Source organism: Haliotis cracherodii, unplaced genomic scaffold (assembly GCF_022045235.1).
Source record: "Haliotis cracherodii isolate W230 unplaced genomic scaffold, xgHalCrac1.p SCAF_10, whole genome shotgun sequence".
NCBI lineage: Eukaryota > Metazoa > Mollusca > Gastropoda > Lepetellida > Haliotidae > Haliotis > Haliotis cracherodii.
This window is the reverse complement of record NW_027266265.1, coordinates 52,832,036-52,951,742: the sequence shown is the minus strand read 5'-3', so window position 1 is coordinate 52,951,742 and position 119,707 is coordinate 52,832,036. Positions and strand designations below refer to the sequence as shown.

Below are 119,707 nucleotides of genomic sequence, written 5' to 3'. Positions count from 1 at the left end.
TGACGCACTCCTTTTTCAGACATGTGTTTGTTTGTTGTTTGACGCCGCACTCAGCAATATTCCAGCTATATGACGGCGGTCTGTAAATAATTGAGTCTGGACCAGACAATCCAGTGATTGATACCATGAGCATCGATCCACGCAATTGGGATACGATGACATGCACCAACCAAGTCAGCGAGCCTGACCACCCGATCCCGTTACGACATGCCAAGTCGCCATTTTACGGCAAGCAGTGGTTGCTAAAGACCTATTCTACCCCGGATCTTCACGGGTGTCATACATGTGTAAATTGTTTTCTATGAAATCCGGAATATTATCTTACTTTCATATAGGCTTTGTGTCTAATTGGTCCTCATGTGTATAGAACCAGGTCTTCTAGTTCCTATACAGATGGGACGGGTCTTGCCATGTATTGTGTGCATTACTCCGTATGTTTACTTCTTTGCTAGTTAAAAATTTAAATATATTCACTAATTAAGAAATTAAGTATCTTCCCATTTAACTAGAGTGATGTGAACAAATCATTTCGCGGCTTTTCTAAATATAAGCGACAAACTCCTTTACTACTACTACTACTACTACTACTACTACTACTACTACTACTACTACTACAAAAAACAACAACAAAAAACCCACAAAAAACAACAAAAAACAACAACAACAACAAAAAACAAAAACAAACTGTCAACAAAACTGTTTCCATAGTTGTTAGGATCTGATTGTGATGAAGTTGCTATCCACAAAAAAGTGTCATGTTTTATGTAATGATGTTCGCGAAAAGAAGAGGATATACCGTTGTACAAATCAACGTTAGCGCTAAAACTGTCGTAAGTCTATGTTAACGTATGGGAGTAACGATCACCTTAGCGCTAAGATCGCTTTGTACAGCGGCACCCTGAACAACAACTGCTGACCATGATGTGTTAGGGGGCGATAGTGTCATAGGTTGGGGCGGTATCACACGTGACAGACACACTGATTTGGTAATTGTGAATCGACATTTGACTGGTCGGCGATATGTTAACGCAATTGTGTTTCATGTCGTTGTTCCATTCGGTAGACATATCAGCAGAAATATTTGGCAATGCCTGACCACATCGTACCCAGGTCGTCACCGTCTCCGACGAGAAGACATACGGACATTGCACTAGCCTGCTACGTCCCCTGACATGTCCCTAATAGAGCCACTCTGGGATGTTCTCGGGCGGAGTGTGTACGCCAGAGACCCATCACCCGCCAACGTGGCCTAGCGAGCGGTAACTCTACAGGCAGAATGGCGGTCAATTCCAAGGTCAACCATACACAAGTTCATCAACAGTATGCCATGAAGGATATCAGGTCATCGATAAACCTGAATATTAAGATAAACTTCTTGGCCAAATTACCTGGTTTTGACTTCGCCAACCAGAGCAGAAATTCCGACTCATATACTAATACATAAAGAAACAGATCAGCAAGAAGGGGGGCACATATGGAGCCCATGAAAATGCCTACTTCTTGCCGAAATGTCTTACCTCCAAATTTTACGAGAAGTCAGTGAGGAAGTCCAGCATTTCACATATTGTTTTCTCAATAACTTCAGATGGCATTTGCTTTCATTTTTGAAAAATTGTCCTGAACATCTGAAAATAGATACGTAAATCAAACGTTTTGACAGAATTGAACCTGGCTCTTTTCTGTAAAAAGTCAAGCAAATCCTTTGAGCTTCCACGTGGAATCCACATTGCATGTATTCCACTTGTCTCAAATACTTTCTGTGAATATAAAAAAAATCCTCCTTGATTGTATTAAGGATTATGGTTAGTCTTTGAGACAGGGATTTGGTGGTACATTTGCTGGACCCAGCAATACATCTACGTTTGTACGGGTTGTCATGGAGCTTTGGAATCCAGTACAAAAGAGAAATTGACATGTCTTCAGGTTTTCGGAGTCAAGCCAGACGTTGATAAGACCGCTGCATGGTTTGGGCAGATTTCGTCCTCAGTTAACATACTGGCCTTATATGTGAAATTGTTTGATATGTCACTTACACCAAGTTCTTTGATCAAACAATTACTGTAGTACATATAATGGTTATGTTATTTGAGCCATTATCAGTGGGAACAACTACAAACTTTTCATGTAGGGCAGCGAGACTTTGTCGACAGCTGGATGGGACAGAATGGGTTTATTCCAATTCTGTTTCCTCTTTTTCATTTTGTGCATTTACAACATAACGCGCTGACTGAACCCATGTCTTCATCAACAGAACATCTGCTGAACCGTATTTAGAAGGTGATATATGATCTGTCGTTAGTCCAGAAATACTGAAAGGCTACAGGCCTATAGTACACTTCTGTGACTGAAACCATGTCTTCATCAACAGAACATCTGCTGAACCTTATGTAGAAGGTGATATATGATCTGTCGTTAGTCCAGAAATACTGAAAGGCTACAGGCCTATAGTACACTTCTGTGACTGAAACCATGTCTTCATCAACAGAACATCTGCTGAACCTTATCTAGAAGGTGATATATGATCTGTCGTTAGTGCAGAAATACTGAAAGGCTACAGGCCTATAGTACACTTCTGTGGACCTGGGTAAATGCTTTCGTCAAATGGTCACTATTTTGTTCAGGTGGTGTACATTTATATACTGATAAAGCACTGAAACTACATACAGTTCAGCATGGCAGGCTTTAAGCAACAGACACTTGACTTCACGAACCGCAAGGTACACATACAGTCGTAAAATAAGTTGTAAAATGTCTGTTGGTGGTGCTGACTGAAACGGCTGTATTATAAGTTAATGATACATTTAAGTGGCATGTGGTCAGATTCAGCACGAAGTAAAACACCCCAAATCAGGTACATTGTGAAAAATGTCACTTGAAATGCGGATTTAGTCAACAATACTACATCGTTGATGGGATATGAACGACTTGTATAATTTGCGGGAGAATCTCCCTTTGTGCGCCCTTTCAGGACATGTTTATTGAAAAGTTTGTCCAGATGTAAAAGACATCTTCCATATGTATTCACATCACCATCACTTGTATGTCTTGGATAGTCAAAATAATCTGATTTATAATCTTGTCCGATTGGTCAAACATTCGTCTATACGACGTGGCATGGCCCAAATCTAGCCTCCGTAACCGTATCTCTTTGCTGCCTCCTATAAACGATTTTAATATTGACTTGTCGCTTCACAGAGCTTTTGATAGTCCTGCACCATGACCGTGGAAAATATTTATTTTATGAAAAAAATAATAATCTAGAAATGCATACAAAAGCAAGTCTAGCCAGCTCAAGCTAGCTCAGCATCGGGAATTTCTTTTTATTTTTAGAGTCAAGAAGGATATTGTGTAATATAAGATTTCAGAGACTAAATGTTAGTCTAAGCATTTGACCGCACCATTGTGATTTCCTAATAGATATCCGATACAAATCTGCATCGCACTTTATTTGCTTCAGCTAAGTGCATGTGTCGTGTTCTGCCTGTAATTGCGAGTACCTATATTTAAGATCGTTCAACAATATCTTCACTTATCGAGTAACCGGGCCGGTAGTGATGTTTTATCCGCCATTGTGCTCAGAGATGGCCGCCACAAATCCGTACCCTCTCGGTGATTCAAACCATATAAGAACACAGAACGCTGAAGGGTCGAAAATATATGCACACACTTCGTTTTGGAAGCGAATCGTTTTCGTGGGATTACGGTTGATGTGCCCTATGGTTTTTACGGAGCATCACAGCGATACGTAACCGCAGCCAGAGCCGAATCACCCCCCAGTGACAACCTAAGTGAGCCCTGTCCACTCTTCCACTCCTGGGTGCCTGGTCGAATTCGGCTAACGTAGCTTGCAGTCTTTAACGTCGGCGTACACCACTTCTGGTCTTGTCCAAGGCGTGGTGTAAGGGGGAATGGTCATGACTCGTGGCATTCTTGGGGTGTTTTGCTGCTGGAGGTAATCAGTTACGATGTCGTGCCCTTTTGGACCTTTCGGCACAACTATTAGCGCCAGTATGTTGTGTCAGTAGTACTGTCAAGTAACCCTTGTATGGACAATATGCAGTGGCAGTCATAGTGATCCCGCCCCTTATGATTACCGACCTACCTGTCATATTGCCTTACGTTGATGTTCGCATGACTTCGGTGAGACGTCAACAGTGAGTGAGTGACTATGGTTTTACGCCGCTTTTAGCAATATTCCAGCAATATCACGGCGGGGAAACCAGAAATAAAAGTGGAAAAAATCCTCGGCAAGCCTCGGAGTTTTCCCACTTTTATCAAAGTGATATATTTGATATCAAAAGACACTCGGGTGAGATTCTCTATATCAGATATAGTTTCCTTTAAAATATGCTGATTCCCAAAGTATCAACGATATCGCAATTTTTAACAATTCTCAGCAGCTCCGACTGATACTGATATTAATGCAAGATACCAAATGGCTGGATATAAGAAAATAAGCAATAGTTCAATATATTTCGGAAATCTTAAACGATTCCTGAAATTTGTGAGTAATAAAAGATTGCAAGCCAACTCATTAAGTAATAATCTCCATCTAAGTATTTTTTTGCGGGATGATATGCAAGGGAAGAGAAGTCACAGTCACAGTCACAGTCACACACGACCCAGAGGGCCAGGTTAGCATCATGTCTTTCTCGGTTTATCCCTGTTTGTCTGTGTCTTCTCTCCGTATGTTGGAGCAACGTTCTTAATCAAAGGGAGAAGTGTTCAAATAATACAGTTCGTTACTTTTGTTTATTTACAAAACAATGGTAATACTTAAACATTCAGCTTATGTCGAAAACCAAAGATCCTAAACATTAAAAAATATGTAGATCCTAAACCTAAATCCACCTCATCCCCTTCCACTATAACAAAAGGTCGATAGTTTCTAAAATATTTATAGCTTACTAGGAGTGTTTTCATCAAAGCTTTCAAAGTGTTCCCGAGCGTTGAGGCTGATTGTGTAAAAGCTAACAGACATGCTCTACTCTGTACAGGGTCATCATCCTATTGAAATTTGCTATCATCCTATGATCGAGTTTTCGAATCCCCTGTCAGTGTGTTTATGCTTTTTTGTTTCGTCATCACCATAACCATGGTCGTGGGCTATCGTGCTAAACGTGTGAGAGCTGTGACACTAAGCAGAATCCACTGAACAAAATTTAACACAAACATAAATGGAAAGCACTACACATTTATTAGAAGCAATTATGTCAATGGAATCGTGAACATCAAAATGATTATAAAGCTATTTCAGAACAGTATAATATTCAGAAAACACTCGTTCGACGATAAAAATGTTGCAAATGTGACATCAAAATTAACATTGATCAACTTAAGATACATAGGTGTGAGTGACGGTCGCCTAACGCCACAGTCAGCAACATCCATATTGTTTTAATCAATAATCAACAAGACAACTGGATTCGAACAACACACCTACGAAATCGATTCCAGCCAGCAACAGTGACTGCAAGAAGCATCCCTGGCCTTCGACGAAAAACTTCACAAACCGTACGTCGTCGCCTCAGATGTGCAGGGATTGTCGCCAGAAGACCCGCCAGACGTCCCATTTTGACAGGAAACCACCGTCAAGCACGTCTACAGTGGTGCAGACAGCCATGGCATGCCATGAAGTGGGGACAAGTTCTATTCACTGACGAGTCTCGTTTTCACCTCAGCCACAGCGATGGACGGATTCGAGTGTACCGACGTCGAGGTGAACGTTACGTCAATCATTGTGTCATGGAAGAAGATCGGTTCGGGGGCGGCAGCGTTATTGTATGATGTGGGATTACAGCAAGACAGAGGACCCGTTTTATAGTGGTAGAGGGAAATCTCAATGGGCAGCGCTACCGCGACGAGATCATCGGTCTTGTTGTTGTACCGTTTTTGCGTCGTCATGGCCCAGGTATCACCTTTCAACATGACAACATATTGCTCGACTTGTTCTCTTCAACAAAACAACGTGAATGTCATCCAATTGCCTGCTCGCTCCCCTAATCTCTCACCAATCGAGCACATGTGGGATAAGATGGATCGGCGCCTTCGACGTCGACCACGTGTTCCACAGACACTCCAGGAACTTCGAAACATGCTCCACCAGATATGGACATATATCCCACAGGACTTTGTGCAACGCCTGGTCCTTTCCATGAGACGAAGATGTGTTGCTTGCAACGCAACCAGAGGTGGACACACACGCTATTGATTTGTAATTTGACATTTTGGCCTGTTCATATTTTTTTTTATGAAATCACGCATTTTCTGAAGTCAGTATGACAAATTAAACCATTTGAACACTTACAGGAGTCTTTAATCTGTTGCAAACCGAAATTGTTTCAGATTTGGTAAAAAAGACCTAGTTATGTGCATGTTTGTGTCAATAAATACTCGGACAATATAGGATTGATCATAATACGATAAAGTAACAGTGCTATGTAGAAACTGATAAAATTAACATATTCACATCTCAACAGCAGGTATCCTTCGAATATGTACAATGTATTCATTACTGCATGTTTGTAACTCTCATATATTTCATGTAAACGCAATAACAGAAACGTTTTTTGTGCATTGAATAACATCATGGTAAAATAAAAAAATATTATTTGGGAACTTTTCGTATATTTTGAAGGACACCCTACTTCGTTACTGCCTAACGCATGCTCTGTTACTTGGACCATTTATAGCATTTCCTCAAGCAATGGTAGAATTATCTGCAGGCCCATTGCCAGTGCTAAGACGAAAATGAAGGTTTTTTGTTTCTTTTAACTTATTGGTCCTTCTGTCAGTGGATTTGGGCCAGTGGAGTTATTGATAGTCTTTACTCACAAACGTTTATCTTGTTAAATGATGTCCGCAGCATTCAAAAATCGAACTACAGTAAACATATGACATTGCTTATATATTATTGGTCCATTTTGGATTATATGGTTAGTTAATTTTGACACCAGTTTCATTTATGTAATTACTTGACATATCAATACCATATTCCAAAAACATGTCCCTGACTAGGAAAAGGCTGACACATACCACGATGCAAATTCTCCCATGTTTCAGACTAACGTAATCAGGAGAAACATTAATTTTGTATAAAGCAGGAGGTTATTCAGGTCAGTTTCACGCTCCGACAAATGTCGTCTCAAGGAAGACAAGCTAAAGTGCAAGCACTTGTCAATACAACACAGCTACAAACAAATATAACTTTCCTTTTCACGTTGTGGTAAATTGTTTCGTCGCCAAAGTGAACCATTCCATCTTTCTTGAAAGGGCATCAATAAATGAGTGCTTACCAATCTCCACTGTGCTAATGAACAATGTTGGTTAATAGAGTACAATCCATGCCATTGTAAATCGCTTCTCGACTCAAGAAAGTCAATGGTGCATCATATCGTTAAAAGAGTGCTTATACCAGTAGGAAAACAACGAAAGCCCATCATAAAGGTCCAAGGGTAAAAAGTATATATTCTCTATAAACTCATCAACGTGCAAACTGTAATGGTTTTACTGTTTTACAGTACTGTTTTACAAACTAAGAGTTGAGTAGGTTTTGTTAGGTACAAACAAGAACATTGATGTACGAAAAGGCGACTATGCTTGTCGTAAGAGGCGTCTAACGGAATCGTGTCATCATATCCCAATCTTGTGGATCGATGCTCACGATGTCCATCACTGGATTTTCTGGTCCAGACTCGATTATTTACAGACCTCCGTCATATCGCTGGATTAATAACGAGTGCGGCGTTAAACAACAAACAAACAAACAAACAAACAAACAAACGTGTACTCGATACCGAAAACTACACAAATGATACATACGCGAACGTCTGTTGTCAAGACATCATGGTTCAATACTAAGACCCTTCCCAGCGTGATATCGTTGTTTTACATGGCTCGCTGTCTAAAGTCAGAACTATATGGAATTGACATCGCTCACTCACTCTTCGCACGTTTCTATTTCATGTTATTCTTAATTGTGTTTAGTTTGAACAAAATCTGGAAATATAATAATGCTGTAATTTTCATTGGCATGTGTAACATCATTATTTAGATCTTGTTTGTATCTGGTGTAATTTGACCCATACATGTCTACCCAGATATCAGCAAAATCATTGCAAATTAAAGACACATTGTCAAACACATACTAACTCTTTGTTACTTGACAAATTTGAGGGTGTGTGTGTAATGGTATATGGCGGTTTCATTATGAATGCCACACCGCTACTGCATATTTTCAATGGAAGGGACACTGGACAGTGTAATAGAGACACCAGACTGGCGTCAGTAGTTGTGCCGTTTGCGTGCCATGCTGGCTACGTTTTGTCTTTCAAGACGGTAAAGCTCGTGTCCACCGTGCACGTGTTGTAACTGACTACCTTCAGCGGCAAAACTTCGCAAGAATGCAATGGCCAGCCATGAGACCTGGCCTTTCTCTCATAAGGCATGTCAAGACCGGGAGATGCGACGTCGATGGCAAAGGCCACCCGCTACCACAGCCGAATTGGGTCTGGGTGTGAGTGAGTGAGTTGGGTTTAACGCCTCTTTTAACAGTATTCGAGTTATATCAAGGCGTGTCAGCTTAATGTGGGAGGAAAGCCGGAAGTGATGCAGGTCTCAGACGTTTACCACTTTGGTGAATCCCACGAGCACGGGTATGGTGCTGACAGACCTACAAACATAATCGGGGCAAACCGGGATTCGAACCCACAATCATAAGTTTCTGGTATGCCCAAGGGACGCAACTCTGGACAGCGAATCGCGATGCCTTAGACGAATGGGCCACCCGTGCCCCCTGGGTGTGGGTGTGGTCAAGAGTCACAATTGACATTGATTTGCACCATTGCTTAACGTATTAACGAAACACAAATTGAGCAACCGTGGGGGCATGAACTATTTTTGATAAAAGTTATGTCGTCTTTCTTGCTTTTTGTGCACCCTTACAATACACTGCCAACATATTCTGGTGATAGTCATGTTACACCTAGTCATACTGTTTTCTGATTTATGCATGACCATCAATCGATACATCTTGGGATTTCTGTAAATGTCTTTTATCTTCGAATGTCCCCTACTTTTATTGGACAGAACATACAAGCATTAGTACTGACCAATATTTACACAGGGGTAATCAATTTATTTTACCCAAGACGGTCAATTACCAAGGCTATCGATGAATGGTCGCATGTGGTATATGAGGAGGCTTACACCCAACTTTGAGTGAATTTCATTGTTGAAGAGCGAATTTTGAAGATGAGACCAACTCCGGTTGACTCACCACAAATAAAACTAAAGAAAACATTGATGTCATTCACAAGCTGGTTCTCAACACTATGCGCACTGAACTCATTGAGTCACTGGAGACCACAGGTTTATCGTACGTGTCAAAAGCAACACACCTTCATGAACATCTACACATGGAGGGTGGTTGAAAGACTCTGAGCCTCCCTCTGAAGGATGTATAGAAGATCCATAACAGTTTGCGTGTATTAAATACAATACTGTTCAAGCATACAGTCTGCACTAGAACCAAATACAGAAGTAGGCAGCAGATGTATGCAGACATCAAGGTGCCTAAATGAAACCAACGAGCACAGTTATCGTGCTCACAAGCACAGGAACATCGTCAAGGCAAACCAGTGGTCGAATCCACAATCGTATGTTTCGAGCGTGCCTATGGGCCGCATTTCTGCACAGCGAATGGGGGCGCCTTAGACGACTGGGCCATCCATGCTCTTAGATTAGGAAGATCTTCAGCTGCCACCACCAAGGGAAATGTGTCCATATGGTCACATGGGCAATACGTGGGTAATAATGAAATGGTTAAAGGGCTTAATACCACACGTCCTAAGATACAAAGATATGAGCACAATCCTGAGGAAGAATTACCACCACGTAAAGAGTATACATATGGCAGAGATAGCCTTGAAGACGACCTTCGTCAAAGAAGGCCTATCACGTTGGCGTCATCAGATATGATTCCGAGAATCTATGATACGGTGAGGACCAACCGACGAATAAGCATCATATTGCTAGTTTATTGCCCTTTGACAATGAAGACAGCATCAGCTTGTTGGGTTCCAAAGCTCCTCCCTCCTGATAAAAAAGACACCAGCACAACGTGTCTCCTGATAATCTAGTCCTAAATGAAGATTATCCAGAAAGATTCATTCAACGATTTGTGACTATGGATGAAACCTCAGTTCAGAACCTGAAGTCAGAGTCCAAACAACACTCCAACAGTGTATCACCACGACCAAGTTGTTCCATCAGCTGGAAAGGTTATGGCTTGGTTCTGGGATGCCGAGGGCAGCATCATGGTGACTATCTTCCGAAATGGCAGACAATAACCAAACATAATATGCTGCATTTTTGAAGCAATTGTGGGATAAAATTGACACTATGAGATGTGGGAATCAGTGTCCAGTGGGGGCTGATAAATCGCGATTATTTTGCGGATTGCGTGAAAGGCAATGACTGAGTTAAGGATTTATCTGTGTCCTTTTTCTGTATGATTGTTGGAACTGTATTGTCTGTTGTCCCCGCCGAGCATTGTGACGTGATATATAAATGTGAACAACCCAGTGAAACTTGCAATGTTTAGATAGTTTGTGAGAGATGAAACGAATGACATTGTACGAGTGTATGTGGCAAATATCCTGTATTAAGAATGCACAGGCTCCCTAAATAAAAGTTTTGTTCCTAATACAACGATGCATTGCCTGACAACATCCATTTAATAATAATAATGGTAATAAAGTTGAGAGGGTCAGCAACCCGGCAGAGTCGGCTGGCCTGAAAGTGAAACAGAAGGCTTTCTGTTTTCTGCTCAGGACCAGTCACTTTTCACTCGAAACCGTCAATGTCGGATTTTACATCAAAATGTAAATACGAAATGTAGATTATGCAATGAATTTAATGAGACTGTCCAACACATTATCAACGGATGCCCCACTTTGGCACAAACACTGTATCTTAATCGACATGATTGAGTGGCTCGATCGTTTTTTTACCGTCTTCGCCATTCTTGTGGTTTTGACACAGAGGTCCAGCCAAGGTACGGCCCGCAATATATAGAGGGCGTCATGGAAAATGATAAATTTAAAATTATTTGGAATAGGCCCGTGTGCAGCCTCAGACCAACAAATGCATGTATTATACGCTCCAACATGTAGGTATATACACTGAACGCTAGAGATACGGATATATTCAATGCAAGATGTTGTTTCATACAGTATATATACATACTTCTATATATATCTGCGACAGATCAGTGCGGCTGTTGCATGTTATCGTAACCCATATATATAAACATGTCTCTCAGTTGAGACGGATAAAACAATGTAATATATCACAGTAAGACCGTCAATTACAACCAACCTGAAGACACTGTAGTCAGTACTGGGGCTGGGATGGGGAAGACGATGACGTCACAGAACATTAGTATACACACTAATTGATAGAAACCATGAACTAAAAACGAACCTTTCTGATTTAATGGTCACACTGAAAGCAGCCGTTATCCCATTTAAAACACTTGAAAGTTAAATATTTTGTGAAAAGCTCATGTCGAATATCATAGAAAGGTTTGACAGAATCACATGTTAATTTGTAACATTCAGGATATTTCCAAACAAATCCAAAACTTATTTTTGATTTCGGGATTATCATTTAATGTTTTTCTGCAAATAAAACAAATGCAGCATAAATATACACGTTCATACATTGCAGCAACGGGCATAGATATATGTACATTATTATTCACTGCAAGATATCCACATGCACACACACACGCACACTCACACAGACAGAAACACACACTATTATTCTTTTAGAAGGTTATTACATGGAAGGTTTTTTTTCGCTTTATTTACTGTGGGTTTTATTACATACAAATGCTTATATTATCGCTCGATTGAGTGAACCTATAGTTTTCCCTCAAGACTGTAGGTATATTGATGATATTAATGACTTTAATTATTGATTGTTAGGTCAGCTGATGTCAATATTTTGTAAGAAGTCTCTGACATCTAATTAGAAGTTGGGAAAACACGAATTCTTGAAAATTAAAGGAAGTTGCCAGACTCCAGTCATTGTGGTAAAATGACAGGTCACGAGTTCATGGTCAAGGTAATCACCAGTCAATTGCGTGAGAGCTGCCTGATCTGCTGTCCTGCCCACAGAACTAATACAAACACGGATAACAATCTGGGGAATGGTGGCCCATTCATTCTGCAATACAAGACCCAGCTGTGAGTCTGTGGTTGTCGCTGTCGCAGGATCTGTCCAACTCGTCTCATAAATGTTCTCATGGACATCAATGTTGTTGTTATGTCGAACGACAGCCGTTATTCGTGCTATGTGATGGTTCAATGTAGCGTCATGCGTTTAGCTCTTCCTGCCTAGGTTTGTTCTGCCGTTGTTGGAGATGGCCGCTCACATCATGGCGCTGCCACAGCCATATTTTCAACATGACATCTTACGAAGCATAAATATTGATTCATCATTAAATCTTACGTCTCGATCGCATCTGAGATCATACTCATTGCACCTGATAACGATACCACCAAAAGGTCGTCTGGAACGAATGTCTGCGGTTTCGTGCGGTCTAGTCCGTTATCTTTCGAAAACCTGGTATTGCTGATGCTGTGAAGTCAGCAGGGGTCGTCCCTTGCCGTAGTTGACGTCCCCATATGCAGCAGTCTTTGGTGGCGTTGCCCACACGGGATCTACCGGAAGAAACGGAAGATAAAAAAACGACAGTCCAAATTGACAGACTGGTTTGTTGTGCTGTTGTTGGAGATTGCCGCCCACTTCATAACGGTACCTAGACCAAATAGGTCAGCCTCATGTGCGCAGTTTGCCACAAAGCGTTCATTACGAGGACTATTAACCTATAAAAAATCTGGACTCATCACTAAACCGGGGTCACGGGTGGCCCAGTTGTCTAAGGCGCCGCGATTCGCTGTGCAGAGTTGCGTCCCTTGGACACGCCAGAAACCTATGATTGTAGGTTCGAATCCCGGTTCGCCCCAATTATGTTTCTAGGTTTGTCAGCACCATACCCGTGCTCGTGGGTTTCACCGAAGTGGTAAACGTCTGAGACCTGCATTACTTCGGGCTTTCCTCCCACATTAAGCTGACACGCCTTGATATAACTGGAATACTGTTAAAAGCGGCGTTAAACCCAACTCACTCACTCACTCATCACTAAACCACGTCTCCAACGAAGTTGTGGCCAGACTGTATGCAACTGACACCGCTGACACCCTCGTTGGCTATGTCGCTGTTTCAAAACGTATACACAAACAGGTCATCTAGCACGAATACCTGCCTCATGTTGGCAGTATCGTACGGTTGGGAACATTCTACTTCTGCACCTGACACCACTGACGCCCATGTTCACACTCCAATGAACTCACACAAAGTGATATTTCACTAGTTTTACCTCAAAGGACGTAGACCGTGACCTATACACAATTATATTTAGTATGTGTAACTTCATGTTTACACGGACAATCATAAACAACCAGCTGTGTCGCAGAATAAAATAGTTCTTCAAAACGAGAGGTGACATGAGTTTTGTATGCTCAGTAGGGACAACTTGTGAAGTTTCTGTTAACAAATGAACTGAAATAATAGCCTCATTAGATGAGAAAGGTCTGTTATGAACTACATCGGTAAGTCAGTCACAGGGCGTAGTAATACATTTACATCTAATATAAGACGTCAAAATGGCCGACAGGATAAACGTGATTGGAGGGTTTTGGAAAATGTTAATGAACCTGTGGCGGGTAACGTGTTTTAGTCACCATTGATCAACTGGCCGATCATTGAAAGGTGATTAAAGATGTGTCAAATATACACTGAGGTACTTTCATAGATTGCTGTAGACTGTCACTGTCAACCTAGAAACGGATCGAGTCGATACTCTGATAGTTTGGAAGTGCATTTCTTCGTTTTGATCATTAGGAGGGGTCGAAGCAAGGATATTCGTGAACAATCATGCAGTAAAAAACACTGATGTTTCTCAATGTATACTGAAATGCTGAGTTCAAGATTAAAGGTCTAAATGTTCAGAAAGAACGCTTCTGTTTGTATTCGTGCTCGGGAATTCCCAGGGGTTCCCAAGGAATGTGTGGAAGTCGTCTCGTGAAAAGCGTATGAACGTCAAATTGTGTTGTTCATACACTTATGGACGACAATTTCGGGGTTATGTGACCGACCTCTCTCGTCCAATGCATATATATGGAAAAGCTGTACATAGTGTAAACTTCAAATTACATATATATATATATATATATGAGCCACATCCATATGAACTGAAAATTCAATCTTATCGTACACACCAAGATAGAAAAATAAGGCTATGAAAGGTAACAGTCCCAGCTGGGATAGATGATGTCGTTGTAGTGACAGTCGCAGGGGATGTTCCAACCGATGATGACGCCACAGGGGTCGTTCCTTTTGAAACAAAAGATGGGAAATATACACATTGTTATTGATAAAAAACATAATTATGATTTTTCCTTCCTGTTAAAACAGTCAAACTAAGTTTTAAAAATAACCCCTTGAGAAAATAGTCAACGTTCTGGTATATGGAGAAAGCGAATATTGAATATGACCACTGATTTGATAGATGCATGGTTTCATTGTATCCGTGGCGTTTGCACAGTATTCCCACAAGCTAGTTTCGCTGTGGAAGCCACTTTTTTTCGATATATCACATTGTGTATTATATTAAACAAGCCTCAATTTAACATCAAGTATTTGCCCGAGTCTAAAAACCGATAAAACAGCTGTCAAAAGGAATAAGTCAAACGTAATAGAAATGTGGAAAGCCAGTATCGAAAATGACCACTGTCTTGACAGATTCGAGTATTATTTTCGATTATTGAAGCCACAACTCCCGAGAGTTAACATTGTACAGGATATTATAAGCTTCAATTCAAAATCAAGCTTATGCCCTGAAGACTTTATTTTAGTCCGAGGCTAAAACACGAAAAAATGAAGTTTCGCCGGAACTTTGAAGTTATACATGTTACTCTAGTGACTCTGCAAAAAAAGGGACGATTAAAGCTGTTATTGTGACCCTAAAACGTTGTTTGGTCAGACGTCCAATAAAAACTGTAAAAAAAAAGCCTAACGTCTAAACAAAAAAAATCATCATATTCATGCACGTATTTACTCACAGTTATAAATCCTTTTTAACTTCCTCTAAATATGCACGACAAGCAAAAGAGGTCATGGTTGATATCAGTTGAGACTTAAGATTATTAAATCATGTTACCGTATATATAGTTTTATCATATCCCATGTCAGAGTCATTCGGGTTACATGTAGTTTTATCCATCCCTCGTAAGGTTTTATACTAGTCGCTTCTGGCTCGTGGTTTGAAACCTAACGCGAGACGCATATATCAACATGTACTGCCACAACTATAATATTGCAGGTGTTTCTGAAGCATACATTCGTTGATCCAAATCGGTAAGAATACAGTCAGACATATATCAACTTCTGCATCGAAACATAGCAAACGATAGAAGTCAAACGTAGAGTTATTCCCCCAGAACTAATTTATTCGGGAAATGTTGCAAATATTCGGAGAAAGGCGTCCATAATTAATTTGAGATACAAAATTGCGATTGGTATGTGGCAATTGTCATGCAACAGTTGGACAATACGAGGGGGAAACATAAGAAATGTTAGTTACATGTTAGCGGGGTGCTTTGACAAATAGACGCCGACATTTAGGTGAAAGTGTCAAACCCACCTGATGGCGTTGTAGTCGGTACTGGTGTTGTAGTAGGGACATTCGCAGGGGATGTTCCAATTGATGATGACGCCACAGGGGGAGTGCCTTTGGAACAGAAGATTAGAAATATATGCATAGTTATTCATAAAATACATCGCTCAACATGAAGTCAAAATAGATGTAGAGATATGGTATATGTGGAAAGAGAAAATCGAATATGACCACTGATTTGACACATTATATGGTTTCATTATCTTTGGAGTGTAAACAAAGTCTTCTACGACCTATTTTCGATTATGAAAGCCACATTTGCTTATTGTTTGCATTGTATAGGATATAAACAAGCCTCATTTCAACATTGAGCTTATGCCCTCAGGAAATTGTTTTTAGTCGACCGATGTAAAAACCGATAAAGTTTCGCAGGAGCTTTGAAGTTATAAAATGTACTAACAATAGTGAGTATAAAATGGACGATCAAAGATGTTATATGTTACCATCACATGCATTAAAGTTAGACGTCAAATGTACAACTGTTAAAACCTACGACGACAGTCAAACATGTTTTAAGTCACAATTATACATCCTCTTTAACGTATCTTGGCGAGAAGAACAGGTCATGGTTAATATTATTTGAGACTCACCTTTAGACGTCGACTCCACGTCCTTCTCGCCATACACTTCTATTTCTTCAATAACAAGTGGCGGAACATCACTGGTGACACGGATATATTACAGTAAATCAAATCTGACAGGTGAACGTTGAGGTACCGTCACCGATGTTCTCACCGCAGGTGAAAGTCTCTAGAGAATAAATTTTCGAATCCGAGGAGAGATGTTTTGTCCTTTAAGTACTCACCACAGACATTGTAACAAATATGTAAGTACTGGGTGGGCTTAACGCCACTTTTAGCATAAGGGCACTTAGATTTACAGCTTAATGTTGATAGAAATCCAAAAGTGATAACCATCGTGATGAAATGAACGGGAATGGCGATGTGAGTGAATCGTGGATGTTGGAGGAATGATGGACTCCATCCGTGCGGTTAAGGCGCGTCATACGTTTGGACTACGCGTCCTCACACAAAAGTGAGGTGAGGTGAGGTGAGGTGAGGTGAGACGAGGTGAAATGCGGTTTAACGTCAGATTCAAGATTATTGCACTTATATAGCGACATGCATGCACGTGTATACGTGTGTGTGTGTGTGCGCGCGTGTGCGTGTGTGTGTGTGTGTGTGTGTGTGTGTGTGTGTGTGTGTGTGTCGGATTAGTCCGGATAAATGCCAATTTCATAGTGCTAGCCCATTGAGATAGCATGAGCAGTTTAAGGTGAATACCCCAATCACACACAGTGTACTGACTTCGGGCCGACCAGTCCTTGTTTTAGACCCAGGGTAACAACAAGTACCATCTTTTAACGTCTTTTGGTATGAGGCGGGAATGAACCCCAAACCTTCCCCTCTTCGTGGACAATACCACGGAGACGATATGTGTTAAAAAGTGGGAATCAACAGTGTTATTTACCGCAAGTATCTGACGGATCACCACCAGTCAGTATTTTGTGTCAGTTTCCAAAATAAGTATTAGTGCCACAGTCTAAAAGGTGTGAATCATCTCCATAGATGATACTGTATTCTTCGTAGTACATATTTTCATCTCCGCATGCGTCTCAGACAGTGATTCTGTCTTGTTAAGTTGCGACCCCAGTTGGATACTAGTTAAAACAAACATTAATATTTTAAAGAAAGGTGATTACTTAATTCGCGTTAATTAAATTAAATGTTTTGGGCATTTTGGTTGTGTATTTTTATTTGGCCTTTTCCGTAGTTTTACTGCATACTGAGATTATTTCAAATTTTCAAACTATCAGCGCTAAAATAAAAAAAACACAAACTGCAGAATTGTATCTTTAGTACTTCAATGGATGATGACGAGTACTTGTTTCATGTAGTTTTTATAGTTTGAGTGATTCCCTCCCATTCATATTCACGTTTTACCTCTAAAACCTAATTTTCGTGTTGGAGAAATCATGAGAATCAACATATTTGAGTGATTTCTTGGGATTTAAACATGCCATGGTTGATATATAATTTCGTTAAACTTTGGAATAATGACCGATAGTTATTTGTTTGATTGTTTAGTGTTCTCCTTCTTTATTACGTCTGTAAAAGAGTGTGGTGTGTGTCATTCTCCAGTAACTTCGGAACATTGAAATAAAGATTTACTTATGCAATGTTTAGAGAGTTAGAAAGGGAAACAAATCGGTCAGTATTAATTAAGCCAGAGGTTATACATAACTGACCCGGAACTAGTGTCGATGACTCGAGAAAATATTGTTACCTAAGTCGATAATTTGATAGTAGGTGACACTTCCTTCAACGTAGATTATTTTATTATGAACGTAGCTGAAAGTATCGTCTAAGTAAATGTAAGTATCAGCTCCGAAGATGTACGTATGATCTATGCAGATGATACTTTAATCTACATAGATGATACTTTGTTTAGACTGTGGCACTAATACCCTTCAAACATTTTCAAAAAAATATACATGTGAACACAAATTTTACCACAGCAAGCCAGTGACGATTTGTACTGTAGTGTTTTTAGTTTTAGTTCGAGGTCACATCAAGAAATGTCATAAGGGCGGTCGGGTAGCCTAGTGGTTAAAGCGTTCGCTCGTCACGCCGAAGACCCGGGTTCGATTCCCGACATGGGTACAATGTGTGAAGTCCATTTCTGGTGTCCCCCGCCGTGATATTGCTGGAATATTGCTAAAAACGGCGTAAAACCAGACTCACTCACTCACTCTAATATTATTGTGGTAGGATAGATATCTTACTTTTGTTTGTTAGTTGGTGAAGTCGAGGCATAGTTTGAGTATATGCTCAAGGCGACATTGTTTAATGATGCTGAATGCAATATATAGATACAAACTTGCAAATTTTCCCCTCTATGTTTTTGTATGAGATAGCTACACGATAACTAGCAAAGAACGAATTGTACATGTGTTGGTCGATAAACAGCTCCCACTCGTCGTTTAATTCTTATATGAGATACTAGTATCACGCGACTATGCTTGTCTTAAGAGGTGACTAACGGGATCGGGTGGTAAGGCTCGCTGGTTGATGCATGTCATCGATCCCAGTTGCTTGGATGGATGCGCATGATGTCAATCCTTGATTGTCAGGTCCAGACTCGATTATTTACAAACCGTCGTCATATAGCTGGAATATTGCTGAGTGCGGCGTTAAACAACAAACAAACAAAAACTATATGAGATATCAACATCATGTACAACCTCTTTAAGGGCGATAATAAAATGTACAAGCTTTAACCTTATTTACCCCTATTTAAATAATGATGACTCCCTGACTAGCACCCAACCTCGGCAATGTTGGACAAGTCCATTTTAGGCACAGGTGGCTATTACCTGTATATTCTCAAAATGCTGATGTCAATACCCTGTACCTTTGCTCCTAATACCGTGAGTCATATCTCCTCCTCCTGGATGCGATCGTTCAGCCTTCGCGTTTATCTGCGTTGCCCAGCTACATCTTTGGAGAACTCACTAGACACTCCCCTCTTTAAAAAACGTCCCCCAATAAACGACGTCAAGTTCCGAGTATGTTCGAATCTCCAGGAATGACGTCATGATAGAACAATGTTTTATCGTGAAATAAACCACACTTCATTTTTTATTGCTCTTTGCGTTTATCGGGTAGCTACCTTATTTTTCACGATAAAACATTGTTGTCATGACGTCATCTCTGTAGATTCGAACATGTGCTCGCAACTTGATTAGTCGTAAATTGGACGACGTTATTTTTTAAAGGGAAGTGTCTAGAGTGAGTTGTTCCCCATTCATGGTTAATTAGCCCTGCAGTGCTTTATTGTACGATAAAGAATTCACACTCGTCTTTAACGCTCCATATCGAAAAAAAACAAAGCCGAAAACAATTGAATTTCCTTGTCATGTAACATATTTATTTTAGCTCCTTACCTCATAAAAAGTTGACCTTTTCACTAATGGTGTAGCTTGATGGTGGTCATGAGTGGCCCATTCATCTCAAGCGCCGCCATTCGATGTGCAGAGTTGCGTCCCTTGGGCGCGCCAAACACCCGTGATTGTGGGTTCGAATCCCTGTTATATTTCGAGGTTTGTCAGCAAAATACTCGTGCTCATAAGTTTCACCAAAGTGGTAACGTCAGAGACCTGCTTCACATCGGGATTTCCTCCCACATGAAAGTGACACGCCATGACATAACTGGAATACTGTTAAAAGCAGAATTATATCCAACTCACTCACTCACTCTAGATTTGTGACCACCTTCCCCGCGATCATATTTCCTCAAGCTGATGCGCCCCGTGAAGATGCGGGCAGAGAATAAGTCTTCAGCCACCCATGCATGTCGTAAGAGGCGACTAACGGGATCGGCCATGGTTGGTGCATGTCTTCGTATGCCAATTGCGTAGATCGATGCTCATGATATCAATCTCTGGATTGTCTGGTCCTGACTTGATTATTTACAGACCGCCGTCATATAGCTGGAATATTGCTTGAGTGCGGCGTTAAACAACGAACAAACAAACAAATCAAGCTAATACGCCGTGATAATACGGAGATTTAAGCGGCGTTAACGCAGACTCACTCACTCACTCCAAGTGCGCTCGAGACATGTTACAAGTCTTCATATCACGCCATAGAGGTCTTAGCCACAGACAACAAAACGAAAATGTTAAAGAAGTTTTTAATCAACGCGAAGTGCACATGACAATCTAGGGCTCTCTCACAACCAGACAACACGATATTGTAGTCGAGAAACACAGATTATGGACCACACACGACTTGAATACATGTGTTGTTATACAACGTTGACTATAACAGTTTATTATACACTGCAGTGTGAAAGACTGAGCTTTTCTGTAGTTGAGAAAAGCGATATTGTCATTGCAGTGAACATAACACTTGATATTTCACTTCAGTGAACATGACGCTTTGACGGAACTATTTTCACGTAAGAGTTAACTCCCCTTAAATTGTCTCCCTTTATTGTAAGTGTCTAATCCCGTATACAAAAAAGTTGACCTCCTTTTTACGTTAGTTCCACATTGACAAGGCAAAGTAATGACAGGTGGTAATTTAAGGAGTTAATATCACTTCTTGCCGTTTGTTATTCTCTCGAAAATGTTTCGTTATGAACTGTAATTTTCTCATTTAATTCGTCAATTGAGACTGATCGTTTCGCAAAGCGCCATTTTTGTTACTTGACCAGCGTGTATTATTTCGCTTCCAACAGCGGTCTCCTAGTTTTGGAGAATATTTTATTTGTTGAAGTTGATTTTACAAAAATACCATATTTAAATGTATGATAAAGAATTTTCGTGACCCTTAATATTTTTTAAAAACTTTTGTCGTATTATACCATTACGGAGAATCTGTCTCTCAAGAATTAATGTTGAAACTTCCTCGCCATGGCCCGGAACTTAAAATAGTAGCTCGCCAGGGACAGATAATCCTTAATTCCTCTACCCGTGAAGATTCCGGGGTAGAAGATGTCTTCAGCAACCCATGCTTGCCGTAATAGGCGACTAACGGGATTGAGTGGTCAGGCTCGCTGACTTGGTTCATGCATGTCATCGATCCCAATTGCATGGATAGATGTTCATGATGTCAATCACTGGATTGTCTGGTCCAGACTCGATTATTTACAGACCGCCGTCATATAGCTGGAATATTGCTGAGTGCGGCTTTAAACAACAAACCTTAATTTCTCAGTGCTCGGTTTCTCTGTAAATAGTCCAAACTGATGTAAGCACGTGTATTCAAGTCGTGTCATTCGTCACCACTCGCCCCTTTCCGTAACCCGCAAGAAGACTCGTCCCCCTATCGATGAATGTTATGTGCGAAAATACGACAAACCAATCAGAATGCGCGTATGATTTCGAGTTCTTTGTCAAATAATCCCTCAGAAATAATTTTTGATTTTACATACGTCTTGCACCTAAAAATATACCCAAGACACAGTTAAATGTGTTTAATCATACTGTATAATTCCGGACGTCCAGATGTGTTTTAAATTGCATCTGAAATATATATAAAATATGGAGAAATATATGTGAACCATTACGCAACGAGGCGACAATTGTTTTAGGTATGCCCGTTTGCGCTAAGACGGAACCCAGTCGCAAAAATGGCCATGAGAGGGGCACGAGTCGCTATTCGGCTTGTCCCGGAATAACACGAGTTGGTCACGAACGAAGTCGTGTATGTGAGTACGCTGGAACCACACTCTGGCGCAGTGATGACTGTACTAGGCTGGCCACAAGGAACTCTGGGTCGGAGAGTGCGTTGGCACATGTACATATTCTATAATTAAAGGTATGCAGTTATCCATACCAATTCATCGTGTTGCCTTATTAAAGCTTACAACCAGAAAACATGAATTTATACGGCGCTATACATGTACGTCAAAATGCATAAATATTCAGTCTTTTTTTTCGTTCCCACGACGTAAGGTATCTTACGAATGGTCGGCGTTTTCCTGTTGCTGTCTCAAAATACACGTTTAAATCCATGGTTTCATGTTTCTACTAAAGAAGATTAATGTCACTGACGTTTGGCAAATCCAAGCTCATAAAATATGAAACAAAAGAAGAATCGACATTTACACGTTTACCGAGAGAAACGATGAGCAAGCTGGGCAGGAAGTGTTTTAGCTGGTGGTAACGGACGGCTTATGACAGGCCATAATTGGCCAATTGGAAATGTCAAAATAAAAAGTTACAGAAAACTTTATATCATTTCAATAATGGTATACGTTGAAATGGGTCACAACAAGCCTTTTTTGTTTACTATAGTTACCGGTTTTGGATTTGGGATATAGTCGAGTGCTCTGAATATGTTTTGAAAATCAGATGCGGAAAAGAAATAACGATTGTCTGAGTGAGTGATTATGGTTTTACGCCGCAATCAGCAATATTCCAGCAATATCACGGCGGGGGACACCAGAAATGGGCTTCGCACATTGTACCCATGTCGGGAATCGAACCCGGGTCATCGGCATGACGAGCGAACGCTTTAACTACTAGGCTACCCGAACGCCCCAACACTTGTCCGAAATACAGAGGGGATTTCTCTTTCGAAAGAGACATTTTTTTCTATAGCGGTACGACATACATTGAGTCAAATGAATGTGAGTGTGAAAGTTTTTATATATTTTATATTTATATTTTTTTTCTTGACACTTGATCACCTAAAACAATATACTTTACGAAATTTAAACAAAAAAAACTTGCTTGAAAGGGGGACTCTGTTCCAGGAAGAGGACTTTCCCGAGGCAACAGTGTCCACCAGCCTATATCAAAGCCTAGCTTCCACCCTTGCCATTTCAAACCCACTTTTCTTGACTCTATCGACGGCGCCCCGTGTAGAACAAGAGTTATGTCCCTTGTGGTAAAAACGCAATAGCCAATCAGATCGATGTTCTTATTTCAAACGGCTTCACAAAGATGACTACCAAATCAGACGACCTGATCGATGAAATAACGAAACGATTTTAAATTTTATCCCTGAGAGACTAACAAAATGATAGATTACCATAGTAAAGATACCTACTATTGCCACATTTAGCTCTAACAATGATAGATGCTTACATACTACACAGTATCAAGTAACATTTCGCATCGCGGCCACATTAACGCTCAACAGGGGGGGTCTAAAACAAGTGTTTAGTTGTTCGAGTTAAAACTCAATGAAGTTTTCACTCAATTATATAAAGGTACTGTGACGAAAAAACTTGGAAACTTTGAACAAATATTTTAGGAATAATTTCAGAGAAAAATTGGCAGGCAATTGGTGTGGCCATAGCAGAGAACACATTTTCGGAACTCGGAGCCAAAACCCCTTCAAGGTATTCTTTTCACCTATCCACATTCTCGAGCGTCATTGCCTGAGATACAATATTCTTAAAGTTTCCGTCTGAATGGTTATTTAAGGGTGGGCAGTTACATCGTAATACACGCCTAGAGACTGAGACTGTGCTCAACTGGTTAACACACGCAGCAACAAATGTTATAGCTGTGACTTCAAAGGGCATCCTTTTTATGTCACGTGACCACGATTTCCTCCGGTGTTTAGTGCTCTCTAAATATTCATTTGAATTAACTTCTCGATATAAATAACTTAGACTTGCTAAAGGTGTAAATTTGAAGCATTACGTAATGATATGACAACGCACGATTATAGGATTTTCCTATTGAATTGAGCTCTTGTCCTTCAGATTATTAGTATTGGTATTTTGTTCGGGACACAATGGTGTGTTCTTCCACGTTCTTTATTTTGTCAAGTTCAAAGGAAGTTCCGAAAAGACCAAAAAATTTGTTCGGCTGGGGAAAACATACGGTCCCTAAGACAGTTCAAACTTTTTACGTGTGTTTTACGTCCAGCGTGTGTTGGAGTATTTGACACCTGCATCGTTTTTACGATTTCCCTGATAATGAAATATGCTCACGGAAAAATATAAGGGAACATCTAAGAGATACCGACAGTATATTGACAAATCACATTCTAGTATTTCACTGATAGCTTTTTTGATACGAAGCATTATGTTGAACACATTGATAACTCCTCGTTGCTATATATTTTCCCCGTACCGTAGATGATAAATGAAAGTGTTCACCGGTAGAAATGACTGTACATCTACGTCACACATGACGTCACACAGATTGGTACTACACCAGATTCAAGCGCTTGTCCTGATATATACAATGATAAAATTGAGGTCCAGATCCAGGTCGAGTGGATCCTCACGATCTCTGGTCGATGCCGAGTTGTTTAAAGTTGTCCAAATACCGATCGTATTCGTCGGAAGTCGATACCAGCAGGGCGGGCGGGATCTACAATCATACAAGAGTCACGTGTATTAGTGATTGTGAGTGAGTTGGGTTTAACGCCGCTATTAACAGTATTGCAGTTATATCACTGTGTGTCAGCTTAATGTGGGAGGAAAGCTCGAAGTGATGCAGGTCTCAGACGTTTACAACTTCGGTGAAACCCACGAGCACGGGCAGGGTGCTGACAAACCTCGGAACATGATTGAGGTAATCCGGGATTCGAACCCACAATCATAGGTTTCTGTCGTGGCCAAGGGACGCAACTCTGCACGGCGAATTGCAGTTCCTTAGACGACTGGGCCACCCGTGCACCGTGTATTGGTGACATGTAATATGACATTTAAACCCTTACCTATAAAGATCGGATAAATAAATGTTATCTGAGTGAAGTATCCGTCCCTTGGTGAAAGTAACAAAACACGACTGAAGATGTGAGATTTTAATCAGAATATGTGTTTTAACATACTTTATTCTTCTACAGGGCCCTCTTCTAAAAAATGCATATTGTGAGGACTACCAACCTGGTATCATCCCCTACAATAATAATAATAAGGCGCGGCAGGGGTAGCCTAGTGGTCAAAGCGTTACCTCATCACGCCGTAGACCCTGGTTTGATTCCAAACAGTGGTACAATGTGAAGCCCATTTCTGGAATATTGCTAAAAGCGGCGTAAAATCATACTCACTCACTTACAGTAATAGGGATATCCCTGTGGGGATTCCGTGTTAGACTATACATACCCACTAACCTATACTTGTAAGAGGCGGGTAAATGTCTTTATCCTTAAATGCAAATGTGTGAAGCCCATTTCTGGTGTCCACCGCCGTGATATTGCTGGATTATTGCTGAAAGAGGCGTCTGGACACGGGTGGCCCAGTCGTCTAAGGCGAATCCCTTGGGCACACCTGAAACCTATGATTGTGGGTTCGAATCCCGATTCGGCCCAATTATGTTTCTAGGTCAGCACCATACCTTGGCTCGTGGGTTTCAACGAAGTCGTAAACGTTTGAGACCTGCATCACTTCGGGCTTTCCTCCCACATTAAGCTGACACGCAGTGATATAAATGGATTACTGTTCAAAGCGGCGTTTAACCCAACTCACTCACTCACAGAAAGCTGCGTAAAACAATACTCACTCACCTACTTACTCTTACGACATTCGTAACTGTTTTGCGAAACCATCGCAGTTGTCACAGATTTACGACAGTCGTACTGCTCGGCCCGCTATCGACTCTCGAATGTCGTGCGTTAACATGACCATACCCTCTTAAAAGTGTGGCTGTGTAACACGCCCTACCTGAGAGAGTTGATGGTAGGCTCTGGCATGGAATACTGTTGCAGAGATGAGGAGATTGTTATACGGTTGTTTCTCCATCTTCCAGTCCTGGCCGAACCCGATGAGGATCTCTGCGGACGGTGGTGGACATTCCCCGTTCAGGGCTCGCTGCAGGGTTGGGAGGAAGTAGTCCTGGTAGTCGAACACCTTCACTGGCGGCTTGTTCCGGTACAGCTTCATTGGCTGGTCATAGGGACTTTGGGGCTGTGATACGAATATGACTAATCTGGAGAGAAAGAATAGGCGAGGAATGAATAATTGAAAGATTATTGCACTTATATATCGACGTGCATACATGGGGAGTGGGGGAGGGGGGGGGGGGGGGGGGGGGGGGGGGCGAAGGGGTGGGCGTGGGGGGGGGTGGGGTGGAGAGTTGATTGTACTTGTCCGGACTGATGCCCATTTTATCATGCTAGCCCACTGAGATACCAAGCCGTAGTTTAACATGGATATCAGACGCACAAAGAGTATACTGACTCCAGCGCTTGTTTTATCCCTTAATGTCGAGAACCAGGCGGGGGTAACAACAACCACCGACCTTTCGCTCTCCGGACAGACGCTCCATCCACTAAACCACGGAGGCGTTCAGAGAAAGAAGATGAGGGAGTTGGGGATAGGGATGTAAGGCTATTTAAGGTATCCTGGGTTATTTAGAGTATATAAATCCCAATTCTATTATGAAAAAGGCCCTGGACCCATCCGCCACTATAGCCTCGTTTCTGAAGTGCCGTTACAATCTCGTGTATCACTCATTTGGCACAGAAACTCTCTCGTTCATTTTTGGGTGGTGCCACACGAATCAGGTTCAAAATATGGTGACGAATTGGTCAAGATAAACTGCCGGCCGAAAGAGAATATACACTTGAACATTGGATTTGATCAAAAACTTACAAACGTTATCAAAACGTTAGTAGTCTGAAAACAGTTGCCGAAACGCTGCAAACTTGAGGTCCAAAACACATCTATGGTACCCATATCAAATACATCACCATCGAATAATCATTTTTAGCCACCATCTTACATGGGTGTTTGCTAAAAGTAGTGTCAAACGTACTCATTCTTTTAACACTCTAATATATTCCCCGGCCGCGTCATAGCAAAAGACGTTAAAAGATGGTACTTGTTGTTACCCTGCCTGGCGCTCGACATTAAAGGGCTTAAACAATGACTGGTCGGCTCGGAGTCAGTATACTGTGTCTGAGTGGGGTATTCGTGTTAAACTGCGGCATGGTATCTGAGTGGGCTAGAATTATAAAATCGACATGAGTCCGGACTAGTACAAGCAGCCACCCCCCACCCCTCCACACACACACCTCCTCCACAAACACGCCCACACGCAAACACTACGCACGCCCACCTACAAATACCGTTACTATTACAGCAAGATCTATATCGTAACGTCGCCTTTACAGTAAACAAATAAGTTGGTATCCATAAATTGTGTTTACTTTGACTGAACTTATCGTTTAATCAGTACACCGACAACTACATACTACTCAAAATATTCAAAATAAATCACAATATTTTCTTTTTTTGTCAGATACTCCCGGAAATAATTCGTTATTTCCCAGTTCACTTTCATGATGACTCAAGCAATCCTACAGCTGTGTATATATTACTGATTTTCCTCCTAGCAGTATATTGTTAATCAGCTCATTATCTCATTACCTGCACTTCCTCGTGGCGTATATGTCTCCATTGACGGACTCCAGGATGAGACCACGGTCCAGCACGTTCAGCAGCTGGGTCGTCAGTGTGCTCTGTCGGTGGTTGTCGATCATGTTGTCGCAGAGTGGGAAGTGCAGCTGGTCGAGACCCGCAGGGCCGTACATCTAGTGGCATAACAATACAGATTAATGACATAGAGCTAGTGGCATAACAATACAGATTATGACATAGAGCTAGTGGCATAACAATACAGATTAATGTCATAGATCTAGTGACATTACAATACTGATTAATGACATATATCTAGTGGCGTTACAATACAAATAAATGTCATATATCTAGTGGCGTTACAATACAAATTATGACATAGATCTAGTGGCATTACAATACAGATTAATGACATGGATCTAGTGGCATAACAATACAGATTAATGACATAGATCTAGTGGCATTACAATACAGATTAATGACATGGATCTAGTGGCGTTACAATACAGATTATGACATAGATCTAGTGGCGTTACAATACAGATTATGACATAGATCTAGTGGCGTTACAATACAGATTATGACATAGATCTAGTGGCGTTACAATACAGATTAATGACATAGATCTAGTGGCGTTACAATACAGATTAATGACATGGATCTAGTGGCATTACAATACAGATTATGACATAGTTCTAGTGGCATTACAATACAGATTAATGACATTCCTCTAGTGACGTTGAAGTAGATATTAATGTCATACATCTAGTGGTGTTACAATACAGATATAGATGCTATAGATAGATATAATGAAATATATCTAGTGACATTAAAGCATGTTTATATATTAATGACATGTGTCTGGTGACATCGAACCATGTGTATGTTAATGACGTAGGTCTGGTGACATCGAACCATGTGTATGTTAATGACGTATGTCTGGTGACATCGAACCATGTGTATGTTAATGACGTATGTCTGGTGACATCGAACCATGTATATATTAATGACGTATGTCTGGTGACATCGAACCATGTGTATGTTAATGACGTATGTCTGGTGACATCGAACCATGTATATGTTAATGACGTATGTATGGTGACATCGAGCCATGTATATGTTGATGACGTATGTCTGGTGACATCGAACCATGTATATGTTGATGACGTATGTCTGGTGACATCGAACCATGTATATGTTGATGACGTATGTCTGGTGACATCAAACCATGTATATGTTAATGACGTATGTATGGTGACATCGATCCATGTATATGTTGATGACGTATGTCTGGTGACAATGAAGCATGTGTATATATTAATGACGCATATCTAGTGACATTGAACCATGTGTTGACATAAGTGACGTTCACGTTCGGACAAAATTATTTTTTTTATTTGGGTATGAATAAATGGGGTTGCCATGTTACTGTCCAAATATGGCTAACAGTCAGGATTATTTTCATGATAAAACACTACTTTGCCGCAAGGAGAAACATTTTCCGAGGCTCAAACACGTGACTGGTATTAGTTCAGTATCATGAATAAAACAAATATAAACACACTTGTCTAGCCATGTGCGTCATACCATCTGTCGGGCACTGAAACCACTTGACTTCTTAAGGACATTGCCAGGTATTATTTCCTGTTTATGGCAATCGGAACTCGTATGCACAGTTGACAGTAGTATGTGCACTTAAGCCATTACTGGTCGATCGAGGCACTTCATGACCATTGAGCAAATATCAGTACTTCGGTTTACTCGAACAAAGAACCACTTGACACACGTTCTACGTTCCAGTGACATTGGAGGTATCCTCGTGTGTGGTTGGTTTGTTCGTTGTAATTTAACGCTGCAATATTCCAGCTGTATATATGACGCTACCATCGAGTCTGGACCGGACAAACCAGTGATTGATATTATGTGCAATGGCTGACGCTGTCACGAGAACGAAGACACACTATCTACTGAGTCACGGAGGCTCGCGACCCGTTCTGTAAAATCCTCTTACGACTTGCCTAGGTTGCTGGGGCCGGGTCTAACCAGGAATCCCTACTGGGCGTTATTAAGATAACATGTAATGATTTCCAAAATCTACAAATTAGCAAACATATTTGCATTGATGTCACTGCCCATTGTCCATGGGTATACATTCCTAATTAAAAAGGACCCGTGAAGGTCCGGGCAGAGAATAGGTCTTCAACAACCAATGCTTGCCGTAAAAGGCGACTATGATTGTCGTAAGAGGCGACTAACGGGATCGCGTTGTCAGGCTCGCTGACTTGGTTGATGCATGTCATTGCGTAGATCGATGCTCATGATGTCAATCAGCGGCCTGTTTGGTCCAGACTCGATTATTTACAGATCGCCGTCATATCGATGAAATATTGCTGAGTGCGGCGTTAAACAACAAACATAAATCCTCATTTCAAGGTAGTGTGTTCCTCAACTAAACACTCCCAACCGTTGACCCCAGTCAAGTACTCATCCATACATATCCATTCTGATGACGACCACTATTGAGGCTTATCAAAAAACAGAATGAAACACTTGTTTCGGAACAATGAGTGAGTTAGTATTAAAAGTCACATCGCACACTTTACAGTCGTAGTGTGCACAGTAAGACGGTACGGTATAAAATAATTGCATCTCTCAATGAGAGAAAAACACAAACTTGTGATTTTAAATACGTTTACGGCAATACTGCAATTCAGGAGAAACTTCGATAGATTGTAAACTATTGTATGTTGAGTGTATGTAGCATCCGTCATCTGAAATACTACATGTAACTTAGAAATACATTAAGGACAGACTGGCATGTTAGCTTTGTTCAAGACAGACGGATATGTTAGCTTTGTTCAGGACAGACGGACATGTTAGCTTTGTTCAAGACAGACGGACATGTTAGCTTTGTTCAGGACAGACAGACATGTTAGCTTTGTTCAAGACAGACGGATATGTTAGCTTTGTTCAGGACAGACAGGCATGTTAGCTTTGTTCAGGACAGACGGACATGTTAGCTTTGTTCAGGACAGACAGACATGTTCGCTTTGTTCAGGACAGACTGGCATGCTAGCTTTGTTCAGGACAGACTGGCATGTTAGCTTTGTTCAGGACAGACTGGCATGTTAGCTTTGTTCAAGACAGACGGATATGTTAGCTTTGTTCAGGACAGACTAGCATGCTAGCTTTGTTCAGGACAGACGGACATGTTAGCTTTGTTCAGGACAGACAGACATGTTAGCTTTGTTCAGGACAGACGGACATGTTAGCTTTGTTCAGGACAGATAGACATGTTAGCTTTGTTCAGGACAGACAGACATGTTAGCTTTGTTCAGGACAGACGGACATGTTAGCTTTGTTCAGGACAGATAGACATGTTAGCTTTGTTCAGGACAGACAGACATGTTAGCTTTGTTCAGGACAGACGGACATGTTAGCTTTGTTCAGGACAGACAGACATGTTAGCTTTGTTCAGGACAGATAGACATGTTAGCTTTGTTCAGGACAGACAGACATGTTAGCTTTGTTCAGGACGGACAGACATGTTAACTTTGTTCAGGACAGACAGACATGTTAGCTTTGTTCAGGACAGATAGACTTGTTAGCTTTGTTCAGGACGGACAGACATGTTAGCTTTGTTCAGGACAGACAGACGTGTTAGCTTTGTTCAGGACAGACAGACATGTTAGCTTTGTTCAGGACAGACGGACATGTTAGCTTTGTTCAGGACAGATAGACATGTTAGCTTTGTTCAGGACAGACAGACATGTTAGCTTTGTTCAGGACAGACGGACATGTTAGCTTTGTTCAGGACAGACAGACATGTTAGCTTTGTTCAGAACGGACAGACATGTTAGCTTTGTTCAGGACGGACAGACATGTTAGCTTTGTTCAGGACAGACAGACATGTTAGCTTTGTTCAGGACAGATAGACATGTTAGCTTTGTTCAGGACAGACAGACATGTTAGCTTTGTTCAGGACAGACAGACGTGTTAGCTTTGTTCAGGACAGACGGACATGTTAGCTTTGTTCAGAACGGACAGACATGTTAGCTTTGTTCAGGACGGACAGACATGTTAACTTTGTTCAGAACGGACAGACATGTTAACTTTGTTCAGGACAGACAGACATGTTAGCTTTGTTCAGGACGGACAGACATGTTAGCTTTGTTCAGGACAGACAGACATGTTAGCTTTGTTCAGGACAGATAGACATGTTAGCTTTGTTCAGGACAGACAGACGTGTTTGCTTTGTTCAGGACAGACAGACATGTTAACTTTGTTCAGGACAGACGGACATGTTCGCTCTTTTTAGGACGGACAGACATGTTAACTTTGTTCAGGACAGACAGACATGTTAGCTTTGTTCAGGACAGACAGACATGTTAGCTTTGTCCAGGACAGGCAAACTTGTTAGCTTTGTTCAGGACAGATAGACATGTTAGCTTTGTTCAGGACAGACGGACATGTTAGCTTCGTTCAGGACAGACAGACATGTTAACTTTGTTCAGGACAGACAGACATGTTAGCTTCGTTCAGGGCAGACAGACATGTTAACTTTGTTCAGGACAGACAGACATGTTAGCTTCGTTCAGGACAGAAAGACATGTTAGCTTTGTTCAGGACAGATAAACATGTTAGCTTTGTTCAGGACAGACGGACATGTTAGCTTTGTTCAGGACAGACAGACATGTTAGCTTTGTTCAGGACAGACGGACATGTTAGCTTTGTTCAGGACAGATAGACATGTTAGCTTTGTTCAGGACAGGACATGTTAGCCTTATTCAGGACAGACGGACATGTTAGCTTTGTTCAGGACAGACAGAAATGTTAACTTTGTTCAGGGCATGTTGGTCCCGGTCAAACGTGTCTGTCCTGAAGGAAGCTAGCACTCCTGTCAGAGTATCTGTAGTGTCTCGGTCCCACCTCTTCCTGCAGGTTTTCCACCATAGTGTCCATCATGGGCCCGTAGAAGAGCCGGCAACCGATGGGGTTCTTCACGTGATGTCCGGCTACCTCTGTGTGACGGTACTTGAGCTTGACGATCACCTCGTGAACTGGGGATATGTGCAGTTTACATTAGTACGTGAGTACATAGAGCACATTACATGAGTGTTCATGTCATACTATGTTTACGACACGAGTGTCTTAATATCGGAATTTAGGCACATAGTATGACATGAACACGAATATGATGTCCTATTTATTATCGAAGAAGATGTCAACAAACAGATGTATTTTCTCTAAAGACATAAGAACAGCAAGTCGCAACAGCAGCGGAATCACAATTTGTCGAATGACGCCAACAATCTTCAGCTATGACGTCGTTTCTAGTGTGACGTCATTCCGACCTCACGTCACAATAAGATTCGAATGACATCAACATTGCCGTCGGGATGACGGAAACAATACACTGTTGCCTCTAGACGTAATATGACCCAAGGGCACATATGATTATTGTGATTTGGTTTGTATGTCGTTTTACGCCGCACTCAGCAATATTCCAGCTATATGAACCCCAATATGTTTGCCCTCGGAGGTAATAAAAGTCGTTTTACGACACAGTCGGTAATAATCCAGCTTCAGGGTGTGAAATGCTGGGCTGCTTGACAGATATAGAGGTTATCACGTGAGTGTGTTTTGGGATGGTAAATATCCTGCATTAGGAATAAACATTGTATTTAGCGAGCCTTGCCTAATATAGGATATTTACCATCCCCAAACACACAAGTGGGATAACCTCTTTATCATAAAATGTCATTCTTTAATTCTGTACTTCAAAATCGCTTTCCCTCTCTCACTAACATTACCGAAACATTGCGAGTTTTCCTGGAATGCGCGCATTAATATTCATTACGTCACAGGGTAAGTGATGTGTCAGTCGGATAGTGACAGTAGCCAATATAGTTCCAACTGAAATCTGTTTCTTATACAGTGGCGAAGCAACATATACGCAAAACAACAATTGTTTTTTAATTGCCTTTCGCGGCAATCCATCGGTCTGTCCGCTAGAGTAACTGCTCTTTGTCAAAGGGAAGCTACTCTATCCCTAGTCTATGAGACGTCACGGCCACGTTCAGACGTTGTTGACAGTCGGCCTGTCCTGTCATAACGTTAAGTGCAGTCAGATGTACACACAGCGAGAAAACAAAACAAGGTAACAATTCAAACATATTTCGGCCAAATCCAACTATTTTAATTTGTGGAAAAGGTTTCAAGCCGCAGAGGTCTACAAGCACAGATATGGCTACTGATCCCGCTTGGCTAGGCTTCGTGCCCTCGCCAAATTGTTTCGAAATTTATATCTAAGTTATAAACTTATAAAATGCCTTAGCTACGTCACAGTTGGACACAGATTTTTGGTATATTAGACTGTTCTTTTGATAATGATAGCATTTATCCCTGTAGTTTATCCAGATTCCCGATGGTTAATTCTGACTCGATCGCCGAATGACGAGGGCGACGCCATGTTTGTTTATAAACAGTGAAAGTAGTCCCTACTTGACCTTTGATATTTGCATCTCTATCCGCATATGACCCGTACGGATATCGTTTTTATCCGTTGGCTTTATCCTGCCGAGAAACCTACCCATTATATGATAAAACACAGGAAAACTCGCAATGTTTCGGTAATGTTTGTGAGAGAGGGAAAGCGATTTTGAAGCACAGAATTAAAGAATGACATTATATGATAAAGAGGTTATCACGCTTGTGTGTTTTGGGATGGTAAATATCATGTATTAGGGATAAATTTAACACTATGTATTTAGCTCGCCAAGGCTCGCTAAAAACAATGTTTATTCCTAATGCAGGATATATACCATCCCCAAACACACTCGCGTGATAACCTCTATATATGCTCGAATTGCCAAAATTAAAACAAAGGAATTTGGCCAAGACGTTTAACTTAAGCTTCGGGAATATCGATGATCTGATATCATTCATAACCATCGCATAGCCAATTCCCTTCCACTGATTTACCCATCTGAACTAGAAATATAAGGGGCCAGTGACGCTGTCTCATCTGTTTCATATTTAAATCTATGGATTAAGATTCAGAGTGAAAATAGACTATCCACAAAATAGAAATATGACAATAGGGATGACTTTAACTTTCCAATAGTCAACTTTCTCTTTTCATCGAGCAATATTCCAGCAGCTCCATTCTTTGGTGTCTACATTCAACAACTTTGGCGATCAATCGAGCATGCCTTAACGACATGAGCGCCGTTGTACAACCCGATATAAGGTGATCGTAACTTCCATACCTTTACAGACTTACGACAGTCGTAGCGCTATAGTTGTGTTGTACAACTCTCATTATCGGTCTCATACGAGCATGAGACATCGGGGTCATTGAAGCCCCACGGGCGCTCTACATACACAGACTTACGACAGTCGTAGCGCTATAGTTGTGTTGTACAACTCTCATTATCGGTCTCATACGAGCATGAGACATCGGGGCCATTGAAGCCCCACGGGCGCTCTACATACACAGACTTACGACAGTCGTAGCGCTAAAGTTGTGTTGTACAACTCTCATTATCGGTCTCATACGAGCATGAGACATCGGGGCCATTGAAGCCCCACGGGCGCTCTTCATACACAGACTTACGACAGTCGTAGCGCTATAGTTGTGTTGTACAACTCTCATTATCAGTCCCATACGAGCATGGGACACCGGGGCCGTTGAAGCCCCACGGGCGCTCTACATACACAGACTTACGTTCAGGCTCCTTCTGTAGGCGTCTTAGCATCAACAGCTGATGAAGGGACGAGTCTGCTATGGGCATCCCCCGCTCGCCGTGGCCATGATTGTGGACAGATGGGGCTCCGGTATGGGCGTCTGTAGGGTAGGGCCTTTCGTCAATGACAAGGTTGTCTTCTAGCGAGAAAATACATTGAAACTTAAAACCACAAACCAAATGCTAAAACGCATCTTGAAACAACCCCTTCCACTCTTTGAATTGAAAAGGGTACATACACCCTTCAACTATTTTTATTATTGAGAGTAATATATACGCTGCAAAATCAAAGTTTCTGTACTATCCCACACCCTAGGGACCTCCACATGTGAAAACCTCGTGCATTCATCCTTGAGACATTTGTGGCTTCCAATATTATATATTGGGTCCACTGCGTAAATATCTTCTCTCATCCACCTTGACTTTTGACTATTGCAAAAAGCGGGACACATTTTGCCTTATTCGAAAGGGATAGCGGGCTTGGGGTGTTGGACTTACATGGTTAATTTCAAACTCTGAATGAATTAAGTGAGTGATCCGGTGAGATGGGTTTAAAACCGCTTTCAAAAGTATTCCAGTTATATCACGGCGTGTTAGCTTGATGTGGGAGGAAAGCCCGGAGTGATGCAGGTCTCAGACGTTTACCACTTCGGTGAAACCCACGAGCACGGATATGGTGCTGACAAACCTAGAAACATAATCGGGGCGAACCTGGATTCGAACCCACAATCAGAGGGTTCTGGCGTGACCAAGGGACGCAACTCTGAACAGCGAATCGCGGCGCGCCCCTTGACTGTGTATGAGTACCGATCGTACACTCCGCCTTTAACATACTAATGTATGGAGACTAGTCCTTCACCTGTATCCATCTCTTCCTCTTTGAGGGTGTAGGGGGCATGTGCTGCACCCACGGAAGGGGCTCTCCTATCCGGTAGGGGGATAAGATCTTGGACATCGATGCCCCCTAGATCCGACCCCAGACTGCTGACTCGGATGCCTGTCTCGCTCTCTGCAACATAGGCAGGTGTACATGTACAGTTAAACCAAACATCCACGGCTCCTTTCTTGTTCAGTACAGTCAAAGTTTATTTCTCCGAAAACCCACCAACTGTGGTACAAGAGTATACATATAAATACACACCATGTAACCTATAAAGTCCAGTTGGCAACCTACTTAAGTGATTTAGACACATTTACGTAAGAATTTATTTAAATGAAGAATAAATCTGGTCGGGTATTTTTAGGAAAGAATGTTTTCGATATTTGACACATATTTTGCCCGATATAACATTTTTTAGGAAATAAAGAAATCGTTGTTGGAGGAGAGCTTCACACCTAAAAAGATAGTGAAACTCGTCTCAGCAGATGAATTGCCTAGTGTACAGACATGTTCTTCTCTCACCTCACCATCGGCCGGTTTTAAAGGGCACATTATGATACGATGTGCGAAATTTTCAAATAGGTAAATATATATATTTTTTAACGAACTTTTTAAATTATGGTGTTAGAACCTTTCGAATTTTGATAAAATGATTTCCCGCCAATAAATTGATCTCAAAGAATTCTTTGATAAATACTGGGTCCATTTCGGGTCACTGGTTCAAGACATTGTTTTCTATAAAAGATAGAGTAAGTGAGTGAGTGAGTATGGTTTTACACCGCTTTGAGCAATATTCCAACAATATCACCGCGGGGAACACCGGAAAATGGGCTTCACACATTGTACCCATGTCGGGAATCAAACCTATGGCTTCCATATCGTATCACATACATTATGTTACAGGGTACCACCGTCTAGTTGCCATGTTATTAGATACTTCAAATTCTACACCTACCTCCGGAAATAGTATCCGATACTGTCTTGGGAATATTACTGGACATCTGGAAATGAGGTTGTTACATTAATAACATTTACCAAAACAATTCTTTACTCTGATAATATATTTTACTGGCATTATAGCCTGATAGCAGCATTTACTGACATACTTTACTCTGATAATATAATTTACTAACGGTCTTATCCTAATAACAATCTTTACTGACACACTTAACTCTGATAATATAATTTACTAACGGTCTTATCCTAATAACAGCATTTACTGACATACTTTACTCTGATAATATAATTTACTAACGGTCTTATCCTAATAACAGCATTTACTGACATACTTTACTCTGATAATATAATTTACTAACGGTCTTATCCTAATAACAGCATTTACTGACATACTTACAATCCTGAACAAAAGCGTATTACCCTCGTGTGTTTCCGCATCGTAAATATTATATACTACTTAGAAGAAGTTAAAGACTATAGCTATATGAAACAATCGGGTGTTCTTTAACTTCTTTTGAGAAGTATATCTCAGGAATAGCAAAATATGTCACCAAAGGCTCGCATAATACATCAAGTATTCCTTATAATCACATATGACGTTTTCGCCAAGGAAATACACTCGTCTAGTACTAAAATTTACTAACATATTACATATTTATTGACCGCCTCCCTGGTCTAGAGGTAGAGCGGCCGCCCGGAGAGCGGAAGGTCCGGGGTTCGATCCCTGGCCGCGTCATACCAAAAGACATTAAAAGATGGTACTTGTTGTTACTCCGTCTGGCGCTCGGCATTAAGGGGCTAAAACAAGGACTGGTCGGCTCGGAGTCAGTATACTGTGTCTGAGTGGGGTATTAATGTTAAACTGCGGCATGGTATCTCTGTGCTAGCACTATAAATCAGCATCAGTCCGGACTAGTACAAGCAGCCACACACACATACACACACGTACATGCACGTCGCTATATAAGTGCAATAATCTTGGACGCGACGTTAAACCCAATTTCACCTCACCTCACAAATCTATTCGGTGCACACATGATGTTAATATTACAAACGTAATACTGAGTGAGTGATTGACTTCAGTTAGATCACGGTGTGTCGGCGTGAAGTAGGAGGAAAGCTTAACTGATGTGGGGGGAAGCCTGTTTGATGTAGGAGGAAAGCCTGTTTGATGTAGGAGGAAAGCCTGTTTGATGTAGGGGGAAAGCCTGTTTGATGTAGGAGGAAAGCCTGTTTGATGTATGGGGAAAGCCTGTTTTATGTAGGAGGAAAGCCTGTTTGATGTAGGAGGAAAGCCTGTTTGATGTAGGAGGAAAGCCTGTTTGATGCACGTGTTTACTACGAGTATAGGCATAATGCTGACAAAACCAAGGAACAACCAGGGCGAATCTGTGATTCGAACCTATAATCATAGATTTCTGGAACTGGACACAGCTTTGTACAGCGTAATGTGGCGCCTTAGACAAGTGGGCCAGTCGCCCCTCAAAAGAGAATATAAACTTTCGATCGAAAAGCCGGTCACATAAGAAAGATATAAGATATCTTATAAAATATCTTTGATATAAGATCAAATTGCCGCAATAGTGAGACAATTCGATATGACGTCATCCATTGTTCATGATGTAAAACCTCATGACGCCATCAGCACAATAGGTTGACCGCGGTGAAAATGCCTTTGTATGTTTGATATTCATAAATATTCGTAAAATCACAATTGGTAATATAAAGAAACACAACTTAAATAGATATCCACCTCTTGTGAATACATGCAGTACTGAATATCAAAGTCTCGATACACAACCATTCATTGAAAAGGAACAGACAATACCCAAGTCCTTGTTGCTGGTTGGGTTTTTATCGACTGTAAAGTGTCTTCCATTGAATGTTCGAGTACTTCAAATACACTAAAGTAAAACAGTCTCATGCTGGAGCCTAATACTGAGGACCAGCGCTAAAGTCTAATCCTGAAATCTTATGTGCTATGCTATCAGGACGTACCTCTTGTTTAATGGCGGAGGAGTGGGCGTAGTGGTCGTCAGCCTCATAACGTTGTGGTACGCCGTTACGGCGGTGAGGTGATTCTTGACCTGGTAAATGAATAATTTTGTATAAACATTATTTTTGTTAAATGTGGTGGGTTTCCTGTGTTCATGCATGGCAGCAGTATATTAGGGACCTACAAAAGCCTTAAAGCGTCAGTTGATGCTCAAATTGTTTGGCCAGGTTAGTGTGGGGAAGTTCTAGTTCTTGACTGGATCATTGCATTACATTTCCTCGGCCATGCCATCTGGTTGCACGCAACCTCACGGGGTTACCTTAGCTCAGGTAACTGTCAGATTTCAACATCCACTTACCCTTTATGTATATGATCCTGTATCCAACACACACCCTTCTAGGGCAGGATCATGCAGAAAACACTCATCCTCCTAGAGCAGGATCATGTATCCAACACTCACTCTCCTAGGGCAGGATCATGCAGAAAACACTCACCTTTCTAGGGCAGGATAATTCAGACAACACTCACCCTTCTAGGGCAGGATCATGTATCCAACACTCACCCTTCTAGGGCAGGATCATTCAGACAACACTCACCTTTCTAGGGCAGGATCATGTATCCAACACTCACCCTTCTCGGGCAGGATCATGCAGAAAACACTCATCCTCCTAGAGCAGGATCATGTATCCAACACTCACTCTTCTAGGGCAGGATCATGCAGAAAACACTCACCTTTCTAGGGCAGGATCATGTATCCAACACTCACCCTTCTCGGGCAGGATCATGCAGAAAACACTCACCTTTTTTGGACATCATAATTCAGAAAACACACACCTTTCTTGGGCAGGATCCTGTAGCGACACTCACCCTTCTAGGGCAGGATCATGTATCCAACACTCACCCTTCTAAGGCGGGATCATGTATCCAACACCCATCCCTCTAGGGCAGGATCCTGTAGACAACACTCATCCCTCTAGGGCAGGATCATGTAGACAACACTCACTCTTCTAGGACAGGATCATGTAAAAACCACTCACCCTTCTAGGGCAGGATCCTGTAGACAACACCCACCCCTCTGGGGCAGGATCATATCACCACCTCCTTTTGACAGGACTTGAAGGAAACTGTCGCCAACATTCACTCACCTTTCTTTGGCAGGAACCTGTAGACTCTGAAAGGGCTGTTGCCGTCCAAGTTGCTCATGTCCTTGATCTCCTGGATGTCCGGGAGTTTGTTCAGGGCACAGCGGAGCCGGGTCTTCCAACTCGGCCAGTCAGGCTGGTCGATCCCGTCCCGGAACCGCCCAGTGTGAATTGCCCACTCCTTTAACATGAATGACATGTAGTTAATGCACTGTATCTTCTGGTGATGCGGTTCGCCCCAACGTCAAGGCGAAGTGAGGTGAAATGGGGTTTAACGTCACGTTCAAGATTATTGCACTTATACAGACGTATGTGGCAGCTTGTACTAGCCTGGACTAATGCCGGTTTTATAGTGTGAGATACCCAATGAGACACCATACCCAGTTAAACATGGACACCAAACTCAGACACAGTATACTAACTCCAAGTCGACCTGTCCTTGTCTTAACCCTTTAAATGCCGAGCACCCGGCAGGGTAACAAGTACTTTAATCGTCTTATGGTATTACGCGGCCGGGAATCGAACCACCGACCCAGGCAGACGCTCTAACCATTAGACCACGGACGCGGCCCCAGGCTCAAGGAATACACAAAGTACGTTGGGTTGATAGTGATTCATATAATTGACGGAATCGTACAATGGACAGTGGATATTTCTGATGACTTGAGATTTCTTTTGTCGCTTTCATCTAAGTGAGGTAAGATAAAGTATTACTTAATGAGTAAGTGAAAGGGTTAATGGGGCAAAGAGGGAGAGGAGGATGTAGAGATAGAGGGGGAATGAGTATTTGACTCAAAGAGCGAGTGACAAAACGCGTTCCGGAGGAGATAGTTGAGTGAGTCAGAGACGGAATGTGTGTAGGAGTAATTTGGATGCGGAAGGGACTTATAGCCGATGATAAATATAAACTAAAAACCTTGCGGTCCGCATGTACTACATGAATGAGTGAGTTCAATTTAACGCTGCTTTTAACAGTATTCCAGTTATATCGCGGCGTGTTAGCTTAATGTGGGAGGAAAGCCCGAAGTGATGCAGGTCTCAGACGTTTACCACTTCGGCGAAACCCACGAGCACGGGTATGGTGCTGACAAACCTAGAAACATAATTGGGGCAAACCGGGATTCGAACCCACAATCATAGGTTTCTGGCGTGTCAAAAGGACGCAACTCTGCACAGCGAATCGCGGTGCCTTAGACGACAGGGCCACCCGTGCCCCCATGTACTACATGAACATAAGCACCTACCTTGAATATGAGTGAGTCGCTCTCAGACCAGTCCTGTTTGCCCCCATGTTTCCAGGGGATCTTGAAGATGTACTGACCACGGTCAACCCACTCCAGGCCGGGGAAGTTACCGCTGTTGATCTTCGCCTCCAGCCACGGCCGAAGACGTTGTCGGTTTTGCGGCTCGTTCAGGTGTGACGACGACATCACTCTGAAGCAGTCATAGGACATCGTATACGTCAGATTACTCGGTGTAATAGGGGCATATGATATCAAAGTGGCTATTTTGCGTTCTGCTCAGAGCGAGCGAGCGAGTATGGTTTTACGCCGCTTTTAGCAATATTCCAGCAATAACACTGCGGGGAACATCAGAAATGGGCTTCTCACATTGTACCCATGTGGGGAATCGAACACGGTCCTTCGGCCTTTTCTATGGGGGTCCAAATAATACTATTTGGCAAGTTACTTGGGATCCCTTACACAATATATGTGAACTTTCATGAACAGTTTCAGAGTTATCATGAGGTGTTCAATACGTTTCTATGGTAACACCAAAGACAAATAAAATTGGAATATTTCCAAAAAGACACAACTGGATAACTTAGACATCGCTGGTTTCAAATTTCAGGAATTCATATCGTAATGGTTCCAAAACCAAACGTGACGAGATGAGAGGCTTATCTGTACAGAACAGTATTACCTACGCGTATGCGTTAACCTGCTAAACGATCACTTTCCAGTATTTGACCGATGAATGAGTCGCTGGGTGACCGGTTTGACAGACCGGTGAAAAGATTATATAATTGATAAATAATTGCTGGATGAATAAACAGATAACATAAATGAATGAATCAGGTCATCAGTTATTTCTTAATCATTAAGTATCTACTCACATGTCATCAGTCACATTGAGTATTTGACCATTTTCTATGGGTATTGAATTTATTTGAACCTTGGATCCAGTCTATTGGCGATGATTAAACCAACGAAAAGACATTTTATGAAAAATATTTCCATACAAAATACTGTTTCTGGTAACTTCTAATTTTCTTCTGTTCACATACTGCATCAAATGTGTCACATGTCGCATAAGCTCACAACAGAGGTACATATGTAAGTTGCAACAAGGAAACAGCGTCATCACTATACCCCGCCATGGGGCACATTATAATTTTGTTTGTTCATATAGGAGTGAATATAAACTATAAAGCCTTAAGAAGAGACATGCACTTGAGCCGATTTATGTCACCCCCCCCCCCCCCCCCCCCCCAAAAAAAAAAGAAGATAAAATGTGAAATTAATTCACACAAAAGGCCCCTTCTCTGGAAAAAAGTAACTCAGTCTTGATAAGTATATCTTGGATAAACTAACTTCAGTAGCACCCGCCACTCACGCAATTTTCAAGGTAGAAATGTTTGTTTGTTGTCCTCCTGCCATACGACTGTGGCCGACAAGCGAGTGTTGACCAGACAATCCCGTGACACTGGCTCGCTTACAGATACCAGTGATATTAAAGTGCAATCCTGACGGGATAGTAAGGATTTAGTTAATATTATAACAAGTTTATTATGATTTGAATCAATATTCCAGTGAATTAAATAATTCACCCTCAAATCTGGACAGTAATGATATTGTGAAAATGTACGTTGAAAGAAATAAACTTGGCGGTCTGTGAGAGGCGAGGCAAATGTAAGACAGTATGATGTGTGAGCTGGATGTCTTGTCAGAGTTTTGAAACGAACCAAGATATATATTTAACAATCATGGGCAAAAAATAAATAAATAATAACGTGTGTAAAATACATTTTTGCTGAATAAACGTTTACACTGGTCACACCTCCTCTAGTCGTGTTGAGATATGCATTATTACTAGGTAAAGCACGCATTATTCGCTTATGTTTTTGCATGACAGATTCGGTCCCGTTTCCGCATTGTTAGAGATATTTTCCATTCTGAAGTAACGCTTTTTGGTGTAACCGCCCTGACACTCAGTGGCACTGCAAGGGATTTCTTTTTTACCAAAAGCAACAAAAACATACTTCTTTATATTATTGTTTTCATGAAGTACAAGTGTGAAATTTAGTTGTAGTGTTTGGGAAATCGAACTTGAATATATATATATATACACTCTACATACATATATACCTCCTATACAAGTATACACTCTACATACATATATACCTCCTCTACAAGTATACACTCTACATACATATATACCTCCTCTACAAGTATACGCTCTACATACATATATACCTCCTCTACAAGTATACGCTCTACATACATATATACCTCCTCTACAAGTATACGCTCTACATACATATATACCTCCTCTACAAGTATACGCTCTACATACATATATACCTCCTCTACAAGTATACGCTCTACATACATATATACCTCCTCTACAAGTATACACTCTACATACATATATACCTCCTCTACAAGTATACACTCTACATACATATATACCTCCTCTACAAGTATACACTCTACATCATATGTACCTCTACAAGTATATACTATATATACATATATACCTCTACAAGTATACACTCTATATAATATGTACCTCTACAAGTATATACTATATATACATATGTACCTCTACAAGTATATACTATATATACATATGTACCTCTACAAGTATATAATATATATACATATATACCTCCTCTACAAGTATACACTCTACATACATATATACCTCCTCTACAAGTATACACTCTTCATACATAAACACCTCCTCTACAAGTATACACTCTACATACATATATACCTCCTCTACAAGTATACACTCTACATACATATATACCTCCTCTACAAGTATACAGTCTTCATACATATATACCTCCTCTACAAGTATACACTCTACATCATATGTACCTCCTCTACAAGTATACACTCTACATACATATATACCTCCTCTACAAGTATACACTCTACATTCATATATACCTCCTCTACAAGTATACGCTCTACATACATATATACCTCCTTTACAAGTATACACTCTACATACATATATACCTCCTCTACAAGTATACGCTCTACATACATATATACCTCCTCTACAAGTATACGCTCTACATACATATATACCTCCTCTACAAGTATACACTCTACATACATATATACCTCCTCTACAAGTTTACGCTCTACATACATATATACCTCCTCTACAAGTATACACTCTACATACATATATACCTCCTCTACAAGTATACACTCTACATACATATATACCTCCTCTACAAGTATACACTCTACATACATATATACCTCCTCTACAAGTATACACTCTACATACATATATACCTCCTCTACAAGTATACACTCTACATACATATATACCTCCTCTACAAGTATACACTCTACATACATATATACCTCCTCTACAAGTATACACTCTACATACATATATACCTCCTCTACAAGTATACGCTCTACACACATATATACCTCCTCTACAAGTATACATTCTACATACATATATACCTCCTCTACAAGTATACACTCTACACACATATATACCTCCTCTACAAGTATACACTCTACATACATATGTACCTCCTCTACAAGTATACACTCTACATAGATATATACCTCCTCTTAAAGTATACACTCTACATACATATGTACCTCCTCTACAAGTATACACTCTACATACAAATATACCTCCTCTACAAGTATACACTCTACATACATATATACCTCCTCTACAAGTATACGCTCTACATACATATGTTTGTGAGGATACTGGTTTACTATGAATATTTGTGTTTTACTTTCGATCAAAGCTACGCAACGACCTCGCCTTATATTCAAATGATGTGATAGCGTTACCTTTATCATCAAGGTAATATTTTTTTGTTTTCAAAAGATTTACTAGTCATTAGGAAGTCGTAAGAAATTACACACGCGCACACAAACACGCACGAACGCACACACTGACAATAAGCTTCATTTACAAACCAAATAAGGAAATGCACATCTACTCACAACTCCGTGTGACCCATTTAAGTGGACGTCGTGTATCGTTATGCGTCATGACTCCCGATATAATATAATGACATTATAACCTGTGGCGGATACAATGCAGCTACATCACGATTCGTGATCACAAAGTCTGAAATAACACCTGGGACAGAATCAATAACAAAACGGTTAGGTGACACGTTTCCTTGTCACTGAAAGGCACACGATCTTTGATTTGTTTGTTGTTTAACGCCGCACTCAACAATATTCCAGCTATATGACGGCGGTCTGTAAATAATCGGGTCTGGAACAGACAATCCAGTGATTGACATCATGAGCATCGATCTACACAATTGGGATCCAAGTCAACAAGCCTGACCACCCGATCCCGTTAGTCGCCTTTTACGACAAGAATAGTCCCCTTAAGGACAAGCATGGGTTGCTGAAGATCTATCTACCCCGGATCTTCACGGGTCCACCACGTTGTTTTAGTGCTAATGTCCCGCATTGACCTTAGCTCACATTTAGCGACTGAATGAATCGCCAAATCAATAATACCAAACTTTTATCAACAGGGGGGCACGGGTGGCGCAGTCGTCTGAGGCGCCGCGATTCGCTGTGCAGAGTTGCGTCCCTTGGGCACGCCAGAAACATTGATTGTGGGTTTGAATCACGGTTCGCCCCGATTATGTTTCCAGGTTTGTCAGCACCATACCCGCGCTCGTGGGTTTCACCAAGGTGCTAAACGTCTGAGACCTGCATCACTTCGGGCTTTCCTCCCACATTAAGCTGACACGCCGCGATACAAATACTGTTAAAAGAGGCGTTAAACCCAACTCACTCACTCATTCAAATTTATCAACAGGGTTGACGCCCTGTTAATTATCGGATAAGGAACAGGCATACGCCCAACCATTTGGGGAAGTACGCTGACAGGCAATCAGCCAAGTCGCCAGGTCTGAACATCCGATCCCTTGAAGGGTCTTACAACAATCGTGGGTTATATTTCTTATCAAATTAAACGACATCTACTATGGTCCTTTATTTTCTGCAGTATTTGATTTGTTGGATGGAGAGAAGCACAACGCCCTTCAAGAATCACAATCATAAATGCATAAAACAAGTCAGCGAGCCTGACCACCCGATCCCGTTAGTCACCTCTTACGGCAAGCATGGGATGCTGAAGACCTATTCTACCCCGGATCTTCAAGGGGCGTAAAAGAATGTATACACCCTAGTATGATGTAGCTGAACATGAAACAAACAAGAAAAGATTACTCGATGACACGGGTATCATAGAGTTGTGTTTTAGACCTTCAGTTTCAGTCTTTAGCCTTGTAGTTTTGAAAATGTCAATTTCAGTTTTCAAGTCTATACTTTCTTTGGCTCGGCAGTTTCCATCAAATAAATACTGTCGTTCAAATAGTACGGCCTAGACTCCATTCAGATGGAAAGCGTTTAAAATTGATTGGTCTTCAAATAGAGGGTCCCACAAACATTAACACTGCATCAAATGACATTAAACAGACACTTTAGTTTCACCCAATCAATCGTTTTGTTATCGTATGATGCTGTAAGTGGGCTAGGGGAGAAGAGTGCCGGTGGCTTGACATGTAGGTCATGCGTGGGACAGGAAGTTTTTCAATCATATTGACGCGCTCTCCGAGAATAGCCTTCACAGATAACCCCTGACACCCGGAAAGAAGGCATTCCTGGGAAATAGCTGTTTAAATAATTAAGTCAAAATGATTTGATTAAAAGTACATAATAACAAGTTAGCAAAGTGTCGGAGATAAAAGCAAGGTCGGGAGGAATGAAATCAAGTCCATATAGTCAAGCTCTCCAACGACGTCGAAGTTTTCCGTGTACCAAGGTCACAATCATTACGTAATGAGGTTTTAGGAAATAAATAAATGTAATATAATACTAATATGGTATCGGTGGACATATTGGAAGCTTGTGCGCGTGATTCAAAATATTTCATATGACCATAGAGTTCAAGCTAGCAAATGAATGTTGTTTAACGCCGCAGGCAGATCATCTTCCCGAGGCAAGAGCGTACACTAGCCTTTTTTTTTCAAAGTCTTGTTTCCACCCTTGCCACACCAAGCCCACTTTCCTGTGCTAAATATGATTGGACTATTGGATAGTCCAATTACAGAACGTTTCACAAAATCAACACCCCCGACCGGCATTCGTCACCACTCGCCCCTTTCCGTAACCTGCAAGAAGACTCGTCCCCCTATCGATGAATGTTATGTGCGAAAATACGACAAACCAATCAGAATGCGCGTATGATTTCAAGTTCTTCGCCAAAGAATCCCTCAGAAACAATTTTTGATTTTACATATATCTTGCATCTAAAAATATACCCAAGACACAGTTAAATGTTAAGTCCCGATGTGCTTTTAATTGCATCTGAAATATATATAATATATGGGGACATATATGTGAAACATTACGCAACGAGTTGACAATTGTTTTAGGTATGCCCGTTTGCGCTAAGACGGAACCCGGTCGCAAAAATGGCCACGAGAGGGGCACGAGTCGCTATTCGGCTTGTCCCGGAATAACACGAGTTGGTCACGAATGCCACGACTGGTACACCTTCGTATGGAAGTGATTTACGGTTGCCTGTCATTTAACGCGTTCGGTTCCAAATTCAATTTAGCGGGGTTAAATCTACAGGTAACCTAGCTCTACATTGAAAACACAGTATTTTTATCTCCTAAATATACAAATCGCCGATCACCATTGTTGACGTAAAGTGTAATGACGTCACAAAAGGAGTGATGTCACAGGCTGGATGATGATTGACATCTTCCCGAGGCAAGAGAGTTAACTGACTATAAAAGTCCAGTTTCCACCCTTGCCGAACTAGGCTGGAATTACTGGACTCGATCGTGGCGCCACCAGTGGCTATTACCAGTTATGTCCCTTGTAAGCCTCTCCTATGGACCAATCAGATTCCACCTCTCGTATCACTTGCGTTTGCTTCACACAAAATGGTGGCGCCGAGTCAGGACGATCTGATCGATAATCAAGATCTATATTGTGATAAAACGGGCCTTACATCGCGAAAAGCATCAAATCAAGCACCTTGCTTAAAAACATGAAAAGATTTGGAAAATAGCTGCTGACAACGAGTTGGCGGTGCACATGCTTTGCAAATCCTGCAATCGATCGAAATCTGCACGACAGTTTACGAACCGGATTTCGATTTCGGTGCGCGATTTTGATTGGACTATGCATAAACTCGTTAGTCCAACCAAAACTCATTAATACCAGCCTAGTTCGGCAAGGATAGAAACTGGACTTTTAAGGTCAGTTAACTCTCTTGCCTCAGGAAGATGGATGATTGACGACTTGTCGCGATTGTAACATTCTCGACAAAACTCGATTCTGGATTCTAGAAACATTGTGAAATGAAGATTTTAAAGATATCAGAGGCCACAGTGGTTGCGTGGCATAGACACTCATATATACCCAATAGTGAGTGAGTGAGTGAGTGAGTGAGTATGGATTTATGTCGTTTCTAGCCATATTCCAGCAATATCACGGCGGGGTACACCAGAAATGGGCTTCACACACTGTACCTAAGTGGGGAATCGAACCCGGGCCTTTAGCGTGACGAGCGAACGCTTTAACTATTAGGCTACCCCTCGGCCGTATATACCTACTAGAAGTCAGACCGTCTGTAGCGGATGGCGCGGAATGTCGGTGGTTTCATCCCCGGCCGCGTCATAACAAAAGACGTTAAAGAATGGTACTTGTTTTTTCCCTGACATGCGCTCGGCAGTAAAGGCTTAAAACAAGGACTGCTCGCCTAAGTAAGAGTTCATATTCTATGCCTGAGTGGGATATCCATTTGAAACTGCGGCGCGGTATCTCAGTGGGCTATTACAAAAAAATAGATAACAGCATTAGCCCGGACTTATACAAGCAGTCTCTCTCTCTCTCTCTCTCTCTCTCTCTCTCTCTCTCACACACACACACACACACACACACACACGCACACATCGCTTCTTAAGTGCAATGATCTTGAAAGCGACCATAAACCTCATTCCATCACCGCCACTACGTGAAATCAAATATCCTAGTGTCCCAATAACGAATAGGCACATGTACCCGCGGCAACGCTTGTGTACCATGATAGAACGTGGAAATATACGCAGAATCACGTAGAGACGGGTGACATGGTAGAACTGTAAGATATACACTGAAGAACAACGGTAATACTTCCTGGCACTGTCAGTGTTGTCAAATAGTGTTGACCACAGTCAAAGTGTGTGAGTGAGTGAGTGAGTGAGGTTTTACGCCGCTTTTAGCAATATTCCAGCAATAGCACGACGGATATGGGAGCCGTACCAATTTACACATGTCAGAGGGGTACACAAAGTACGTGATCTAGACTTCCAGTTGACGGGCTTTCATTTTGTGGAAGCCTCGTTTGCTGAGTGGGTTAGATCGCTGACTTTGTGTGCTGGCGATTAGGTGCCTCACTCTGGTAATGTGGGTTCGAATCTCGGACGTGATTCAACCCCCAAAAGTACGAGAATCTCTGCTTTACTAAGAAAATGTTATCCAAAACATAGCATTTGTTACATTTGACCACTTTGTAAATGGCATTATTTGTTCATGACTACATAGGATGTAAGGAAAATATTGACGATATCAAAGAGGCTTAATTCACGAATATTTAATTTGTTTCAAACGGTATACCGTTTGATGAATGTTTGTGACTGACAAAATGCAGTTTAAGACAGACGAGGAAGAAGACATCGGTTCAACGAGAGCTGTCTGCAGACAACGTCCACGGCTATAAGTGCACCATGGACGTGACTGTCAATTCCTTGTGTCAGTTTATTTATTTATTTATTTATTCATTTGAAAACCAGTTGTGTTGAACACAGTAGTAGCTAAACACAAGACTCATAACTCATAATCTCACTGCCGCAAGTATTTAGTGTCTTATTTTAATTGTATTACACGACTAAGAGAATATCGTGCTCAAGGGCGGATCCAGCATTTTAAAAAGGATGGGATCCAAAATATAAAAATCCTCTCTCAGTGCAGAGATTCTCGTTTGGTTTTCAAAAGCCCCCCACCCCCTACCCTCCCCCCCCCCCCCAAATTATTATTCGACATTACACGGCCATTTAGTACAAGAAGTGCTATATGTGTAAAACAAAACTAAATACACATGACAAGTTTGCATAAATATATTTCATAAACTTATAAGATCAGAGACTATATATTTTAAAGAAAAAAATATTTTTTCAACTAATTTATATATATATATATATTCATTATACCACCTACCTGTGGTGAGAGTAGTCGTACCCAAGATGCTGCCTGAGATCAGTGGGCGGGGGCGGGTGCTGCGGATGCTGCGGGTACAGGGGGTGGTAAAACATGGGTGGCGTCGTCAACATGCTGACTCCAAACTCGATAAACAGCAGAGACAAAAACCTTAGTATTATCCAACCTAACACGCTAAATATAAACGCGGGTATCCTCGGGTCTAGCTCCACTGTCAATATATACGCCACTGGCTACGTGCGGACCACGCCTCTCCCCCGCAAAATGGAGTGTACTTCCCCGCCCCTAAGTGTTCAATGGGGCTGTCCCGATCGGACAATTCAAGCCTTGCAAGCCGCAGTTTCCCCTTCTTGACAAATGTAACTGCGCTCTCGGTTTCGATTCCTCGGAAATGAAAGCATTCTGAGTCAAGGCAGGTGTCAGGACAACATGAGATCGTTTTAGAAGCTACTGAAATATAGCTTTCCATCGCATGTTCACGTTGGGGCTTTGTGGTATGCGTTATATGTTCAGACTCATTCGTCACCACTCGCCCCTTTCCGTAACCAGCAAGAAGACTCGTCCCCCTATCGATGAATGTTATGTGCGAAAATACGACAAACCAATCAGAATGCGCGTATGATTTCGAGTTCTTTGTCTAATAACCTCAGAAATAATTTTTGATTTTACATATGTCTTGCATCTAAAAATATACCCAAGACACAGTTAAATGTGTTTAATCATACTGTATAATTCCGGACGTCCAGATGTGTTTTAAATTGCATCTGAAATATATATAAAATATGGAGAAATATATGTGAACCATTACGCAACGAGTTGACAATTGTTTTAGGTATGCCCGTTTGCGCTAAGACGGAACCCAGTCGCAAAATTGGCCATGAGAGGGGCACGAGTCGCTATTCGGCTTGTCCCGGAATAACACGAGTTGGTCACGAACGGTTCAGACTGTGAAGCACGGGTTGTCTGAACAAAGGATAACCTACACTCCACGATGAGTGCGAGCGTGTACTCATTATTGATAAAGTTGTTCCATATATTCGGTAGATTAAATTTAGATCAAATTTGAATAAAATAGATTATTGATTTATTAATTTTCATTTGATTGATTATTATGCATGGGGGCAAGAAATGTCTTTCCGCTAAATTAAGGTCAGTTGTATATGTATATTTACCAATTGAATCAGCTCGTGATTTCGAGTCACGCGATAGCCAACACAAATACTTCCTCCAATGGAGGTTTGAAGGGGGTGGGGTGGGGTATTTGGAAGAGGAGGGATAAGCTATATTTCCGGGAGCAAGATAAAATGGACAGATATCAATTGTAGGTCGTCACATCAAGCACGTTTGTGTCGATTTGCTTGTTACATGATTGTTCAAATGGAACGTTTTTTCACGAAACGATCAGAATGAGTGGGTGAGTGTAGTGAGGTGGATTAGTGTCGTTTGAACAGTATTCACGTTTTATCACGACGTGTCAGCTTAATGTCGGAGGAAAACCCGAAGTGATGCATGTCTCAGTCGTTTACCACAACCTACGAGCACGGGCATGGTGCCAGAAACCCAGAAACACAATCGGGTTGAACTGGAATTCGAACCCACAATCATAGGTTCCGGGCGTGCCCAAGGGACGCAACTATGCACAGGGCGTCTCAGACGACTGGGCCACCCGTGCCCCCGATATGATCCCTTATGAGCTGCACATTGGTTTAGGTAGTAAATCTATCCCATAGCAAACATCATTAAACGACAAAATAATGATAGCATGAAAGCACAGCCGCCACCAGACCTTATTTTTCGCATGATTGTCAACGGGTTAGCACAGAAGGAGAGTGAGTGAGTGAGTATGGATTTGCGCCGCTTTTAGCAATATTCCAGCAATATCTCAGCGGGGGACACCAGAAATGGGCTTCACACATTGTTCCCATGTCGGGAATCGAACTCGGGTCTTCGGCGTGACGAGCGAACGCTTTAACCACTAGGCTACCCGACCGGCCCACAATGGTTAGAGTGTGGGATGGTCAGACCTTTGAGTTCGATTCTCCTCATGGATAAGTGTGTGCGTCCCATCGTGATGTGACTGTAACATTGCTAATAGCGGTGTAAAACACTAGCCAATCACCCATGTAGAGTACTAAAGTGTTTTTTCAATCTATATGTATAGTTTGGTTTCCTAATGACCAGAGGGCACGGGTGGCCCAGTCGTCTAAGGCACCGCGATTCGCTGTGCAGAGTTGCGTCCCTTGGGCACGCCAGAAACCTATGATTGCGGGTTCGAATCCCGGTTCGCCCCAATTATGTTTCTAGGTTTGTCAGCACCATACCCGTGCTCGTGGGTTTCACCGAAGTGGTAAACGTCTAAGACCTGCTTCACTTCGGGCTTTCCTCCCACATTAAGCTGACACGCCGTGATATAACAGGAATAATGTTAAAAGCGGCGTTAAACCCAACTCACTCACTCACTCCAAACGTGTCCCCATTGCTCATACTATGCACCAAGTAATACAACATGGATCAAGGGCCGTAACTCTGTACAAATAATTTACAGGACCAATTTTCGAAATTAGTGTTAACAAGTATCTCGTAGGTAAGCATGGAAACTTTCATTACTGTAACTTTAGTAGTTTCTGAGTCCCAATTGCAGATACTATGCTCAATGTTGAAAGCACGGAGCAAGGGCCATAGCTATGTAAATAAATGATATACAAGACCAATTTTCGAAATCAGTCTTGACAAGTATCTCTTAGATGAGCATTCGAACTTTCATTCAAGTAACTTCAGTAGTTTCTGAGAAAATGTCTCAACATTGAACACACTAGCACCAAGTAATATAACATGGGCCGTAACTCCGTAAAACAATTTACGGGATCAGTTTTCGAAATCAGTCTTGACGAGTATCTTTTAGATAAGCGGGTAAACTTTCATTCAAGTAACTTCAGTAGTTGTTGAGAGAAACACATTCCCGATTCCACACAGTATGCACTAAGTTGAAAATCACGGGAAAAGGGGCCATAACTCTGTAAAAATGTATTTAAGATCATGACCAGTAATATCGGTGTTTAACATTTCATTTCTCTAACTTAAATAGTTTTTAAAAAGAACTGACACAGGGCCTAGATTTTCGAAACGATTTTAGCTAAGATAAAAAAACTTACGTTCAAAGATAAGATATCTTAAGGTTAAGATAAGATTTTCGAAACTATCGTAAACCTGTCGCAGATCGTTCAGAGCTACGATACCTATCGTAACTCTGACAGAGAACTCATTTGTGTTAGAGACTGAAAAAGCGGGTGTTTCCCATTGACGGCTCCAGATAAAGGCCGTATCGGCGTATGTACGGATGAAAATATATTTAAATATAATTTTGAAAACGTATCACATACCCATCACAGCATACATATACGGTCTAACATACATTTATAGACGCATTTTCCCCCAAATATATTCTTATTTTAAGCAGGGTATTTTCTTCGTAAAGAGCACACTTTATTTCCCTAAAAACACAGCTGTATACAGGCGGTGTTCATTATACACGCCATATTAAGTTTTGATGGGTTTTTTCTCCAACGCAAAGATATTACTGGGAGCACGTGAGACCGGAAATACCATGTAAGAAAATCTGTACTGAAGTACGCAAATTAATAATGTACTTACACTGTCTGGTTACAAAAAGTATTCATTGTATATCTGGACTTATGTTTGTAATCTATTATATTAAAAACAATTCCATATTGTTTTCATTAATTTCGGCAAAATCGTGCGTCAAATGATCGGTAGATGGCTCAGCAACCACGGTCAGATTACCGTTACTGACGCCTTGAAACGAACTTTAGCTGATGTGGATACATATATCATAAATGCCATGCTTTGACTCTTTAAGAGTCATATTTGTTGTAGTTTGACTGTTATATGTCAATATATTGTTTTTGCGAGCGCAACGGTCAACGGTGTATGATTATATTGTTCCATACGTAAGAAATATCCGGCAATAGCGATCAGCTGCACCAAAGTTAGTGGTACGCTTATGGTTAATATATTTTTATTTATATATAGTAAAGCTGCAACTAAAAAAATACGATATTGGAATATATCGTTCCTGATAAGATAATACTTCCAAGTACAATTCTTCTGATCATTACATCAAAATACTTTAAAGTTATATTATTGGGTACTTTTTAACGGAAATACCGGTAAATAGTGAGAAAACGTGTGTACAGCTGATTGCTGGTTCCGGCTTAGTTTACGAGACAATACACACGGTAATGTTAATCTCAGCATATGAAACATTGCCTAGTAGAACTGGAAATACCATTTAAACGGTAAATCATCATGGCTATAGTAATGTTTTATCTCAATTTCAAATTTGCATTGACCAACTTTGTTATTACCTGTTCGTTTACCTGACTTTGCTGAAGGGATACGATGTAAAATAATTCTGCTCTTAATAATCGAATTCCCCACCCCATCCCTACTAAAAATACTCAATACCCCATAGGGAGTGAGCATTATACAATAGCCATACATGTACAACAACGAAAAAAGGAAGTGTTTTTGTTTATAGACCTGTTTACACGAGACAGAGAGCATGGTCTCTACTAAAATGAATTACAAGATTAATCCATACAATTCTATTCAGTACTCGAAGTGTGCTGTATAGTTTTGCCAGTACTCCTTTATTGAGGTAATAAGGTCTACTGACTCCCGATGCTAGAAATTATCTGGAATTATGTGGCGGGGGATAATAAAACGAGATGTCATTTTTTGACTTTCCTCCCAAATTAAATGGAAATATTTTTGGCCCTTTTATTTACTAGCGTAAGGCTTAATATTCAACCTTAGTTTATCTGAAGCAAAACACAGACAGAAATATACCGCCCGACCGTTGACACTTGATCCGTATCAGATTAAAAATCCCGGGTAAATATTTCTCATTTGAAACTGTTTTAAAATAAAGGGTTACCTCTTCCTCAGCGTTCCAGTGATACTTGATTACTCCCCCGCGTTATTCAATACTGCCTCACGTTTTTACTGTTACTGCAAATCGTTATCTGTTTTGATATCCTCGTATTTGTGTGCGGTTGAAACACAAGCCTCGAGAATGCGTCCCACGCAAATATGCTTGTTTGTTTGTTGTTTAACACTGCAGACAGCAATATTCCAGCTATATGACAGCTGTCTGTAAATAATCGAGTCTGTACCAGGCACTTCAGTGTTGACATCATGAGCATCGATCCACGCAATTGGGATCGATGACATGCATCAACCAAGTCATCGAGTCTGACCACCAGATCCCGTTAGTCGCCTCTCACGACAAATATAGTCGCCTTTTACGGCAAGCATGGGTTGCTGAAGACATTTTCTCAACCCGGATCTTCACGGGTCTACAAATACGTAACAATACAGGCAAAGCCTTTATTTTTCATCAGTTGTTTACGGGGTTTGTCTCTCAAAACTTGAAGTCGGTGGTCGAAACAAAGAAATTAAAAACAAATCTCTTTCATCTTCTTGTTTTGTTTTTTTGTCTTTTGTGTAAACATATGGTCCATAGGTATTGAAAAGAAATATAATTCCACCCTTGCACAACTTCCATGATCCTGAACAATTATTTTAATATGCTGCCGTGGTACGTTATGTATCTTGTGTCGACAAGTTGTGATGTATTTGTTTCAAAATGGGGTTTCAGATTCGGCGGCAATAAAAACAACTCTCATTTTTGGGGGTCGGCGGATCCGTAAACCAATTAATAAAAAAAACCGCCTAAAAGTGAACACGTCAACTTTATACCAATCCATAATTAGGTTTTAATACATCGTGTGTGGAAATCTCTCTCTATATATTAATCACAATTATCGCCAGGAAGGTATAAGTTAGTGAGTGAGTATGGTTTTACGCCGCTTTTAGCAATATTCCAGCAATATCACGGCGGGGGACACCATAAATGGGCTTCACACATTGTACCCATGTCGGGAATCGAACCCAGGTCTTCAGCGTGACGAGGTACAAAGAGTGAAACAAATGAGTGTCCCTCGCCGTCATATGGGTGGAATATTGCTAAATGTTCACTTACTGTATTCTACACATAGCTTGAGATTTATGTCACTTAAAGACATTAACATATTGTCATACAGTCTCTTTCGAACAATAGTAACACATCATGTTCTACACCGCTCGGACACAACTCGAACGCTTCCTTCCCCGTCATTGTCGGCTTTGTGTGCATCACCATTTTCCTTCCGCCAAGGTCAAGGCCATGCTAACTTCCAGTTCTACACAATCAGTCTGTAACATGTTAAATCGCACATTTTTTGCATGATTGAATCTAGAACTTATATCCATATATTAACTTTAGGTGTTATTTATATCCTTTCAAAAAATACCGTTTGACAATTCGGACATCCCTTACAATACAATAGTCGATTCACCCTCGGCCGATAAGGAAGGAAAGCGGTAGTAATATTATTATGTGTATTCTAAACAATGTTTGTGGACCAAGTACTACGCAGCTGGCAATACAAAAGGAATTGGGGACCGACCATTTCATATTCTTGAGGGGGGTGGGAGGGTGAAGGGATTATTTATAGAAAAAAATGAATTGTCCCAGATGATTCTGGAAAAAGATAATTATGATTTAAACTTATGATGAGAAATATATATCCATTTAGAAATGCCCTTTGTTTCTCGTAAAACAGGAAGCAACAAACAACGGAACAGTTCTGTGCATCTATCTATGACACCTAACATTGTCCAGACTGGACGTCATGTTCTACATAAAAAACACAGACCTTTTTTCATAATCGTAAGAAATCTCTGCGAGTCCATTTTACGATTCTGACTATATCACAAGTATGTGTTAAATAACAATCACGCTGGGCGCTTTTTTCCTCCATTCAATATCAACACAAACGTGGAACAAAATTAAGGTCTTGAACATTCTTTCAGGAAATCGTTCCTTAATATTCACTTTTCTTCTGTTTTGACTGATAATAAAATATGTGTAAACATGTAAACAAATAAGAAAATCTAAGCATAGATCGGCTGCAAAAATGGCCAGCAAGTATGTGCACGTCCGTAGATTCACGATGCGTGTGTGTGTGTTTGTAAACATGTGTGTGAGTGGGTGATTGAGTGTGTGTGAGCGTGAGTGAGTGTATATATGTGTGTGAGTGGATGCGTGAGTGTGTGTGAGCGTGAGTGAGTGTATATATATGTTCGAGTGGGTGCGTGAGTGTGTGTGAGCGGTAGTGTATACATGTGTGTGAGTGGGTGCGTGAGTATGTGTGAGCGTGAGTGAGTGTATATATGTGTGTGAGTGAGTGCGTGAGTATGTGTGAGCGTGAGTGAGTGTATATATATGTGTGAGTGGGTGCGTGAGTATGTGTGAGCGTTAGTGAGTGCATATATGTGTGAGTTGATGCGTGAGTGTGTGTGAGCGTGAGTGAGTGTATACATGTGTGTGAGTGGATGCGTGAGTGTGTGTGAACGTGACTGAGTGTATACATGTGTGTGAATGGGTGCATGAGTGTGTGTGAGCGTATATATGTGTGTGAGTGGGGGCGTGAGTGTGTGTGAGCGTTAGTGAGCGTATATATGTGTGTGAGTGGGTGCGTGAGTATGTGTGAACGTTAATGAGTTTATATATGTGTGTGAGTTGGTGCGTGAGTGTGTGTGAGCGTGAGTGAGTGTATATATGTGTGTGAGTGGATGCGTGAGTATGTGTGAGCGGTAGTGTATATATGTGTGTGAGTGGGTGCGTGAACGTGACTGAGTGTATACATGTGTGTGAGTGGGTGCATGAGTGTGTGTGAGCGTGACTGAGTGTATATATGTGTGTGAGTGGGGGCGTGAGTGTGTGTGAGCGTTAGTGAGCGTATATATGTGTGTGAGTGGGTGCGTGAGTATGTGTGAGCGGTAGTGTATATATGTGTGAGTGGGTGCGTGAGTGTGTGTGAGCGGTAGTGTATATATGTGTGAGTGGGTGCGTGAGTGTGTGTGAGCGTGACTGAGTGTATATATGTGTGTGAGTGGGTGCGTGAGTGTGTGTGAGCGTGAGTGAGTGTATATATGTGTGTGAGTGTGAGCGGTAGTGTATTTATATGTTTGAGTGGGTGCGTGAGTGTGAGCGGTAGTGTATATATGTGTGTAAGTGGGTGCGAGAGTGTGTGTGAGCGGTAGTATATATGTGTGTGAGTGGGCGCGTGAGTGTGTGAGCGTGACTGAGTGTATATATGTGTGTGAGTGGGTGCGTGAGTGTGTGTGAGCGGTAGTATATATGTGTGTGAGTGGGTGCGTGAGTGTGTGTGAGCGTGAGTGAGTGTATATATGTGTGTGAGTGGGTGCGTGAGTGTGTGTGAGCGTGAGTGAGTGTATATATGTGTGTGAGTGGGTGCGTGAGTGTGAGCGGTAGTGTATATATATGTTTGAGTGGGTGCGTGAGTGTGAGCGGTAGTGTATATGTGTGTGAGTGGGTGCGTGAGCGGTAGTGCATATATGTGTGTGAGTGGGTGCGTGAGTGTTTGTGAGAGGTAGTGTATATATGTGTGTGAATGGGTGCGTGAGTGTGTGTGAGCGTGACTGAGTGTATATATGTATGTGAGTGGGTGCGTGAGTGTGTGTGAGCGTGACTGAGTGTATACATGTGTGTGAGTGGGTGCGTGAGTGTGTGTGAGCGTGACTGAGTGTATATATGTGTGTGAGTGGATGCGTGAGTATGTGTGAACGTGACAGTGTATATATGTGTGTGAGTTGGTGCGTGAGTGTGTGTGAGCGTGACTGAGTGTATATATGTGTGTGAGTGGGTGCGTGAGTATGTGTGAGCGTGACTGAGTGTATATATGTGTGTGAGTGGATGCGCGAGTATGTGTGAACGTGACAGTGTATATATGTGTGTGAGTGGGTACATGAGTATGTGTGAGCGTGAGTGAGTGTATATATGTGTGTGAGTGGGTGTGTGTGAGCGTGAGTGAGTGTATATATATGTTTTAGTGGGTGCGTGAGTGTGTGTGAGCGGTAGTGTATATATATGTTTGAGTGGGTGCGTGAGTGTGCGTGAGCGGTAGTGTATATATGTGTGTGAGTGTGTGTGAGCGGTAGTGTATATATATGTTTGAGTGGGTGCGTGAGTGTGCGTGAGCGGTTGTGTATATATGTGTTTGAGTGGGTGCGTGAGTGTGTGTAAGCGTGACTGAGTGTATATATGTGTGTGAGTGGGTGCGTGAGTATGTGTGAGCGTGACTGAGTGTATATATGTGTGTGAGTGGATGTGTGAGTGTGTGTGTGCGTTAGTTAGTGTATATATGTGTGTGAGTGGGTGAGTGTGTGCGTTAGTGAGTGTATATATGTGTGTGAGTGGGTGCGTGAGTATGTGTGAGCGTGAGTGAGTGTATATACGTGTGTGAGTGGGTGTGTGAGTGTGCGTGAGTGAGTGTATATATGTGTGAGTGGGTGAGTGTGTGTGAGCGTGAGTGAGTGTATATATGTGTGTGAGTGGGTGCGTGAGTGTGTGTGAGCGTGAGTGAGTGTATATATGTGTGTGAGTGGGTGCGTGAGCGTTAGTGAGTGTATATATGTGTGTGAGTGGGTGCGTGAGTGTGTGTGAGCGTTAATGAGTGTATATATGTGTGTGAGTGGGTGCCTGAGTGTGTGTGAGCGTAAGTGTATATATATGTGTGAGTGGGTGCGTGAGTATGTGAGTGAGTGAGTGTAGATACATGTATGTGTGAGTGAGTGCGTGTATGTGTGTGTGTAGTCCGGAATCCTACCCCACTGAGATACTTTACCGCAGTTTAACACGAATACCCACTTAGAAATTACCACAAGGCCTACCAGTCCTTGTTTTAACCCTTTAATGTAGAGGCAGGGTAACAACAAGTACCATGTTGTTACATTTTTAATGACGCGGTCTAACCACCGACCGGGGCGGTCTGATAATGCCATGAACAAACTTGGATATCTTTTAGTCATAACATTAACACACAGCTGAAGCCGTATGTCCAATGGATCTTCAGATCAAGAAATAAAACTGTATTCTTAAATATTTACAAAACCACAATATACATACATTTTGATTTGAACAAGATAAGAAGAAGGAACCTACATGTCAACTTTCAGCTTCTCAGTCAACCAGTGTCAGAGTAGAATATGGTAGAAAGCATACCAAAAGGGTAAAGCTCTTCCCACTTTAGTCAGGTGAGCTAATAATTGTTCAGAGCGGCATCATACCAAAAAACATTGTCTACAACGTCAAATTAGTCAAATGATATGTGACGTTGGAAATAACGCCAATGCCATCATACGTAAGAATCTTTCAGAATATGTATGATGACAAACACACAACTGGAAGAAGCGGTCGGTGACCTGGAGTATGTAAGGTTAAAGTCACCGCATTCACCATTGTCTGATGTCTCGGCAACAGCAGATTGGTCAAATGTTTCCCCGACCTCGAAAACAAGGTCAAGGTCACCATTACTAACTGGAACGAGAAACACCCCTGAGACACATTGGCACCAAATGTAAGTCAAATTAATGCAAAGATTCTCAAGATGGCACGCTAACAAAAAAAACAAAAACAAACCAAACGGGTCAAATGCATGGTTACAATATGAACCTGAGTCTGCAAACAACTCCAAGACACTGCTACTGTTGCGATGTCAGTTTGAATATATTGGCACAATCGTCACCACTCGCCCCTTTCCGTAATCTGCAAGAAGACTCGTCCCCCTATCGATGAATGTTATGTGCGAAAATACGACAAACCAATCAAAATGCGCGTATGATTTCGAGTTCTTTGTCAAATGATCCCTCAGAAATAATTTTTGATTTTACATATGTCTTGCACCTAAAAATATACCTAGACACAGTTAAATGTGTTTAATCATACTTTATATTTTCGCATGTCCAGATGTGCTTTAAATTGCATCTGAAATATATATAATATATGGAGAAATATATGTGAACCATTACGCAACGAGTTGACAATTGTTTTAGGTATGCCCGTTTGCGCTAAGACGGAACTCAGTCGCAAAAATGGCCATGCGAGGGACTCGACTCGCTGTTCGGCTTGTACTGGAATAACACGAGTTGGTCACGAATGATATTGGCATAGACGCATGAATACCTGTGCATGATAGAGACGAACTTAATTTATGAATGCATTTGAATATCTGTCATGTTTTGCATAAACATTTAAATCACAAAATAATCGTCTCTCCCACGTTATGATTTAACCATTTCCGTTCGATATATATATAATACAACAAGTTCCTCTTCGTAAATGACTAGTTCAAACTTCAAAGGGAGCAATAGAATGCGCAGTATTAATAACAGTTTCATAAAGGAAAACATACTGGGTTACTATGAATGAGTAAACCAAATGGCGAACCTGGAGATTATGTATACAGCGAAACCCCTTTAGCCAGGACACCTTGCTTTCTGGAGATTATTGTTTGGAACGTCAACCTACAATTGAACCCCGTTGGGTTGTCGGCAACGACAATGGATATTGTGCTGACAAACCAAGAAACATAATTTTGATTTAAACGTACGATCAAAGGTTTCTGGCACGCCTAAGACACGCAAATGTGCCTTGCGAATTGCGGCGCCCTAGACGAAGGCAAATAACTGTGCCATGACATTGTAGCGTACCTGGATATGTTGTCTACACTTCAAAATGTCAACAAGGACACTTAGAAACGGCTTCTATCAACCTTGAGCATTTTGTGCATAAATACTTAGGAAAAACTAACACTATATCAAATGAGGTGAACAAACCATGACGTCATCATAAGGAACTCTGAAACGTTCAGGCCACTTGGAGTTCAGTTCACTCGGTCTGGCAGTTACACAGGAGTGAGTGAGTGAGTTGGGTTTAACGCCGCTTTTAACAGTATTCCAGTTATATCACGGCGTGAGTTACACAGGAAGTAGAACTTTAAAGAGTCAAATATGCATTTTGAGGGAATCTGTGAGCATGGTCACAAAAAGAGTAAAAAGTAAACGTATCGCAAGGCTGGAACTTGGTTGATTCCGACTACTAAGTAGACACATACCAAATTTCATTACATTTTGAAAGAAAATGGCAAAGCAATGAGAAGTTTCAGTTTTCAGTATGGCCCAGTTGAAATCATGGTCACAATTTCAACTTTCTAAAACAAACGGAACAGTTATACCAAGCTGCATTACATTCTTAAAGAACATGATGAATAATGTCTATAAATAGTTTTTTTTAAACATGGCTGTCATTGTGGCCATATTGAAATTCGGACTCAAACCTCTTGAACAAAGTATGTCGTTATTGGTGAGATGAAGCACGTGAAATGTCAGCTTCGTTGCGCTGGTGGTTTTTGAGAAGACATGTTTAAAGTGCCAAGGAAAAAGATGCTCAAAGTGCAAAGGTGGTTGAGCAATAGCCATGGCGGCCATAATGAATTTCCTGAAAGGACAATATGAGCAACTGTGTATCTGATCTTTGCCCTCATCATCCTTGCAAACTTGCAGCAGATATTTCAAAGAAACGTCGGGTTGGAATATATGTCAATTTGTGGCATGGCGGAGACGAAAGTACATCCAAAAAGGTAGATATGTCTTTTGACCACTACATAGTGCGCGTATGTCACATATACCACACGTATGCCACAAGCGGCCTTTTCAATATGGCGACCGGTTGGCATTACGTGAGTGGGTATGGTTTTACGCCGCTTATAGCAATATTCCAGCAATATCAACGGAATCGAACACGAGTCGTCGGCGTGACGAGCGAACGCTTTAACCACCAGGCTACCCGACCGCCCCTTTGCTGGCACTATGGAAAATCGATTTACATTTTTTACGTTTTGGTGCATTCGTCATCATGTGTCAAGTTCCAGCTTCATAGGTGCAGTGGGGAATATATTTAAAAAATGACGCATACAGCACACCACATACAGCAATATGCACAGAGCATACAGCACAACACACACAACACAGTACTCTACCGACTGCACCATTACTGAGTGGCCCGTTAACAAACATAAATTGTAATATTTCTAAGCCTAGATTGAAATGAATTCAAATTTACCCGAGCCTCAGCAGCGAGGCACTTTTTGTGCAAGCCCATTGTGTCGAAATGTGGGTAAATTAACTTTGCGTTTGAATATAGCATTGTGATTGACAAGAAACCTGTTGATTCCTTTGAAAAATAATACACACGTCAACGATCAGAGAAAAGGATCCAGGAAAATATTGCCGATGGTTAAAAGAAAAATTCAAGTCTCGTTTAAGTCGTTAAACATGACATTTACAGAATACTATCTGAGGGGACACGTCAACAGTAATTCAAGTTTGTATGCAAATACACATTATCTGACCTACTCCAACTACAACACTGGCTCCACGGAACGCTCATTCAAACCGCTCAGCAATCACGTGACCTGTGCATTGCGCGCAACACCACCTGGAATATGCACCCGTTGTGTGGTCACGTGACCAGTGTACCAGGAAGTAGCATGTACCAGATAGTTTCTCAATATGCGGGTCACGAAACATCGGGACCGAACCCCGATATACCGCAATACATAAACGAACTTCAAGGTCAACTAAAGCTGTCGACTACTTGTTATTATCTTTAATTCGAGGTTTGCTGTTTACCGAGCGTTACATGCTAATAAATCACTTCCAGTGCACAAATATTGTTTCTTAATGTTTCCGTATCCAAACTCAGCCAGCAAAATAATGTGCCATAACGAAACAAAGGCTTTAGTTTGGGGAGTAAAGTGTAGCTTTGAAAATGAATAAATAATGAACTTATATCTTGAAAAGGTTTTATAAACAAGTATACACACACGTTTTGACAAGCACACAGAAGTAAAATCTTACATTATTAAATAGACAAGCATATATAAAATCATATGAAAGCACTATCTCAATTATTCAGTCTCCTGTAGACCCAGCATGCATTTGTACAGCCTAAAACAATTCTGTAGATATAAGCTGATACACACACACACACACACACACACACACACAGCCTTATACTATTTCGTAGACAAGCACATATAAACACTACCTGACATTATTTTGTAGACAAACTTACAAAAAGAACTACCTTACCCTTTTTGTAGACAAGAACACACAAGCACAACCTAACATTATTCTGTAGTCAAACATACTCAGGTACACTTCACAGGCATACGTAAGCACTGCTTTACCTTGAATTATTCTGTGGGCACGCATACACACAAACATTACCTCACACAATTCTACAGACAAGCATACATAAGCACACAATAAAAGCTTTCTGTAGACAAGCATACAAACACACTACTTTATATTATTCCACAGGCAAGTGTTCACAGGCATAAATATATTAACCATTTTGTAGGCAAGTATTCATAAGTACCACTTAATTATGTGGGCATCCACACATCAGCACTACTTTATTCTGTAGGCACCCTCACATAGGCACTACAATATTCTGTAGGCATCCACAAATAAGCACTACTTTTTTCTGTAGGCATCCATAAATAAGCACTACTTTATGTAGAGGGGAATGTCCGAGTAACTCTCCATTCCTTAAAAATAATGGAGGAGAGGCCCATTATTTTTAAGGAATGGAGAGTTACGAGGATATTCCCCTACTTAAAACTCATCCTTACTTTTACACTTTGACAAAATATTCTGTAGTTGAAATTAAAACACATCTGTGACGTCATTCTATTGTTTGAACGCTCCATTATTTTTCAGGAAAGGAGAGTTGCTTGTCAACTGTTCATTATCTTGAAGCAGCATTTGAATTTTTCATCAACTTCAAAATAATGTACAGTTGACAAGCAACTCTCCATTCCTGAAAAATAATGGAGCGTTCAGTATGTAGGCACCCTCACATATGCACTACATTACTCTGTATGCATCTACACATAAGCATTATTATTCTAGACGAGTTTACTATCGTGTAGATGACAAGATAAGCTCTGTAGATAATGCATGCGTTATTCATACGAAGCTTCGAAAACGGAGGTATTTCTTCATGTGACTGAGCGGACAGTCGCTGTTATCGGGAAAATGATGATGACAGATATTATTTATAATTATTTTGAAAATAATTTTCCGATTATGTAAACAATGAAAATAAAAAAGAAATAGGTAGATCTAAGTGGATTTTATGAAATCTTAAATTTGCCGAAAGTAGATGAAATCGCAGACACTGTCATAGTTGATGGCTGTGGCCACCCTGTGGACCCAGAACAGCTACTACCGTAACTGATCACTGCACAGTTACTACCAGTTGTGAACAGTAGCTCCTAAATCTTGGGACTATTATTATTGGTATTGCAGTATTTTACTAAGATTCAAAGGCAACGATTAACCAAAAATGAGTAATTTGAGTGATGTGTGTGTGTGTGGATTTTCTGATTGATAATTCATTCCAAGCATAATTTGACTTGAATAAACACGATGACAATATCCGTTGGGGTCATATGCGGATAGAGATGCAAATATCAAAGGTCAAGTAGGACTACTTTCACTGTTTATAAACAAACATGGCGTTGCCCTCGTCATTCGGCGATCGAGTCAGAAATAACCATCGGGAATCTGGATAAACTACAGGGATAATTGCTATCATTTTCAAAAGAACAGTCTAATATACTGAAAATCTGTGTCCAACTGTGACGTAGCTTAGGCATTTTATAAGTTTTGGAAACTTTGGAGATATAAATTTTGAAACAATTTTGCGAGGGCACGAGGCCTAGCCAAGGGGATCAGTAGCCATATCTGTGCTTGTAGACCTCTGCGGCTTGAAACCTTCTCCATAAATCAAAATAGTTGGATTTGGCCGAAATATGTTTGAATTGTTACCTTGTTTTGTTTTGTCGCTGTGTGTACATTTGACTACACTTCTTAACATTATGACAGACCGACTGCCAACAACGTCTGACCGTGGCCGTGACGTCTCATAGACTAGGGTTAGAGTAGCTTCCCTTTGACAAAGGGCAGTTACTCTAGCGGACAGACCGATGGATTGCCGCGAAAGGCAATTAAAAACAACTTTTGTTTTGCATATATGTTGCTTCGCCACTGTATAAGAAACAGATTTCAGTTGGAACTATATTGGCTACTGTCACTGTCCGACTGACACATCACTTACCCTGTGACGTAATAAATAGTTTATGCGCGCATTCCAGGAAAACTCGCAATGTTTCGGTAATGTTTGTGAGAGAGGGAAAGCGATTTTAAAGCACAGAATTAAAGAATGACATTATATGATTAAGAGGTTATCACGCTTGTGTGTTTGGGGATGGTAAATGTCCTGTATTAGGAATAAACACTATGTATTTAGCTCGCCAAGGCTCGCTAAATACAATGTTTATTCCTAATGCAGGATATTAAGCATCCCCAAACACACTCGCGTGATAACCTCTATTTACTTTATTTTTACATATTTCTCATTCAAAACAAAAAGGCTTGAAAAGACATAAAAGAGATAAGTGGGACAGCCTCCTCTGTTTCATATTTAGTCGGGTAGCCTTGTGGTTAAAGCGTTCGCTCGTCACGACGAAGACCCGGGTTCTATTCTGGACATGGGTACAATGTGTGAAGCTCATTTCTGGTGTCTCCTGGCGTTTCGCGGGAATGTTGCTAAAAGCGGTATAAAAACCATACTCACTCACACATATTTAAATATATGTATAAATATTCCACATGAATCATATCTACACAAGACGATATGACAAGAGGGATGACTTCACGTTTCCAATGCCAACTTCCCCTCTATGTTGAGCAATGTTTAAACACCTCCAGCCTTGGGTGTTTACATTTCACAATTTATGAGGTACAATCGAGTATGCTCTTTCCACGAAGACTTCCAGGGCGTCCTACGATTCTTTCTCAAAAGCTGTTTGATCAAGGTTACAACATTCAATACCCCAGTTAAACTTTCAAACAGTCGTCTGGTAGACATGTGGAGGACATTTCCTATATTCCTGTCAGGTGTCACCGGTGGGGCAGGAAACGCTCACCATTTCGCGAACACCAGTTGATAGTGATTCATAAACACATGCTTGTGATATAGTCGTTTTGGATAGCGGTGTACAAAGTTTAAAAATCAGATATTTTCACATAGTCTCACGATTATTGAAAGGGGTTTGTATTAAAAAATAATAATTTAAACAATTAAAATAACAGACCAAGTAAGTTTATGTTTTTATTTAGGGGCGGACCTTTTTTTAATTTTTTTTTTGTATTTGTGTATTTTCTGTTGCATATTACAATATAATATATCATGAATTTATAACCAAAAAACCAGAAGACAGTGATATGTATTGAAGCTACACAAAACTAAACAGTTTCAACTAAACACCGGTGCATGACAATTTGACAAAAACTTGTTGAAGAAGTTCTTGTTAGCATATATTGATGCTGTTGTCAGCATATATTGATGCTTTGTATTTGGTCGTGTAGTAAGGATAATGTCTTAATATTCTCTGGAGTGGGGGGAGGGGTGGCTGAGATTTACTAGTAATCGAAAAAAATTTAACTGTCACAGATGACAGATAAAAAAAGAATTATGCTTCAGACCGTTGTTAAAAGAGAAATTGCCAGGCCAAAAAAGACATTGTTGCAAGACGTTTTTTGTTGTTTTTTAACAACAACAACAACAATAACACACACACACACACACACACACACACACACACACACACACACACAGAGACTCATAGTTTTAAATAACAATTGTTTCCTGCTTATGCAGCTGCAGCTGAAAAAGTATCCAGTCTCCAGTCCGAGCACCCTACCCTCGAATATCAAATGGTCGGTCCAAACGTGTTATTCCAATCCACTGACCGTAACAATTTACAAGTGAGATACACGTACGTTTATTGATCTATTTTACTAGCATTTACTTTTTACATTTACAAATACTTACTCATACATGATTTGATATAAATTCTTCCGCATTTTCTTAAAATTAACAATTTTACACTAATTTCTTAGACGTCGTAACATATAGCAATATGATCTGTTTAACATGCTGCGAACACAGCGCTGTAGCCCTCGTGATACAAGTGCAGCTCAGAGCTGCTGGGTTGCGTGTGGAATGGGAATTATACATCAGCTCAAGTCATGTGACTTCAAATTCCCCTCTGAAAAGCTCGGCTTTCAGTTTTGATATATAGCAACAACCGCCATATTCAACACCAGCATGCCTAATTGGGATGCAAACAGTAAAGGTCTTTATGGTTTAACATTCTAAATCCAAAACACCCAAGACTTAATCCGAAAGAAATAATCCAAAATAGGTAATACGCAATAACGAAACGATTACAACGATTCTAAAAATAAAACGAAAATGAAGGAACACCTGTTTCATTATCGTAACGAGCAATAAAAAATGACATGGAAAAAACATATAATGATCTTAATAAACTAACATACGTCGAAATTGTAACAAGTTTAAATTTGTCATATGAACAGGGCGACCAGTATTGATAACATGGCCGGTTTGTGGGCGATCAACATAAATCTAAACATAGCTATGAACATGCCACAGCTTAATAACGCAGGTGCTCAGATATATCTCTGACCCAAATGTAAAACTGACTATTGCTTCGTGACGGTGTTCGTGGAGTACAGTCTACGTCGACATTGCATATGATACATATATCACAACATGTATGCCGACTGGGCCGGGCCTATGAAATAGGACGCAGCGCTGTGTCTGTGCGCTACGCTGACCTCGCACACTTCCGCATATGCAGCGAGATATTGCTATGATACCATTGACAGCTACCTACCTCTTAAGATACGGAAATAAATCCCGTGCAGCAGTCGATACCAGTTACTTCCAAAATCGTGATGTTCGTCCCAATAATGCTAAACAGCCGCTAAAATCTTCTTCTCTTCACGGCGGTCTAGTTTCGCTTCTATGGGAATCCCCAAGAAACGACCTTTCTGGGAAATACCTGTCACGTGACCTCGATAACGATCCATGACCGAGACAGTTTTGTTAAGCGTTGACTGTAGGCGGTGAGTGTAGATTTCGCAGAATAATGGTTAGGTATAGCATAGGTATGGAATGTCATTGAATTAGGAAGGATATTGGTTTGGAAAAGGTAGGGAGGAAGGCAGATGCATCCGCAAAGGTTATTTGATCAGGTTTACGACATTCAAGGTGAGGTGAGATGAAATGGGATTTAACGTTGCGCTCAAGATTATTGCACTTATATAGCGACATGCATGCACGTGTGTGTGTGTGTGTGGATGCTTGTACTATTCCGTACTAATGCCGATTTTATAGTGCTAGCCCACTGAAATACCATGCCACAGTTTAACATGAATAATCCCACTCAGATACAGTATACTGACTCCGAGCCGACCAGTCCTTGTTTTAGCCCCTTAATGCCGAGCGCCAGGCAGGGTAACAACAAATACCACCCTTTAACGTCTATCGATATGACGCGGACAGGGAGTCGAACCCTGGATAACATTCAAGAATAGCATAGCTTTTCAATTTAAAGGACTTTTCCTAATTTTATTGATGTCTGATGCCGACTTCCTGCAATTAGCACTGCACCAAATGTTCCCGTGTTTGTTCAGGCAAACACTTGACTTGCATTCGCGTGTGTTTGTGACTGGTGTCACCTGATGGGGCAGGATATGCTCAACTTTTCGGGAACACCTGGTATTATCACTATTTGATAGTGATTCCTAAACACATGCTATGATATAGTCGGAATCATTAAACAGACTCTGCTTTTAGAAGAGATTTCGTCTGATTGTGGAAAATGTTCGTCGACTTTATTTACCCAGCATTGATGCGTATAGCGCGGACAAACCGAAAATCATAAAGGGATTCATAGCGATAATAAGAGTACAAGAGAGATTCGACAACACAGCCACCAAGACGTGTTGGTAACATGTACAGCTTCCAGCCTCTAATGTTTATATATACTACTCAAAAGAAGTTAAGGAGCATCGGATGTTTAACTATAGTAATTTGAAAGAATCGGTGATCGTCAGCTCTATTGGAAGAATAAATTAGACTCTACTCTGACCGATTAGTTGATGAAAATTAAGGTTTAATATAATATGATTTTAAAAAATATGTACAGCGTCTTTCCCAAAGGCATATAGTCAAGATCGCAGACACATTTGTAAATGAATTAGGAAGCCTAAACACTGTACCTGGCAATGGGAACATCATTTAACAATATTTAAGTTCATTGCAGACAATGTTGCCAAAGTTTACATTTTAAAATGTTTTCACAAAAACTGCCGACCCAGTTTGCTGATTCTTTATATTTTCGGTATTTTTATGAAAGGCTTCAGTCGCAACTGGAACTTTCGCTTTTGTAAAATAAATCTGGAGAAAAAAACCTCATCATTAGAGTGAGTGAGTGAGTTTTAGCAATATTCCATCAATATCACCAGAAATGGGCTCATAATCAGACGGCAATGGCAACAATATTAGCCAAGGAATTACTTTATTTTACCATTTATCATATACAGTAAACTACGGTTATAACGAACACGCTTATAACGAACTGACCGATATAACGAACTTATTTTTAGTCCCGCGCATTGGTTGTATATATGCTGTATATATGCTTATAACGAACTACGGTTATAACGAACTAACATAAGTGGTCCCTTTGAGTTCGTTATAACCGTAGTTTACTGTACATCCAAAAGTTATCAATTTCGGCAGTACATATTCGACTATGGAGGTCAATTTCTAAAGTGTATTTCTTTGTTGAACAGGAGGGCCACAGTTCCGTGACACTATTCATGATATAAAATTGCTAGAAATGGGATACAGTACACGCTTTAACAAACCGGATCAAACCTAAACGGATACGTCCCGGCTACTGCCCAGATCACGTGTAAATGTATAAGCGCGTGTTGAAAACTCATGCAGGGGCTCTGACCTCTGACCTAACACCTGCACAACGGCCATTGTGATGCGGGTGATGATATCCGGAATGCGCTGCAAGTTCCTTCATCTGACTGACAGCAGGGCTACGAAGCCCAGGTAGATGTTGTGCAATGCCTTGAAACAGTGGGAAAACCTGAGAGGGGATTGCGTGAATCGTGACGCTGTGAGGCCATATGTATTATCGTGTGTGTTTCTCATGTTCTCATCTTCCATACACAAGGGCGTTAACTGACTATAAAAGTCCAGTTCCCACCCTTGCCGAACTCGGCTGGAATTTCATTGCGCCACCAGTGACTATTACGAGTTATGTCCCTTCTATGCCCATCCTATTGACCAATCAAATTCTACCTATCATATATATCACTTGCATTTGCTTCAAACAAAATGGCGGCGCCCAGTCAAAACGATCTGATAGATAATCGAGATCTATATTGCAATAAAAGGGGTCTTAACCCGCAAGTGCATCATATCAGTTGAGCTACATGATCTATAACATAAAACGATGTGCAAAATATCTGTCGACACCCAGTTGGCGGTACACATGCTCTACAAATCCTGCAGTTGACCGAAATCTGCACGTTGAAATCCATGGTGTTTACGAACCCGATGTCTTGTTTGTTACGCAATTTTGATGGGACTGTTGATAGACTCGTTAGTCCAGCCAAAATGTAACTCCGGAATTCCAGCCTAGTTCGGCAAGGGTGGGAACTGTACTTTTCAAGTCACTAAGCCCCCTTACCTCGGGAAGATGACCGGTCCTGTCTTAACACCCCTCTGAAATAAGAAGTAGGCTATTGATTATCCCTCGGTTGGCAGTCCTGACCACGTCATCACGAATTTCCCGTTTCGGCACTATAAGATTAATTTATTGTTTCTGTAAACCCTTCCGCCCCTAACATTGCCCCCGACCCAAATCGTTTTCAAATTTATTTCAAGCCGTGTTAAGTAACGATTTTACAAGTCGGAAGTCGTTTATGGCTGCAGATTCCATAACTGTTTACACACACCGTGCAACTTATGTCTTAGATTCACATGGTCACCACATCAGACCCCGCCTATTTATAGTTCGAGCAAGATTATTTTTATACATTCATTACCTAATATGGTATCATGATATCACCCTCCCTCCCTAATCTGTCACGAGAAACACGAATATGTTTTACATTAACGGTCATCAGATTGGTGTTCGAAGAAAGGAACAGGTAAACAATAGCTTCGTTCGTGGAAAAAAAATAAAACAAGTGTGTGTGTGGTTTTTAAAATTAGTATATACATTTTGTTTGAGCGACCCATAGAGCCGAGAACTTAAAATTATACAGATTTCCTAAGCATTGTGTAAAGTACTTATTTCTCGAACGCCTAACGCATGTTCTGGAGTGGTGTAAAATTGCAACACGTTTTACATTGCACCTATCGCATAGCCTTGTGTGTAAGATTTGTATTTATGATAGCCGACGGATTTACAATAGGGCCCCGGAGTTTAGAACAGACATCTTAGAATACCCGCTGATTAAAAAACAGGTAAGGATAGAAGCTGGGTATCTAACACATCGGGTCAAGAAAAACAGTTGCTGAATTATCCTCAGTGAGTGAGTGAGTATGGTTTTACGCCGCTTTTAGCAATATTCCAGCAATATCACGGCGGGGGTCACCAGAAATGGGCTTCACACATTGTACCAATGTCGCGAAATCGAACCCGGGTCTTCGGCGTGACGAGCGAACGCTTTAACCACGAGGCTACCCGACCGCCCCTCTCAGTGAGTGAGTGAGCGAGTTGGTTTTGTCGCCGCTTTAAACAGTATTCCAGTTATATCACAGTATTCCAGTTATATGACAGTATTCCAGTTGTATCACGGGGTATCATGAGGGTGGTGCAGGCCTCAGACGTTTACCTACTTTGGTGAAACCCATGAACACGGGTATGGTGCTGACAAACCTAGAAACATAATCAGCGTGAATCTGGGATTCAAACCCACCGTCACGACTTTCTGCTCACTGCGGAAAAGGCATTTTTTATATTTGTTTGTTTGTTTGTTGTTTAACGCCGCACTCAGCAATATTCCATTTACAGACAGCGGTCTGTAATTTATTCGATTCTAGACCAGACAAACCTGAGGTTGATATCATGAGCATCGATCCAGGCAATTGGGATCCGATGACATGCATCAACCAAGTCAGCGCTCTGACCACCCGATCCCGTTAGTCGCCTCTTACGACATGCATAGTCGCCTTTTTACGGCAAGCACTGGTTACTTAGGACCTATTCGGCATTCGTTCGTGACCAACTCGTGTTATTCCGGGACAAGCCGAATAGCGACTCGTGCCCCTCTCGTGGCCATTTTTGCGACCGGGTTCCGTCTTAGCGCAAACGGGCATACCTAGAACAATTGTCAACTCGTTGCGTAATGTTTCACATATATGTCCCCATATATTATATATATTTCAGATGCAATTAAAAGCACATCGGGACTTGCGGATTTATACAATATGATGGACCACATTTAACTGTGTCTTGGGTATATTTTTAGATGCAAGACATATGTAAAATCAAAAATTGTTTCTGAGGGATTCTTTGACGAAGAACTTGAAATCATACGCGCATTCTGATTGGTTTGTCGTATTTTCGCACATAACATTCATCGATAGGGGGATGAGTCTTCTTGCGGGTTACGGAAAGGGGCGAGTGGTGACGAATGATTCGGCATTATTATACAGGAGACAGGTATGTAATATATATATGTTTTGCCTCCAGAATAGGAACATTGTACCGTTCCGGGCCATGTTGGTAAATCATGCAAATGTGCTAATAAATGACGAAAGACCAGAAACATAATGCTTTTTCTTGGCCTACATTTGTTGAACGAGGGCGTCACCTCGTCTCGTAACATGTTGCGTGATTAGAGATTTTTCGCAGAATCCATTGCAAAAGTAGCCCGTTACGTTTACTTGGAAACACCAGCATTAAGTGACGGGTTCAGGTATGTATGCTTCCCTCCTCTCTCTCTCCATTTCTAAATATCTCCTCTCTCGCTTCTCTTTCTCTCTGTAACTCTATCTTCTCTTTCTAACCCTCTCTCTCTCTGAGAGGGGCAGAGACGTGGCGTTGAGGTTAAAGCGCTTTCGTTCGTCACGCCGTATACGAGGTTCGATTGCCCTATATAGTATGTGGGCACAATGGGTGCATAAGCCTGCTTCTTTGGAATACAGTAAACTACGGTTGTAACGAACTCAAAGGGACTACTAATTTTAGTTCGTTATAACCGTAGTTCGTTATATGTACATATACAGCATGACTGCAGCAAGTATACGGGACCAAAAAGTAAGTTCGTTATATCCGTCAGTTCGTTATAAGCGTGTTCGTTATAACCGTAGTTTACTGTATTTCTCAACGCAGCGTAAAAACAAATACATGTTTTGGCGAATCCCATTATTTTCGTAATTTTATGCATTTTCAAACAACTAAAATTGGTAGCTCTGACTTAATCATGGGGTTACTAGATTTGCAACGGAATTCGAATCTAAAATGGGTCGCCCGGTTTCTTTGGAAACAAATAAAGTCACAAAAGATATGAAACACAATAGAAGCTTTCGAGAGTACTTCCACGTTTTATCAGTCATTTCCTTCTGTGTTGGCGTTCAGATACATTAATAAACACCCACATAATTACACCGCTACTGTCAGGCGAGACATCATATCGGTCGGCCCGTGCAAGCATGGCGTGCCCGGGACCTTTCTGGTGAAATCCCTAGGTGGTGTCAAGCTTCATGTATATCCTTCATTAGTTCACCAACCTGGTTCTTACTGGTCTATACCCGTAGATAACTAGGGTAGGTTTCCTGGACAATGTGGTTTTCGGTTTCTTGAGTGTTTTATGAGACACATTACTTTATATTTCCTGAAACCAAAGCATAAATCAAACTTCTGACTTCATCACAACCACGCTACCCTACCACCGCAGAATACAATATGGTGGATACTTACGAGATATTTATTTGATGAAAGCATGGTATTTTACTCAGTGAGTGCGTGGGTATGGTTTCACGCCGCTTTTAGCAATATTCCAGCAACTTCACGGCGGGGGACACCAGAAATGGGCCACACATGTACCCATGTAGCATATCATATTCAGTGTAATATGATCATACACATTGTCCTGAGAAAGAAACTCTCATCGCTTATTTATGAGTTGGTTAATGTTGGTTGTTTTCCTGCTATTTTACAGCTGGACCAGATAAACCAGTGGTTGATATTGTGAGCAACGATCTACGCCGTAGAGTTACGATGGGAAGCTTTCACCCAAGTCAGCGAGCCTGGCCACCCGATCGATTAAGTTGCCTCTTCCGATAGGCATCGGTTACTGGGGGTATATTCCACTGGGAATCCCCAAGGGGTGGATTTTGGGAATCTCACTTTTGCCTTATTAACTACTATGTAAACAGAAAAACATTCTGACAGCTCCCACCCCTGTTTGAACCCAGCCTTTCCCTGTGTGCTAGCTTCCCTATGTAGGGCGGCTCACAAGGGGCAGGTGGGTGAATAAATACTTCCTCGTTTGAATTTCTGATATTTTAAAATCAGCGAAGCATGCGTGTTATTGAGAAACATTATACCGTTAACTGCTTCCCAGAGCAGAATATTATTACAATACTGTGTATATGATATGATACTCATTTGTATAAAAGCTGAGTTGCACCCCGTTGTCTCGAATACCTCGGAACTAGATAAATAGTTCGACTTGTCCGGCTTTCGATGCAAACGCACCACACCGTACATGTTGTGCTTCTAGTTTCTGGTGATTTATTGTGCTGAGGCCATTATATTTGAAACACATATGAAAATGCTAAAATGGGTTATTATGCTTTTAAGAGTTCGACTTATTAGGGTAGGTTTTAACTTATTTCTAACTCTTTGGGCTGTAACGTAAGTTGTACTAGTCCGGACAAATGCCGATTATTTAATGAATATAACATGAATACCCCACTCAGACACAGTACACTGACTCCGAGCCGACCAGACCTTGTTTTAGCCCCTTAATGCCGAGCGCCAGGCAGGGTAACAACAAGTACCATCTTTTAACGTATTTTGGTATGACGCGGCCGGGGATCGAACCCAGGATTTTTCGCTCTCCGGGGGGACGCTCTGCCACTAGACCACGGAGGCGTCCCTGTATTTTAAGAGTGAGTGAGTACGGTTTTACGCCGCTTTTAGCACTATTCCAGCATTATCACGGCGGGGGATCCCCGTATTAAGAACTAAGGCATGTCTAGGTGTCATAGTTTGTATTACATGGCTGTCAATCACGATAAAGATAGATCAGACCGGTAACCTGCGTAAGTGTTTGATATCGATTATCTCCAGTTTTGACAGCATGTAAATTGCTACAATGTAAACTGAGTGAGTGATTATTTGTACAGAGAATGATTTTATATGTTTTTGTTAAAATACTTTTTGCTATAATTAATGTGTCGTTAAACTGATTCGGATTAAAATATATCAAGGTTGGTTTGTTGTTTAACGCCGCACTCAGCAATATTCCAGCTATATGACGGCGGTCTGTAAATAATCGAGTCTGGAACAGACAATCCAGTGATTAATATTATGAGTATCGATCTACGCAATTGGGATCGATGACATGCATCAACCAAGTCAGCGAGCCTGACCACCCGATCCCGTTAGTCGCCTCTTACGACAAGCATTGGTTGCTGAAGACCAATTCTATCACGGAGACTTAAGTCCCTACGTTTATCAGAGCCAACTTACGTTCATCAGACCACTGATTATTAGGGTCAGAGAATTTAAATTTACTACCCGGGTACTCGACACACAATTACCCGGCCCTGCCCGGATACCAGCTATAGGTCTCAAGAGTAGGGTACAAAATGTCCGAATGGGATTTTTTTAACGCAGCCCTGGCAAAAACTATTTAGATACCCGTATATAACGATCTGATCATGCATACACTGCAGTTGATAGGCGCTTTATCCTTACTCGAACATATAAAAGTCAAAGAACGAATGCTTGCATAGTGAGAAAGCAATGTGAACATTAGCTGTACTTTTACTGTAATCATTTAGTTTCATTGTTAATGTCATCACAGTTTATCACGTGACTAACCACGGATCCGGGTAGTCATGTGGGTACCCGAGTCCTACTCAGGACCCACCCGACCCAAAATACCCGTCCCAGCCCCACTGAGAATGTGGAGTGAACGTGCACTTAATCCTGCATATGTATACATGTATATACAAATTATTATTCTTGAGACGCACGTACGCACATTATACAATATATTATACAAATAATTGCTCTTGACGAGGTATAAATGCGAAAACAAGACCCGAGGACCCAAACTCTTAGATGTTCCGGTCAGACCGCCGAATGGGTCGAGTCCGAGGGTCCGTGTTTTCGCATATTGACTTCGCCAAGAGTTATCATTTGTTTTGTTATACCGAAATTCACTTTAACGTTTATGAAGTCTTTATACTGTCCTCTGTTTCATTACTGTAACTTAGTTGCGAACTCTGAATCGTTCGTGCCAGACGCCATCTTGTTTTCTAGCAGACGAGTCATTATTCATCACGTGACAGATCAATATTCGCGGTCAGTAACGTGGTCCATATTGAAATGTAGTGTTTCGTCACGTGACGCGGATTAACCAATGGAATTGCAAGATTCCTGATAGAGGCATACCAACTATTATAGAGAGGGCTAACTTAGATGACCGAGTATCATGCTCGGAGACGCAAGTCAACATTCCTCACTCACTCCTGCACGCACGCACACACTACTAAAAAAAGTTTTAAAAAAAGTTTAAAAAAATGTGGTACTTGTTTCAAAAATATCAGAAACTTAATATTAGGTCAACTAGGTAGTGCCTCTACTCTTGATAGTTCTACTGAAGGACATGGTTTAGTTACAGGTGGTGCATGATCTCTTGAAATACCCTTTTTATTCAGTAAACACTTCAAAATATGCACATTTCCAGGGATGTGTATACTGAACCTACGTTCAAATTCATTGACATTTACAAATCATCCTGGTAATACTACACAGAAATAACATCGAAAGGTACAGCTTTCCTGGGTTGCTGTAATGTGATTTAACCTTTAGACTTTAATCACCGGCATTGTCCTTGTGACTTTTGTGACATTAGGATACAAGAATTGAACATCGTTCCTCAAAACCTGATTGTTAAGGGAGCAAGGTTCAATGCAAAGCACTTATCATTACACAAAACCCTGATTATTGAACGCAAAATGCCATTCGATACACAGAATAATGTTTCTACAAAAGGCACTTAGAACAACACACATGAAATGTCATAATTCATTTATTTATCATCAACAACTGTATATCTAAACTAATACTCATAGTCTTAATACTCAATATTGGAAGGTACAAAAAGTAGATATGAAATGGGGAAAAATCACCAAAAACACATAAACAAATAAATTACCATGGCCACATTTCTCTATTCAGTAGTGCCATGATCAAAAGTGTTTCTATTTTGGCCTATCAAATATACCTGTAGCAATCTTTCCAGTTGTTCGCTGTGGTGGTTTGTCATTAATGATAAAATATATTTGGCATGTAAAAAAATACCAGCTGCTTATATTGGCCTATACCTGATACAGGAGTCTCAAAAAGCTCTGCTTTGCCTCTGAATCCCCAGCAACCATCAGGTTAGTAATTCCTCATCATAACAACATTCACCATCACTTGCCCCTCTCAGTAACCTGCTGGGCAGAATCTGCTTGGTTACAATGATGTTCTAATTGTACATTTCAACCAAGAATGGTCTCCCTTGTCATGGCAGAGTGAGTGAGTGAGTGAGTGAGTGTAGCTTTAGTCTATTTTAGATATATTCCAGTAAAATCACGGTAAAAATGACCTTTAAACCCATGTGGGGACTCTAACCCAGGCCTGTAGCCACTACATTACACCACTGAAACTATAGTTTGAGTGAGTGGATGAGTGAGTGAGTGAGTGAGAGAGAGAGTGCTTTGGGTTGTATGACCTTCTGAACAGTCTTTCCCTCATACCATAAATGTCAGCTTAATGTGGGAGGAACACCAAAAGAGTATGGTGCTGACAAACCAACGACCATAATCAGACCAAATCAAGCATTCAAACCTGCAACTTTTTTGTTTGTTTATAGTCAAGTTTTCATTTAACTGTTATATAGCTGTTTCTACGGTATACAATATACGCGGTATGTACTGGATGTAATTAATTTATATTGTATTGTACCCATGTGACACAATGAAAACATACAATTTCTTAGGTCAGAATGGCCATTCTGTTCCTATTGGCAGTATTATTTTCAGGTTTGAAGTTGAAAAGGTGAGTTGCCTATAACTTGGCTTTGAACAGTATTTCAGTTGGGGGCTTATAGTGGGAGGAAAGCCGAAAGTGAGGCAGGTCATAGACATTTTCATAGGTGAATCCCTGTGTTTGAGCACAGTAGGGTGCTGACAGACCAGGATTGCGCCGATCTGGGATTCAAACAATCAGCGGATTCTGGCATGGCCAAGGGATACTACTCTGCACAGCCACTTGAGGAGCCTTAGATCACTGGGCCTTCCATTCCCTGTGTATTGGAACATTCCGAAATACAAGTGTAGCCACTTGAGGAGCCTTAGATCACTGGGCCTCCCATTCCCTGTGTTTTGGAACATTCCAAAATACAAGTGTAAATAAAGCGCCGAAACCCTTTCCATATCTAATAGAAATCTCAGCATAATGCAGAGTCGATACTTGACTATCAGTTAATCATTCACACGAACATCTGACAAGTCATGCACTTAGTGGACAAACAGGGAAGGCTCACTAATATTACCTGACAGGAAAATATTGCACCTGGCTCTCTATTCATACATTCTAGGTCACAATAAATATAAACAACTTATCCTTGATGTTGCACTTCATTAAACTGACCTTCCACGACAGTGATGTGCCTAGTATCTGAGAATTTGACACAAAAACAAAACTGAAAATCACAAGTGTGAGCGAGAGAGTTGGGTTTAACACCACTTACAGCAGTACACTGGTCAGTTATATCACGGCGTGTCACCTTCACGTGGGAGGAAAGTCCAAAGTGATGCAGGTCTCACACGTTTACCACTTCGGTGAAACCCACGAGCACGGGTATGGTGCTGACAAACCTAGAAACATAATCGGGGCCACTGGGGAACCCATGAAGATAGATTTCTGGCCCCCAAGGGATACAACTCTGCACAGCAATTGTGGTGATGTTTGAGCCACCCGTGCCCCCATCAGGCCTTATGAATACTGTTTCCATTGTGTCCAGCCAATTCCCTCAGTCACCACAAGCAGGACATGGTGCACTGAGGACTTGTGAAAACAGGAGTGATTAAAAAAACAGTTCAAAACACTGCAGCTACACTGCTGGTAGTTTAGACATACTGTAATGAATCAACCGTGATACACTTTTCAAATCTTTTTTTTTTCACAAACACAGCTGGAATGAAGAGACATGGTATCCATTCTACACAAGTTACTGTAAAATATCAGAGAATATTCAGAGGAAATATTTTGGCCATGGTTTTACGTGAGGACAAATAATTGAATGAAATCTGTGTTGCAGTGGTAGAATGACCCACTACTGAATAACCGTTGTGGTGGTAGAACGAGCCACGAGTCACCCCCTACTGAATAAACTGTTGCAGGGGTAAAATGACCCACTACTGAATAACCGTTGCAGTGGTAGAACGAGCCACGAGTCACCCCTACTGAATACACCTTGAGAAACAGAGACGATGCAATGCATAAACCAGTGTTGAGGACTTTCCGTTCACGGATTCGAAACCAAAACCTTCAATCAGAAAGTGAAATATGAATAAATTATATATATTTTCATTTGTTTAACCCTCAAACATTGAGGGATATTTATAAAAAAAATAGATAGAAAGAGCTACAAAAAAGTATTCACATTTTTATTTCTACCTACACAAATAAATGGATAACAAAACCATATGTAAATAAAAAAATATCAAAATGTGTGACCATAATCAACAACAAACAAATCTAGCATGAGTCACTCATGATCAACATAAAAACTGAAGGCATTGACAGCTGAGTCAGCATAATTGTCTATAATGGTGAGTGTGGCGTAACCACCGTAACAATACATTTGTATACTCCCCATGGAGCTGAGAACGAAAATCGAGTGCAAACTGATCCATTGCCCAGGGTAATAATAGTGTAGCAGTATGAGCATGCACTTGGTGAATGGAATTTGGCGCATTATAAATGCACATATTATAATACACTTAGGTCACCTGGACAAATTGTATTTATAAAATATTCCCCAACATATACAAACAGGTGACATGCTGTATGCTTTATAAATAGTGTAACAGTACACTTGTGTCATGCTTGCAAATGTGGATAGAGCTGACTTGTGACCTCTGTGCTGTACACAGGACCGTGTGACACTGTGTGGGATTAATATTAGCTATAATATTCCAGCTCATTACACACTTCAAATATTAGCCACACATTGTCTCACAGCATTTGGCTCACATGGCAAACATCAGACCTTATGTTAACATCACCTTGTAAGGTCTCATTGATATTCAAAGATATTCAAATGGATTTGCATATGCACAGGTAAACAAATGTCTGTTGTCTCACTTTGATCTTACACAATTTCATTCCTTTACATCATGTTCATATGAGAACGAGTGACATGCTCAGGATGTGCTGTATCATGCCGCACAATGTTTTAATAGGTCGTAATGACCCAGTAAAGGTTTCAGCCAATCAGCATTCCTTCTTATTTCAGTATCATCTGACAGATTGACAGTGAGTGAGAGAGTGAGTGAGTGAGTGAGTGAGTGGGTGGGTGGGTGGGTGAGTGAGTGAGTGAGTGGGTGGGTGGGTGGGTGGGTGGGTGGGTGAGTGAGTGAGAGGGTGGGTGGGTGAGTGAGTGAGTGAGTGAGTGAGTGAGTGAGTGGGTGGATGGGTGGGTGGGTGAGTGAGTGAGTGAGTGAGTGGGTGGGTGGGTGGGTGGGTGGGTGAGTGAGTGAGTGAGTGAGTGAGTGGGTGGGTGGGTGAGTGAGTGAGTGAGTGGGTGAGTGAGTGAGTGAGTGAGTGAGTGAGTGAGTGAGTGAGTTGGTGAGTGAGTGAGTGACTGAGTGGGTGGGTGGGTGGGTGAGTGAGTGAGTGAGTGAGTGAGTGAGTGAGTGAGTGAGTGAGGTTTTTTCGCAAAATATTCCAGCAATAACATGGCGTGGACACCATACATGGGCTTAACACATTGTACCCATGTGGGGAATCAAACCTGGGTCTTCGGTGTGACAAGTGACCACTCCTACCACAAGGCTCCCCGTCCCAAAAGCAACTTATAAATTAGAAAACAAAGTTAATATGTGATAATAACACACACTGATAAGTTTTAAAACCCCCAATGACATACCGTGAAAAGGAAATGTCAAATCTTGTTTTTTTGTAACATTCTTGAGGTAGGTTGCAGTCATTACATCACAAGCCATACTTGTGTTAATCTGTTGACTTCTGACAATAATTTCCTCATCATAATTAATTCATTAAACCGAATTACACATGGTGACTATCATTACGCTTTATGAGCCTTGCAGTTTCTGTTATGTTTTGAAAAATGAGAAACAGATAAATTCAAAGTTCAACAAACAGGCCTGATGACTATGTGATCATAATACCAATTATATACTGAAACACTTTAAAAACGCATATTCCAATGTTTGTAAAATCTGGCAAAATGGCCACACAAAACAAGTTATAGTTGTTCTGCATATTTATGCATGAGGTCATCAAACACAACAATGTGCCCATTCAGGTTCCAATCTAATTCAGTGTGTTTCGGGACAGACTTGAGCAAAAGAAAACACATCATCTCTGATGCTTGAAAACATGATTACCATATTCGACGTAATAAGCGCCCAGGGTGCTCTCAAAATTAGAAACAGGGGGCTCTTATTAGAATATTATTTTGGTGAAAAATAAATTTCGTGGTTTATGCTGACAGCCTGAAATGTTTATATACGACACATATATTTTTCCAGAATTTAATTGTCCATAATTAAGGGTGCATATAACACATGAGAGCATATTATACGCGAGTAAATAAATCTTGTGTACATTGATCAATCGAAAGGGGTGCTATTACTGCTAATTGGGATTATTCACTAGCCTATATATTAGCAAATATCGCCCTGCTTATTACGTTGAATATGGTATGTGTTAATAATATTAATAATAATAGTAATAGTAATAATAATAATAATAATCATGATGATGATGATGATAATTATAATAAAAACAAAATAATACATAAGTAGGTAGAGTTATTTATGACTTAACAATGTATTAATCAGGATCAGGATTAAGTTGATCGAAAACATGTTTGATAAGACGTTAAAAATGGATGTTTTCATATTAATAAAATAAATCCATTCATATCAACATGATCAATATTTTCAAATATTCAATTTGAACATGCAAATTTGTGGGAGGGAAAATAATGTAACACATTGTGAACACTGTCATATATGAGCACAATTACAGAATGACATGACTAAACTATATGAGCAGGTCTAGATAAATCCCGGGATATAGTCGTTCATGGTCAGACCAGTAGAGAGATACACATTGAAAACTTGAAGTCCTTGGACCCTCGTTTCACAAAGTGAACTCCCACAGTTTAACATACACTTACTACAGTCGTAGTGCTAAGATCGCTTCATGAAACGAACCCCTGGGGGCCATTGGAAATATGTTGAGATTATCTCTCACCAATCTCATTAAAATCAAATCTTAGTTCTCGCTACCGCTAAACAAAGATCTGAGGACATCCCATTACAGTCACGTCACACCGACCTTGCGCGAACTTTGACCGACCAATGGAATGACCAATCAGAAGGCAGCTTTCTCGTGCTTTACGGCACTATTTTCAAATTGGCGACTGCGCTTCGAAACATATTTGGACAAATTCTCGATTACAAATTTGAAACCTGAACAAAAAAACATTCTGGAATGGCTAATAGATTGTCTAGATTGTAAGGATTCATTCGTTAAACCCGTAACTATCGTTTGGAATACCCCATGTTAAAGTTTTAGAGGTTGCATGATAAGAAATCACATTTTGACTGTCACTTTCATAATCGGGTAAGCGACGCACTGATTGGTCGGATGAAAGGTCGTTCTGACGTGACCCCTAATGGGATGTCCTCAGATCTTTGTTTAGTGGTAGCAAGAACTAAGGTTTGATTTTAATGAGATTGATCCCTCACTAATGTCCATGTTGTTGTTATGTTCCCACACCACAATGTCTGTTACACACCATAGAAAACTAACCTCAGGAGGATATTCACAGGGTTTTACATGATGCAGAAATGTGTGTCTAGTATGCACAAATGTGCAGACTGGACGCAGAAAACACAATATGTTGCGTTCCGAGGGATGCACAATAATATTCATCATACCAAATCCTTCACAAGAAATATAAATGTCAGTTATCAAATCTTATAGTACAGTACCTTACAACATTTTATTACTTCACAGGACCCTCATATTTGCTGCTAGGACCCATGAAATTAATAATTGGGGGTCATGTGGACCCTTTTGTTAGTGAAGATATAAGGAAACACTAATCTGTCTTCATGAATTTGATTGTACACAATGTATAGGTTACAGTGAATTTGCCAGTGGGGAGATATGGCTAAAAATAATATTACGAATTCCTGAAAGCCTTAAATTCTTCTATAGCTGCCCCTATGACACCTTTAAGGTTATACATACTGACTCCAATAGTGGGCCAGTGCCATGATGCATCCTGCCTACAGGTAAAAAAATGTTTTGTATGGCAAAAATATACACTAATGTCATCCATAAGGGAGGATATTCAAAAGAGGAACTATTTATAGAAATAAGAAATATAGAAATATAGAAATAATGAATAAAAAAATATACATGGATTATTGACACTAGATGGTATGTATTGGGCTAGTGAACTGCTTGTACCAGGGTAGAACTGGATAGGTGGGTTCTCTTTGTTGTCGTTGTCGGGAGTGGGGGATATGTGAGTCAGATATTATGCTGACGATGCCAATATTGCACAAGCAGGATGACAAGGAAGATTATGATCTGGGTTAAGGTCGTCTGTATTTTTAAAATGTTCTCATCTCCGTCAGGCTCAGCTCAAGTGACTGTCCCAACCCCCCCAAATGTTTTCTATAAATCCACCCACTTGGTGAGTGGAATATATTGTCCTGCTCTGAGAAAAGAGAACAGTGTTTTCCGTATTGAAAGTGCCCTGCTTTTTTCTATCTTTCTCACGGGAATAAGGGGGAAGAGAAAAAAAAGAAGATTGTGTTGGGGGGGGGGGGAGCAGTAAGAGGAGGCGGCAGAGATGTAATTTGATGTAATTATTAAATTATTAAACTCATTTCCTTGACTGTGAAAATAGGTTACACCCCAAACTCTTTTTGCATGGTTCAACTTCAATAATTCAACATCCTGATAGACTCTACAAAATTCAACGCTTCAGATACATTGTTTTTAAGTCACAGCAAAGACAGACTTCTACCACACACAGAAGCACAACATAACGCAAAAGAGACAATTAAATGAACCTGATTAAAACAATCCAAGGCACCGAGGGATTACAATGGCACTGATCTCTAATAAGCTCATTACATCCACGATGGGAAACCTTCCAACAGCTACATGTAGAAACCATGGCAACCACAAAAAGCAAAACAAGGTTGCAAATTAGTCATCAGTTGCTAAACATGTTTAGTGTATCTAAACACAAGTGGGTTTGGTATGGAGACATCTAGTGACATATCTCCAATGTTTGAGTCAGAGAAAAGATACCAAATGCTCAACATTGTATGTTTGGTAAGCATGGTTAGTACAGCTGCTAATATTCATGATACAGGTTCACACATTTTCAAATTGCTCTACATAATAACGGGGAACCCATTCTTATAGCCACTATCAGGGAAATATTATTGTAACAACCATGCATAGTTTTTTTGGTGTTTTTTTTGTGGCTTAATGCCGCACTCAGCAATATTCTAGCTATATGATGGCAGTCTTTAAATAATCGAGTCTGGACCAAACAATCAAGTTATTGACATCATGAGCATCAATCCACACAATTGGGATACGATGACATGCATGAACCAAGTCAGCAAGTCTGACCACTCGATCCTGTTAGTCGCCTCTTACAACAAGCATAGTCGCCTTTTACGGCAAGCATGGGCTGCTGAAGACCTATTCTACTCCGGATCTTCACATGTTTAGAGGCTTCAATAGTTACACATTACACTGTCACCTCACGTAGGTGATCTACAGCAGACTCATTGTGACAATTTAAACACACATGATAGACACAGTGTTCCCATCCAACAGAGAAATCAGGGCAAATACTTTCTTCCGCACTTTTTTTAAAGTCATCAATTGTTGCATTAAACTTTAAAAGTCACATTCCCTGCTACCTATTTTGTTTAAGATACTTGTAAGTTTTTCTTTTAAAGCCTGGGTTTACATTTGAATATAATATTACCCAATAAGAATTGGTAAAACTCATAATTAAGCCGAGGGCTAAACATGTTACCTATGTGCATTAGCAGTGGTCCTGGACATATCGGCTTGTCAGATCAAAGTCTGTGGCCACAGGCTGACATGTTTTAAGCATGGTTGGAGGTGAAATTACTGGATTACATTTTAAGTTTACGATCAACCAATGTCATATCTGACAACAGAATAATACCATAAACAACATTAAGTAGACAATCTATATAATAACCTGACCAAGAACCAGGTTCTAGAGTCAAGGAAATCTTCAAACACATGGTGTTTGTACCTCGCCAACACATGATCAACTTTAAAAGCATTCAACATGTATTGTAGTCATGGCCGTCGGTAGTTCATACAGATCACAGGACTTTGTTGAAACTGGCAAGCATGGTTTCTTTATCACAACTCTATCTTGTCAGGAGTAAGGCTTATTGCATCATTAAATTATCTTTGTAGTTAGGCCACACATAATTTTAAACTTAGTTTACAAATTCGTCAACTTGAAGTGGAATGTGAAAAAAAATATTTAAAAATTACTTAAAAAGCAGGTTTTTTTTATTCTGTTGACAAGTAAGCAGCAAAAGTTTATAAACAAACCCATTTACTGTTGCTATCAACAAAAGAAATTATTTATAATCGATTTATTAAAACCAGTTGTAAATTTGAAAATGTATCTCAAAAACTTTGTAACACAATGAATTACAACAATTCTAAGAGATCCGTGTAGGTAACGGAAGAGAGGGCAATCTAAGCCTGCTTCACAGTATCCACACAATTGTTTTTCCACCCAAATTAACAATCTGAGGAAACCAAATTACATATTTACAGCTAGAATTGATATTTTTGTAAACCTTTTGACGGAGTTCTTTAAAAAAGATCTGTAAACCCAACCAAAAAAATGTCTGGCCTAAAATACATCTCACTATGTGAATGTCATACAAAACATTGTACACAGCATTAGAAACTAACAAGACGTTTATGCCCTAATGGACTACTGGTGAGTTTACTTGCCCTGATGAACATATTACATTTGCTGTTTCATTCATTATCGGCCTTCCGTTTCAAAGGTTTGTTTGGACAATGAATATGCATGAAAGTCGCTAAATGTCCTGTGCATGACGTTACACGTGAGCAGAAAGGGAATTCCCTCGACTGTAATATTGGGATTCCCCGACATTCCGAAGTAATAAAAGTAGTGCGCCTCGGTGGGTGTGGCTTAATTTTTTCACATTCATTGGGAAATGAATGCAACAACATGTGACCAATTCAGCTAATCAGAAGACAGGAATTTCAATGAACACAACAAAAATTTAATTATATTATTATAAATGTAATAACTATGATAACATATTTAATAAATCTGTCATGCAATTTCAGGAAAACTCACAAATAGTGAGTAGTGAGTCATAGATGACCCAATAGGGAAACTTTTTAAAATCAGGCAAAAGTCAAGCCAGCAGTGGATACACTAGCCATTTGGAAGTACAACTAGTCTTGGGTTAGACATATGTTAGATTTAATTTCTAATGCTGGTCCAGCTCAATGGATGCCTCACAATGACATCAGGAAGCACATGATATAACACTAAGGACACATACCGTATATCGCCGTCTATAAAGCGACCCAACGTATAAGGCTACCCCTGTACAAGGGGGTACAGTAATTGAGAAAGTGTGTTGGCTCTTGCACTGCTTTTAGCAATATTCCACGATATCACATACATAATGGTTTCAGACAAATGGGACTATAGTCATGATGATCAACCTTGGCCCACATGCACAAAGCGATCTTAGCGCTAAGACTATTGTAAGCCTATGTTAAAGAATGGGAGTTACGATCATCTTAGTGCTAAGATCGCTTTGTTCAAGTTGGCCCAGTAGTCAAGTGTGTGAATTGGTTTAATGTTTCTTTTAACAGTATTTCAGGTATATTACAGACTGTCAGCTTGATGTGGGGGACAATCTAAGGAAATGAAGGTCTAAGATGTTTACCAATTCGGTGTCTGCCTGCCCATGGCTTGTAAGTTTTCTGTTGGGCTGCATGAAATTTTCCTCAAACTGCCCGACTCTCTGGCAGATAATGTTAAGACTACTTACATATTCAGTTTTATTACAACTCCTTGTAGATTCTCAAGTAACTGTTTGCATTATTTCAACAGAATCAAGACGTGATTTGTCTCTTAAAGTTTGCGATTTTTCAATAGTTATAATGCCTGAATGTGGGCCATAACTTTCAAGATTGGCAGGCAAGACTTATGGGTCACCTGCCCGACTGTCTTGTTGGGTTTTATCATTATTTCAAACACTTTAATACCAATTAAGTGAAACCCACAAGCATGGGTATGGTGCTGACAATCCTAGAACCATAATCAGGATGCTCTGAGATTCAAACCCAGGATCAAAGGTTACAACCCTGCAAAGAACTCTTGGGCCACCCAGACCTCATAAACCAATGTTCAATGCAGCATGCTGAATAAAATGTTAACACCAGGTATTCTAATTGTGACACATCTTCTTTTTCACCAACAAAATTTGTATGATATTTGAATCTCTTTTCAACAAGCTTGTGTATTAGATTACTGCTAATTCCACACCACTTCATCTAGTTGTGACATCACTGATTGACAACACTGAAACACATTCTAAAGAGGTCTTCAGGGCCGGTAATAGAAGCACTGGTACCAGGAGAGTAACTCCGACCCACCTCAGCCCTAATACCTACTACCAACATATTTCTATTGTGGCAGATCCCCATCAAGCTAGTTCAACAGGTGATAAAATATGGGGAACCCAAGGGAGACAACCTACCATGTAAGGAAACTGTACTTGCACATGCCTATCCTGGTTGTCTCCCTTTATCTGAATATGACACTCTCTAGTCATGGGATTACAACATTAATAATAAAGGGATTCAAGGGGCCTTGAGGTTTTCTGATATGGGAACCCTAAATCTTTGAGTTTTAACATCAGGGTTATGCAAGGACTATTTGACTTTTCCTCAATTTCGAGCACAGTAGTGGTAATATCTATGTAACATTATCATGCATGTCTGATGAATCCGAATAATGGTAATGCTAGCCTTCTTAAAGCTCTTCACAGCTTCATCATGATGAAGTGCCTGAGGAATCCGTTTTATCATCTCGGTTCTTGTCTCGATTTGAGCGTGGCCTGTCCTTGTAGGCATTTGGTGGCAAGTTGTACAGCTCGTTATCCACTGTAGCTCCATGCAGCACAAACTTCCTGTAGCCTTCTAGAAGCTCCTTACAGCTTTGCTCATCATTCAGGGAGTTGACAGGGAACTTTTCTTTCACTCGTTTACGTTCCTGTGAAGAAGGAAAATTTATTAAATACAATTTCATCCAATCATTGTAATTATAATAAACTGTTACACACACCTGATGGATGATAACATTTAATACTGATATCAAATTAAACATGCCCATATAATTCACCAGAGTTCCAGATATATGCAAAAGAAAATCACCATTACCCAATTAATTTTGAGTTGAGTTGAAAAAAATAAAATCACAAGAGTATAACAAAACTCTAGGAAATACCCAATGTATCCTTTTCAACTTGTGTACCAATATTTCTTAACAGAGCTTTATTTGCTGATTCAAAGCAGGCACCACACTTACGAGTGAGTGAGTGAGTATGGTTTTACGCTGCTTTTAGCAACATTCGAGAAACATCACGACGGGGGACACCAGAAATATGCTTCACACATTGTACCCATATTGGGAATCGATACCGGGTCTTCGGCATGACGAGCGAACGCTTAAACCACTAGGCTACCCGACCGCCCCCACATTTATGAGCTCTAGTCTACTGCTGTGAAACAATGCAAAAACAAGGCGCTAGGTCTGGGTTGGTGTTAATTAGACATGTATTGATAAAATTAGGCAACATGTTACACACTTTGGGCATGACACAAACAGATACAAATTAGAAGTCACCTGAAACACTGGTAAATATTCAGTGGCTGAAACACTTCCCTGATTCCCCCTGCCTATCAATCTCATTACCATGGTAACCTTCACAGAGTGGGCCACTCGTGTCTCTAACGGGATAAAGAAAACAAGTGACAATCAATGACTACACACATCTTGTAAGCCATCCACTTCAAACATCTGCAGTTGGTGCTGGAAGCCAAAGTTGGGTCTGGCGACATTACGAGCTCCTCGCACTGCATTTAAGGCATCCTTCCAGCCTAGTTTTGTCACTGTCATGATGTAAGCCGACGTTACTGTCACACTGCGGGAAATACCTGCCAGACTGAAACACACAGGTCAATTTGTTATTGCTACTCCTTGTTTAGTCTAGAGAACAATCACAGTGAGGACAAGCATGACTACTACTCTGGGTCAGTAGGTTTTGATATCAACATGGGAGTTCCGGAGCCGGTCAGGTCCCAAGATCTTCTCCAGTTTGTTCCCTGTGGGGCTTCAGGAGCAGGATAGGTAGACACACCCCACGCTTGTCCCCACCACACCACCCCCATGTAGGTTCAAGGAGAGGTAGACACACCCCATGCCTGTCCCCACCACCCCACCCCATGTAGGTTCAAGGATAGGTAGACAGGTCCCATGCCTGTCCCCACAACACCACCCCCATGTAGGTTCAAGGATAGGTAGACACACCCCATGCCTGTCCCCACTACCCCACCCCCATGTAGGTTCAAGGATAGGTAGACACACCCCATGCCTGTCGCCACCACTTCACCCCATGTAGGTTCAAGGATAGGTAGACAGTTCCCATGCCTGTCCCCAGCACTCCATCCCCATGTAGGTTCAAGGATAGGTAGACAGGCCCCATGCCTGTCCCCACCTACCCACCCCCATGTAGGTTCAAGGATAGGTAGACACACCCCATGCCTGTCCCCACCTACCCACCCCCATGTAGGTTCAAGGATAGGTTGACACACCCCATGCCTGTACCCACCACCCCATCCCCATGTAGGTTCAAGGATAGGTAGACAGGCCCCATGCCTGTCCCCACCTACCCACCCCCATGTAGGTTCAAGGATAGGTAGACAGGCCCCATGCCTGTCCCCACCTACCCACCCCCATGTAGGTTCAAGGATAGGTTGACACACCCCATGCCTGTCCCCACCTACCCACCCCCATGTAGGTTCAAGGATAGGTAGACACACCCCATCCCTGTACCCACCACCCCATCCCCATGTAGGTTCAAGGATAGGTAGACAGGCCCCATGCCTGTCCCCAAGAAGGTATTGTGGGGCATTGCAGGTCCCAAGACCCAACTTTTCTCACATCATCTGGAATACCAGAAGAGGATAGGTCCCTTGGACTCAAGTTTGTCTGCAAGTTGGGATTCAGAGAAAAGACAGATCCAAACACCCTAAGCCTGTCCCTACATGATGAGTCAGGGGTAGGTTGGGTCCCCAAATCATCATCTTCCCGAGGCAAGGGAGTTAAACGAGCATAAAAGACCAGTTTCCACACTTGCTGGACTAGGCTGGAATTATGTAGCTCAATCGTAGCACCACTAGTGGCTATTACGAATTATGTCCCTTCTATGTCCCTCCTACTGACCAATCAGATTCCACCTCTCATATCTTTTGCTTCAAACAAAATGGCAGCGCCCAGTCAAGACGATCTGATCGATAATCAAGGTCTTTATTGTCATAAAATGTGCTTTACCCTGCAAAATGCATCAAATCACATGAGTACCTTGATAAAAAACATGGAAAGATTTCAAAAATATCTGTCGACGTCAAATTGTGGTACACATGCTCTGCAAACCCTGCAATCAACAGAAACCTGCATGGCAGTCACCATGTTCTTTATGAACCAGATGCTGATATCGTTATGTGATTTTGATTGGACTATGCATAGACTGATTAGTCCAGTCAAAATCTAACTCCATATTTCCAGCCTAGTTCGACAAGGGTAGGAACCGGACATATATAGTCCAATAACTCCCTTGCCTCGGGAAGATGCAAATCCTTAGCTTAGGACCAGATACTTGTACATGAACCATTGCTGACAACTTCAGTTGTCTAGACTTAATCATTTAAAGGCTGCCTCTACACAGATTATTATATGTATATGTATGACATTGATTTACTCACTGACCCTGTGTATGAAGTCATGTACATGATGGACTTACCAGTGAACCAGCACAGACCCACCACCCAGTCTGGCACTGTGTATGAAATCTATACACTGGGGGAAGAACTGAGTCAGATTCTGCTCTGAATTATCGCTGGCCAGGATACACAGATATTCCCTGTCCTGCAAAGGGGATACAACAGGCTGTTACATATCAACTATACACAATCATCTAACCATCCTCCTGAACATCTTCCAATTCTGACATGTACATACAGTAGAGTAGCATGTCAACCCAAGTTACCAGGGTGTCAATGCTTGAAGGCATGGTTGTCTGTAGACACAAGTGACATGCTATTGGATTCTGCCCAAACAATTAACAAACATAGTTAACAGGTGAGGTGAAATGGGGTTTAACGTCGCGTCCAAGATTATTTCATTTATATAGCGACGTGCATGCATGTGTGTGTGTATGTTTGTGTGTGTGGCTGCTTGTACTAGTCCGGACTGATGCCGATTTATAGTGCTAGCTCACAGAGATAACATGCCGCAGTTTAACATGAATACCCCACTCAGACACAGTATACTGACTCCGAGCTGACAAGTCCTTGTTTTAGCCCCTTAATGCCGAGCACCAGAGAGGGTAATAACAAGTACCATCTTTTAACGTCTTTTGGTATGACGCGGTCAGTGATCGAACCCCGGACCTTCTGCTCTCCAGGCGGACGCTCTACCACTAGACCACGGAGGCGGTACATAGTTAACAATAGTCAGGACAATCGAAATGATGGAGAGCTGACATACTAATGACATTAAAGACTAAAGAAGTTGAAACGCAAAAGTCAACTTCATCTCCAGAATGTTCAGCATGGTCACAGAAGTTTAATTCATACCGTATTTGACGTAATAAGCGCCCTGCTCTAATAAGCACCCATGGCGATATTTGCTATTTTTTTCAACTTAACCTGCAAATTACCAGCACTTCCCATTAGGAACAATGGGTGTTGAGGATCATTTTCACTCATTGTTAATGTGGAGTTGCGCTATCACAAATACGTAGATATGTAAGTCAATACGTACAAGCATGCACATGGGATTATTTGTAAGAGACATATATATCTATAAGAGTAAAATACTGAGAGTGATCGTTTTCTGCGTTCACCAAACCACGAAATTTACGATCTTTCTATTCTATCTTTTTCTATCAATATTATATTCTGATAAGCGCCCCCTATTTCTAATTTTGAGAACACCCTGGGCCCCGAATACAGCATAACATGTATATGTTACTGCAAAATATTAAACATCAACACTTTATTCAAAACGTGCAATTATTTATTCCTGTTATGGTAATAAATGCTTTACAAACCACGGACGTATATCTTTGTACAAACCAAGATGCACAATATATTCATATATTTAATACAGTTTACCCAAAAGCCAGTTGGTTTGCAAAAGATCTGTAAACCACAAAATAAAAAAGTGTGGCCTGGATCTTGCAAACACAATGCCAACATGTTATGATACTTAGAGGAGGTGATAGTGCCTTCCATGTTTGTTTTCACATTACCTGAAGTGATTTATCTATATTATGGATGACAAGTAACCATGGTAACATTACCTAAAGCAGTGCCTTTGCTGCATCATGGATGGCAAGTAACCATGGTTACATTACCTGAAGCAGTGCCTTAGCTGCATCATGGATGACATGTAACCATGGTAACATTACCTGAAGCAGTGCCTTAGCTGCATCATTGATGGCAAGTAACCACGGTAACATTACCTGAAGCAGTGCCTTAGCTGTATCATGGATGGCAAGTAACCATGGTAACATTACCTGAAGCAGTGCCTTAGCTGTATCATGGATGGCAAGTAACCATGGTAACATTACCTGAAGCAGTGCCTTAGCTGTATCCTGGATGGCAAGTAACCATGGTAACATTACCTGAAGCAGTGCCTTTGCTGTATCCTGGATGGCAAGTAACCATGGTAACATTACCTGAAGCAGTGCCTTAGCTGTATCATGGATGGCAAGTAACCATGGTAACATTACCTGAAGCAGTGCCTTAGCTGTATCATGGATGGCAAGGATGTGAGTAATGTTGTTGGCATTCAGCTGTTCAACATCTTTTGAATCATGAAAGTTGCCCACGTACAGGCCAGGAAGGATCTGGAAGAAAGTCATACAACAGCTGATGAATGACAGAATCTGTATCATGTAAATTCTATCAATATATCTGTATATCACAGGGGTGTCATGATTCACCTATGTATCGATGCACGTTGGAACAATGAACATATTTATTTGAATTCTCTATTGATTTGCAACAACTCAGACTGATAACTACTAACTACTGCTACACTGGCCAGAATTGTCTTACCTTCCTATCATGACTAAAGTTAACATGGACATGCAAGGTGTTTTTTTTAATTAAATTTTTATTGTTCCCAGAGTTGTAGACTAATACAGTATTCCATCAAGATATACTGTATTCGACGTATGAGCGCCCTGCTCTAATAAGCGCCCGTGGCCATATTTGCTAATTATATTGGGTAGTGAACAATCTCAATTAGCACCCCTTCCGATTGATCAATGTAAGACTTATTTATTTGTGCATAATACGCACTCGTGTGTTATATGCATCCTTAACTATGGGCAATTAAATCCTGGAAAAATATATCTGCCGTATATAAACATTTCAGGCTGTCAGCACAAACCACGAAATTAACGATCTTTCAACTCTGTTTTTTTTCCACCAAAATATTATTTTAATAAGAGACCCTATTTCTAATTTTGAGAGCGCCCTGGGCGCTTATTACATCGAATATGGTATTTCAGATTGCAATAGAATGATGGTCATGCAAGTTAACACAAACTAGTAGATGATGTTGATAACATCAACCTCTTGTTACATGTGTTCGCCAGGAGCAATCTATAAGCATAATGATGTGTATCATAATTTTACTCGTGTAACATTTTATTGATACCTGAGGTTGGCATAACATCATCTGTATATTCAGAATCATGTTATATGAGCATGAGGAACCAAACACTACCAACCATGCTAGCATACTTTTGATCTGGAATTCTTATAACGCCTATTCAAAGATTACTTTTGACAAAAAGTAAAGGTATACATATTTGTAGGTAAGCATGGTCAGTGGTTAACTGCTTTAGGTTTAAGTTATCAAATATAGCTAAACTACTTTTTTTTCAGTGTGCTATATATAGCCTATGCATGATGATATGACCCAACCAAATGCTGTTTCACAAATATGGTGCTGTTTTCGGGCAGCTGTTTTAACCACAATCTCATTAAAATCAGATCTTAGTTCTTGCTATCGCTAAACAAAGATCTGAGGACATCCCCTTACGGATCAGGTCAGAATGACCTTTCATCCGACCAATCAAAGTATCGCTTACCAGAACATGAAAGTGACAGTCGGAATGTCTTTTCTAGTCTTGCAACCTCAAAAATGGGGTATTCCGAACAACCATTTCACCTGTACAACTGATTCTATCAAAATTATCGTCTATCTCTCGCTTCCGTGGGATAAACATTTAAACGGAAGAGGCGTTGCACAGTATGTGGGAAGCACTGCCATACAATCACAACCATATATTAGACATTCCGGAATGTTCATTTGTTAAGTTTTCAAAATTTTAATCGAGAACTGTGTCAACATATTTTTCAAGCATAGTCTGAGATGGAAGTCGCCAGGTTGAAACGAATGCCTTAAAGCTCGAGAAAGCTGCTTTCTAACTGGCTGTTGTCGACTTCTTGTTAGTCGCTTCAGTGGTTGGTTGAAGTTCATGAAAGGTCATTCTGACGTGACCCGTAATGGGATGTCCTCTGCATGCTCAGATCTTTGTTTAGCGGCAACAAGAACTTAGATCCCATTTTAATAAGATTGTTTTAACCATAACCACCATTACCAAATACAGAGACACTAGGAATAAACCCGAAAACACTAAACTTCCAGTTCATTAACATGGATGGAAATGAACCCAAACCGTCTACTAGCACGAATACTAGTATTAACATGTACAGCAACCTGGCAACAACCCACCCAAAGCTGTTCCTGGCTAGTGCTAATTTACAGCCCTATTCATAAATATGTACGGCTTAATTTAGAGAAACAGAAATCATTTCATAAGCCAAATATGCCCAAGAAGAGTACCCTCTACGCAGTTTTGATGTAGGCCCTAAACTTGGTAAAAACTTATTACATAACAATGCGTCGTAAATTACCTTGTTCATTCCGTTTCCCATGTCTGTTATTGTTGTTTGCACAAGCGTCTTGGATCCTCTCTTTTCACGCACTGAGAAACTGGGGCATCATCTTAAATTTGACTTGGATTAAGTGTTAATTTGGCCGTGGGGCATTGTAAAACAACTTTGAAAAATACTTTTGAATATGTAAACATTACCCGTTTTGATAAACCGGAAGTTGACATATAGGTTTGTGGTTGTTGCAAAAATTGCACCCTGAAACGTCTATATAACTTAAATTCTCAATCCTGTACTAAAATTCCTGGTTCATATTGCATATTCAAACACGTATTGATAATTACAATAGCTAACATTAGAGTCTATTCATATTATCTATGTCGTAAAAATATCTCGACTAGTTTCCGGTATAAACAAATGCAAGCATGTGGCAACGAGAAAGTGTCATGTTCGCACAGGAGCACCCGGGAGCGACGTAAACAACACTAATCAGTTATAGCAAACATAGAAGTTATCTTTCACCTACTGTGACGCTGCGTGACCGCAAAATACATTAACGTTATCCATTACTGTAGATAGACAGCTGGAAACGTGTTTCTTGACAATTTATTTGCAAGAAATTAAAAAAATAATGTAAGAAATCCCCTCAGCACCATTACCCACTTTTTGCGCGTGTCTCAGACAGAGAGATGGGTCCATCATGACGTCACACTGAAACACACGGAACGATTATTCTCTGTTTGATTAAACAGAATACATAACTGTGTGACTTCAAACGGGATAAAAACATGAATACCAAACCTGGAACTTCAAAGGTAAATGTTTTTGAGAATTCATTTTGTAAATTCATTTCTTTATATTTACACATTACAAGAAGCAGAAAACATTTTTATAAGAGCAATATATTAAAAAAGGAACAGTTGAGATATTTAACATGCTGAATAAAACATTTGATTGTATTTCATGCATCATAATTATGTTAAATAGCTGTGTTATCACGTTTACATGCAAGGTATTACCACAGACGTATATCATACAAGTCTGTGGTTTACCTAGATAATAGATTTACAATAACTGATACATTAAGGAAAGTAGTATTTGGAATATCAACATGCATGATGACACTCCAAGTTGGTGAGCAATTTCGTGTCACAACAAACTTTCCATATCTATCATGTTCCACGAATTCCAAGAATTGCAATGAATGTGAAGCTTGCAGCCATTCAGTACTACCACTGATTCATGTTTGAAAGTCATACGTTATAATAACAGCTATATTTAAACTGTATAAAAACCTGTTGCCGAAAGACAGTACAAATAACTAGATTATCACAGATCAACATTTCTAGTTAATGGTATTATGTCCAAACAGATCATGTCTCTGTATTTGTCTCAATTAGCATGTAGGGTCATTTGCATTTTTATTTCAGAAATGATAAAAGAGGGAAATAAAACACCTGTCCACAGATAAAAGTTTGGCAATTGCTGACATCACAGTTATCATCATGAAAAAAAATATCTTGCTCCAACCACTACCTGCACTTGTTATTATTACTTTAATCATACATGTCACATGTGTTTTCTGTATTTACATTCCTCAGGTCATAGGTCAAAGCCGATATCCAAGACCAAGGGCTGTCATAACGTAAGTAACATTTAACAATGTTTAATGATATTACATGTAAGTAAATTAGAGATGCAAAGTCAGATTTTAATAACATATATTTTCTTTGATATGGAGAATCAATATTTATTACTGACCCTGGAGATATCAGCTATTAATCTAAATGAATATCAAATAATGTTATTTGGCTATCAATGAAATAATTAGACAACCAGTAGATGCTTGCCGTAAAAGGCGACTATGCTTGTCGTAAGAGGCGACTAACGGGATCGGGTGGTCAGACTCGCTGACTTGGTTGATGCATGTCATCGATCCCAATTGCGTGGATCGATGCTCATGATATTAATCACTGGATTGTTTGGTCCAGACTCGGTTATACTTAGTCCACACTAAGAATACACTTAGTGTACTCGATCACCAATGAAACATCTAAATGTACAAATGTTTAGTATCCTTCAAGAAGGGGTGGGTGCATGCCCCTTGGTACCACTCCCTCCGCATCCTCATCATGGAACAGGGATGGGCTAAGCATTAAATGTGAAACATACTCTCGAGTCTAAACAAAGCTTTTATTGATTGAACATTTAGACAAAAAATATCAAAAATGCTCAGAAAAAGACCTGTGCTATGGAAATAACGCAAATTTGATATCAAAATTGTATCAAGCCTTTGAAAGGCATTTAGAAGTGATGCTCATAAGGATGAGAATTTATGGATGTCAACTTCTTTATTATGAGGCCCACAACATATAGCACTATAAACATATTGTGGTTTTACATTCAATCGTGCTGTTTCAGGGACCGAGAAATCCGCTACAGGTGTTCCCTGCAGAACACAATCAGCGAGGTATTGCGGGACCGACCAGGGTGGCAGGAGGTTATAGGGTATGTACAAGACATCAACCTTATTGCCTCTAAACTTTTGTTGTAAAAATATGTTGTTTCTCAAGGACTGGTAATTTATTATAATGGGGGGTGGCGGTGAAATTGGTCTTAGGACTGTATTATATTTTTTTGCCGACCGCACCCACCCCTCCATTTTTTATGCTCCCCTAAATACTTGTAATAGTTTTCTATTACCCGATCCTCCCTATAATAAATCACTATTACCTTAATAATGTTCAATTTTATGATGTTTTTTCTTTAAAAAAATGGAATCCCCCACCCCTATTCCCTCACAATCTTTTACAGACTGTGAGAAAATATATAACACTTATTTTATCAATAGACAATACCATTTAGAAAGTGCTCAAATGCAACATATATTGTGTTTGGGAATACATTTTCTTGGTAAAGAACAACATCTAGTACCTTTTTGGGTAGAGTCCCATCCGGGATTCAAACCCAGACTCTGATTTGTTAAGGCAGAAAGGACAAGGCAGGGAATGGTCCTTTTTATCCCACCTGATCTGTGTTTTTTAATGAAAATAGCCAAACTTTCAGAAGTCGTAATGAAAGTAATCTGATGTGTCAATATGAAGGAAATTTAGATTTTTTTAAAACGGTCATGTTTTATCCATAATTTTAGCTCAAGCAGCCTATGCTCATCCCCCTTCAGCTCTAGCAGTCTATACTCATCCCTTCTTCAGCTCTAGCAGCCTATATTCATCCCTTCTTCAGCTCTAGCAGCCTATACTCCTCCCCGCTTCAGCTCTATCAGCCTATACTCATCCCCTCTTCAGCTCTAGCAGCCTATACTCATCCCTTCTTCAGCTCTAGCAGCCTATACTCATCCCCTCTTCAGCTCTAGCAGCCTATACTCATCCCTTCTTCAGCTCTAGCAGTCTATACTCATCCCCTTCTCAGCTCTAGCAGCCTATACTCATCCCCTTCTCAGCTCTAGCAGCCTATACTCATCCCCTCTTCAGCTCCCGCAGCCTATACTCATCCCCTTCTCAGCTCTAGCAGCCTACACTCATCTCCTCTTCAGCTCCAGCAGCCTATACTCATACCCTTCTCAGCTCTAGCAGCCTATACTCATCCCCTTCTCAGCTCTAGCAGCCTACACTCATACCCTCTTCAGCTCCAGCAGCCTATACTCATCCCCTTCTCAGCTCTAGCAGCCTATACTCATCCCATTCTCAGCTCTAGCGGTCTATACTCATCCCCTCTTCAGCTCTAGCAGTCTATTCTCATCCCCTCTTCAGCTCCAGCAGCCTATACTCATCCAAGCCTATACTCATCAGTCTATACTTGTAATATAGAATACCTGTACTAAAGAATACTTGTACTAAAGAATGCTTGTACTAAAGAATAATTGTACTATTGAATACTTGTAATATAGAATACTTGTACTAAAGAATACTTGTAATATAGAATACTTGTACTAAAGAATACTTGTACTATAGAATGCTTGTACTATAAAATACTTGAACTATAGAATACTTGTACTAAAAAATACTTTTAATATAGAATACTTGTACTAAAGAATACTTGTACTATAGGATACTTGTACTATAGGATACTTGTACTATAAAATACTTGAACTATAGAATACTTGTTCTAAAGAATACTTGTAATACAGAATACTTGTACTCTAGGCCACTTGTACTATAGAATACTTAAACTATAGAATACGTGTTCTAAAGAATACTTGTACTACATAATACTTGTATTATAGAATAATTGTACTACAGAAAACTTGTTCTATTGAATGCTTGTACCATATAATACTTGTACTATATAATACTCGTTCTATTGAATACTTGTTCTGTAGGGAAGGTGAGTGGGACTTCTATTGGTGTGACCGTGAGTGGCTACATCAGAACTATGACACCACCTTCCTGCATGAACATCAGAGGATCCTGCACTTCAGGAATCACTATGAGGTGAGACTAGGAACAAGTGAATGTTGTGTTACGCCACAGGTGTCTAGGAACAAGTGAATGTTGTGTTACGCCACAGGCGTCTAGGAACAAGTGAATGTTGTGTTATGCCACAGGTGTCTAGGAACGAGTGAATGTTGTGTTACGCCACAGGTGTCTAGGAACAAGTGAATGTTGTGTTACGCCACAGGTGTCTAGGAACAAGTGAATGTTGTGTTACGCCACAGGTGTCTAGGAACAAGTGAATGTTGTGTTATGCCACAGGCGTCTAGGAACAAGTGAATGTTGTGTTACACCACAGGTGTCTAGGAACGAGTGAATGTTGTGTTACGCCACAGGTGTCTAGGAACGATGGAATGTTGTGTTACGCCACAGGTGTCTAGGAACAAGTGAATGTTGTGTTACGCCACAGGTGTCTAGGAACAAGTGATTGTTGTGTTACGCCACAGGCATCTAGGAACATGTGAATGTTGTGTTACGCCGCTGGTGTCTAGGAACAAGTGAATGTTGTGTTACGCCACAGGTGTCTAGGAACAATTGAATGTTGTGTTACGCCACAGGTGTCTAGGAACAAGTGAATGTTGTGTTACGCCACAGGTGTCTAGGAACAAGTGAATGTTGTGTTACGCCACTGGTTTCTAGGAACAAGTGAATGTTGTGTTACGCCACAGGTGTCTAGGAACAATTGAATGTTGTGTTAAGCCACAGGTGTCTAGGAGCGATTGAATGTTGCGTTACACCACAGGTGTCTAGGAACAAGTGAATGTTGTGTTACGCCACTGGTTTCTAGGAGCGATTGAATGTTGCGTTACACCACAGGTGTCTAGGAACAAGTGAATGTTGTGTTACGCCACAGGTGTCTAGGAACGATGGAATGTTGTGTTACGCCACAGGTGTCTAGGAATGATTGAATGTTGTGTTACGCAACTGGTCTCTAGGAATGATTGAATGTTGTGTTACACCACAGGTGTCTAGGAACAATTGAATGTTGTGTTACGTCACAGGTTTCTAGGAACGATTGAATGTTGTGTTACACCACAGGAATCTGGAAGTAGATTTAATCATGATTACAGATGACTCAAGAACTCATATGATGTCAACAGTCATTTGTTATCATCTCAAGGCCACAATGAATCATTTAGTAGATTTTCATCCACTTTGAAAAAAAATGTGAATCTTTCACTATTCAACAAAGTGTAGAGAAACTATCGACTTCTTGGGGACAATGAAATGAGGGCGGGGGGAGGTGTGGGTGTGTTTTTTTCCCTGTTTACCAGCAATGAGATTTAGGCAACGCCAGTTTGTTTCTTGTTTAGCAGATATTCTTGGTTGTGAGTAAGTTAAAACTTAACGTTGCATCAGAATTATTTCAGCCATATAGAGACCCATGGTTATGAAGGAGTGACACAAAGTTTATCATGTTGTCAGTGTTCATAGGAGATTTTTCCCTTAACAATGCTCTCAAATATAGGCTATAAATTAAAACAAAATGTCAATGGAAATTCAAATTCAGGAAGCAAAGTAAACATATTATCTGTAACCATTATCCAACATATGAAACAATAACAAATCAGAAGACACAATGCCATGGGGTCAGGGTCTGCCGTGATTCATTGTTTTGTGAACTAATTTGCTTATCCTGTTTGTTAGCTTACGAGAAAGAATTTGATGGTGAAGAATTTGAAGAGGCTTCGCAAACAAGTGGAAAGAGAACATGGCAAGCTAGAGGCTCAGAGGTAAGTAGTCAGGGAATTGTGTGGTTAGCAGGATGATGATGATGGTGGTGGTGGTTTACAGAATTTGGTACATCCCTCAGGATGCAAATATATTTTTTTCTTCATCCATTCTATACATTTGTGCGTACTGGACGCACATTTCTGTGTCACGTAAAATCCTGATTACTTAACAATCAGTTTGGGCAAGTAGGGTCATTGAAGGAACTATAAGAATCTACATTTCCCCATAACATTTAAAAAAGGTAGATTAGAAGGTATTACCGATAGGTAATTCCGTTTTCATTTTTTCTTCAATTTTTGTTTTCAGCTTTGACTTCTACCCAACAACATATGAGTTGCCTGTAAGTATTGTCAATCACTGAAGTAAGTTTGGACACAGGGCTGAGTGGGCAAGCGAACAAAAGCGCAACAGAGTTGTCACTACCCCTAGTTTACAGTACAAACACCCTGTGCACTCAAAACAAACCACTCATCGGATGGTAGATGACCAGATGGTGGGAACACAAATGTGTTCATACCCCCGGAACACAAGTATTAAATGTGTGGTTTCACCCTGGGCAAGTGCCTCAGATCAAATGTGACTCTGTTCACCCAAGACGGAATAGGTACTCGGTATGTGAAGTGGTACATACCCCCGGAACACAAGTATTAAAATGTTTGGTTTCACCCTGGGCAAGTGCCTCAGATCAAATGTGACTCTGTTCACCCAAGAGGGAATAGGTACTCGGTATGTGAAGTGGATGTGAAAACCCTCTGGTGCCCGTAGGAAGCTTGGGTTGTATACTCCCCAGGGAGTTGAGAATGATAACTGGAATGCAAATGGATCCACTGGTCGGGGAACTAATAAAACCGTGAAGATCCGGGTTAGAATAGGTCTTCAGCAACCCATGCTTGACGTAAAGTGCAACTATGCTTGTCTAACAGAATCGGGTGGTCAGACTCGCTGACTTGGTTGATTGTGCATGTCATCATATCCCAATTGCATGGATCGTTGCTCATGATGTCCATCACTGAATTGTCTGGTCCAGACACGATTATTTACATAAACGCTGTCATATATATAGAATACTAAACGAGCTCCCATGTAATACCAATTTTATGAAACGAGTGAATAGTTGTGGTATCTGACGACATACAAAACAATAATAAAATATAGATACAATCATAGAATCAGTAATCTTCCCATTTATCAGATTAGTCCAACTGATTCGCAGCCATATTTGTCAACAGAAACATCCACGCATTGGGAAATGGAACATGTAGTCCCGATGTATAGAGCTTATTGAAAGTAGTTCATTCTGGGGGTTTCACCATGAACATCTGTAAAATTGTTGTGTGATGTAAAGCAATATTCATACGCTCATTCGTTCTGGGGGAGCACGGGTGGCCCAGTTGTCTAAGGCACCGCGATTTGCTGTGCAGAGTTGCGTCCCTTGAACACGCCAGAAACCTATGATTGTGGGTTCGAATCCCGGTTTGCCCCGATTAGGTTTTTAGGTTTGTCAGCACCATACCCGTGGGTTTCACCGAAGAGGTAAACGTCTGAGACCTGCATCACTTGGGGCTTTCCTCCCACATTAAGCTGACGAGCGATATAACTGGAATATTGTTGAAAGTTGCGTTAAACCCAACTCACTCACTCATTCTTTCTGGGTGACCTCATTTTGATGTTTATGACACCAAGTTTATAACATAGGTTTATCTCATCAGTTACAACAATCATTAGGGCACAGTGAGGTAGTGAGGTGGGTAGAGAAGTAAACATCCCATTGACGTACATGATGAATCTTCATGAATCCCTGTGTTCCTTGTTGTCTCCTTCAGTCGGAGTACCACATCTTCGTGGAGGAGTTCAAGAAGAGCCCTGGGGTGGTGTGGATCATGAAACCAGCTGCCAAGTCCCAGGGGAAAGGCATCTTCCTGTTCCGTAGACTTAAGGACATCATGGACTGGAGAAAGGTAGACAAGCAATGTCTGATGGGGGCACGGTTGGTGCAGTAGGCTATTGTGCATGTCTTGGTCTATGAATCATTGGTTTGAATCCCAGATGTGTATGATCCTTGGTTTGTCAGCAGCATGCAGTGACTGCATTTCTTCAGGATCCCCCCCCCCCCCCCCACACACACACGTGCAAGCACGTCGCTATACAAGTGCAATAATCTTGGACGCGACGTTAAACCCCATAACACCTCACCTTCTTTGTGATTTATTGCATAGCTATCTTATATTACGCAAAAGAAGTTGACGAACCCGCAGTGTTATGGGTGTTCTTTAACTTCTTTTGACTAGTAAGTAGTACTTATGAGTGCAATAGATGGAAATCTGGACATTGAAATCCATGTTGATGTCTTGTTCATTGCGTGATTTTGATTGGACTATGCATAGACTCGAGTCCAACCAATATGTATCTCTCACATTCTCTGGAATTTCAGTCTAGTTCAGCAAGGGGGGAAACTGGACTTTTACATTCAGTTAACTCCCTTGCCTCAGGAAGATGCCCCACATCAAGCTGACACGCCATGATGTAAATGTACTGTTCTAAGCAGCAGGTAACCAAACTCAATCACTCACCTATATTGACATTTTACGTTTTTCAACCTCTGGTAAAAAAATTGTGTGTACAGGACAACCCAGATTATTCAGAAAACACCTGCATCACTTCGGGCTTTCCTCTCACATGATGCAACTTTTCATTGTACTTTGTAGGGGCAGTACCAGCCAGTGTCCGACCCCAACGTACGAGAGGGCCCTGAACTGTATGTTGTACAGCGGTATATTGAGGACCCCTATCTGATTGGTGGACGCAAGTTTGACATCCGAGTCTATGTTCTAGTTTTATCTGTAAGTAAATAGAATGTACATACTTTGTGCTGTCAAGAAAGCCTTTTTGTCCAATTCGATTTAGTTCAGTGTTGTTGTTTTTTTATTCTCTGTTTAAGCAAACATACTAATCGGAACAGCAGATCTTATGTCTGTATCTAGAAAATGAACTTAAATGGGCAGTTCCGAATGGAGAATAATTAAAGCAGCACTATATATATTTTAACCTGTCATTTCTGAGCACCATCGCATCAACTCCCAAATGGAATACTTTTTGCGGAACATTTGTGTTTTGTTCTGTCCTGATCAAGATTTTCACATCGAGGACAGAGGCAGGCAAAGTTCACTTTGAGTTCACCTCCTATCGAGGATTTGTCAGATATTGATGGAGAGAGGTATCAAATCAAAGTGCTGTTATAACCCTGGTCAATGGATTGTATTGGAACAAAGTTTTCTTTCACAGCCCTGCTTTTCATGTTTGCTTTTGTTGTTTATTTCAAGTCTGTGTTTGTGTTTCAGTACAACCCCTTGAAGGTGTGGTTGTACCGAGATGGGTTTGCCCGTTTCTCCAACACCAGGTTCTCGCTAGACTCCATCGAAGATGCATGTATCCTTCCAAAGTTCTTAGGTTTAAATCTTCAGTGGCTTATTCCTTATAGCGCAGGTCAGATTAGATGCTCATCACAAGCTTGTCGTAAGATGCGTTTTAATGGATAGGGTGGTCTTGTGGATAGCGTGGATAGTGACTTGAGTGATTGTGTGTCCTCATACTCTGATGTTGTGTGCAATATCAATCACAGGGTTTTACTTGATGTGTAATTCCTCGTATTTGACACAATGATTACCTGAAATATTCAAAAGAGATTTTCGTTATGAGTTGTAACTGACACAATAATTTTTGCAAAGGAAATCTAAATTGAGACTGACTATTTACATTATTTATTTACACATACTGACCGATTATCCGCTAGTTTACAAATCTAAAAAAATGCTTTCAGAATAAAATGAGACTGAAATAACTTTCATAAAATAGAGACTTGGAATTTCCACAATCTATTTATAGATCATTGTCACAATGTGTAACTGGCTTGACAACACACCAGCCAATCAGCTGTGAGTATTTCTTTCCAGTGCAGTGTCTATGGCTGCACAACAGGCATATTTAACTGATGCTGGTCATTAGGAGTTTTAATGAACTCCATCGATCTGAGACAAGATTCTAGATTCAGACAACATGTACAGTGTTTTTCTGGTATTGCCCACATTGGCCTTGACCTATCCAGATGTTCATCTGACCAACGTAGCGGTGCAGAAGACGGCACCAGATTATGATCCAGAGAGAGGCTGCAAATGGTCCACACGACAACTTCGGAAATACCTTTCTGCAAAGCATGGTGTTGAAGATGTAAGCATGAACAATCCAAGTCACAAAGTCGACAAAATCATGTGATAGATTCGGGAGCACTCATGTGGCCAGTAACATGTTTGTTTGTTTGTTTGTTTGTTTGTTTAATGCCGCACTCAGCAATATTCCAACTATATGATGGCTGTCTGCAAATAATCAAGTCTGGACCAGACAATCCAGTGTCATCATGAGCATCGATAACAATTGGGATACAATGACATGCATTAGCCAAGTCAATGAGCCTGACCAACTGATCCTGTTAGTCGCCTCTTATGACAAGCATAATCGCCTTTTACGGCAAACATGGGTTGCTTTAAGGGTCACAGTAACATGTGATAGGTCCGGAAGCACTCCTCCAGCCTTCAGGATCCACACAGTCGCGTCATACCAAAAGATGTTAAAAGATGGTACTTGTTGTTACCCTGTCTGGCATTAGGCGTTAAGGGGCTGAAACAAGGACTGGTTGGCTCGGAGTCAGTATACTGTGTCTGAATGGGGTATTCATGTAAAACTGTGGCATAAGTGTATAAGTGCAATAATCTTGGACGCGACGTTAAACCCCACCTCACCTCACCTCACCTCACCTCACCTCATCTCACCTCCAAGTGAAGTGAAGTGAAGCTTCTGTTCTACTGCTGAAGGCAGCTCAGATGACCCTGAGTATGAGGCACTGAAGTCGTACGGTATAAAACCATACTCACTCACTCACTCCACATGGTAGATTATATAAAATTATATGTTTTCCCTGGTGTTCCAACATCATGTGACATTATTTATGCCTAAATTTTACTTTTCTTTTCTTTTTTTCAATTTAATATGATCTGGATATTTCTAATTCTCTGTAAAGGTGAAGAATCTGTTCAAGAACATTGACACCATGATCATCAAATGTCTACAGAGTGTTCAGAAGATCATGATCAATGACAAACACTGCTTTGAGATGTACGGTTACGATGTGCTCTTGGACTCTCAACTCAAGCCGTGAGTACATCAGTGGAGGTCACAGGTCATCGGAACCCCAAGCTTGTTATAAGGATTAACCAAAAAACGAATTTGGTGGTCAAAATTTACAATGACCGACACTGTTTTGAGGTGTATGGTTACTATGTGATGTTGGGTTCCTAACTCAAAGGGGCGGTTGGGTAGCCTAGTGGTTAAAGTGTTTGCTCGTCACGCCGAAGACCTGGGATCGATTCCCGACATGGGTACAATGTGTGAAGCCCATTTCTGGTGTCCCCATCGTGATATTACTGGAATATTGCTAAAAGCGGCGTAAAAACAAAAACTCACTCACTCACTCCAAATTCAAGCAGTCCACACTGACGTCAGATGACCCAGTGGGGCACAATATGTACTGTATGACTCTATATTATTGCGGTATTGGTAAATCTGGTAATCCAAACTCCCTGTCGACTGTTTACTTATGCAAATCTATATAATATATCATTGCTTAATCGAATACTGGACTCTTTGTGGTATGTCATGGCTACTCATTAGTATACACATATACTTTTTTATGATAGTTTCTGGAATGTTTTTTAAGTGGAATTACCCCTACCTCCATTCGAATTTGGTTAGAAAAGAATCCATCTGTTTAGATGAAATCCTTAGACCCAACCTAGGTTGTATGCATCATTTATAACAATAATGGCTTTAGTCCCGGCAACTTCCAAACTTTCGGGAAGTTGTAATCTATCGGACCGTCATTCAGGCGATGCTCTGACTGATCACGATCTGAAAAATACTACCATGAAAGTGTATCCCGTGGATAAGCCGACCCCTTTCTACAGAATCTTTTTTCTGGTCCTCAAATTGGGCTTATCTGCGGTACTGATTATGCATAATCCAAGCCAGGAAATGATGTAAAGCACGTATTCTAAATGTATCACACCACAACAAAATAGCCATACCGCAATAATATAGAGTTGCCTGCCCTTGAGTCGCTCATGACAGGTACTTTGTTTACCAAACTCGGTAAAGAAAATCAGCATCGATCAATCCTAATTGATGTGTCATAAAAGTTGAATAAAGAACAAGAAACATTTTGCGTATAACATATTTAATAGGTTAGTAAGTGTGGGCCATTACAATCCATTATTATTCAACTACCGCATAGTGTACCATCTTACTCAGAACAACAAACGTGTTATAACAGCTGACTAAATTTAGGATTTGGTGGTCAAAATGTGATTGTGTGTCATCAATGGTTTTGGTCATTGTTCATGCTATCAACCACTGGTTTGCTTGGCCCCATCCTCTCTAATCCAGGGTATAATATCTCTGTCCTATGATAAACACCCTGGCCTCAATTGACACCATGACATTTTGTTATGAAGTGACGTCTCCATCACCATCTCTTCTCAATAGACATAGACAGGATGTTTCCCGTTCATGATTGTAATCTGATTGGACAGCTACTTTTAGTGCCATGTCTTTTGAATAGGGTTCAGCACAAAGTTATGGTAGCGATTGGATCCTCATCATAGAATGGAGATGTAATGAAGTGGATAGTGTGATTGCAGCATTAAAGAACATTCACTCACCAACCGTTATCAGTTCAACACAAGTACTGTTGAAATATTGATTTTGTATGGACATTTTTAAATTCCATATTTGAAGATTAACAAATTACTGAGAAAAATATTTTGCTGTATTCTGGGTCCAAGAAAAATTTTGTTACCTGGCAAATGAAATATAATTCTTTTTCAGTTATGGGTTCCAAACAAACTTAATTATTTGAAAAATCCTTGCATTTAATGATTGGTTTCTAAATCTGTGATATGCTGAATGAAAAGTGAGTGAGTGAGTATGGTTTTAGGCCGCTTTTAGCAATAATCCAGCAATATCACGGTGGGGGACACCAGAAATGGGCTTCACACATTGTACCCATGTCGGGAATTGAACTAGGGTCTTCGGCGTGACGAGCGAACGCTTTAACCACTAGGCTACCCGACCGCCCCCTGAATGAAAAGAGTTAGTATTTAGCCTGAAGATAAAAAGCAATGAATTTGATTTAACTTCAGTCTTACAATTGGTCAGGTTATCCCATCGCAACTCTTTTCTCAAGGGAATCGCCATTGTGGATGTGGTTCATTTGGTCCACAATTAATTGATGACAACATCTCTGAAAAAGGACCAAAAGGTTCAACTAGAAATTTACGGTTTTGAACTTGTTTAATGAAGACTAAGTGTTCGTTATTCACATGGCTTCACTGCCTGGCTGCAATACTTCTCCTTTGCTTGATTGCAGATACCCAGACGATTGAACATCGATGTCAGTAGCTTCATGAATATTAAAGTTTTTCAGGACATTTCCTCTGATCTTATTGTTTCTTGCCACTAAATCTTATAATTGACCCTCTCCTTGGCCAAGTAATCACTTAGTACATTTCCTTTGAACTAGCTGGCTCATCGAGATCAATGCATCACCATCGCTGACAGCAAGTGGGAAAGACGATTACGACTTGAAGTATGGCCTTCTCACAGATCTCCTAAATGTGCTGGATCTCGAGAACAGGTGACAATCAGTGTGTTTTATACTTCTGTATGTCTGTGGTGCTCTATTGGCTGGTTGTAGGTCATGGTCCTCCTTGTATACGATAAAACACGCTTCTGAGGTTTTACTCAAAAATGTAAAACTGTGAACATGGGAAAAGACAGAAGGCATGTTTTATCAAACTTATGAACCGACTAAATAAAAGAAATACAAGAAAAAATAAGGAAACATTGACATACCTTATAGTGAAACAATTCAGTATATCGCGGTATAAAAGGAATTCACGCAAAGCGTGCAGGATGCAGTCATGGCATGATAAACTGAACAACTTCTCATCACCTGCCCCAGTAGCTCAGTGGGAAAACAGAGTTACAAAACTTAACAGGATATGTGAGGTTGCAGGTCATGGAATTTTCGTGTCAATAATAAGTTTTGATTTTTAACCAATCATCAAACACAATTGTGTTTACATCAAGAGGGAAGTTTATAAAGCGTTCATTGTAATACCTAGGTATTATGATTTAAATGTATTCATCACGTTCCGGGCATTCCACTTGAACGTCCAGTGCATTGTTGATATTTCTTGCCTTGGAAGTTTACCAACATTTTGAAGAACCTTCTATTAATGTACTGTGACGTCATCAGAGGTTTATAAGTCCAGGGTGGAGCTGGACATACCGGCCATGATGGGTCAAGGATATTTTGACTACTATTATCTGTGACATTCATTAATTTTTTATCATTTTGATTTCAAAGCAGGTAATGTTTTTTTTTCGAGTTACCATAGATTTGTGATTGTGGTTCTTATTATCCAGTCAGCCCATATATAAATTTCATGAACTGTAGGGACACGCTATTTCATTTCTATAGTGAGTGAGTTGGGTTTAACGCCGCTTTTAACAGTATTACAGTTATATCACGGCGCGTCAGCTTAATGTGGGAGGAAAGCCCGAAGTGATGCAGGTCTGAGACGTTTACCAATTCGGTGAAACCCACGAGCACGGGTATGGTGCTGACAAACCTAGAAACATAATCGGGGCGAACCGGGATTCGAACCCACAATCATAGGTTTCAGGCGTGCCCAAGGGACGCAACTGTGCACAGCTAATCGTGGTGCCTTAGACGACTGGGCCACCCGTGCCCCCGTTATTTCTATAAATCATGTTTATGATATGTGCATGCAGATACATACAGCCAACGGAGGCTGAGCTAGGACAGTTAGCAGTGCCAGCAAATTTTATTTTTGTCATTCAAAATGTACTTTGTGTTTTTTAGGTGTCATTTTAGGTGTCATTGAGCGATGCACTTTTAGGTGGCATCAAGCGACACTCTTTTAGGTGGCATCAAGCGACACTCTTTAAGGTGGCATCAAGTGACGCTCTTTTAGGTGTCATTGAGCGATGCTCTTTTAGGTGGCATCAGGCGACACTCTTTTAGGTGGGATCATGCAACACTCATTTAGGAAGAATCAAGCGACTCTCTTTTAGGTGTCATCAAGCGACACTCTTTTAGGTGGAATCAAGCAAAGCTCTTTTAGGTGGCATCATGCGACACTTTTTGCGGAAGCATCAAGCGACTCTCTTTTAGGTTGCATCATGCGACCCTCTTTTAGGTGGCATCAAGCGACACTCTTTTAGGTGGCATCAAGCGACACTCTTTTAGGAAGGATCAAGTGCGGTCTTTTAGGTGGCATCAAGCGACACTCTTTTAGGTTGCATCATGCGACCCTCTTTTAGGTGGCATCAAGCAACACTCTTTAAGGTGCCATCAAGCAACTCTCTTTTAGGTGTCATCAAGCGACACTCTTTAAGGTGCCATCAAGCAACACTCTTTAAGGTGCCATCAAGCAACTCTCTTTTAGGTGGCATCAAGCGACACTCTTTTAGGTGTCATCAAGCGACGCTCTTTAAGGTGCCATCAAGCAAACACTCTTTAAGGTGCTATCAAGCAACTCTCTTTTAGGTGGGATCATGCGACACTTTTTGCGGAAGCATCAAGCGACACTCTTTTAGGTGGCATCAAGCGACACTCTTTTAGGTGGCATCAAGCGACACTCTTTTAGGTGGCATCAAGCAACACTCTTTTAGGTTGCATCATGCAACACTCTTTTAGGTGGCATCAAGCAACACTCTTTTAGGTGGCATCAAGCGACACTCTTTTAGGTGGCATCAAGCAACACTCTTTTAGGTGGCATCAAGCGACACTCTTTTAGGTGGCATCAAGCAACACTCTTTTAGGTTGCATCATGCAACACTCTTTTAGGTGGCATCAAGCAACACTCTTTTAGGTTGCATCAAGCAACACTCTTTTAGGTGGCATCAAGCAACACTCTTTTAGGTTGCATGAAGCAACACTCTTTTAGGTGGCATCAAGCAACACTCTTTTAGGAAGGATCAAGTGCGATCTTTTAGGTGTCATCAAGCGACACTCTTTAAGGTGCCATCAAGCAACACTCTTTGAGGTGCCATCAAGCAACTCTCTTTTAGGTAGCATCAAGTGACTCTGTTTTATGTGTCATCAAGCAATGCTCTTTTAGGTGGCATCAAGCGACGCTCTTTTAGGTGTCATTGAGCTGAACTCAATCCAATCATCCTGGAACAGGTTCAGTTGAAAACTTTATATGTCTGCAGTTTAAGACCGTGGGTATTAATAGACTGGTCATATGCCCTCCTGATCCAACTCGTCTTTACAATATTTCACCAGCCCTTTCAATACCAAGACACTCCAGACTACTGCTTTCAAATACTTTTTGAACACATTCTTTGAAATATTGTTTCAGCGATTGCAAGAATAAATCTAAACTGTCAAGTTGTTTAAGGGGTATAATATAATCAGTGGTAAGTGATACATTTTCCTACCAGACAATTGAAATGGAGCTTTACAGCTTTTGCCTAATTCTAAAGTACCAGTATTTTTAAAAGCCTTGCGCAAATGTGATGTGTGCATTGTCGTTGTGCCTTGGCTGCATATATGAATATTTCTCTGGGGAGACACTAAAAACATTTAACCATGTATACTTTTATGTTGTTGAAAAATAAATGTTATTAGCAGCTTGTTTTTTGGGTAAGGCAAATAGAAACATCAAGTTTTAGCAAGTTATGTATATATGCATTTCCCCGGTGCCCTTTAAACACATGTTAACCCCTTAACTGATAGATTGAGATGTATGGTTGACTTCAGACTGACAGGGAGAGAGAAGCGAATCGGTGGCTGGGATCTGCTGTGGGATGACGGCCCCGTTGCAGCAGATGAAGGCAACATGGACTGTAACGGAGGCACCACCATCTACAATGCCAACTCCTTCCTCGGTAACACAAACTACTTCAACTTCTTTACACAATAAGTAGCATCAATTCCTTAAAACTTTGTTTCAGTATTCATGGATATCAATGAGAAAATTTGCTTGGTAAGATGCTTGTTTCAACAGAGCTCATCGACATTCTGGAGCTTCACTCATATCAGGAAACACCCCAACTGATTCATTGTTGGAAATGATCCCCAGCAGTCTATGGTAGTCATATGACCGCCTCCGTGGTCTAGTGGTAGAGCGTCCGCCCGGAGAGCGGAAGGTCCGGGGTTCGATCCCCGCCCACGTCATACCAAAAGACGTTAAAAGATGGTACTTGTTGTTACCCTGTCTTGCGCTCGGCATTAAGGGGCTAAAACAAGGACTGGTCGGCTCGGAGTCAGTATACTGTGTCTGAATGGGGTATTCATATTAAGCTGCGGCATGGTATCCCAGTGAGCTAGCACTATAAATCGGCATCAGTCTGGACTAGTACAAGCAGCCACACACACACACACACGTGCATGCATGTCGCTATATAAGTGCAATTATCTTGGACGCGACGTTAAACCCCATGTCACCTCACCTCACCTATGATAGTCATAACAGGCGACTAAATGGATATTGTGGTCAGACTTGGAGTCTTTGTGGATAGCGAGCCAGTGTTCCCCGACAGTGTGGATCATTGCTTACAATATCATTCACTGGTCGATTATTTACAGGTTGCATCAAAAAGCTGGAATATTTGCTGACTGTGATGTCAATAAAACAAACAAATCATATGAGAAAAACAATAGGGCACGTTTAAAATTTATGAACCAATGTTGATAATGTCATAAATAATAAAAGTCTAAGGTGTGTTCATTCATTTGCTCTGTGAGAATATGAATGGCACAGGGTGCCATTTTCTTTCATTTAGCATCAATTTGTTTAGAAGCAGTTGGCTTTGTTTTCATGCCATAGAAGATACTTCTTCTGTGTGATTTTTGTGTGGTCGAGATACATGTATCAATTCGCTTCATCTTGTAATTCTTTGGAAAACATTATGTTTATTAAATCTATATTTACCAATGTCTGTTCATCTTCAGGTTGTCAAAATGAGCGCAAGTCCCAACTTAGAGAAACATTCAAGGTGGCCCAGATGGTAAAGAGGCCTCAGTGAGTGCAGACGCCAAAACAACATTACATAGCAGACGCCAACAAAACACTACAGAACAGATATCAGGCAGACGCCAACAAAACACTACAGACCAGATATCAGGCAGATGCCAAGAAAACACTCTAGAGACCCGATATCAGGAAGATGCCGGAAACAGAGCAGAGCAGACATCAGTGCTGGTACTGAAATACATGATGGCAGAAACCAAAGCAGATGCCCAAAACTTACAGAGTAGACGTTAAAGAAGATGATGGGAACAGATGTCAGGCAGATGCTAAAACCCACTTTGCAGAGCAGACATCAGGGCAGATGCTAAAACCCACTTTGCAGAGCAGACATCAGGGCAGATGCTAAAACCCACATTGCAGAGCAGACATCAGGACAGATGCCAAGAACACGTTACAGAGCAGACATCAGGGCAGATGCCAGGAACATGTTACAGAACAGACATCAGGACAGATGCCAGGAACATGTTACAGAGCAGACATCAGGGCATACACCAGAAACATGTTACAGAACAGACATCAGGACAGATGCCAGGAACACGTTACAGAGCAGACATCAGGGCATACACCAGGAACATGTTACAGAGCAGACATCAGGGCAGATGCCAGGAACATGTTACAGAGCAGACATCAGGGCATACACCAGAAACATGTTACAGAACAGACATCAGGACAGATGCCAGGAACACGTTACAGAGCAGACATCAGGGCATACACCAGGAACATGTTACAGAGCAGACATCAGGACAGATGCCAGGAACACGTTACAGAGCAGACATCAGGGCATACACCAGGAACATGTTACAGAGCAGACATCAGGACAGATGCCAGGAACACGTTACAGAGCAGACATCAGGGCATACACCAGGAACATGTTACAGAGCAGACATCAGGGCAGATGCCAGGAACATGTTACAGAGCAGACATCAGGGCATACACCAGGAACATGTCACAGAGCAGACATCAGGGCATACACCAGGAACATGTCACAGAACAGACATCAGGGCATACACCAGGAACATGTTACAGAGCAGACATCAGGGCATACACCAGGAACATGTCACAGAGCAGACATCAGGGCATACACCAGGAACACGTTACAGAGCAGACATCAGGGCATACACCAGGAACATGTCACAGAGCAGACATCAGGGCATACACCAGGAACATGTCACAGAGCAGACATCAGGGCATACACCAGGAACACGGTACAGAGCAGACATCAGGGCAGACGCCAAAATACCAGGCAGCAGAAACAAAAGCAGATGCCAAAAAATAACCAAGCACAACACAAAGATGATGACATTGCAGATTTAAAAAAAACATGGTCCATGGAAATGTTTGCAGGTTTTTATGATCTTTGGGTGCCAAAATGTGAAGATTTGTTTGAATGCCTAACAGTTTACACAGATCAAGTTAAGTATATTTAACTGTTAATATTTTTTAAACCTATTCCTGAACTTTCAACACTTTGGATTCCTGCCAATGTTTGTTGTGGCTATTAAGGCATCCAAATTGTGTGCATTTAAGCTGATACATTGTGTATTGTACTATATCAGACGTGATGAAGGAGTTGACCTCCGCAGGACAAAGGTGTTTCACAGACAAAGTCATTATTTGGTTAAGGCCGTCAACATTGCTTGTCTACAAAGTCAGTTTTCATAATCAAGTGCAATAGAGGGATAGCAACTCTGATTAAATGTCTAGACAAGGCTAAAGGACACAGCTCACAATCTGTGACTTTCCATCAACAATTTTGTCTTACCTAAATTACATGATACGAACAGATCGGCTTGTCTCTTCATACTTCGAACCACATGAAGCATGGCCAAATTTAAGATACGAAAATATAATCCCCCCTCCCTTTGTGGTCAGTTTTTAAAAAAGCCACGAGAAAGAAGAATTTATTATTTTTATGGGTTCCTTAACATCAGAATGAGCACGACCTCTCTGATGCCTGTTATTTCTGTGAGAATTAACCTGAGAGGATCTCAAAGGGCCTGACTACTGTGTATATAGACTAGAAGTCTTAAGTTTTGTGCAATCTCATTAATATCAGATCTTAGTTCTTGCTACTGCTGAACAAAGATCTGGGGACACTTCAGACCGACCTTTCGCCAATTTTGACCAATCAATGGAATGACTGACAAGAAGTCAACATAAGCCAATCAGAAGGCTTCGAGAAAGCTTCGTGCTTTACGGTACCAGTTTCAATCTGGCAACTATGCTTTGAAACATATTTTGACAAATTCTCGATTAAAAAATTGAAAACTGAACAAATTAACATTCTGGAATGGCTAATAGATGGTCAAGATTGTATGGATTCAGTCATAAAGCCCGTAACTGTCTTTCGGAATACCCCTTGTTAAATCTTTCAAGGTTGCATGATCAGAAATCACATTCCGACTGTCACTTTCCTGATCTTGCTAAGCGACGCTCTATTGGTTGGATGAAAGGTCGTTCTGACGTGACCCGTAATGGCATGTCCTCAGATCTTTGTTTAGCAGTAGCGAGAACAAAGATCTGATTTTAATGAGATTGGAGTTTTTGAAGACACCGGCAATATCTGGGTGATGTTGACAAGATGTGTTGATGTCCTTGGTTGTTGAATATCAGTGTTAATTGCCAGTCCTGTCACATGCAATCTTGGTTTTGCAATAGGTATACAATGTATTTCACTATCTATAGAACATTGTTTGCTGTGCTATTTTTATGCGATGGGATATATTTTTATGACAAAATAAATTCCTGACACAGGAAATGTAGGTCTTGCCACAGTATATACATGATCTCATTAAGATGATAGAATATTGTTTGAGGGTGCAGTCAGTAGTGACCTGTAAATAACTGTCTGGCCAAGGAAACCAGTGGCTGATAGCATGAACAACAACCCATGCTGTTAGGGCATGATTACTGGGGACCCCAACGGGGGACCCCAACTGGGGACCTTTTCTGTCCTCCATTACCCCACCAGGGACCTATTTTGCCTCCACCTGGGACCTATTCTGGCTTGTATTCCCCCAGCAGGGGCCTATTCTGGCCCGCATTCCCCCACTTGGGACCTATTCTGGTCCGCATTCCTTCACTGGGGACCTATTCTGGCCCGTATTCCCCCACTGGGGACCTGCATTCCTCCACTGGGGACCTATTCTGGCCTGCATTCCTCCATTGGGGACCTATTCTGGCCCGTATTCCCCCACTGGGGACCTATTCTGGCCTGCATTCCCCCACTGAGGACCTATTCTGGCCCGCATTTCTCCAGCAGGGACCTATTTTTGGCCTGCATTCCCCCACTGGAGACCTATTCTAGCCCGCATTCCCCCGCTGGGAACCTATTCTGGTCCATATTCCCCAAAGGGGATTTCATTGAAGTGTTCTGACATGGTAGGGATTCTGAGTCAGAATAAATCCCAAGTTACTCACCTTTTGAGTTGACGAAAGTGAGAATCAGGTGGTCGTTATTTGTAACCTGGTTGATTGGCTGGTATTGTTGCTCAAGTCTGGTTTGCCAAGACCAGGATAGACTATTTCAAGGTCGCTGTGTTTAACTTAGTTCAGCTGACTGTGGCTTAAAACAACATTCTGTGATTGAGGTGGTTTGTTTGCTCACCTGTTGCAATATAACTCATGTCAGACCACTATCACCTCCAGCATAAATATTTTATCTACTTGATTTGTG

At 40.9% G+C, this 119,707-nt stretch overlaps 3 protein-coding genes across 6 annotated transcripts; 1 reads left to right on the top strand and 2 right to left on the bottom strand.

Moving 5' to 3' along the window:
- Positions 1–20,513: 20,513 nt before the first annotated feature.
- LOC139454520 (interferon regulatory factor 6-like) lies at positions 20,514–69,756 on the bottom strand. 4 transcript variants are annotated; one of them, XM_071236289.1, is made up of 11 exons: positions 69,642–69,756; positions 41,605–41,794; positions 40,364–40,541; positions 39,221–39,309; positions 37,221–37,266; positions 36,245–36,394; positions 35,367–35,525; positions 32,567–32,697; positions 27,650–27,813; positions 25,943–26,207; positions 20,514–24,647 (listed from the first exon to the last, which is right to left on the bottom strand). In XM_071236289.1, the coding sequence occupies exons 2-11, from the start codon at positions 41,788–41,790 to the stop codon at positions 24,558–24,560; spliced, it is 1,458 nt and encodes a 485-aa protein (XP_071092390.1). In that variant the 5' UTR covers positions 41,791–41,794; positions 69,642–69,756; the 3' UTR covers positions 20,514–24,557. The 4 variants fall into 4 exon arrangements, with proteins under 4 accessions (XP_071092390.1, XP_071092389.1, XP_071092387.1 ...); XM_071236288.1 differs by lacking the exon at positions 69,642–69,756 and adding an exon at positions 66,706–66,786; XM_071236286.1 differs by lacking the exon at positions 69,642–69,756 and adding an exon at positions 50,881–51,237.
- A 20,676-nt stretch (positions 69,757–90,432) lies between these two features.
- On the bottom strand, positions 90,433–97,893 carry LOC139452445 (dual specificity protein phosphatase 22-B-like). Its single transcript, XM_071233926.1, has 5 exons — positions 97,695–97,893; positions 95,495–95,611; positions 93,500–93,624; positions 91,471–91,642; positions 90,433–90,690 (listed from the first exon to the last, which is right to left on the bottom strand). The coding sequence occupies exons 1-5, from the start codon at positions 97,713–97,715 to the stop codon at positions 90,472–90,474; spliced, it is 654 nt and encodes a 217-aa protein (XP_071090027.1). The 5' UTR covers positions 97,716–97,893; the 3' UTR covers positions 90,433–90,471.
- A 568-nt stretch (positions 97,894–98,461) lies between these two features.
- LOC139452436 (probable tubulin polyglutamylase TTLL9) lies at positions 98,462–116,252 on the top strand. The gene is made up of 14 exons (XM_071233914.1): positions 98,462–98,488; positions 99,275–99,318; positions 100,095–100,181; positions 102,013–102,124; positions 103,772–103,857; positions 104,165–104,198; positions 105,682–105,816; positions 106,564–106,698; positions 107,197–107,284; positions 107,961–108,082; positions 108,930–109,063; positions 111,486–111,599; positions 114,759–114,886; positions 115,953–116,252. Exons 1-14 carry the CDS (start codon positions 98,462–98,464, stop codon positions 116,024–116,026), a joined length of 1,320 nt encoding a protein of 439 aa, XP_071090015.1. The 3' UTR covers positions 116,027–116,252.
- The last annotated feature ends 3,455 nt before the right edge of the window (positions 116,253–119,707 follow it).

What these genes read in the sequence shown, in the direction of transcription:
- LOC139454520 (XM_071236286.1), bottom strand. Translation starts at nt 50,993, where the DNA reads ATGTTGACGACGCCACCCATGTTTTACCACCCCCTGTACCCGCAGCAT. An exon ending in TACGCCACGAGGAAGTGCAG is followed by an intron (nt 26,208 to 27,649) that starts GTAATGAGATAA and finishes CTTTCTCTCCAG; the next exon opens with ATTAGTCATATTCGTATCAC. An exon ending in CCTACCATCAACTCTCTCAG is followed by an intron (nt 24,648 to 25,942) that starts GTAGGGCGTGTT and finishes GTATGATTGTAG; the next exon opens with ATCCCGCCCGCCCTGCTGGT.
- LOC139452445 (XM_071233926.1), bottom strand. Translation starts at nt 97,715, where the DNA reads ATGGGAAACGGAATGAACAAG. An exon ending in CAGCTAAGGCACTGCTTCAG is followed by an intron (nt 93,625 to 95,494) that starts GTAATGTTACCA and finishes TCCCCTTTGCAG; the next exon opens with GACAGGGAATATCTGTGTAT. An exon ending in GGGTCTGTGCTGGTTCACTG is followed by an intron (nt 91,643 to 93,499) that starts GTAAGTCCATCA and finishes TGTGTGTTTCAG; the next exon opens with TCTGGCAGGTATTTCCCGCA.
- LOC139452436 (XM_071233914.1), top strand. Translation starts at nt 98,462, where the DNA reads ATGAATACCAAACCTGGAACTTCAAAG. An exon ending in ACATCATGGACTGGAGAAAG is followed by an intron (nt 105,817 to 106,563) that starts GTAGACAAGCAA and finishes TGTACTTTGTAG; the next exon opens with GGGCAGTACCAGCCAGTGTC. An exon ending in CAAAGCATGGTGTTGAAGAT is followed by an intron (nt 108,083 to 108,929) that starts GTAAGCATGAAC and finishes TTCTCTGTAAAG; the next exon opens with GTGAAGAATCTGTTCAAGAA.